The 131,784-nt window shown below is 41.2% G+C and overlaps 4 protein-coding genes across 4 annotated transcripts in view; 3 read left to right on the top strand and 1 right to left on the bottom strand.

Annotated features, from left to right (window-relative positions):
• Window positions 1–12,177: 12,177 nt before the first annotated feature.
• Window positions 12,178–14,174, top strand: ssr3 (signal sequence receptor, gamma). The gene is made up of 5 exons (XM_062386038.1): window positions 12,178–12,402; window positions 12,799–12,925; window positions 13,223–13,321; window positions 13,505–13,636; window positions 13,880–14,174. The coding sequence occupies exons 1-5, from the start codon at window positions 12,270–12,272 to the stop codon at window positions 13,944–13,946; spliced, it is 558 nt and encodes a 185-aa protein (XP_062242022.1). The 5' UTR covers window positions 12,178–12,269; the 3' UTR covers window positions 13,947–14,174.
• Window positions 14,175–14,412: 238 nt separating this feature from the next.
• Window positions 14,413–80,977, bottom strand: kcnab1a (potassium voltage-gated channel subfamily A regulatory beta subunit 1a). Its single transcript, XM_062386039.1, has 14 exons — window positions 80,068–80,977; window positions 49,972–50,015; window positions 39,387–39,424; window positions 29,841–29,920; window positions 29,432–29,476; window positions 28,646–28,690; window positions 27,063–27,106; window positions 26,837–26,923; window positions 22,893–22,978; window positions 19,716–19,836; window positions 19,519–19,613; window positions 19,055–19,175; window positions 18,188–18,276; window positions 14,413–18,073 (listed from the first exon to the last, which is right to left on the bottom strand). Exons 1-14 carry the CDS (start codon window positions 80,274–80,276, stop codon window positions 17,984–17,986), a joined length of 1,194 nt encoding a protein of 397 aa, XP_062242023.1. The 5' UTR covers window positions 80,277–80,977; the 3' UTR covers window positions 14,413–17,983.
• A 41,395-nt stretch (window positions 80,978–122,372) lies between these two features.
• Window positions 122,373–124,572, top strand: rnf7 (ring finger protein 7). The gene is made up of 3 exons (XM_062386665.1): window positions 122,373–122,626; window positions 122,774–122,821; window positions 124,105–124,572. Exons 1-3 carry the CDS (start codon window positions 122,458–122,460, stop codon window positions 124,221–124,223), a joined length of 336 nt encoding a protein of 111 aa, XP_062242649.1. The 5' UTR covers window positions 122,373–122,457; the 3' UTR covers window positions 124,224–124,572.
• Window positions 124,573–126,405: 1,833 nt separating this feature from the next.
• Window positions 126,406–131,784, top strand: part of grk7b (G protein-coupled receptor kinase 7b) — a 6,096-nt gene continuing 717 nt past the window's right edge. Inside the window, exons 1-4 of the mRNA XM_062385251.1 lie at window positions 126,406–127,023; window positions 127,451–127,888; window positions 129,552–129,823; window positions 130,576–131,784. The exon at window positions 130,576–131,784 is cut by the window's right edge and continues 717 nt beyond it. Coding sequence (XP_062241235.1) covers window positions 126,406–127,023; window positions 127,451–127,888; window positions 129,552–129,823; window positions 130,576–130,903 — 1,656 coding nt within the window. The 3' untranslated portion in view covers window positions 130,904–131,784. The remainder of the gene's footprint in view (window positions 127,024–127,450; window positions 127,889–129,551; window positions 129,824–130,575) is intronic.

Here is a 131,784-nt window from a genome sequence, read left to right as displayed (position 1 = left end):
TGGGTTAGGGTTAGGGTCTACTTTGACTGTATATATAGATTTCTGAATGTTGTTTCCTTACTGTGGTATTTCACTGTAACCTATTTTTATACATTTTATGACTGTGACACATATTTGTACAACACTTTTCTTACATACTAGAGCACTTAAGCAAGATGTTAGATTTTTCCTGTATTGTTTGTATTCTCAAACAATAACTAACGCCGGTGTTTGATTAGAGATATCTCCGGTCATGACTTTGGGTGGAGAACCACTAGCGTTGTTATTCACTGTCGCAGTAGCAGCATCCAGGATCCTCTGTTATCCGGACAGTGTAGAAATATTAAACAGTGAACATGCCACGTGCGAACATGGCGTTCTTTAACACTGCCTGTAACACGACAATATAATGTTGAAGAAACCGTTTCATTGGCCTTCAATGAAACTATCGTGTTCATCTAGTTTCTCAGACATGCTCACGTTTGTGGCCGACACAAGGACGAATAACCATACAGCTTCAGCCTCTTCTTACACTGTTGCTCTTGTATTGTGGTTTGGGTCAGGGTTTAAAAAAAGGAAAATCAGAATATGCCAAGAATGCAGCCCCATGCATTCTGCTTCAGCATGTGGAATTATCTAAAACTAGACAGCGCTGTCGTGTCTAGTTACGGTTGCCAAGCCATGATTGTACGATTGCTGTCCGGGGAGGGGTTTAGTGATGCTCAACTGTCAAAAATGTAAAAAATCACATTTTCTTCAGAAAACAACAACATTGTGCTTTGGGTGTTTTTAATACACTTTCACACAAGCTTATTCTGGAGCATGCTGTTATCATACAATATTGCCTGAACCCATCCTCACACATACACACACACGCAGTCATGATGAAACACGCCATTGTTATCCTGCTAATGCTCCCCAGTGCATGTCAGCAGGGCTGTCTGCTTTCCTGGTGTCAGACCCGTCTATCCTTCACGCCAGCGGCTTTATGACCAATTGCCTAGCGTGCCTCTGTCTGCATGCATGCATGTATACTGTGTGTGTGTGTGTGTGTGTGTGTGTATGTCTGGAGGCTCCCGGACTGCCAGCTGTATCAGCAGGCAGGGAGAGCCTTGCCTTGCAGGACAGAAAAGACATAGAAGAGCCGTGACCCACCTCTTTCCACGCTAACGCTTCCATGTGAACACGAGCTGTGCATGCATGTCAGTGTGTGTGTGTGTGTGTGTGGAAGGGGGAATAAGAAAGACCTGTGTGTGTGTGTGTGTGTGTGTGTGTGTGTGTGTGTGTGTGTGTGTGGTAATGGAGGGACAGAGGGGCAGGCAGGAGTCACTACTGTGGGGGGAGGGCAGAGGTGACTTGGAGGGCTTTCACATTTCATTAGGATGGTGATTCACACACGTAAACACACACACACACACACTAGGACTCACACACGTCCTGCACGCCTGGTCCACTCCTCATTTAGCATCCGATTGACTAACACGTTTATTCCCCTCCTTCGACACACTCACATGCAAACACGCTCAGCACTCCTATCAGAAGACCTTGGCCACACAGACACGCACACACAAATTTAACACTCTCCCGTGCAAATATGTCATCCTCTCACAGGGAATTGGACATTCACTGTAATTTGCACACGCACCTTGAACATATGATCAAAGTGGCACGTACACCCAGCAACACCAGCAAACAGAGTAGGCTACTTCCAAATTCACAGTCTTAGATGCATACACGCAGAATATCATGCAAATAGGCTTTTCATTACCATACCATCCATTCCCTCGGCACACAATGCCACAGTGACACACACTAAAGGTGGTGTTTGACACGCAAAAGTCACAAACACACTAACCCAGTGCCTTCTGGGACCAGGATAGAGTAAAGTTGAGCAGTATAACAATATCCGTTATTATTTTATTGCATAGTATTCCTAAATAGCAATAAAACAAAGGTTCATTATAATGTGTATTGCTCATGCATTGTGTAAGCACAGTGAGGAGGTTCAACACATTAGTGATCTACCTCAGATTTTTAAAAAGAGTTTGACATTTACCGAGGAGCAAAATCCAGTGTTACAGCTAAAATAAATAATAATGACAGATTTATCATGATCGTTTTTAACATCTGGACATTTCGCTCAGTGTATTGAGAGAGGTACAGACAGACTGACGGACAAACAGTCAGATGCACAACTGAGCAGCATTGAGGATCTTCTCAACAAAGGGGAAAAAGAAAATGTTTGTTTTGGGCTTTCATCCATTATGTTCTGAATGGTTTATTTTCATTAATCAAACAAAACGCTTGAAACCATTTAGTGATTATTTCAAAATGGAAATGATTCAACCGGTGACATAATCTTTTTACAATAGCACAGCTGCACCGCCGACTGTGACTCATAACCAGTTTAAGATGATACTATATAATACAGGCTTAAAAAATGTGTTGTCTTATTTTATTCTATAAAACCAAATCTAAAATATCTCTTTCAAAATCCTTCTTTAGCTGACCCCTAAAAGTATTTTAAGCAAATTTCTATTTGTGTATATTCAAGTTTCAACTGAAAGAGGTTCTCAAATAACCTTGTACAGTATCATTTCAGCTTTAATTTAACTGTTTATTTTAATTTATTATAAGATGTCGGCCAGTGATTTGAACCGTGCTCTAAACCCGGGGTCAGGGTTTATTCAAAAAAAATGTTTCATTCAGAGACAATTAGAAGGAAGCTTATTTTATATATAGGAAGCTTATTTTAAAAACTCAAGTTGTTTAATCGGTCAAGGAACAAAGCGTTAGTGAGAGAGACTCTGTTGTGAAGAAACTGTACATGGTTGACCACACCATGAAATTGTGTGTACGCTGCTTTGAGTGTGACATGAAGATGATTTGTCATCTTTCTACCTTCATCAGCATGACTCAGCGCTGCTCATCTATTGTTGCTGAAATTATCTGTTTTTGCACTTTCGTTGCCAAAATAAGACACAGGCCTCCACACCCTTCCCTATCTTGTACTATATAAATGTCACAGTATACTTCCTGCATCACTGCCAAACACAAACTGTGTGCTGTGTAGTGTGGCCAGAGGTTTAAAAGAGAGGAACAGGATGTATAATGCCAGGGATGTAGTAAATGTTGCATTTAAAGGAGTTTGGACTCAAATAAAAAAGGTCACTTGTAGAGATAAGCCATCAAAGAACTAGACGAGTGCTCGGAGCTCCTCCAAGGCTAAGGCCTACCTCACTATGTTAAATAAAGGGGAAACAAATCCTGGCTCCATCCCCTGATTCTGCTCGGCACCTTAATGTTATGTGTTCTTACCTGACACATACCACATCCCTCCACCAGGTTTTGTGGTAAGTTGACGAGTATTTTTGCGAAAAACCTGCTAAATAACAGACAGACCGAGAGTCCAGAGAGTGCAGACCTCCGTCAAGGCCTATGTTATGGTATTATTACCCAAAATGTAATGGGTTCTTCTTTGGGTCATGCTCTACACCTCCACTAAATCTCATAGAATTCAGCCGAGTAGCTCTTTATAAACCCTGCTAACAAACAAACACATAGACGCCAGTGATTACACCGGAATGACACTCGGAGAACACATACCTCCGCCTATACGCCCAACAGTCCCCTTATGAAACCTCATTTAAATTCACAAGATGCGCTCATAAATATCATTGCCCGGATTGCTTTCATCAAGATCCATGAACTATACTCTGAGAAATCAAAGAAAATGTCAAAAGATGGGGACCAAAATCGAATGTGCCCTACCCGGACCCATACTGCATCCTTCCTCTGTTTCCTGGTAATCCGTCCAATCATTTTTGAGTAATCCTGCCAACTATCATAAAAACAAATCAACTTCCAAATTGACTAAATGTTTCTGTGCACCTTTGGCAAAATGTACTTTCTGTGATATCCAGTAGAACCAGACAGACGGGCTGCAGCAGCTCTTCAGCGGTGTTCCTGGGATTTACAGTAATGGAGAAGGTCCGACACGCAGCGTATCCATAAAGTGTTTCCAAGAGAAAACTCCTGTTATCTCACACATGTCCCCCAAATGCACCATTTGATCACTGCTGCTCCCCATATGGTTTGTTATACACATCCAAACACATCACACAAACACACTGGGGATGTTCTGAGGAGCATGTGTTGGTGTATACACATGTGCAGGATGTATGCGACCGCACAGCTGTGCAGCACACACACACACGGCCAAACAATCCCACAGCATCCACTCCTCTGTTAACACATAGTTCACCAAAATGTTTATTCTTTGGATGTGTGCCACAGTCGCATTCAGCGCCATCGCCCTTTTGGTAGACCTCCCCTCTCTCCACCTAAATGGGCCCATCTAACAGCTCCCTAGACCAAAGGAACATTATCATCTGTGGACATCAAAGATGCAACTGTAATGTCACTAAACTGGACACGCTCCAGACCTTTCTGGCATCTGGACGTCTCGGCCAGGAACATCATGCACAGCACATCTGACACCCGGCTTGAAAGAGCTTGACTTGATGCCAAGAACACAAACTGGGCTCTCATATCGAGTGCATGAAGGCCGGCTAAACTCTTGGCTCTTCACACCCGACTCTCTCAGGGTATCTTAGTCTCTTACCAATATATGAAACATGCTGACACAATTAACCAAGCTCTCACTGCTCATGTGGTATCACTGACACTGCATAAATGACCAGGAAGGAATCTGCATCGTTTATTGTGAATATGAGGCTCAGTACTTGATCTGTTTACGAGGGCGCTGTAACCACCGGGCCGAGGAGCGCTCGTTTGACCAGAGCGAGGTCGCCTACATGTCAGCCCCTCCGACATATTTTGGCCACGGCTCCTAACAGCTGCTTCCACAGCAGCAGATCGACAGCCAGATCCTCTCATCAACCTCCTCTGGCACAAATGAAAGAATTTCTTAGGGGTGACAGATGAAATACACTTCTTTCCAAACGGAGCATTCCCCGCACATCCTAACAGCGTGTTTGCACTTATGAGGTCTGTGACCCTTCCCGTCATCGGATATATCTCACCACCAGTTGCCCTCACAACTGGGTTTGTTAGTCAAGGCCAGCACACGTCTCCAATTCAAGTTTCAATTGCAAAGAGAGTTTCTCTGGCCATTGTCCACAGTGACCTGCCCCTCATCTATTTCAGCCATTAGTCAGATGGAGACAGAGTGGAGCATCTCATCACTAATCAAAGTACTTAGAATAGAACCTTGTGACAAGTTTAAAACTGCACTAATGGAGCGACTGTTTTATAGTGGAGGAGTTACAAGTCAGAGGCTGCATTTCAAGACCGATTGTGTCATATTTCAAAGGCTCCTTCAGAAGCGGCTGACAAATGCAGACTTTTATCCCCGAGAAATGAAGGCTTCAACTGGCGGATCTTTCCCAGCTCAACCTATCCCTTGTGCCGCACTGACGTAGGGATTTTCTAAGAGATAATGGAGCAAGGGGTTCCGCGTCCGGGTTCACACCGGACGCGGAAGCGACGCCAAAGCGAGGCGTAAGCGCAGCGCCAATCCTCTGGCTCCCATCCACTCCCATGTTGAACCGCAGCGCTGAACACACCGGCGGTTGAAGCGTAGCGTTGTGCCGTGGCGGCCTAGCGCCGTGAAGCAATTGTTTCGGCGTCGAGTCTATTTTTTCCGCTTGACGCGAGCGTATTGCGACAGGAAACACACTGAAAAATGATTTAAACCGATATTGACGACATATTTTTTATGAGATAAATGATCAAATATGCATCCCATAATGATAAAAAGAGAGGGGGGGGGGGGGGGGGGGGGGGGGCGACTACGTATTATCCACATAGGCGAAGAATACGTAATTTACCCTCGACACCGGACATTTAACGGAGCAAACAGCGGAGAAGTTCTTCAACATGGATGACATTAAATTAATAACTGAAGTGGAGAAGTACAGTGAGTTGTATGATCCTCGGAACATGTTGTATAAAGACAACACTAAAAAGGACACATGTTGGGACGCGGATGCAGTTAATTTTAGAGCAACAAGTAAGTATATGCTTGAAAAAAATTATTAAATGCCTGAAGTATCGGCGGGGCAAGCTGTTCACGAAAATCCTGTTCAAGCCAGACCAGCTCACTTCAGTTTAGCTTTTATCGGGTTGTTATTACTATGTTATTATTATTATTATTATTATTATTATTATTATTATTATTATTATTATTATTATCATCATCAATCTGCAGGTGACCAAAGATCTTTATTGCATTTTAGCATCTTTTTTTTTAGTTTTTACAACCTTTTGCTGCTTCTATAAATGAAAAAAGTTCAACAAAAAACTTAAATTACCCACATTGTGGTAAGCTAGGCTAAACCATGGGCTAAACATGTCAGCAACGTCTGTACAACACACACACATAGAACCGATATCTTTCTGGTAAATATAAATCAGTCAATAAGAGAGAATTTTCCAAACTGTTTTCTTTTTGGGCTGTCTAATCAAACATGTCTAATGTTTACTGAGCCTACAGAGTTCCTCTAAACATCCTCAAAGTAAGAATGTGTGTGTACAAATGTACAAATGAGTGTTTGTGAGGGTGAGAGGTGGTGGTGGGGATTCCTTCTATTCTGTTTGCGCTGTGCCCAACACTCCCAGCATCTTTGTTTATAGCTCTCCTCTGCTCTTTTCACACAGCATTGATGAGAAAGACCCACACATTGCACACACTGCTTTTGGCAGGCACGGAGACACGCAGACACACACAGGAACGCGCACACGCTGCGCTCCTGATCCCACTGCCGTGACCTTTGAGATGCAGAAGGAACAGCAGCTTCCCCCCACTGCCAAAATGTCAACATCTTCTGCTGTCTCTCCGCTTCTGAGACGAGCCAAGTTGGCAGCAGGTTCGCCTTCATGTCTCTGCACATTGACTAAACACCCCGAAAGACACACACACACACACACACACACACACACGCACACGCACACGCACACGCACAAGCACACGCACACACACACACAATCTCCCGTGCAGGGAGTAATTATTAGATGTGTTGAAGGATTTAAATTCACGCGTAATTCACTCTGCAGCAGGTGACCCGGCCGTGGGGCACATTTTGTCTGTAACCACACATTAAGACAGGGTAATACAATCTTATCTGTTTGCTGCTGTGAGAGCACACGGTGAAACCTGCTGTTTATTGGAGTGAAGGAGCGGAACCACGTGAGCATTTGTTTTGGGACTGCGCTCTGCCTGAGGGGTCACCATAACTCTGCCAGGGGAAGCTGAGCGTGTCATCGCAATCAGGAGAGTTATGAATCTGCGAGCCAGGGTCTGGCCGACCCGATAAATAATGTCTATCTGACCGCAGCTGCACCTCCGCACCCTCAGTATGGCCTGCACATCAGCCAATCATCACTGCAGAAGATACAAACAGAAGAAGATGAATCCCGGTTTCTCTTTTTGATAAGTCTAAATCAATCTACTTCTAATTTCCAGTAGGGTTTCATTGTCTAGGAATTAGGCTAGACCTTGATAGGTAGCACTAGGTGGTGGCTTGCACAAGTTTTACTGCTTTAGCACCTATAGCACCTAGCCACATGATGAGAGAAGGGAATGAGGAAAATAGATCAAAGTTAGTTTTGGTCTCTTGGGTCTACCGATCTTACACACACACACACACACACACACACAGTCATATGCTCGCATGAAGGTTCACTTGCAAGCACACACCCCCGAGGGTGAGGAAACTATTTATGGTGAAAGTGGGCAGAAAGTGTAAACACATGTCTGGCATCCTTTGAAAAGACAAACATTTCACTGGTTCTCTTCCCTTCATCTCTCTGAGCGATCCCCACCGCTCACCTCCACCCTCCACCTCTACCATATCACGTTCTCCTCCGTGCCTTTGAGCCGAAGGGGGAACATAAATCAAAGGACACGAAGGAGATAGGAGCGGAGAAGCGCACGCAACCATTCCAGCAAATGTCTGTTGGAGGCAGTTAGACATCAAGGGCCGAGGCAGAGGGGCCGGGTGCGTGAGTGTGAGGTCGAACACAATCCCCTCTGTAATGGAAGCTAGATATGACAGAGGGGGATGTCACCAGACCCTGAAACAGTTGCGCGGCGCCCGCAGTGCTGTCACACAGGTGCTTCTGTCAGTCTCCCCTCTCCTCCTCTAATCCGTTCATTTTACAGCCTCTCCTGTCGCCATTCATGCCTCAGCCTGACACAAGGACATTGTTGTCCTGTTTGATTCGTCATATTACTGTCCGAGGCCTGAGACGTGTCCGTGAGAGAAACCAATGATAGGAAGCAATGTACTTTTATGCCATTTCTTCACCCATCTGTGAAGTTGTAGTCTACTATTTGCTTTACATATGCATATATGTAATATAATCACTGAAATACATCCATGATGTAGCTGCTGGGTTTTCAGGTGACACATTAGCAAACAATAGAACTTCAACTTTCTACCACTAAACAGAAATAAAGCCAAAACATCCTGGTTACGAAATGCTGTCATCTTGCATATTTGGAGCCAGAGTTTGTACATTAGCCATCGGAAGGTTAAGGTATGGATGTCCCGCTTGACACATGGGCTCGACCAATTGTGAGTCAGTATTAGCTGTCAATCATGAAGTTTCAGCCCAACTTTTTCGTGTCAAATAACAAGATAGAATCTAATTTACAGGCAAACATAAGCACTTAGACATTGTGATAAGAACAACCTAAAATGGCCGAAAGCAACTTTGAAAAAAATGTATTTAACATGTGGGCCTTCTTTGACTTATTAGTTTGGCACATGTACAATCCACTAACATGGAAGTGACAGGGTTTATGACTTCTATAAATATATACATTGACTTACATTTCAATACAAATATGAATACAGCAAATTGAATTACTGGTAGGACCAATTGAAGTTTAACTGTGGACTTCGAGAGATTGCAATAGTGCTTGGATTGTGCATGAACTTTTGTTATTTCTGTTTAACACTTATCTGCAAAGGGCAGTGAATCAAATCTGCTGAGTTTTAACTGCAATAAAAATGTCTTGGCAAGACTCAAAGGTCACATATTTTATTGGATAAACAGTATTTAAGAAGACACTGAGAAATTCACATGTAATGACGTCTCCAACATCAGCTCCTTTTCAGTTGAAGTTAGCAGAGAAGAAAACAAACTGTGCAGTAGATCAGATTGAGAAACCAAAGATTTTGCGGCAAAGGAAAAAACCCATAAACTCCCTCCCTGTTCCCTCCAACCTAAGTCCATATACCACATGTCAGTGATAAAACTTTAATAAATGTTCTTCCTCTTTTAATCATCAGAGGACAGAGGATGTTGTGTGACCACATGGCTACTCAGTCACACTACCATTTGTAAATTACTTTTTCAGAGGCGGGGGATTTCCATATTATCCAACACTGTGGAAAATTACTTGGAGCTGTGACCTATTTAAAAGCCAAAGGATGTGAACACATACTGGTTTTAATGAAGGTCACACGTTCCTCGTCAGATTTTTGTTCATCTTCCATTATTTTCCTCTGCATGAGGAAGATAAGTGACCACACATACACGTGTTAGTACATCTATCTTAGTAAAGCAACTAATTGGCATTATGCATTACCTAAGCCCTAACCTTAGCCTATACCTCATTCTAACCCTAAAAAAAAGTTTAGGGTTAGGGTTAAAAGCGAGGGGCCTGCCTAAATGTCCTCACTATTTAGAGTCTATGCTTACAAGTACACACATATTAGGACCTTCCATTGACTTCCATTTATTGTTGACGGCCAAACTAAAACCTTTTCCCTGACCTTAACCATGACCAATTCATACCTAACCCCGACCTTAACCCAACCACAAATCTTATCACTTCACCAGGAGCTCAGAAATGACAGGTCTACTGGTCCTGACAAGGTCAGTGTTTAAACTGGAAGTCCTAAAGAGGAAACAAAAAAGAGTACACACACACACACACACACACACACACACACACATACACAAAAAGACACTTGGGCAAGTAAGTAACAACACCTCACAAAGAATTTGTCACGATGATAGGCGGTCTGTCACAAATATTCCTAAGGTCCTAAGTCATACAGAGTTAAAACATACCAGCACTGCCAGGCAAACTCGCTATCAGCAGTCCAGTGTGTGTGTGTGTGTGTGTGTGTGTGTGTGTGTGTGTGTGTGTGTGTGTGTGTGTGTGTGTGTGTGTGTGTGTGTGTGTGTGTGTGTATGCCCGGTTGCCTGAGGCTGGTCAGTGTGCAGCTCTTCCCCTGTGGTTATGTCTGTGGTGTCACCAAAGCAATCTGGCAAAAACATACGGATTACACATGAGGGCCGGAGAGAGAGAGTGGGAGTGAGCCATATCACCAGCCTTGTGTGGCATTGTGTTGGCACTGACAGGCCTTTTGGCATCACCTCCTCCACCCTCCTCCTCCTCTTCCTCGCCTCCTTCCTGCACCCCTGAAGTGCACAGTTAATCCCTAAGCTCTATCCCCATTTAAAAACAGGGACATCACGCAAACCTGCCGCTCTGCATTGCTTTCGAACACACACACCCACTCATGCGCACTCAAAGCCGTGCTGTCACTCAGTAACACGCACATGCTGCTCGCTCCTGCAAACACACACAGAGAGAGAGAGAGAGAAACTTAAATGTATTAGTGTGGCTGGTGCCCAAGAAAGAGAAGAGCTCAGCGGGAAGTTAAGTACTGTGGCAGCAGCAGCAGGTCAAGTGTCTGTCTGGGTTTTAAGGACTCCAGTGGCTGACCTGAGTCGAGTGAGGAGATGAGGAGGAGAGGGCAGTTTAGCAGGGGTCCATCCTCGACCACCAGGCTGTGCATCTGTAGCTGCATGGCCATACTCTCATGCACTGTGGCATGTTTGTCAGATGAAAAGTGCTTGTGAATTTTATGCAGGATCTTAAAACCGGCCTGTAGGTTAGAAAGAAATCATATTTACTTACCTGTTCGTGAGAAGTGAGGTTTTATTTATTGGTCTCTGCATATTTTTATCATCTCCAAGACGTCACTCAAAACCTACACAGCAGATCTGGAAGCTCATTTTCAAAGGATCGAACTCAAATACTGACTGATCCACCTACATCTCTACAAACTGAAATTATTCTTTTGAAAAATCACTGAAACACCTTATCAATGTTTTCCTGTCCCTTGCAATATGAGGATTATGAATTGTATGAGGCCATGACCTCACCCTCCTTGATAGTGTGTAATCCTGGTGAGATCAGATCTGCAGATCCACTGCCAGTCCCAGAGGAAGCGTGCACCAGCTGAATACATGCACCGACATGTAGACGTTGACCTCTAGTGGTCATTCATTAGATGATCAGATTTCTGCACATGACCGTACCTGGTTCTCAGACTTTTGTTTCATCAAACATCATCTCCTAAAAAGGAAGGTGAAGATGAAGTGAAGAGGCAGTGGATGACACTCTGACATGTGTACAACCAGTAGAGTATTTATTTAGTCAGAGTAGTTCAGACTGTAGGACGACATGTTGATATAAATACAGTGATGTGACTTCAGGGCAGGATGTGTTGAGGCTGTGAGCATGATTCATAAAGACGATTGGATTCTGCAGTAAAGAGAAACCACTTATTTGGTGTTTCGTATCTCTATTTGAAAATGATGTATGCAAATTGTAATAAGCTTCTTAATAGTGTGCAGTAAACCTTATTTTCTTTTCCTTTCACTTTTCCAGGGTGGTTGGAGGTTTATAGGGTATTGCTTATTGCGTCGTCTTTGTGGTCATTTAGTGTCTAATTGTTCATATTTTGTGTCTCTGTGCAGTCATCTGTCTATAAAACAGTGGCTTCACTTAACCATTTGGCCTCTGGGCCTGTGCCTGCAAAAATCTGAAAAATGTATAGAGTTTCATAAATATTAACTAAACATACATGGTTTTTGTATGTTCCTTTATACATGCTTGAAAAAAGTTTGCTTATAGATTTTGATATGTAAATTGCAGAAATCAAGGATTAACATTGTGACGTAACAACATCACAGACTCACAAACTGAGCAAATGAAACACACAGTTGTAAAAAAAAAGTGCAGACAACAGTTTAGCTTTAGCAGGTGCAGTGTCTCCATAATCCTGCAGAGGGCAGCAGTGGCGCTAATCGTCAATTTCATCGTCGGAACGAAGAAGAAAGGCCTGCGTCGTATTTCCGGGTTTATGCTGACGCGTCCCTCTTCTCCTCGTACACCGACGTGTCAGTCTCCTTGTTTCCCGATCTGAGCAGCAGTCAGGCCGGTCACTCAGTCCGCAGACATGGCACCCAAAGGAAGCAACAAGCAGCAGTCGGAGGAGGACCTGCTCCTCCAGGACTTCAGCAGGAACCTCTCCGCCAAGTCCACAGCTCTGTTCTACGGCAACGCGCTCATCGTCTCTGCCATCCCCATCTGTGAGTACCCAGTTAGCCACTTAGCTTAGCTAGCACTGATTCATTGGATCAGAGCAAACAGGCGAAAACTGACCCACTTCTAATATAATTCCACTCACTACAGTGTATTATGACATCGTGCAGTAGTTCCCAATTATAACAGAGCATAATGTAACTAAACTGTGCACTGAAAAGCGTTGTATGCTAACAGCTGCTAAAGGCACGTTGAGGATATGTTAAAACCGTAATGTTTGTTATTAATTATATTTTGAAAAGCGAAACAAAAAGCAGATATTAGGTTATTATCTTTTGATCACTTCGAGAAAGTTGAATCTAACATGTTGCTCACACAGTCACTGGCTGGACTTCATGGTAAAGTATGTTCTCATAAAACTGTGATTGACTGCATCTCTCCAGGGCTCTTCTGGAGGATCTGGCACATGGATCTGGTCCAGTCTGCAGTTCTGTACGGCGTCATGACTCTGGTCAGCACCTACCTGGTGGCCTTTGCCTACAAGAACGTCAAGTTTGTCCTCAAGCACAAGTGAGTTGAGTCAGACCCTCTGCGTGATGATTGCATTTACGTTGTTTTGTTACGGAAGCAGGTCCACATTTGTATTCCTGCATTTGTCATATCTTTCTGAAAAGGATTTTGGATGATGTTAAGTCCACTGGACAGTATTCGTTTCATGGGACAAACCATGAAATACTGATGTCTGTGACCAAAGTACCTTGTTATTACGGAGATAACTTGGCATCTCTAAACGTATCCGTCAATGTGTGTAGAAACTATGAGTGAAGGCCTCTGACTGGCTCTGACTGTTTTCTGTTTGTCCGGCAGAGTTGCCCAGAAACGCGAGGATGCTGTTTCCAAGGAGGTGACCAGGAAGCTGTCTGAGGCCGACAACCGCAAGATGTCCCGCAAGGAAAAAGATGAGAGGTGACGCCTCTTAGTTTTGTAAACATATCTAAAAGTTAGTTGTTACAAACCAACTGGATCAGATGTATTGAGTGTTACAGCTCATACAACCCATGAAGGCTTTAAATGGTCTCAACAGTGATGAGGTTTTTCTCTGCCCGTGTTCTAAAGCGAGTGCCATGTTGTTTTTTCTCTTCTCCTCAGGATCCTGTGGAAGAAGAACGAGGTCGCCGACTACGAGGCCACCACCTTCTCCATCTTCTACAACAACACTCTGTTCCTGGTGCTCGTCATCGTCGCCTCCTTCTTCTTGCTCAGGAACTTCAACCCCACCGTGTATCCTTTCAGTCATCAAGTCCCTCAGCTGATCCAACATTAGAGAACCACATGGTTACCAGAATTAAATCGTGTCACACAACTACTTGAAATTTGTGTGACACGTTTTAGCAAAATATTAACATTGAATTAAAGAATTGTATTATTTCAAATTTATATTTTTGAACTTTGATTGGACTTCAGCCTCGAATGTGATAAAATACATCTTGATTCCTGTTTTCCCTTAACTCACTTTTCTCTTAGTAACTACATTCTGTCCATCAGTGCCTCCTCAGGACTCATCGCTCTGCTCTCGACCGGCTCCAAGTAAAGGAAGAAGAAGGGAGGAAGCTGAGGGGATAATGGGGGGGTGGGGGGCGATTGGGTAGGAGAGGAGGAAGTGGATTTACAGAATTACCAATCTTGAGAATGGGGTTTAAAGGGGGGCTGGAATATCACATTTCAACTTCATGAAATTCATGATCAAATATCTGGAGGGTTTTTCTCCAGGTCTGTCTTCTGTTTTTTGTAACAAATAAAGCAACCAGGTTTACTTGTGTATGTGGGTCATTCAGTCTGTTACAAAACCTGTTTATTATTAATATTAATAGTAAAGCCTCTACATACATAAGTCCAAACCCTTTCTCAGGACAGTATGGTTTTCACTGACTGCTCCAATCTCTGGATTAATCTGTTTTCATTATCATAAATTCCCACTGGTTTTATACATTTTCAGTAAAAAAACTTCACCGAATTATGACGTTAAACTCCATCAGGTTTAAACTCAGGGACACAGTTATTTCCGCTGGCAATGCATTTATTTAGAATCACACTTTCATATATGATATTTACAGAGAAACCACTGAAATAGTACACTGATGGTTTGCATGTCACTTTTCCATCCTAAACCTCAGCCGACGCGTTGTAACAAGATTGGTCTGTGGAACTGAAACATAAAAACTTCACACTTAAATCTGAATTGATTTTAGGGAAACTTAAGACAAAGCTCATGTGACCTATTGCAGGAGATCACATTTTTATGTTATCTGGATTCATTCATCCATTTTGGCCTTTGGTCTGTTTCCCCGGTTGTGGAACTGATGCTGATAACAAATAGAGAAGACGGTTAAAATGTCAAAGATCACAGCCCCTGACAGAACAATGTCCAGTTTGTCCATATATCACTATGTATTATAAAAGATATCAGGTATATTTAGGGAACTGATATCTATGAGTGTGAAATTTGGTGTAACCTAATTAAAGGGGACTGTTGGGCCTTGGTGGAGGTGAATGTCTTTTTGACCAAATAACACCCCATCTTTGTTGGTATCCATGGGACATTTGTATTGCTAGTTTCTCTCAGGAGTTTGTTATAGTTTGAGACTATTTTCTGAAGAAAAGCTGATGTTTCATTAAGTCAATAGTTGTTCCAGTCAGATCAGTTTGGGGAAGCAGCCGAAATAAAGACCAAGACAGAACAAAGACAGTGTAGTACACTGTCAGACGCTGTAATCAAGGTCCCCATAGATGAGGAGAAAGTATCTAAGAAGTATTTACTTGCCGAATCGGAAAATGTAAAAATGTCATCAAAGGGTCTACACACACACAGTGTAATGAGGCTTTGTCCAAACAATAGATACATACTCTATACTGGGCACAACAGAAGAATCTGTAGGAACATTGCTCCACTCATGTTTCTTTTGTAGGACAACATCCAGTCACCATGTAACAACTCGTTATAAAGACTTCCCTGAATGTTTTTACTGTACTGAACTCACGTCAAGGCACTCTGTCCGGTTAACACGTCTCCACACACACCGACAGGCTACGATCCAACATGGTCATTTGCACAAAAGAACACAACGGTTCCAGTACCACATGTGGTGTCACACATTGGATCAATCACGTAAACTGACTTTGACTTAAAAAGAAGCATTCACAGACTGTTTAGATCAAATGTTGTCCGTATTTTGATAAGATGAAATGAAGTGGAATTGACGCAAGTAATTTAAGGCAAAAAAAATATTTTGTTTGTTTTTGTACATGGCTCCTCTTTCGTATTGTATGAATGCTGACTGAGTGCTGGTCCGACCACCCTCGTTTGTATTCAACACCGAGCCAAAGCAAATAGCCGGGAGGAAGCCTGTTCATCGGTCAAGGCCACAATTTGCTTTAAATAAACCACGAGCCGATTGCTGCTTATGGATGTTTGTTCCAATATGTGTAACAGCTTTTTTGGCAGTAAACACAAACGCTGGAGTCTACTGAAGTTTCCCTTGATTAAAGTCTGCGGGGTGTTTGTGCTACAAATCAACAATTGTTCACCAAGAACAAAACAGCGATGCAGCTGGAGGCCGGCCAAAGTCCCTGCTGATCACTGCGATGGCTTGTTCTCCAGATGAGAAAGAGTCAAGGTTAAGTCATTACAGAATAGCTCATTCCTTATTTGTCACAACAGAAGCCCATTCTTTCACATAACGCTGCTATTGTTGCAGATTCTATAATCTGACTTCACTATGGAAATAAAGCCTTATTCGTTACAGACAGCTATATAAAATATGAGGCTGGAGGATAAGGATGGTGTGAAGATTCAAACACTGCAGCGACACTGCAAGAGGAGCAACAAAATAACTCTATTTACATCTTATTTATATATCCGCCATACATTACAGTGAAGGCCTAATATGTAACAGAGGCTTCTTCGTGGTTTCGCTTATGTTACAAGTTCTGCCTTAAAACATTTTATATACATGTAACATCTTCAAAGAGATGACAATGTCTCAAAATGTCAAAATAAATTCCAGATTTGTTAACTACTCTAGAATAAATACTGTAATCTTTGCCACATCCCAAACACCTTGCCTATATTTCACATTGTGCCATTAACAAGCAGTTATTCTAACGACCACCAGGAGGAGGGGGGGGTCATCCTTTTATTATATAGATCTATCATATGCTAGAGTCCGTATGGGCTAAGTTCATTGAAGTGATCAGCGATGCAGGTTCGGTTCAGAGGAAAGAAAGAGGACGAGTCCATAATGAACACAAACCCAGAGAGAGGTAGTCCGCCTTTTGATCGTAAAGCATTATTTCTCTCTTCTTAAGATCTAATAAAACAGAGGAAGAGTTCCTCAAAAAGACCACAAGGGGGCGACATGCTTCGCTCTCTCCCCTTAACGCTGTCCACATTCCTACTGACACTCAATATCCCACAATCCTCTGCTTCCCCCCATGGAGAGTAGACGATCAAATTCCTTTTCTGTTGGTTACTAATGTGCTTTGTAGAAAAGGAAAAAGTACAGAGACGCAGATTACAGAAGGGGGAACATGCACCTGTTGGCTAATACACTCAGGATATGCAGCCAATGATATCTACTGGATACTACTCTGTACTACACTGATTACATTTGGTAGGTAGTTGAAGGCAGCTAATTCAAGCCAACAGGGAGCTAGTTTGTTGAGGCCTCATTCATAAAACTCTTCATCTTCGCCAAACTTCACATTTCATAGGAAATCATCACAAAAAATTTTATCCCACTGTGGTAATTGTATGTGCTGCATAGCAGTTTAATAAAAGCACTGGCACAACTGAAGCCTCTTCTTTCCTGAGGTTTCTCTAATTTATACGTCTAAGGCGCTTGCATTAATGTTAGCTATGTTACAGTAATATACTCAGAAGTAGATGATGTGCTCAGTATGAATTTTGTGCTCAAATGAAATTGACTGGTGGGTGGAAGTCTGGACGTAAGAGAGACTCTGAGGATGGAGACCTGATGGTCCTGTCCGAGCAGGGAGACTGTGAGTGAGAGGAAGCCACAGAGCCGACCCACTCACTGACTACAATCGATATGTCCTTGACACAAGGCAGTTGAATCTGAAATACACCTGCAGTTCTTCTCTGTGGAGCTGGGTTTGTCTAATACAACAAGGAGCTGGAGCTGCCTCGCCATCGGATCTCAGTTAAAATATCACCTCAGTTAATTCAATTAAATTTAAAAAGGAGCCCTCTGGATGGAGTGGCTCTAAATGGGATCGGAACTTGAGTTGTGCATAGTAATATTTGAACGGGCCTGTGCAGAACAGGGCAGCATGTTGGTTTTAATTTACACAAATGGATGAAGCTTTGTTTGAGGCTGCAGAAAGCTGAGTTTGTTGAGCGAGTCTCGGCCGGTGGAGCTGGGCTGGACCTGAGATGAACCTTGTGGAGTGGATCTGACGAATCTCAAACAGAGATGCAACGCTGGGCTGAGCAAAGCTGTCAGCTGAGAGGGGCCCAGGGAGAGAGCCATGGACTTTTTGAACATTGAAGGGTGGGTCCATGGTCGTGGTGTGGTGGAGTAGGCCGGTTCAGCTGACCTCTTGCCTGGTCTAAGAGCGGTAGTCCTTCTTGCTGTACGGCCGGTTGCCCAGGATGTGGTCGATGTCAGACACCACATGAGAGGTCATCTTAGGAAGAACCTGGGTGGAAAGAGAGAGAGCAGAGGTGAGTATGACTGGAAGGACTGGGGGATAGTGGAGGACGGAGTGAGGGAACTAAAAATATCAGCGTGTGATATCTCTGCGTTTTCCCACCTGTATGGCCCCCAGGTTCTCTGTGAGCTGTTCAGGGTTGGATGTTCCCAGTAGGACTGAGCTCACTCCTTCATTTCTGAGACACCACGCTGGAAGAGACACAGAGGTTGATGTTCACACAGTGTCCACTTGATGGCGCACTGCTCATTAATCTTGCCCTCTTATCTCTCTTTGTGACTGCACATCATTTATCAAACCCTTAGAGCAGGGGTCTTCAACGTTTTCAGGCCAAGGACCCCCAAACTGGGCATGAGATGGAGCAGGGACCCCCTACGATGTTATACTGTATATGTATATGTATATATATATATATATATATGTATATATATATATATACATATACAGTATAAAATCGTGTTTTATATTAAACTGGGCCTAGTGCCTTGTATAAACATAGTTATCCTGTTATTGTGCAATCAATACTAAGCTTATTAAATATTACAAGGGTTCATTTATTCATGTTTTAATTTAAACATGTGCAAGGTACAGGGTGGCCATGCCACTGCCATTTATAAAAATACATCTTGCATACAACACTGAGCTATTAAAGTAATTCACAGTTTCATGTTTTATTTTAAACATGCATGTAGAAGAGAAAGTGAATCCAAAAATTACAAAAATGGTCTAATCAACCAAAGATTTTGCGACCCCCCCTGCAGTACCTCCGCGGACCCCCCAGGGGTCGCGGACCCCCTGTTGAAGACCTCTGCCTTAGAGGACAAACTAAAATAATAATAAGAACATAAAAATAATTCAATAAAAAACAGGTTATATATATATATATGTTGTAATATACCATAAAAAGGGCCCTTCTTTGGCAGCCTGGTCCACAGCATTAGTCAGAAGAAAAGAGCAGACAGGACTTACCCACAGCAAGCTGAGGCAGCGTGCAGCCCAGCTTCTCTGCGATGTGGTTCAGCTCCTTCAGCTTGGTCTGTTGCTTCCTCCCATCCTCACTCACTATCTTCTCCTTTAGCCACTGATACGACTGGAGCCCGAGGCAATGAAAGAGAAAAAGACGACAAAGTGCTGAGTGCTCCTTCTTCTGTATCCATCAGGGGTACAGGTGTACTGGGTGTAAAGGATTCGGTGTGGACAGTGTGACCTTGAAAATCTTTTTTGTGTCACATCTGCGATCACAGAGGTTGCCATAGGAATGAATACACTTCCGTCTGACTCCTAAAGCTCCAATTTCAGCACCAGATCTCATTATTTCCGAACTAACTGAAATGGATATAACTAAGATTTAAGCCAAATCTGTGAATAATCTCCACCTTCATTCTGTTTCAGGCCTTATTTTGGCAGCAGTGCAGGTACGGGAGTTTCCCTACCTTCATGGAGGCCCTGGAGGTCTCAGGAATGCCATTTTCATATTTTCCAGAGATGATGCCGCAAGCCAGCGGTGACCACGTCATCGCCCCAACTCCTTTGAGCGGATGACAGAGGTTATTATCTGTTTAATTCTCTACTCATTCATAACAAATTGTGAAAGTGAGAACATACAGAAAAGGGACATTTGATGACTTGCCTATCTTGTGGTAAAGCTCGGGCAGTTGCACTTCCACTTTCTCCCTCTGGAACAGATGATACTCTGCCTGCTCGCAGACCGGAGGGATCAGATTAAACTGTCTAGCTACTGAATACGCCTCCTACAGGGCAAAAGAGGGAGGAGAAGAGAAAGAGGTGGTAATGTTAAAGCTCATGCTGACATAAACTTTTAAAACTTCTTAGGAGGAAAAACACAAGAAAGAGGCGGAAAAGGCAGAAAGGAGCACAACAAAGAAAGAATAAAAGATGGCGGTAAGAGAACTGTTTAGGAGAGATAGCTAGAGATAAAGTCAGGGAGGAGATAGGAGTAGACGTGTGTTAGTTGGAGCGTGACACAAATTCAAATACTCAGCTCATAGAAGATCATCACAATGCTCCAGGCATCGCATTCAAATTTCCTCACACACAATCTTGTCTGAATTTCCATGTGTCCTCGGAGACTGCACATCTGAATGTTCTCTGCTGTGGAACACATGTCAGGAGGAGGGGGGGGGGGGGGTCCATCTATACTGGTATAATCGTTCCACTTACAAATTACAAGTTGCCCTTCTGTACTGCGACTCGTGACTTTCCCCTCCAGCATGTGTGTTCATGTACAACGTGTGTGTGTGTGTGCCAGTGCACGTGTGCGAGTTCTGCACTGCTGCCTCGCCACGTACGCTGAAAAGCTGTGTTTACCCCCCTTCATTATTGATGCCATCTAAATTACACAGCTTTCATCTGTGATTGTGCTCTACAACGAGATCTGCTGCCTATTTGCCTGTGATCACAGACCGCGTGTATCATGACATCATGCTCTGAGCAAAGGCTGCAGAGATAAAGAGACAAGAGAGAGATAATGGCTGTTAAGACCTTGATTGTCACTTTAGGCCCACGTTCCTTTCATAACTCTCTGCTGTGGCTTCACACACCATGTATTTATATTAGTGCTGTCAGTTTAACGCGTTATCAACGGCGTTAACGCAAACCCATTTTAACGCAGTCAATTTTTTTAGCAGGAGATTAACGCAGAGCTGCCAACTCTCACGCTTTCGGTGTGTGACACACGCTTTTGCATGTTTTTGGTTGACTAAGTCACAATAATTTTTTAAAAAACATCATCGTATCAGGCCGCCATGAAGTACAAGGAGCGGGTGAGTGTGTGTGTGTGTGTGTGTGGTTCCAGATAGCGCACCGTAGCCCTGCCCCCGCGCACTCGCTCAGGGAGACACGGTGAGATCCGAGCTCGTTCACGTGCAGCAGCCTCTCAGTGACTGACTGCTTCTTAACTATGAAAACAGTTAAAACACAGAGTTTCTCTGGTCTCAGCTGATCAGAGATCAGCGCCTCAGCTTCTTGATCAGAGCAGAAGCTGCAGTTGGTTTCTATCGAGCTTCAGTATCTGTGTTCGCCTCCAGTCTGACCTGCTCTCGCTTTTTGTTTTAATATTTCGCCAACTAAAATATATATTTTTAAGCTACTAGGCTGCAGCTATATATTTTTATTATTTCAAAATAGGGTACTTCTTATTTCATACATTTTCCACAAATATGGGGAGGACTCAAATAGCACTACACAGCTCTGTGTTTAATTTGTTTCAAAGTAGGCCGACGCTTGCCTGTGTGTTTTGTTTGTTTGTTATTTTGTTGCTTGTCTGTTTGAGAGGCCTGACTGCTATGTTCACAGGAAAAAATAAAATATTAAGCCATGGTTTAACTGCACTGTAGGCTGAGTCCTTGTTTACCTGAAATGTGCACTTTATAATTTTATTTTGTACCGCCCTGTTTGGAAATGTTGTTTTTCAATAAAATAAAGCATTTACATAAACCAAGCCAATCCACTTTCCATGTTGATAGAGCATTAAAACCCCCAAAAAATGATGGAGAAAAAATTAATGAAGGGACATTAAGAATAGATACAAATTTGCGATTAATCGTGATTAATTCTGAGTTAACTATGACTAAAATGTTATTAATCGCGATTAAATATTTTAATCGTTTGACAGCACTAATTTATATTCATTAATGTAGCAGGAGCTGGAATGTGAGGTAGATTGTTTCCGACAGGAAGAGGAAACCACTTTGCATCTTCCTCAAACTTTCAACTCGTCACAACCTCCACTGTGCAGGAGAAACGTGTCTGAGATCGAAGTGGTTGATTTGCAGAAACCCGGCCTGCTTTTCCTTATCAGTACATCAATGGTTTCTTGACAGTTTTATTCTGGATCAAAAGTGTTTTCGGACAAAGAGAAGGTTTTCCTGCTGCGGCTGTCCTCTCTCATTCTAGTCAGTGATCTGAAGTCCAATCCGTTTTAATGGCATGAAAGTTTCCCCAGAAACTGTATTATAATAAAGAAATATGTCGTCAGTGGAGCGCATACCTCTGCCATGGTCCAGCAGTCCCCTTAAATTCAATCATCCCACTCTAATAGAAATGTCTAACCCCTTTTCATTAAGACTCAGGAATTATTCCCCAGGTAATTAAGGAAAATGTCAAACACGCTCTCTCAATGTTGAGCTACTTTTACGCTGGTCAAAAAACCCACTGACATCTGGCTTTTGTCTGCAATGTTAATGGATTCAGTCGTCATTCGCTCTCAGGTCAATCGACTCTGCAGTAGACAAGTTTTTTTTGATTTTATTGGCAGTGATGTCAACATGACACCTGGGTGAACAGGCAAAATTGCATAAGACAGCGAGGTGAGAGGGCGCCTCAGTCTCGGACATGTTCCTGACCTCGAACATGACGCACCGGGGGGAAAAGACCAGTTCCTCCACTGGAAATGAGAAAGAAGTCAATAACCTGTTTGGGGGATGTATCCGTGTTTAATTAACCTGAGTATACCTGCTTATGTTTGTTAAAAAGAGGTATCGTGGACAGTTCTGTGGAACTCTAAGTCGATGTTGGGTAAACTAACCAACAAACCAACCCATGAACACTGTTCTACAGCCACCTGTTTAACCTGGTGTTGTAAACTAGCATTTATGCTAATACACTGTAAACAATGCATCTGGTTCGTCCAATGACATTGTCATGTCCATGTCCAAATAAAATCAAATCAAATCAAATCAATCAACTCGTAAGGAAAATGATGAATTATTAAGTCTGAGGGACTTACTTGATCCACTTGAATATTTTCATTCTTTCTTATTACATGGATATCTGATGTGCTGCTTACCATGATCTCCATGGCCGTCCACCGAGACGTCCCCCAGTACATTGCCATGCCTTGGTTGATCACATACGTCATGGCCCTTACAATCTCTGGGGATACACAAACACACAGTCAGGTCAAATTATTATTATTCAGATTAACACTCAACAACTGAATGACAGATTGTTTATTTCACTGGATACTGTGCTAGAACCTGTATCAACATAATGTTAATGCAACTCTCACCAGCTCTATATTCAGCTCTGCTCTCGAAACAAAACAGAACACATTCCTCTCGGCTGGATCAATTTTACACTCACTCAAAATTCATTGAAGCGTTCAGCTTGAATCAGAGTCTGCTGCTGAGACTCCAGAGAGGCCGAGCTACAAAGCTGTTGTATGTGAACCCTGAAGATGAGTTCCCAAACTGAGGAGGCTCAAGGTCCCGGAGACATTCTGCAAAGCCTTCGAGGCCCACACCCAGGTTGGTACATTAGCAGAAATATAGCACCACCATAAAGTGTATTGCTTCATTTAAATGTTACAGTAAGAACATCAGGCACAAGCTTGACATAATATGTCCAGACACAGGCAACACCTTCTGAATGCACAGTGGTCGAGTCAAATAAAAAGACAACAGCAAAAAGAGAGAGAGAGACAAAGAGATCAAACCCAGAAACCAAACTGTCAGACAAACAATTAAATAGACATAAAAGGGGACAGCAGATGTTTATGAAAAGGGTTGTTGAGCTAAAAAGAGTCAATAAATAACAAGTTACCAGTAGAACACTGAGTTCACATGATTACCCCCTTTGAGAGAACAACTCCAGTCTCATGAGGAAATGAAAACAACAACTTCTCAGCAGAGGCCAAATGCCTCCTGGAGTCTCTTCCACCTGCCGACGGCTCATCATCCGTCCCAAAACGACTGTGGAGACGATTCAACAAGCTCACACCCTGAAGCCCCCCCGATCACATTCAAGCTGCTGCATTTTTAATGATACAATTAGCAAAGAGTGTGTGCGCCATCGGCAGCCAAGGCCAACACAAGCTCCGATTAGGGCTGTCGCTAAGGTTATTCATCATTGCCCCACGCTCGCTCAAATGATACTGCAATCTACTGTGTTGGGAAACTTGTATTTCATGACAGAATATTAGGGATAAGAGGGTCTAAGAAAACAGGCGAAGAAGAAATAGTTCTGAAATGACAAAGGAGTAGTTAAGCACAAGAAATATAATTAAGAAGACCAGAAACAAGTGAACAACAGAGGTCTGAATTAATACCATCCTGCCATGAGGAAAATAAAGAATAAAGACAAGTGAGCCTCCCATCTCTTCATATCCTGTTCTCCATCTCCCATCCTGCCACCAAGCCCTCTGCGTCTTTGGCTACTTGAAATGCTACTTGTCTGGATTTGTGTCCAATAAAACAAAAGAGAGAGAAAGGAGAAGAAGAAGGAGAGCAGATAAAGTCTGAGGAAGGACGGAGCAATAGATCGGACAGAGGAAGGAAATGAAGAGTCAGGAAAACATAAACTGAGATTGCAGGGTGGCAGAAATCTACAAAGATGTGAGGGAGAGGAGAAACATAAAATCATGAACTTTGAGAGTGTGTTTTTGATTTCCTGCGAGGCTGCCACTTTTTTATTGGAAATTCAAACACTCCTGGGGGAACGTGTGTGTATTGACCTGCCTCATTATCAAGCAGAGGGCGCTTTACTGTTGCTTCATTGTATGTCCTCAAGACGAATTAGTAGAGTGATTCGTCTTGAGAAGTCGGTGGAGGACGCTTGCAAGCAACGTGGTCGTGAGCGGACAAACACGTGTGGAAGTGATTCCACGCGCGTTTCGTGTTCTACTGTGGACAACAAAGTAAAGAACAGTTGTTGTTTGTTCTTAGATTTTGTGTATTATCATTTGTTTATTTGTATTTTAAATTAAATGGTATTAATTTGCTAGTTATGTTTTGTTAAACTGTTTTTATAATGTATTATTAATGGGAATGCTACTCAGAGTCAGCGCTTTATCGTTGCAGAACCAGGATCGGTGACACATCCTTTTCGTGATCCTGATGGTGGATCTGACTGGATCAGGATTACAAACAGATGCTTAGATAAACACTAAGCCTACTGAAATATACAACTATTATTGGCAATATCGATATCACCTCAAATGTCAATCTTTTCCTTTGTATAAATATTTCTATCATTGGTACAACCGCTTTACTTATGTTAAACACCGTCTTTAGTCATGAATGCTGTAAATATTGTTTATTCGTTGATGTGCTCTGATACACACATTATCTATTACACTTCTCACATGCCACTCTCTCTGAGGTCTCCATGATTTCTTCCCCTGTTAAAGGGTTAAATTGGTACATTTCCGGACCCTTGGTTAAGCACAGAGTCTGTTACACCTTTTAAACCCTCGGAGACAAATTGTGATTTGTGAAAATGTGCTTTAGATATAAAATTAAATTCTAAAACGGCAACAAATCTTAGGACTCTGTGCATGCGCATGTGGGGAATATTTGAATAAATTGTATGGCTTGTCATGACAAATTTGTTTAAACTTGATTTTATGGAAATGAAAGCCCTATTTCCCATACAACTACACAGTAATTAAAGCAGAGCTCCTTCTTACACTATGTTGGATCTGCATATTACCCAAAATATAAATTTAATTAAATAAGCTCAGCACCAAACTGTCACAGCATCTTAATCTTATCTTGATGACTTTAAATATACTGTACAATAAAGCAAAATTATAATTAAAACTAACAACACAGAGTAAAGCAATAAAAAGAAGCCAGCATCTAATTCACATATTGATTAGATGTTAACACAAAGTAATTAAGTACAGAGATTAAGCACAGGTAATAACCTTGAAAATGCACTGGAACTCAATTCATTTATAATGACTAATGAGGACTCAGTCTACTTGAAGTATTTACATTAATAAGAAACCTCTTGATCATGAATTATATGAATGTTTGGTTCCCTTTAACTGTACCGAGGAGTTTGCAGCGGTAACACTGGGCTCTAAGGGGATTTAATAAACAGCTCTAACATCATCAGCTGCAGCTCGGGAATATCCTCTGCTTAAAAGACACATTGCACTGACTGAACTCACAAATTGTGTTTCAGGCCAAAACATCCAGTGGATTTATTGTTTTGTTCTTTACTGTGTCTCATTTATGTTGCAAGCACACAGTTGCCTCTGGGCAGTGGCTTTGTTTATCAACAACTCTTCTCTCAGTCCGCCAACAGAAAACAAATCAATCCCAAAAGGCTTTTGAAAATTCTGTTTCATGCCAGTGGGCCCTGTGATGGACTGGGGACTTGTCCAGGTCGTACACTGTCCTCTAGCCCAGTGTCAGCTGGGATCAGCTCAGGATAAGCAGAGGGGTTAATGGATGGATGTTTAATGCATGTTCTTGTTGTATATTATTGGCGGTAAGTGCACCATTTGGATGTTAGAAACCAAAGCAAGCGAGTCTAAAGGCCTTTTCAAATCAGACACGTTTTCTTGTGGGATTAATCCACTGTATAAATATTTTTCAAACCAGTATTCAGGCAATGCATTCTCTCATGTCAGCGACGGATTTCGCTGAGCGATATTGGCCATTTTATTTTCTCTGACCAAGGCAGATTCTTCCAAGATTTTGTTCCAGACACGTACACATCTAACCAATCAGAGAACGGGTTGTTAACGTTACCTTTTGAAGCATTAATAGTAGATTAAGAGCAACTGAAGTCAAAGTTCACTCAACAACTGAATGAAAATGTAAACTGTTACAAACAAGTTTTTCCTGGAGTAAACACTCAGCACCTGAAAGCCAGATATTGTGCCTAAGGATGAAAAACAAAGTAGCACAAAGAAACATCACTGCCCTTTTCTTGACACTAACGACAAATTTTTTTTTGGGGCTCCTGGGAATAAAGACACATGTTGATTGGCTTACTCACCCTCCATGGGAGTGTTGCTGTCTGGGCGGTTGGCAAAAACTACATCCACATACTCCAACTGCATCCTCTGTAGGGAGCCTTTCAGCCCTGAGACACAGAGACACGCCGGGGTTGACATAGTAGAGAGGGATTGAACCGACACAATGAAAAACTGTGGCAGTGAAAAACAAAATGTCTACAGTTGCCTTTTCTTCATTTTATGTGAGCGTGTGTGTTTGTGTGTCACCTTCAATGATGTGTTTCCTTGACAATCCTCTCTCCGTTTCTGCTCTGATGGGACAAAGAACACACAACCCAGTGCTAAGTTACACTGGTAATATGTGTTTGTTTTCACAGCTTTACTTTTTCACTCTTTCTTTTGAGTCTTTTCATTCACATTTACATGACTCACTCATTTCATCTAAACTTCTCTACAATCAATTCAATTGGTGGAACAAAAAAGTAATTTTCAATCACTGTCAGAATAGACATGCATATCAGGCTGTTTCCTGCAAATGGGTCAGTGCAGCATTTCGTATTCAAACTCCAGAGGAGAGACATGAAGAAGTGACTCTCCCTCACAAGAATGAATGAATGCTCAGAAAATGAGAAAGAGAATTACTTCGCCCTTATCACCAGACCCAGTTGGATGGTCTTGGCTGAGGAGCCTGACAGCCTCAGCTTCATTTTGTGGGTGTATGTGTGTGAATATGTGCATGTGTGTGTGGGTGAGCATGTATTTGTGCGTATGCTTTAAAGCAAATTTCTTTATCACCCCTCTCTCTAAACTAGGCAAGGGAATTGGTTGATGGTAGATACTTTAAGTGACACAATGGTCCTCAGGATGTTAACAGAGAAAATGGACACAAAAAACGTAAGTGTTTAAAAGCTAAACTTATATAATGCTAGACTTATAATGTAAATATGCCTGGATGACATAAGTAGTAGACAAAGACATTTGCTTTAACCACATTATAAAACAAATAGTGATAGCTCAATGTGATGAACAAAGAATAACGACACCATTTGCATTCAGACCGGGTCTTTATTAGCCTCATTTCCACTGTGCAATTCTGTTTCCTAGAAGAAACGAAATATACCGGGGAAATGAAAGCTGCAGTTTCAGAGTGTATGCTATTGCACAAAACGGAAAAAGGATAGGGCTTTCGTTTTTTCCCTTTCAGCAACTTTGATAATGGCGGTCATTGAACTAGAGTAACTGTGGAAGGGTGTTCAAACAACTGAGAAATCTTTGGAAGTGGAAAGGGGCTTAAGATCATTTTGTCATTTAAACTCAGACAAGAAAAAATCCTGTATTCTGCCCTGATCATAAAATTTAACACAGAGAGCAATCTTGTATTCGCAACAGTGTCTGTATAAAAAAGTGGACGACACGACTGCTCCCAAAAGAAAAGCCAAACGCATCTTGATCATCGCCTGGTGACTGGCTGCAGTAAAGGACAAAACTTTGGGTAGTTCTTAACTGACTGATCATTGTGGTTTAGGGGGAAAGAAATGGAGTAAAACATTGATTGACAGCTGAGACTGACTCGTGATTGTTTAAGCATGGGTGTACAGTGGGAGGAAGTGGAGGCTCGTCATCCAGCTTCATGTTCAGTCTATGGTGGTAACATTAAAACCACTTGGAAATGCAAGGGTGGCGAAGTTATGCGTTTGATTCCACTTCAAAGTAAGCAACACTCCTAATGTGATGCTGTACATGTGTAATTTGATCTGAAAGTGCTCTGATAAAAGACGTCTTGATCTCAGTGAGACTTCCTGAATAAATAAGACATCCGACAATCTGAGTTCAAAGAGTTTCTCACTTACTTTCCTCCCCAGTAGAGTTTGGTTGTAATGACCAAACTGGATCGTCTGTGAAGATGCAGAGAAAGACAGTGTCATTTCACATCTGGTGCTCTGCTCATTCATCTCAATCTCTCCAAACATTCTCGAGCATCACCAAAGTTAAGTCAAGCCAAAATGCCCTGTTGTCATCACATTAACGGATACACTTATTTTCATCAAGTGTCGGTTACAGATGTGCTAATTATTTATAGACAATGTGTCCAACAGTGACGAATGTGTGAGAACGTGTGATATTCAATACTTCCCTTCCTGTATTTTATTCCAAGGTGAGAGTTGTATGTTTTGTCTCTCATGTACATTTTTTTTTATAAGAATCTGAACCAGTATTAAAAAAGGACCAGCAGCTTTCTCCACCTCTAATAAATCCACTCTGTGTAAACTCATGACGACACTCAGGGACTGAGATGTCTTTACCCCACCACCATCAAACCGCTTACTGGTGGACTCTAGTCATCTCAGTACATGACACTTAGCTGCATATTGATGGAACAAGTATAGAGCGGCATCTGACTGTCCCCAAATGAATTCATACAGCTTCATACTGACAGATGGGTAGTGATGATACACCAATATATAGGAGACAGGCATAATATTACAACAGTTCATTTGAGATGACATTAAAGGACTCTCTCTCGCTCTTTCTCGCTCTCTCACACACACACACACACACACACACACACACACACACACACACACACACACACACACATACAAAGTGATGATGCGACACATTAATGTCACCATTACCTCCAGCACTTCTTCTTGATAATGTTTCCTAGAATGACTTCAGCCCTGCAAGGCAACATAAATTATGTAATGTTATTAAACTGCAGTTTGAATTCATACAATTTCCCAGCACAATATCAACCCTGCAATTTATTGTCATTCACCTTATTGGGCCCTTTATAAGTGCGATGGAAATTTGACATACCAGGTTGGTTATGAATATACATCTGTATAGGGTATTTAAAGGGTCTATTAAAACGTTAGCCATTACAAGTGCTGTGTTTTAGTGATTCTAGACAGAAACAGACACTCCAGACCAGCTAGTTGTTAGTTACACCTCGTACGTGGAGTGGGGCTACATGTCTGCACCTGGTTGATATGAGATCAGCTGAAATATACACACACACTGAGCCGGTTGCATGACACCAACCTGCCGCCTGCATAGACCTCAGCTGTGTCGAACAGGTTGACTCCGCTCTCATATGCAATGGTCATCAGCTGTTCTGCTACCTGGCAACAGGTCACAGAAATGTCAGATTTGCAGAGCCTGTATTAATTACATTTTCAGGAATAAGCAGCAACAACATGGCTGAGTGAGGCACAGTCCCACATACACAAGTGCAGGCGAATATTGCAGGTCGAAGCAGACACATTACATTACATATCAGTTAGCTGATGCGTTTATCAAAAGTGGTTTCCAAAGTGAATTCAACCATGAGGGTACAAACTCAGAAGTACAATGAGCTTCTATGGACTTTCTGCTGTCCTGATGTCACTTGGGAGCTCTTTCCACCATTAATGAGCCAGGACAGCAAACAGTCGTGATTTTGTTGAGTGGTTGGCTCGCAGTGATGGAGCATCAAACCGATTGGCCGATGTAGAGCAGAGTGGATGGGCTGGGGTGTAAGGTTGGACCATGTCCTGGATATAGACTGGTCCGGATCCGTTCGCAGCGCGGTATGCAAGTACTGTTTTGTAACGGATGCCAGCAGCCACTAATAACCAGCTAAGGGAGTTGAGGAGATGTGGAGTGTGACAGAACTGTTGCATTCTGGATGAGCTGCAGAGGTCGGATGGCACTAGCAGGCAAACCAGCCAGGAGGAAATTGCAGTAGTTCAGGCGTGAGATGACCAGAGCCTGGACCAGAACCTGCGCTGCCTTCTGAAGTGAGAAGGGGAAGTATTCAGGTAATGTTGTGCAGCATGTGTCTATGCTAGCAGGTTGTTGCAGTCATCTCGGCAGTAAGAGAGAGTTAACTGTCACACCCAGGTTCTTGGGGTCTGGCAGAGGGCTACCACAGAGTTGTAGAAGGCGATAGGAAGGTCATGGTGGGAGAGCCCTTCCCTGGAAGGAAAAGTAGCGAGGTCTTCAGTTCATCACTTCATTTGGACAAGGCTTTTTTTCTTCTTCATCCTTTTCCAGATTTCTGACTAAATGTTTATGGCTGTTGGGACATGAAGATGATTTGAACAAGTAAAATGAAAGGTGTTTAAGAAACAAATGACCGATCCTACCTTTAGAAAACTGATAACATAGTATTATCAATATAAAAGGGTTTCAACAGGATGTATTAGATACTGTTAACACAGTATGTCCTGTTTGAATATGAGGCAACAGCAGAGCACTCAAGATATCGTATAGATATGACATTTTCAAAAATAGCTGGTGCACTTTTATTGTAATTCTGTTTATGTATTAACTCACTGAGCAAGTGGGATCACTGTTTAATTATCTGTGAAAAAATAATTCCACCCCATTATGTACACTAGCATCAGCTCATTCCTCTTTGGTTAATAAGTGCTCCTGCTTTATAATGGCGTGTGTGTGCATTTGTGTATTCTGTGTTTGTGAGGCATTTGTGCAACGTGCAGAGATTCTTCCATATTTCTGCAGACATGCAAACCATAAATCATCTGACTAAGATCCAATTTCCTCCCATGTTGAGTTTTATCACTTGAGAGCTTTAAGTGAATTTGCCATAATTTCTCTGCAGAGTATTATGGGTTTGTTCGCATGGTGCGTGTATTTGTATTTACATTTGTGAATTGGATCAGTGTAAACGACGCGTCGAATATGAATGTCAGGGCTTGTGGACACTTTGATGACATCACACGAGAATTTTTCGATGAACTATCCCTCTAAGGCAGGGGTAGGCAACCTTTACTATCTAAAGAGCCATTTCGCCCCCTCTTCCCCCAAATTAAATCTGTCTGGAGCCGCACAACATATTTGATAACACAGGTTATAAAGTTATATATATATATATATACATAGTTATACAATATATATAAAAACTATAGTTTGTTGCATTTATTAAATAATAGAACGACAATAAAAAAACTGTTGACATTTAACTGCTATTTTTACCTGTTACAAAATAGAAAATACACGTGTGGGCCTAGTTTGGAACAAATTAAACACAGAACTCAGCTTTTTTTGCTCATCTCCAGCTTGGTACTTTTCAGCAGATGCTGTGTGCTTGCTCTGGAAATATCTTTCAACATTACATTTCTTATTGTTTGCTAATTCCTCGCCACATATCAAGCATACATGTAAGACAGCATCGGTGGCAGTGAAAGCAAATTAATCTGTCCACGCAGAATTAAACTCTATTTTCCTCCCACACTTTTCTTTTCTGGGATTTATCCATGATTAGTTTACCGAGGCCGGGGGTCGGAACTATAGATTAGCGACCTGCAGGGAAGAGCTCTGGGACATAATAGGATGTGACGCATATTTTAGTTGCTGAAATATTAAAACAAAACGTGAGAGCAGGTCAGACTGGAGGCGGACACAGAAACTGAAGCTCGGTACAAACCACCTGCAGCTTCTGCTCTGATCAAGAAGCTTAGGAGCTGATTTCTGATCAGCTGAGACAAGAGAAACTCGTTGTTTTCACTGTTTCCACTGTTGAGAAGCAGCCGGTCAGTCCCTGAGAGGCTGCTCCACGTGAACGAGGTCCGATCTCACTGTGTCTCTCTGAGCGAGTGAGCGGCGCTCAGGGCGGGGGGCGGAGCCCCAGCTCTGTGTGTTTGTCGGCTATCTGGGAGCGCGGGCACACACACACACACATTCATCCGCTCCTGGTATTTCATGATGGCCTGATACGATGATTATTTAAAAAATGAGCGTGAACGCTACGTTCACTCACGTTCATCATATGAAAGAACTGATTCGTTAAGTTCACCTTTCGCGAAAAATATGCGCAGCATGCACTGTACAGGGAGCCACTGCAGAGGGGCTGAAGAGCCGCATGCGGCTCCGGAGCTGCAGGTTGCCGACCGCTGCTCTAAGGTAACAAGTTCAGAAGGCAAAAACAGGGTTCCAGACATTTTGCGTTCACATGACTAAAACCTATTTGGTTAGGTCACAGTGACCTTTGCCCTGTCACCACTGAAATCAAATCATTCAATTTTTGTGTCCGAGTCAACATTTGAACCTAATTTCAAGAAATTGCAACAAGGTGTTCTTCTGGTATCGTGCTAATGAAATTGGGACGGCATAAAACCCTAAAACATAATGCCTTAGAGAACATGAAGTCCAATTAAAATTCTTAAATAATCCCAAAAAACTCTTTGTCACCCAAAAGTACTGAGTTATGACCTTGTCATACATACGGGTGCACCAGATCAGCAAAACACTGACAGGACTATATTTTGTAACGCAGTGACTAATGTCTTACTGCTCTGTTGGGAACATAGCTGCTGCATTCAGAACCAGCTGGAGGCCATGACAGCAACCGTTGAACTTATAACAGCGAAGACACAATCAAAGCTTGTTTTATTCATCAAAAGATAAAAAAAAATTGGCAAAATATTGAAAGAGGTAGAATGCAGGACTGAAATCCACAGCTGAGGACAAGTGGGTCAGAAGTGATGTTTTTCAAAGTCAAGGAAAGAGAGAGCAACTTTTTAAAAGGGCTCATTCATTCTGAGAGCCGGGGCTACCATTAAGGCATACAGAGCAGAATGAAATGGTGGAGCATGGATAATGGAGAGCTTACAAAAAGGATGGGTCAGTTGAGGAGAGAAGGATTTGGGAAAGAGTGATGACAGTGATGTTCTTGCTCTATCAAGTCTCTGTATGTGGGAAAGAATCTCTTTCAAAATGGCTGGGGGAGCTGGAAGGGTTTTAAAAACAAATAAAGAGGGCGCAAAGAGGCAAGAGAACAGATGGAGGATAAAGCTGTAGCATGTATGAGGTAAGTAAAATGTTCTGAGTACTAAAAGAGGAAACGATGGGTAATACACCGTCTTGTAGGAAGGCTGAGAAAGATGCAGGAGATGTTGTTGTGGCAACACAGATGAGATGAGAGTCACAGACAGGGAGCAGAGAGGGCAATAATGTCAGATTTTATAGGCTGACTGATTGGACTTTGGTGATTGCTCCGTCACGATGAGTCTCATTAGATACCAAAGGTCAGTCACTGTCCGAGTGAGCTCACCGTGACATTCCCAAGGTCAGGAAGCTTTTGAAGCTGATGAAGCATCGCTAGCTGACTCAGATTCCTGACCACCTCTGACAACCGGCCATTTTTGGACGAACTGAATTTGAACGATGGCCTTCAAATGAAAGGGGAAAAACTGCAGAGACAATCTGTCACTAAAACACATTTACTCACCTCTCCACCTATACACTTTTACCCACTGAAAAACATTGAGCCACTGTAAAGTTGCAGAATTGCCTGGTTGGCCTGATTCTGTCTTTGCTACCTACACCATGGAGTTCATGCTCATTGCTGTTTGTCTGGTGTTAGCAGGATTATAAGGCACTTTACATAGAAGGTCACCTATAAAATATGGTTTCATGACTGAGCTGCCAGCTCCCCACCACACTCACTACTATCAAGTTAACAAAGACACTCTCTTCATTTGGATAAAGATGTATGGACCCACTTTTGGCCTTTTGGAAAGACAGAGATGTTGGTGATAAATGTTAACATGCATCCCACCATCACTCTGTGAACTTTCTGTCTGAAAAATCTGTTACTACTCAGTTCAACAAACTTGACATAACTTTGTCAAACATAAGCATTAGAGCATGGCATTTTTTTTACTATGAGCATAATATGTCTCCTTCAATAACAGCATTGTAAAATGTATGTTTGTTATTTATTATTGTTGTATATCATTTTGGCCATGTGTTGTCAGAAATAGTACAAAGAGAACATTTAAGTGTGTCACGTGTGTCTTATTTCAGCAGTAGCATGTGCAGCCCTGACACTGGTGTAATGTAATATCTGTGTTTTGGGTGTCAGAGTTGTCGTGCATCTCTTAAAAAGGACACTGAACTCTACTGAGGACTTGTAGTATATTTAGAGTTCATTTGAAAACAGTGACATTGAACCAGAGCCAATCAGGACAACAGAGGACTTTTGAACCCAACAGCGATGCCAGTACTGTTGCTGCTGTGTAGGAATTTTAGGCTGAGTTTAATAAATTTAATAAATTTTACTGATGCTATCATGCTAAACTTTATTTCATTAAAATCGAATTCATAATTTTTTTAATGGCTCCTCTTACCTTTGAAATGACTGATAAAAGTTGTTGGGTCGGGAGAAACTTTATTCTGCTTCTGAAGGAGGGGATATACCAACATAGTTTAAGAAACACTGAACTAGAGAGAGCATGGACATTTAAGGAATCAAAAGAATATTGGAGACAGACTCTCTGTCTGCCCTCGACAGCAGAGCAGCCTGGTGGAGTGAAGTGCAGGAGTGGTAACAGTGACATTGAACTGGGGACACTCAGAATAACGGAGAGAAGGAGGGTGCCAGGCTCTGAGTCTGTGATACGAGTTGATGGCACTGAGCCCTAAGGTAAGAAAAATAAAGCTCTTACATAAGCCTACTTTATCACAGGGGGGGACTCTGTTCTCTTGTCCCTCAGTGTGTGTGTGTGTATGTGTGTGTACGTTTGTGTGATGACCAAGACCAGGACCCCAGCAGCCACATCAGAGCATGTTATAGTTCATTGACATGAGTGTAAAGGAGACATAAGCACACACACGAACACATGCCCTTTTGGATTCCATTTTGTTTTTCTTGTTTTTTTCTTTAGGTGTATATATATTTTTTAGATAGTTATATTTTATTTCTATTTTGAATTATTATATTCTATTTGATCTTATTTTACTCAAAATTTTTTTGTGTCTGCTTGAATTATTCTGAGCATTAAGGCCCTGTGGTTTTATACTGTCGCCAACCATGGCAGTTTCGCAAACCAGTGCAGTTTCAGTCCAAATGTTCCAAACATATAATAATAATAATAATACATTTTATTTATTAGGCGCCTTTCAGGATACTCAAGGTTGCCGTACAACAGTCAACAATACAGTTAATAAAACAATTTTAAAATGCACAAAGCAGAGCAGCAGCAGAACAACAATTTCAGCAAACAGGAACATTAAAAGTTATATGCCTGCCTAAACAGGTGGATTTTGATGGTAGATTTAAAAAGAGTGATTGAATTTGGGTCAATGTTCCTGATGTGAGGGGGGAGGGAGTTCCAGAGGTGAGGGGCAGAGTGGCTGAAGGCTCTAGATCCCATGGTGGACAGGTGGACTCGGGGGACGGTCAGGCTGATGGAGGAAGCAGACCTGAGCGACCGGGTACGGGCATTGATATGGAGTAGGGCAGAAAGGTATGGAGGAGCGAGGTTATGGAAAGCCTTAAATGTATGGAGGAGGATTTTATAGTCAATGCGATTTTTAATAGGAAGCCAGTGGAGTTGATGTAGAACGGGGGTGATGTGACTGATGGATGGTGTTCTAGTGACGATACGGGCAGCAGCATTCTGTACCAGTTGAAGTTTATGGAGGAGTTTGTGTGGGAGACCAAAGAGAACGGAGTTTCAGTAATCCAGGCGGGAAGTGACAAGGCAGTGAACCAGGATCGAGGCGGTGTTGGGAGTGAGTGAGGGGCGGAGGTGGTTGATATTGCGGATGTGGAAGTAGGCAGACCGGATAGTGTTGTTGATGTGGGTATGGAATGATAGAGTGCTGTCGAGGAGGACACCCAGGCTCTTAACCTGAGGAGAGGGGGAAACCAAGGAGTTGTCTATGGTGAGGGTGAAACTGGGCTGTTTGGTGAGGGTGTGTTTGGAACCAATGAGGACTGCCTCCGTTTTTTCACTGTTTAGTTTGAGGAAATTGGAGGAAAACCAGGATTTGATTTCCTGTAAACAGGCACAGAGGGAGGAGGGTGGGAAGCATGAAAGTGGTAGAGAGAGGGGGGAGTGGAGAACTAGAAGGGGTGGACAACTAGACATGTGAGGGGTCAGTTGCTGGTGGATAGTAGCTATTTTTGTATTAAAAAATGACATCAGGGCATTACAGTGGTCAGTGGAGTAGAAGTGTGGGGGAAGGGAATCTGGGGGGCGCAGTGTGTTGTTGACCACTGAGAACAGGGCCCTTGTGTTCCCAGCGCCAGCAGTGATTTTTTCTGTAAAGTGTTGGGATTTGGCTGAGGAGAGGGCGTCTTTGTATTTGATGATGTGGGCATGATACATCTGTTTGTGGATAGTGAGTCCAGATCTTCTGGAAAGCCGCTCCAGCTGACGTCCTTTTGCTTTCAGCTGACGTAGGTGAGAGGAGAACCAAGGGGCAGGGTGGGTGAATGAGTCCGAGTTTTGAGGGGAGCAAGTGAGTTCAGCAGAGTTTGGAGACCATTATTGTAGAGAGAAACCAGATGATCCGGGGTGCATGGGTAGTAACTGATGATGGGGAAATTGTCAATATGGTTCGGTCATAATGACATCACAAATACAGTTGCAATCAGAAATATTCAACCCCCCAAAGATTTTAAGGTGTTTATCAATTAAAGTAGACAGAATCTTGTTCTTTGATCAAGATTCTGCTTCAGATGCCTTCTTTATAAGTTGAGTGATAAAGAAAATCAACACGGAAAATGTGTGATGTAGTATTTGTGTGTAGCAGTATATTTTGTTAAGATAGCCATGTCACAATTATTCAACCCCTATATAATATTGTTGTTTTTAAAGCTGTCTGACAGTTTTTTTTGTCCTAAAGTTGAGTTGAGACATTATTAAGCCTTTGGGAACTCTAAACTGATCCTTCATTTGCTTCAGCTGTGATGCATATATAAACCCCTCCCATGAAGGTATTCAAGCAATCATGAGAAAGACAAAGGAGCTTACACAAAAGCTGAGAGAGGAGATTATTTCATCACACCTGAAACGCCTTGGGTAGAAGAAGAATTCCCCAAAAAATGATATTCCAAGAGACACAATTGGGAACATTATAAGGAAGTTTACAACTGATGGAGCAGCTTCAAACATGCCTGGCCATGGAAGAAAGCCCAGCATTTCATCAAGGACCCTCAGCAACTTAGTCAGAACAACTCCCTGTGTGACTGCAAGATAACCCTAACCCTAACCCAAAGATTCCAATCGAGGGGTGTAAGAAGCTTGTCCGCACTTACCGAAAACATTTTTTAGAAGTTATAAAAGCTAGAGGATGCGCCACAAAGTACTGAAGCAGGGGGGGTTGAATAATACTGCACATACACTTGTGTTGAAAGAGTTACATTTTTCATTTGAACTTCAAAGTTAAGTCAACTTCTGTTGTCAAAATAACTAAAATACGCATCAATAAATATCTTTTGTTGTTTGATGAGGTTTTTTTGTCATTTATTGTCACTATCTGTCATCCACATCACTATAATGTCTATTGAGGTGAGGGGGTTGAATATTTCTGATTGCAACTGTATGTGACAACTGATCATTTGATGAGATGAGAAGCCAAAAACATTTTTTGTGAGGCGACCTTGACCTTTGACCACCACAATCGAATCAGTTAATTGGCGAGTCAAAGTGAACTTTTGTTCCAAAATTGAAAGGATTCCTTTGAGGTTTTCTTCCAATAACGTTTTCACAAGCCCCAACAAATGTAATGTTAGGTCACATTGACTGTGTGTCTTTACCTTTGTCCACCAGATTATTATCAGTTCCTCCTTTAGTCTAACTGAACATTTTTACCAATTTGGATAAATTCTCTCAAGGAGTTCTTGAGATATCATGTTCACAGGGTAGGGACGGATGGACGTATGGACAGTAAAACCTGACAACACAATGCGTCAGGCAAATGGCTGTTGCCAGTGTAAAGTCATTTTGGAATGAATAAACATCAGTACTAGGTCATCCAGCTGTTAATGATGTGATCAAGGTTAACTATGAAACCACTCAGTTAGAAATAAATGGTGTGACAGATGTTCCATAGTCTCCCTAGATGTGATGTGGTTCACGTGCCACTCTAATCTGACAGATTGTTGAAGGTGCAAGAGGGTTAATGTTCATTTAATGATCATACAGTTTCTTTGGTCCCTATATTAATGTGTTTAGATAAAGTTAATCTGTTCCTTCAATTCCATGAATTCAGGCAGGAAAGTGTTATATAAACAGTTGCACAGACATGACAGAAAGAGTATGATTAAAAAGGTTTTTAAAACCACATTCCACACAAAGTATGAAAGTATGATGAGTATGGTTGTTTAGTAGAATATTGTATATATATACAGTATATATATATATATATATTATACACAGCTATGCATGTATGGCATTTGTTCATTATGAAATAATGGGCATCCTGTAGATAGCAGTGTGAACATCTCGCAGCACATCATTGCAATCGCACTTAATTTACACATTTGTATTTCAAGCTTGGTGATGTCTCCTAACAATCCACAACCAGAATTCAGTGTTTTTAAGACTTGCCCTTTTCCTGACAACACAATCCTTGATGTGGGTTTTTATATGGTTCACCCTGAGTGTAATAAACAGAGAGTTTAAAGGGCTGTCCCCACATCCAGCAGTATAGGACATTAGGTCCACGTGTGTTTATGTTTAACACATATACGATACTCATCACTACCATACATAGACTACAAAAAAATCAATAAGCAAAGAGACCATTAAGGTTAAATGTACAATTAATACACAAGAAAATGTTTCTTACCTCGTCTGTTATCTGTCCTCCGAATGTCACCCATGTACCTGCAGGGAGGAGAGACATTGCAGCGTTAGGAAACTTTTCTATCCCATCAGTCCTTTCTGTCAGTGTGTGTGTATTTGACATCCTGCAGGAGGACAAGCTTAATCCCGGGCTGTGACACTAGTTGAAAGAGGCTGTCAAGTTCCCAGGAGAAGAATATGTCGTGTTCAGAGCTGCGGCTCTGAGGGATCACCTTGTGAGAATGTCTGTTAACACTTTCTCCTTTCACTGGGGACTGTTTGTCACCATCATGGAGGACCCTGTGTCCTCTATCTGTACGTTCTCATGTCTGTCTGTCGATCACGTCATAATCCTCATTGCCAAACAAGCACAGTCGACATGACAAACAAAAGACTGAACCACCTGGATCAGAGCAGACACTAAATCCTCTGCACATTCCCTCACTGAATTATGTATGTGGCTTTGTTGAGGCAGGATACGTTTCCCATTCAGATTATGTCAAAACAGTTTTAGCTATCTAATACCCTGCCAGACAGTGAGACAGACAGGGAGAGAGGGGGGGGGGGGGGGGCACACCCTCATTCTCAGAAATATGTTTGGTGCAAACCTTTAAATGCTGCAAGGCTTATGTGTGCAAAGAAAGCAGCAAGAAAGTCAGGGCTGTCTGACAAGCCACAAGGTAGTTTGGGTTGCCATGTGTTAGAAATTTGGCAGCAGAGTTTTTTTATCCTCACCATCAAAAATCGTTTAGCGCCTTCACTTTCAGGCATCGCAAGTTCTGTGGCTATGAAACAGTGAATGCATTTCCACATCATAAAAGTTCCCATCAATGACTGTATTCTAGAGTTGCACTGATTCAGAAACAGAGAGCGAGAATATGATAATAATGATAACCCATATATATCATGAAATTCTTATTCTATTTGACATTAGGACAAGATTATATTTTAAATGTATATTAAACCCATTTGTCTTCCAAATACCTTTTTTCACCTAATTATTTTTGTTTAGTACATTATCGAGTGATACATGCTGTAAATCATTAGTCAGTTTATTTAGCCTAAGATTGATAATGACCCTGAGATTGCAGACCCTGAACACATATTACCAAAAAAGAAGATGAAATTAACCATGGCTCAAAAATCTTGCTCTGTAAATGAACTGTGGATTTGGCAAATTATTACTGCCATTTTATATTCTTTCATATTAATTATTTCAGTCTTCATGTGAGTGAGAAACAAACAGAAAGTGAGAAGCATATATGACTACGTGTATTTATATATTTGTTAAGTGTTATTTAAATATTTTTTCGTATGCAGTGATGTATGCAGTAAAACTTTTAAATTCTGAGGGAAATGTAATAATCAAGTTAATCATAATACCATCCATGCTTTATATAAACAATAATCACATATACTGATCATTTAATAATGTATTTAATTGGATCCCTTAAATTTGGTCATGACAAAATTGGGATTGCTACCACTTTTCTTCATCTAAAACTATTACATGTCCAATCTCAGTGATCTCTCTTTTGTTGCTTTTCCTGAGGTTTCATCCTTTTTAGTTTAGAGGGTTCATATGCTGTACAGACCTTAAAGAGACAAATGTGTCATTTGGAAATGCATAATTTAAAACCGACCTTTCTAGTAGAAGATTTGGTCAATCAAGTAAAAAAACCCATAGTATTTAAGCCTCCTGTCTTTGAGAAGAGTAACGCAACCCCTCTAGCAGATTAAGAGTTCTCATTAATTCCGTTCAGGCAATGAGTCTCTCTCTGCTCATTTGAAATTTCTGTCTTTCTCCATTCCGATACCTTTTAGTGGCCAACATTTCATAGTAAATGGCAACTCTACCTGTGACTCTCTTCACCTCCACTCCTCAATTGTCCTAAAGCAAACTGACGTTCACCTGAGACGGGGGACAATTAAACAGCACTCAAGCCCTGCTCATTTTAACTGGCAGGACATTACGATACAGCAGACCTCATTATTCCATACATTGCAATAGCATCAACTCCACTGAGGGGAATTTACACATGGCAAGGCTGTGGATAAATTGGATCTGTTAGTGCGTAATAATATTATTATCTTAAGTTAATAAGGAGCAGAAAGCGGCAGTTCTCACCATGCAGCATCAGCAGAATCATAATCTAACTTTTCAGCCGAGGGGGGATTGACATTTATTTTGGACATTATTACCACAAAAATGGCATTTTAGCTTTACTGCACCTATAGTACAGTTGTTATTGTTCAGTGTGTGCATGAGGTTGTGTGTTATTTACTGGGTTGTTTCCCGTACATCCTGGTGTGTAAATCCTTGTGTGTGTGTGTGTTTAATCTGCCCCTTGAAGCAGTCTCCAGGGGGATGGAAATGTAATCACAGCTGACGATGTCCGGTTGCAGCTCTGAGCTTTGTGTGTGGGCGGGAGACTCAGCATGGGAAGAAACCCCTGCAGAGTTTCTGCTCTTATTCTCTACATTCAACTGACTTTTATGTTTGATGGAAATTAATGTCCTGTCAACAACAAACTGCCTATTTTCTTTTCCTGGCAGTTGCTGGTGGGAAGTGCCAGAAGTGGTACTCAATGTTGCTATGCAACAATAGCTAATCTGATAACCTTAAAGGGAAAGGTGCTTGACTCAACGGGTAGATCCAGACTAACTCCTCATAATGCCTTATGCACAATAAAGGATCATTGGCCAGTTTTGGGTCTGATTCTGTCCTCCAGACGATCCCTGATTGCTGTTTAAGGGCTGATCTAAACAGATTACAGTGTGACTGAATTTGAGTCCTGTATTATGTTTGATATCAAACAAGTTAGACATTTATGATTTGAAATAGGGGAGAATTATGACGTATGAGAGGAACAGTGATTTGGCGACACACAAATAGCCAATTAGAGCGGTCTACATACAAGGCAGGCTGATGGAATAAAACTGAAGGAAAATGGGGATTTTAATGAGTGAGAGAGATCAGATACAGTTTCTGGTTTGGCAAGAGGTGCATTTTTTTTTCTTTCAGCTTTGTGCAAGTCCTTTTAACTTGGATGTTGAGTTTTGAATCCAGTCCTGTACCTGGCAGCGAGATAGATGGCACACATTTAGATGAAACATGTATCTCTGGTGTCTCACTTTAACTGACCTCCTAACTCTGTTTTTCAGCAGTTTTCAGCTCGTCTGCCCACAGAGAGAAAGGCTGACTCATATTTAGTTTTTATTTCCAGCTTCAATAAAATGAAGCAGTACATCTCTGAGGTGGTTAAGCTTGTAACTATTGATTTATCTAGACAAGACACACAAACACCAAATATAGATCAACCTTGCTTATATACGGAAACCTCATTTTTGAATAGACACATTTTTTAACCCATTGAAGGACCTGAGACTAAACTATTAAGGAACCAGATGTGAGTATTATAAGTTTAAAAGATTCAAAAACTAACCAAGATTATCGCCAGAATGTAAAGACATAGCAGTTTTGACATTATGTCTGATGCTGCATTCATATCGAACGCATTGCAAGCCCTAAACGTGGTGGGAAGAAGTTACGTGAATAAACACAACCAGTGAATATTCCCCTGTTTTCCTCCATCACCTGTACCAAATCATCGGATCACATCACTCCTGTACTCATCCAACTTCACTGGCTCCCTGTACAATACCGTATCGACTACAAAAACCTTCTCCTCACCTATAAAGCTCTCCACAATCTAGCCCCCACTTACCTCCACGACCCCCTTCAGGAATACATTCCCCCTGCACCCTCCGCTCATCCTCTTCTGGACTGCTAACCATCCCCACGACACACCTCAGTACCATGGGTGCCCGAGCCTTCAGCTGCTCAGCACCCAGGCTCTGGAACTCCCTCCCCCCCACACATAAGACAATCAGACTGCATCACATCATTCAAGTGTCAACTCAAAACTCACCTGTTCAAACTGGCATACTCCTTATAACTGGACCCTGTGCACTTCACTTGTTTTTTATGTTGATGTTCTGTTTTAATGTTGTTTTTATCTTTAATGTTTTTATCTTTTATCCTGTACTATTGTATTGTAAGGTGACCTTGGGTGACTTGAAAGGCGCCTCCAAATAAAATGTATTATTATTATTATTAGAAGGAGTGAACTATCAGCTGATAGCCAGCGGAAGACAGGAGAGGAGAACTACTGACTGAGGTAGCTACAAGTGTGAAACACCGGAGAAGTCAGCGCTGTTGTGTGTGTGTCCAGAAGCCCGACCCGGAGCACACAGCTCGGAGACTTTTTCTGGCTCCTCCAGGAGCTGTGTCTGGATGAAGGTAATTTTCAACACTACTTGACGCCGACCATTGACTGGTTTGATGATTCTCTAGCTCAGGTCGGTGCCAGGACTTAGTTTACTGGGTATAAGGCAAAGGACTGAATGACTTACGCAATACAAATTTTTGTTTTGCAAATTTTGGCCTGAGTTCAAATATTTCAACTTGAATGTGATGATCGATGGACGTGATAGACGGGATCACATAAATATCGACTGAAGTAAAGCATCCAGCTCGCCCCAGCCTGTACTTTCCTTTTCTTCCTCAAGACTCACTAGTGAGTAAGCATAGTGTCTGCTCTCATTCCAACATGAGAGGATGAGGAAGCAATGACTACATTCGTCCACCCCTCATGCTCAGCCACAGATCCTCTCCCTTGCATTTCTCCACTTCTCAATCACTTCTACTGTTTTCACTACACCTTTCCTGTCTCTGACTGGGCAGACTGGATGTGAAATAGTTATTGTGAGTCAAACAATATGAGAAGAAAACAACCCACCACCTCATATATACTCACATTCCAAAGCTGTGTGGGAAATATCATTCTGCAATTCATGCAGGTTTGGCAACATAGGGGTGTCCAAACTACGGCCCGAGGGCCAATTGCAACCCGCCATCCATTTTTAATTGGCTTGCATCATAAATTTTTTTTCATTTAAACTAACAATTTAGTAGTACTTGAATGGCACTTACTTATAGAACTTTGTAGTTTTGCTTTATTTTTGAAGAAATTGTACTTTCTGGATTCTTGTTCTTCTGGGTTTTTACTCTCGGGGTTGAATACACTTATTGTAAAGGTCGGCGAATGCTTCTGCAACTGCGGCTGCGGCTTTTCACGCAGCTGTGTTGACGGACTCATTTTAATTTATGGTTGTCCAAGGGTTGCGCATGTTGCAAAGCAATTAGACACGCGTTCTTTGTGTGTGGCAGTCGTCTCTCCCCCCCCAATATGTCCCATAATGCCTAATGGTGAGTCAGAATATGCAACAGGGGAATGGAAAGGCAAAGCAGTGACATATTTGGAGTTTGAATTTGACAGCTGGATAATTCTAACATAGTGGCTCGTTCAACAAAAATGAATTTATTACGTGTTACATAGCTGATGTTTCTGGGGGGTTGGGGTTCATGCCTGAAAATGTAACCAGGGATGTTGTTCAATGTTCTATACGTGTCCATTTTTAGATACAAGTATTAAGTGGCTGTTTTGTTGTACTGAAACCAATTTAAGCAACAAATTATTAATAATTAATCATTATCTCAAAATCTGTGTGATTGTTTTCCGTGTGTGTGTGTTTGTTTGAAGAGAATGCATGTCTTCTTTTATTTTTAAAGAGTGTATATGCAACACAAACTCTCTCTCTCACACACACGCACACGTACACGCACACACAGAGCCTATTTTCAGTTGTGTTGCAATCCCTTGTCTATTGTACTCCCGCTTCACGTTCTATTGATTTCTTCATAACAATTCTGCTTGAATCACCTCAGCCCTTTTTCCGGCTACAGCTCTGCTTACATAGCAGAGATAAAACAGCATAAACTCCTCAGAATTCAACCATGCACAGAAAGAACATAATCTCTGTCTGTTTTTTTTTCCACCCCGTCGCCACAATATGAGAAACATTGCACCTGAAAATTTTGAACAACGTTTTTGAAAATAAACAGACTTGAATCAAAACCTTTTCTGACAAAGTTCCAAAATGAACTGAAGAGTATTGGCATAAATATTGTGGTGGCATCAGCCGAGTTGGCTGCTGGATAAGCAGTATTTCGAGTGCTGGCAGAAAGAGACAGACTCATAAGGAAGGCCAATTCGGTCCTGGGATAATCCGCTGACCCTGTGGAGGTGGTAGGAGGAGAACAATAGCGAAGCGGTCATCTCTGTTGGAGAACCAGCAGGACACCATCACAGCACCGGACAGCTCTTTCAGTGACAGACTTACGCTGTTTATACTGATTCTTCAAGTGTCTGAAACAGAGGTATCACGGGTCATTCCTTCCTGCTGCTGTTGGACTACAGTCAGTAGTATTACAACACAAGTAATAATATTTTCTCAATCCACGAAATTTAATTTCACGTATGTGCAACACTGTTAAAGTGTAAATATTCTGTTTTAATTGTACATACTACTTTCATTATTACTTTCATGAACGCGCCAACTGCATGTTCATGAGAACAGCAGCAGTTTGTAGTTCTGTGTTATGAGTGAACCTTCACTGAACTTTGAATTAACAGGTGAACAGCTCTTAGGGGAAGCAGCGGTGGTGCAGCATCAGGGTTCTTTACTTGCTGTGGCCTAATTACCTCTTTTACAGTTTCAGAAAGAAAACTGCAAGCAGCATTAACACAGGATAATCAAACAGCCAGGTTTAGAACAGTTACTGCACTAGCTTGGTTCAAAATTATAAAGACGTTGGATTTTGCTTTATTTAGGTTATGACTATGAAACAAAGAGAAAATGCAGAAGGCTTAGGTTGTCTGATCCCCTCAGTACTGTGAGTATATGCGTTGGCTTATAAGATAAGATATGATTTTAAAGGATGAGGTTAAAGTACAAGAAAAAGTGGAACACAGATAAGAGTCAAGTAAAAGTGGTAGAAATAGAGGGAAGGAGGATATACTACATCACATTCTGCTCTTTTTATCGCTTGGAGAAGCAGGATTGCATTTCAGGAATTCACTCTCTTTGCCGCATCAGTACATTCAGGACAACATACAGATGAAAGTGCATAGGGCATGAGAATGTGAGAGGACAAGAACAAGGTTTAAGTTTCACACAGACGGTGTTGATGATAATTTACTTCTGCATCAACCTTATTTCCTCTTTTGTCAGCCACACACACAGACAGTCCACCAGTGAGCTTTGCTTTAGGCAGAAGAGTGACGCCACTGCAGATCTCCCTAGAGTCGCTCCGTCGCCTGTTTGCGGTGAATGAGGAGATATTGAATTATCAGCAGGAACAGACTGCCCGGTCTGAGCGGCTATGATGAATTCACTCATCGACGAATCCTTCTTCATAGCCTCTCTGTCATGATGTTTTTGTTTAATCAGTTTCAATTAACCAACAAAGGGTTTTTCAGATGCATGGAATTTAATTGTGTTCTGCTTGATGTGGGGTTAACGTTTTTAATCGTCCGTGGAATGATATCAAATTGCCTTTCAGAATTTGGCATTGTGCAATGAAAATTTTTAACTAGTCAGTTTCACAGTGAAATGAATTTCCCAGTCTGAAGTGATGCCAGGGTAAAGAGGGAGTAATACAAGGAAAATGTTTTGTTAAGTAACAATTTGTATTTTTTTTTTACATGATACAAATATATAATCTGCCAAATGAGTCCCTATAGGATTTGTTTTTTATTCTAAATTTCCCATTACAGTTATTTTTTTCCATCCTCTGGGAAGCATCGTGAAAAGTGTTAATTAGGAGTTTAAATGACGACATCGGTAGCGAAAAAAATTACTTAATTCGTGTACGGTACCAAGATCTTTTCAATGTTGAATATGTCGTGGTAATGTTGTCGTCATCCCACCGTGACATCACCAATTGGTTTGTGAAGCCTCAAGTTGAGCATTTTGTCGGGCACCATCATGGTTTTTTGAAACAAGAAGTAACCATCTTTGGAGGAGCTGGGGGGTGGAGCCTGTTTGAGAGCTGGGGGACACTGCATTCCTATACACCTACGAAGTGCACCCATTGGACAGAACTAGCTTTCAATCACATGGGATCTTTATTCAAATAGATACTGTGCTTAAGTGTCTATTTGACTATTTGACTCTAAACCGAACATATAGAAGCAGCTTCAGTAAAAGCATTCTCCAGAATCTTGAAGTTACTTCCTCAGCTACACACATTTGAGTATGGGAGTTAAATGTGGGGGAATAAATTAAGCTGACAATGATCAAATAGCAGAACCTTAATAGACTGAAAAGAAAAAGATATTCTGCTCAATCTCCCTTTATATTCTAAATCAGGAGCAAGAACTTACACCATTAAAAAAAAAAAGTTAGCTGATCTGAAAGCATACTGAATATAATAGAATCCATCTTGGTGCGGCTCTCCACTTAGAGCAGAAGAAAACTGAAATTATTTCAAGTTGAATCTTGAATGTTTAAAAATGATTTATTTTCTTTTGTGGCTTTCCTTCCTTCCCTTTTACTTTGCTCAAGTTCACTTCAGCTGTGCTGCTCTGAATCTTCAGTGCCAAAGCAAATGATTTATCAATTTCCCTGTAGTGAAGTGTTTTGTTTGCCAGCCAATCCATATCAAGGTCGACTTGATACTTTAATGTTGCGTAACTTTCATCAAGAACTCAACTTGGATTTCAGCCAACCAAGTTTGCCAAGTTGCCTCAACTCCTGCAGAGCCCTTCCAGCAGGTCTCACTTCACACACCCTGAAACTCTCCACAGTGTTTAGGCACGTTTCGTTTTCAATCAGCCTGACAGGGCACCTGTCACTCCGCTGCTCATCGACCTCCGCTAGCTGCTGATGGCTGCCCAAATCACTTTTGTCTACAGAACGACTTTTGGGTCTGCATCTACTTGAACTCAATCATTTGGGGTTATACTCCTTCTCCCTCCGTGTCCTTATACGTCTCTGACATTTCCATCCCTGCACAAAAAAGGTAATCACAGTCCAGCCATCAGAGCATGGGTGTCACTCTCTGGCTTGTCTGTCAACAATCTTCAGAAAAGTCTCCTCTTCTCAGAGCAACTCTATCATCTCCCATCTCTAAGGACACATCCATATAATTTATTAGTTTACATTGAATTTTTTATCTTTGTCCACAGAAGCTTTTTGGCTATGCATTATTTTTAATCCCCGTTCATACTAACACACCTAAAAACGTCATGTGGCCACTCACTAACAATAGGCATGCAAGTGCCTTTTCAATATAAAGTGTACAAATACAATCATTCAGCACTTTCTAATTGCACGTACTTATTTCAAGGTCTTACACTGTACGGAAGCTTTAGTGTTGTCTCTCTAAAAGCAGCCTGGGTTCCTAATTCACATTGCAGCTGTAATACAGCGAGCAGAGATGCAGTAGTGTCACTAGAAAGGTTCTTTAAGAAACAGCGACTACAAAAGTTTAACACTTTGATGTGAAACTAACACAGTTAGCACTTGACAAGTGGCCTAAATCTCTGGATTAGTTTCTGCATGTCGCTTTGTCTAAAACAGACTGTGTGAATTCTGAAAAGCATAAAAAAAAAGAAAAAAAAAGTGCAATTCCTTGAAAAAGAGGTTGATTACACCATTATGTAAATTAAGCCATTTTCTGGTTGAACCAGTGATTCTCTGAGGGCATCATCATGCAGTTGCAGACTGGCTCTCTAAAGAGTGCAACAGTTACATCTCCTCCAGGCTGTGGTTCACACAACGGACGACAAACAGAAACAAATGTCACATTCACAGTTTAACTCGACTTAATTAGCATTTCATGCATTTTCAGTCTGCTGCACTGTAAGTCAGTAATATGAGTCTGTGACAGTGTCGGTTTTTAACAATAGACTTTTCTAATGTAGAATACATGCTTCACATGCACACGTGCATGCACATACACAATTATCCTCCTGTGTGGGGCAATGGTCCTTGAACTTAATCAGTGAAACACCATTGAGCTTTGCCCTCTCTCTTCCTCTCCTCCCCTGCCATCTCCATGTCCGCCCTGGGCTCAACATGTGGCAGGCAGCTGGCATTATGTTGACCTTTTCTGCTCTGTGCTGCTCAGCCAGTCTGACTCCAAACTCTCAGTGTACCATGAACCACCTGGGGTTGCAGCGCTCAAAGGTGGCCTCAGAGTCAGATATTACACCCTATAACACAAAAGTTCTGCATGGCACCACAAGCCTTCCCCTGACACCATTTTAGTTCAAAATCATGCTCCGCTTTATTCACCATTTCAGTCACAAGAGAGTTTTTTGTGATAAGGGGCCGCCGTCCGTGAGGTTGTGCACTTAACAAAAACATGTGATCACCCTAGCAGGTCTCTGCCTACAACACTGACCGTCTTCTGAAAGGCCCCTCATAATTTTCTATCAATCATTAACAATGATAAAGTATCTAAGCTAATTTTTTTGTGAAAACAAGGTATTGTCCCTGCTCATCAACGCCTCCAAGGAAGTGACCATCCTAAATTGAATGTTGTTTGTTTTATTTAAATTCTTTAATTGAGTGTATTATTGACTTAATACAACAATCAACAAAGAGTAATATTTGTGTTATCTGTGTAATGGACAATTGCAACGTGGGTCTTGAAGGAGAGTTCAGAGTCTACTCACCCAGTCCTAAGCATGATACTCTGAGTCCTGACTTTCCCAGATTCCTGTAAAATGGGAAAATAGGAAATCAGATCACAGACATTAACCTTACACATATACAAAACCAGATAAGGTAAAGGATCCAATGAAAAAATTATCGATGTGTAAAAAAAATGGTAATGGGAATTTCCCGTCAGCTGGGTGGAGAAAAAACACCAGGTTGTCACTAAGAGTGTGATGCAGGGAGAAACAGGATGTAAAGGAAAAAAAGTAATCAACTCACTGATTGAAAGCAATGGAAAACACCAACGTGATAAACCCAGTACAAGTACGTCAAATAAAAAAGTGAAGATTGTATACCAAGGAAATAGAATTAGAACTTGTTTTTTGCAGGATTGAGATGAAGCGTATGTGGATGGTAGTTGGTGTACACTATGGATATTAAACACATCTTATTCGTCTGCTAATGGTCTCATTAGCTGTGTCATTATCACTCCAGTCTCTCTGTATGCATACAGTAATTAGCCTTCTCTTCCACGATATACTCCCACATGCTGTCTTTGCATCCTTATTAATCCACTAAATCAAGGACATGCTGACTATAGAGTGTATAGCGGCTCAAATCATCGATCCTTTATGCAGGTTAGCTTAAGACCCACTTATAAATGATTAATATCACCCCATAAAGTTAATGTAGCCACAGTGTTGTAAATGTTTTCCTGTTTACACATCCAGCAGACACACAGGGGGAATATCTATCGTATGGAGCAGTTTTTGTGTCCACTTGACAAATTTGAATCCAATAGTCATTGTCCTGTTCTCAGGAAAATATCTGTCATTGCTGCTAAATGCTCCACTGCGTTAGACAGCTAATCGCTAACTTTGTTTAGCACTATTAGCATACAATTGGTTATTGTGAGTTTTCTACTGAAACAGTCTGAAAACGATGCTCACAAGAGTGGTCAGAATAACTAAAACAGTGTAACTGCGAGCTTTAAAATACACACCATAGACTGTATACAAATATAGACAACATGACTCTGTCATAAATTGAATGCTCACCGTCTGATCGTCCCCTGGTGGCTATCACTACTGCAAAGTCTCTGGCTACAAATGTCCCAAAAGGTGCAACATGGTGACTCTGGCATCCAAGATATTTTTTCTTAGTTATTGTACAACTGGAGGATTTGGAGATCAATCTTCATATAAAGACTATAATTAAAGACCAAAAGACTGAGCTGAAAAAAGCTGAAGAGCGTAATAGAGCTGGGGTGATATCAGTGAGTTAGAAGGATCCCCATATGATCTAAAATTTGACAGTGCTACATTAATGGCTGGGAATTTGTATTCAAAATTGATTAGTAATGTCATAATGACCCGTTCACATTCAACAATATCCAGTCTAGAGGTTCATCGGACTGTCTGAAGTAGTTGATCCAGCAGAGGGCGCTCACTATCAACTTGAACAGTTGCATTTCCTCATTACCTATTAGTTAAGTAAGGCAGTAATACTAAGTTGTTTTGCTTCGAAAATTGAGGACGCTAGTGAGCAAAGCCGTCCCGAGCTGACAATCACGACACCAAAGGATCTGAGAAGCAGTAGGGATGGGGGGGAAATCGATTCAGTTACGAACCGCGATTCTTGTGAATGACGATACTTCTTTTTTTAAACACATATATTTATTTGTTTTATAAGGGAGGGCGATATATGGGGGGGAGGACCAACCTCACCCCAGAGCATGTTGACCAGCTCTTGTTTTTGCACAACAATCTTAACATATCCAAGCACTAGCTTTGCATAGCCTACATGCAAACAAAAGTGAAGCATAGCCTACTTTTTGTTTATTTCAAGTTTATATTTTAAGTAAACTTTTATTCATTATATCTCATTGACCTTTTATTTATTGTTTAACAGTAGCCTAAGAGGCATATATTTCTTAATCTGTCAGTTGTGTGCAGTTGACAGGTACTATACAATAATAGGGCACATTTTTATTTATGTTCTTTATTGGCTGCCCTGCAGTCATATAGTTAATATTTGAAAAAAAATGTTGTATTTGAAGGTATGGTTCATCTGTTTTCCGTGGTCCAGTATTTAAAAAAAAAAAACGTGATTGTATCGTATCGGGAGGTCCCTGCCGATTCCCGTCCCTAAGAAGCAGAGTGTAGAAGTATTGACGTTATAGTAACAAACAGCCATAAGCTAGTGATGCTTCATCGACAAAAAATCTGCATGCTAGCCTGTTAGCTTCTCACCAAGTGAGGCCACAGAGGAGACTACACAGATGAGGGAGAGGGGTATTTCTAATACATTTGAACAAATTGCTTGTCATGTCAAATTCGTTCAACCCCAGCAGCTTTATTGTTTGTTTACACATTGATTCGAGAACCTCTCTCTCGCTGCACCGTTTCTCTGAATAACACTTTGTTCAACATGAATTGTTTGTTCAAGTCTTCTGAGAAAATACATTTACTCGACTTGACACTCAGATTACAGGTTGTCCGTCCAGTTTCAGCACAGCAGATAGATTGGCAGGTCCCTGTCATGTCCAATCAAACCTGAGGAGCTGTTATTGTCCTGTCATGTCAGCTTCGTGAGACAGGGTCTGTGTGAGGGATGACTAAACACACACAGACACACACACACACACACACACACACACACACACACACGCACACACAATTTTCACGCAGGTGCAAAGCTAAAACCTCTGCTGCAATTCATCAGCTTGTAGGAGGTAGGTGGTGGCACAGTTTTCCTGGGGGAGAAGTTTCTCATTTGTTAACTCAGCACTTATGTACTTACTTCGGGAACCTTATTTAGAGAGTGTTGTCAAATCTACGTCATAATTTTATTTCTAAACTTTCTATCTTTACCACAACTCAAGAAGAGAGCGGTGCGTACAACACAGAGCTTCACACTGAGTACACGTTGTATTAAAGCAGGGAAATATAGATTTACTTGTGCCATAATTGAGGTCAGTCCAAATTGAAAACTACACCTCATCAGCACATATAAAGTGCAACTTGAAACTAATGATGGTTTGTTCTTTAGTCTCATAGGGCACAGTGCATGTTCTGGTGCACTAATTTAGCCTTAAAGCTTTGCCAACTCAATAATAATATGAAGAATTTGAAGATGCAACTACTGTTCTGTACGTTTTTGTCATTACAAGCATGAGATTCACAGACTCAGCCTTGTTTAGTGATATTAGAGTACATCATCACAGCTGTCATCAATCTTTCATTTGAACTCTCCTGTCAAAACCACTTTAGTCAGATATCGCTGACATGTGACCTCTGCATCATTCAATATCAGAATGATTAATTAGGCATAAAAATCATGCCACACTCAGAAATCCATTTTAGGTGATGCATTAGATCCTCTGTAACCTATAAATATACACAGAGAGCCCCAAATATTTAGGGTTAGGGACTTTCGGACCAATTGCAGGAAGTTGAGACAGCATTAAACCAAATTGAAGAAGGAAAACAAGCAGGATTGATTGGAGTCTTCACCTCCAACGAGGATGTTTGAACTACAAGGTAATTCATTTTTCATAATGAAATTACAACGGCAAAGACTTCAACAAAGTCAGCCAATTCTGCCTTTTAGTCCATTCAAATGTAAAGGCTTTCAGGACTTTCAGGTGTGAAAATTTACTTCAAGTGTCGTACACAAAGGAGTAGTTTGAAGAACCCTGTTTAATGTATATTTCGATATTTCTCCACTCCTCCAAACGTCCCTGAACAGGAATGAGATGCTATCAATAAAAGCTATGTTAAGTTTATTATCTTGCTCAGGAAAAGATGAAGACATGTTTAAATGTCCAAAAGTTACGGCCCGCGTGACAACAGGGCGTTCTTATGAGTTCGGATGCTGGATGCTCGGGTTGCTGAGTCAGGCAGTGGATGACCCCGCTGCAGATTAATGATGAAGTGGCTGTTTCCCAGCCATGCTCAAGAATGATGATGTTACAGATGAACTCCATTTCAAGACTAAAGTGAATAGCTCGCTGTAGTGAGAGTAAAACACACTCAGGGCACCATACTGAGCAAAGAACTCCATATTTTGATTAGTGATATGGCAACTGACAACCCATTTGAACAGAGCACTACTACAGCAAGGGACGACCTGATGAAGAGATGTTTATGAGATGTTTATGATGATTTCATTGCAATGGTTTTGGTACATTACCAAATACTGTAGCGTAATTATCTACATCATATCACATCCTCCTAGGGCTGCTTGATTAATCGAAATTTAATCATGATTACGATTATGGGGTCAAACGATCTCCAAACTGCTATAATCGAGTTGAAACAATTATTTGAACTTTTTTCCGAAAGAGACGCGCATGCGCAATTCAGTCCTTCCCCCAAAGCATTCAGCGGTGCAGCTGACTGGCTCTCACTCTCAAGCAGCAGTAAGGTGAAGGAGGCGAGTTGAGGTGTAGTGATCTGCGGTGAAAAAAACAGCGCGAGTGGAAAAAGCAGGGAGGGCAGCAGCACACCATGAAGCGGCCGCGTTGCGCACCGCCATTCTCAAGCGCACTCCCGCCTGGCTGTTCAGACCGGACCCGCATTGCTCCGCGCCGGTCAGTCGGTCAGAGAGTGTTAGAGTTGCCATCATTAAGTGTTTGAATAACAGGGCACCAATATTCTGGTTTCACAGAGGAATAAGACAAGCAGCCGTCATCGGTGTTTACCGGAACCGGAAGTGATTACAAAATAAAACATAGACTTCAGAATAAGGGCACATATTAATAATCGTTTGAATAATCGTGATTTTGATATTGTCCAAAATAATCATGATTATGATTTTTTCCATAATCGAGCAGCCCTACATCCTCCACAGATAACATGTGGAATGATGGCACTTGGACGGTCCGCTCCTGTTCTAGAGCTAAATTTGGGCCACAAGTAAGCCATAGCAATACGGCATGTCAACCAATTGTGCCAAAGGTGACCTGAATATTTGTTGTGCTATTTGGGCCATTCTCACAATGGGCTACTTTAGTTACCCATTCAGAATGCATCTTGCCATGAGCACTGCATGTTTGCCAGAAAGAGGCCCACATTTGTTTTGGGATATTTGGGCCACATATGCTATTTTACAAGTGGGCAACTTGAAGAGGCCCACATCTGTATGCAATTCTGTGACAAAAGCTTAAGTATGGGGTAAGAACTGATGGGCAATTATAGCTCAGTATAATATATTTTGCTCACCCCCTCCTATGTTGACTGAAGTAATAAAGGAACAAATAGTTTTTCTCAGATAAGCTAGGCATGCATGGCAACTGCAGAGCCCACTCAATGCATTCTCTTTAAGCCCTTACTGTGATAGATTGCATGATGGATGGCAGTGAAGAGGATAATAGAAGAGATGGAGAGAATGATGAAGAGAAGAAGAAAATAAGACTTCCCCACTTGGGAGATGGAACGAGAAAAGTGATCTTCTCCCTCATTCAAAGGGGTCCTCATAGATATGCAGACGCTTAGAGCCACACATAATCAATCGAGCCCCCACCGCTGAACACACACACACACACACACACACACACACACACACAAAAATACTAAGTCCTCGCCCATCAAATATTTATTGAAATATGAACCTCACCCCGGGATCCTCTTTTCTGAACAGATCTACCATAACAAGCCATCAGCATCAATGAGGCTCTTCATTTCCACTTAAACACGTCTTCAATTGGCTGATGAGGGACAGTAATGACTTTCTCTTATTCCACCGCCTCGATAGCAGCATCATCCTCTCTCGTCATCTGCCAGGACATACACACACACTCGCCCAGTCTTGCGCTCTCCTGGGTATAAACAGTTATCACTGCAGATCTGTCACGGATTCACCCAATACCTCTTCCACAACAGCAGAGGAGGCAGCTGCTAAGTACTTAAAAAAAAAATATGGTTTATGCTTCGAGAGTGCATTTTTAATGACATTAGTTTTTACTCGAGGGTTGGGTGTAATTGGGCAAGGAGCACGGAGTCGCTGCTCAAAATATGGTAAAAGACTTAAATATTAATTGTTGAGAAATAGTTTGAAAATCTGTGTTATTTTCTAGAATGCAGCTACTCAGCTTTAGATTACTACAGCTGTACTTCAGCATACGTTTAATGATCTGCACATATTTGACAAGTGAGACAGTGGCCTTTGTCAAATGTGTTTGTCCTTTTAATTCCTACAACAATTAGGCCCGAGACACTTATTCAGACAGGAGCTAATAAAACAAGTAATGTGTGACAACTTCCCCTGTGAGTAGATGATGGTGATAGTCTATATCTCTGGGTGTGCTGTTGCCTTAATGATGTTGTGGATGTCTTCCTATGGGACTGGTTTCAGTCTCCTGGAGGATTTGAAAATGAAAATGTAATTGCTGTTTACGATGAAAAAATACTCCTGAGCCACAAGAGACTTTCTCACACACACACACACGAAGAGACACCTAGTTTTATAATTTTATACTGTGTGTGTGTGTGTGTGTGTGTGTGTGTGTGTGTGTCAGAGACAGGGCATGGGGGAGGCAGGGCTGCAGGCCTGATGCCACCTGAGCCCCAGATAAAGTAGGTTACAGTCGCCACCCAAATTCTGGCAACACACTGTTTATCTGTGGCAACATCAATTCAGGAACATTGAAGGTCATCTCACTGTTTGTCTCTTTTTCCAGCGATTTCATCTCTCCTGTGTGTCACTGTCTTTCAGTCATCTCTGACTCTGTTAAGTGTTTCTTTGTTTCTGTTAATTTCTCTTCTACTCACGGTTTAACAAGTATCCGCACTAAACTGTGGCTCTCAGTTCTACCTGCATATATAAATCGACCCTGTGACACAGAAATCATTGTGTGTTTGAAATTGATCAACCTTTGCTCTGTGCGTCTTGTTTTACGTCTTTGTCCTCATATCAGTCTCCATTTGTAACATGTCTGTGAACAAATAAAGCAAGGCAGAGTCATTAGAGCACATTTCACTCATGTAAACTTAATGTGTGTCTAATGAAAGTGAAATATAATACTGTTGTGTCTATTGTTTTCAGTTTAAAAATCGAATATGTATTACTGCTATTTGAAAGCGTTTTTCTAGTGTAATATTCCCCTAACACCTAGTTAGTGTATTGACTTTGAGCTATAAGAATTGAAAACATGCAGCTTTGTGAACCATTCACCACTTTGTGAACACAAACTTTGAACGATGGGTGCATCTCTCTCATTCACATCCCCTCCTTCTCTTATTTCGTTCCCACGCCATCGTCTTTCAACTAATTCCAGCTCTCCTTGACATTGACCCCTCTAGTCACACTGTAATGGTCCATGTTGGCTAGAATTAAGTCATGTCCAGGAAATCCATTAATTACAAAACAAGCTTTGATCTCTGGTCTCCAGAGCTAACTAATTGGCTACAATATCTGACCCCAGCACTTACAGCATAAACAGTCCCTCCTTTCGTCTGCATGTTTTGTCTTATAATGTGAGAAGAGACCTGTAAACAACGTGATCATTTCAACTCTGAGTTGAGAATCTTGACGTGTCATGAAATGTGTCCGTGCCGGTCAGCTACAGAGACAGACAAAACACTGAGTGAAACCACTTATAAAGTGATAAACTGTGAAGGGACTAATGTTCCCCTAAATAACACAAAGATTTCATCAAACTTCCACTCTTCCTGTCACTTTAAGAGCAGAAAAAAGGGAGCAATGGTTGATGTTATTGTCTTGAATGATCTTTGATTATTGTTATTCATGTAACGAATGCAGTGTTTGTTCTAATCCTGCTTGTTTAGAACTGACTAGTGGTTTTGCATGGGGTAATGCTGGATGCAGTTTTCTGGTAAAGTGACCTGCAGTAATTTAGCCAGAGAATTGAAAAACCTTGAGCATGAACACAAAAAGGAAACAATTAAGATTTTTATTTCAAAGATTATAAGAAAAAGACAGGGAGCTTGGAATTTTTCAATCATCTTCAAACAACCTACACAGCCAACATCGAAAATGTATCTTCTGTGCTGTAATATCCTGAAGGCTGCAGAGCACCATCCCTCATTTCATCTTTCACCAATTACACCAAAGAAATTATACATTTACAACAAATGAATGATAATATACCAATCAGCAAGTTGTTTTTGAAAAGGAAGCAAACGTGTGTGTGTGTGTGTGTGTTTATGTGGGAGTGAATGTGTCTATGCAAGCATGCATACATAAACACATGAATACATTTGTGTATTTAATAGGAGCACAGGCTGAGCTGTACATGCATTTGCACCTTCTTGCACACTGTGCCTGTGTGCAGTTGTGTACCTGTGCATCCTTATGAACAAAGCTGTTTCTATGAACTAAGAAGCAATCTCAGCAGTGGGGCTATTTCATGCATCAAAATCTGAGCGCTGAGTCGGAGGGTGGGGGTGTGTGTGAAGGAGTGAGGGGGCAGCTCTCACAGCATACATCCAGGCAGAGTAATGCAGCCGCCTGCATGGGAGTAATATAAAAGCTGTCACATAGCAAGCGAGGCGAGATAACACCACCAATCGTACCAGTAAGAAGCAAACTTCCAGCCAATCCGTCTTTTGAGACCTTCCCAGTTACAGCTGCAATACTGTGACCAGAGCAGTAATAATGGGGATTAAGATTTGTGGTGCTGCCTCTGAGCATGTGTATGATTTGTATTTGAGTGTTTTTGTATCCATAATGTACTATAATGAATGTCTATAGTTTGCAGTATGTGTTGAGTCACACCTGTGTTTTAAAACAATCATAAAAAGATTTGTGTAGGAAAATAGAAGAGCTGTACACCTCCTGCTATCAGCCTGAAACAATAAACCTTGTGACAGAAATAGAAAGACAGAGAATACAGTGTGACACTCATGCTCAAATGCCTTTATCTTAACCTCCCACTAATGCTTCACCCACCCACACAGGTATAGACTGTAGTATTGTATTTAAATATACTGTCCCCGTGTAAATATGTGCATTTCACCTCTCTTAAACCTGAAGCCTTTAAATAGCCAGCTGTAATGTCTCCGGTTGGAAATCCATAGATTAATTTGTGTGTATTTGACTTTACTGATTCTACCTCCACCAAGGCCCCACAGCACCTATTAATTCAATCAAGCTGCACCAACATTTCACAGACTAATAGATATTAGTCCCTACAACATGCCAGATTTTTTCCAACAAGTTCCATGAATTATCCCCTTAGAGACTAAAATAAACACACACAAAAAGACCTGATCTCACTATGTCAAAGAAAGTGAAATTGCCCCCCTGATCCAGATTAACACAAACATTCTTTCCTGACTCATAGAGCATCCTTCCAACAAATATTTGGTAGTTCATTAATTAATTTATATCAAGCGATTTACAGTACGAGTCACATTCACCAGTTCACACACTCATTCAAACTGCTCCTCTATATGTTTTTCTTTCACACACTGTCAGCACAGCTGTCAGGTCCAATTTAGGGTTCAGCATGCAGACTGGATGAGCAGAGGGACGACCGCTTTACCTCCTGAGCCACAGCTAAAGTAGATTAAAGTAGCACAAGAGTGATCACTTTTCTGTGCCGGTCTTGCGTTTTGTTCACCCATCCATCCCAGACAACCTTTCTCCTTTAGTGTGGAGTTTGTCACGCTATAAACTACGATGACCAACACATAACTTTGTCATAATTTCTAAGGCTGCCTGAGCTTCTCCAACGATAAACTAGATCTATGGCTGCTGCAAGGGGTTGTTTTTAGAAGAGGAGAGCCTGTGTGATTCAGCTTTTCTCTTGGCCAAAATAGATTGACAGCCATGAGCTATAATGGAACAAAACCTAACCTGACATGAGGAATGAATTCATCCCTCCATATAGGGAAATAACAAAGCACCTGCAGTGTGCTGTAACTCTACCCCCACAGTATAAACGTACCAGCGGGAGCCATAATGGATCATTATGAAGCCATCCTTTCAGCTCAGTTAGAACAGCAATGCAGCCCTGATGGTCCCCACTTGTTATTAAAAACATACATATAAAGTACATTTAGATTTTTCTCCTGAAGCAAATGTCATTTGATTTAGAGAAAATCTAAATGAACCGTAACTAGTTTTCACGCTCACAGACACAAGCTGTACATGTGTTGACTAACGTACATTTTGTTTCCTGTTGTACATTCAGTCATGAAGGAGAATGCACTGATGAGAGGCTGAGTGGATTTCAACGTGTTTGTGAGAGTTCACACACACACTACTGTGTGTGTGTATACATCAGCAGGCACCAGTAATTGTGTGAACAGTATAGAAGGACACGACCAGGCAGAGCCCTGTGTGCGCCTGCAGTGACTTAAGAGTGGCTGTGTGTGGCTCAAGATCCTCACATCTTTAGAAATTACTCATTCTGCAGAAACCCTCTGATCTTTAAGTTGTCAAGTGGTTTTGCTGTTCAACTACAGAGTCAAACAAGGTTTCCAAAACTGTGTAACTATGGACCTGGCCTAAACATCCATCCTGAGAGTTCCAATTACAAATAGACAGTGTTCATCTGTTCACACCTGTCTCCTGTGATCACTGTGATCGGACTTCATATGGATAAAATCACCTAAGTCATCACTGTTTGCAAGGAATGATGTTGTTGTTACCCAGTCTGAGTTTGCAGATTTGACCAATGTCACTCTATGTGTGTGTGTCACCTCAAGCAAGCGAGTGAGAGACAGAGAAGAGGCAGAGACTGACTGAATGAATCCCATGCAGCTGTGTTGTGAAGAAGGATTTCACCAATTTAAGAAAAGTATTAATCTTTATTTGATGATCAATGATGAGGAGGGGTCATGGACAAATTAACGTATAGGTACTGAGAAGTGTGGGAAAATGATTGGTTCACTGTGAAACTTTAGGGGGTCAGAGGAAATCAGCTGAGTAGGTGGTCCAGATCTGTACTTAGGGCTGACGTCTTGACCACTCAGGGTGGATGTTGAAACCACGTCTGACGGGAGTCTATGATCTGAGAAAGGTCAAGCGATTCCACAGACTAAGTTCCATAATACCACTGAATCCCTTTTAACAGTCAGTCAGGTTGTTCTGTCACAGGCACTCCTGCTACTTTAAGTTTTTTTCTTTTGCTGCAGCTATTGTAGAAACGAGATTTCAATCATGGTGGTGCTGATCAGAATCCAAGGCTTCTCAAACAACTGCCAAACACAGGAGGTTTGCAAAGAGATGCTGTTGTTGTGGGAATCTTCAGCAACTTCAAGCGCAAACTAAGGATAAACTATAAATGCTGACTTGGCGGTAGTGAGAAGTGGTGGAAGAAATTGTTTCCCTGCTGGTTTTGTTAGGAGGTTCAGAAAAGACACTTGAGGATAGTGGAAGGAAAGATTCATAATTTTTCCTCTAAACTTGTAACCAGACACCAGCTGGAGGCTCATGGGTACATTTTGTAAACAAATCTGTTTCAGACAGACAACATTGTCTGGTGGTCTCTATTCAAGAGAAAACAAACAGAGAAAAAACTGAGTTCTTTATGGTGAAGTAGAGCATTTCCATCGTCGACTGTGCATCTTGATGACTCAGAGTCTGGAGGCCAAAGAAAACAAACAAGATTCCTAGAAGATCCGAGATGTGTTTCAGCAAAGACTACACACCGCCGAGACTCACGCACGCAAGCACACATGCACACATGCACGCAGATGAAGAATACTGCTGTTGAATTGGCCCCACTCCATTAAAGGGGTATGGGAAGGAAGGATGGTAGAAAGAAAGGAGGTTCAGTTTCCCCAGACTCACATGAGCTCACACTCACAGTGACCTTTAAACTTTAACGCCTGAAATCAAATCAGTTCATCTACAAATGACAACTGGTGAAATGTGAAGAAATTCTCAAGAATTGAGATTTCATGTTAAAGAGGCCAGCGACATGTTTGCGAGATGACTGTGACTTGACCTTTGACCCTTTCAGAACAAATCAGTTTATCTTTAAGTCCAAGTTAACATTTCTGCAAAATTCCAAAGGATAATCTCAAGGAGTTCTTAAGATACTGTGTTCATGAGCAATACAAGTTTTTGTGAGGTCACAAAGATCTTGGACTTTTCCACCAAAATCGAACCTGTTCATCCTTCAGTCCAAAGTGAACATTTGTACCAAATCTTAAGAAATTCTCTCAAGGTGTTCTTGAGATATCGTGCTCACAAGAACGGGACAGGCAGACAAATCAAAACCATAATGGTTGTCGACAGCGCAGATGGTTGAAAATAAAATGTCCACAGTTCAATGGTCAGGGTAAATTGAAGCTTGGAGGCATCTTGAGTTTTCAGCTTGTATCGTTCGTAAGAAGCGTATTATGCTTGCGATGACAGTGAGTCTGGCTTATACCCATCAGTCCCTGGAACAAGGGGCATAAATATAAAACGACCTGGAATGGGATTTTATATAAAGAGACGCTATCTCGGAAGGAACAAATACACAGACACCCAATGTGTTTGTGTGTAGAGGGATGCCCTGAGTTTTGACTTGTATAAAATGCACTATAAATGGATGTGTGCACACTGCACATTACGCACATATCTGTGTGGACTCAAGCACTATTGATTTCCTGAGCTTGCAATTTGTAGTTAGGATTTATATCCCCATTCCGCCTCGACTCATTTTACAGGGGAAGGTTCTGTAATGTAATTTTTTCATGTGTATAACTCCAGAGAATCTCTTGGAAGGGATAAAGCTCTCAGCCTGGATGGAAAAATGTGCTGATCTGCACTTGCACTTCCACGAGCAGCTGGTCAGAAAACCTGCTGGATGATAACAAACGTAATGTGGTATTACTTCACATGTCGGGCCAAATTAGTGTTAAGCTCTTATTTGTTGGCTGAGCTAAAGTAGGTTGTTATAGGCTTTTAAAAATTACAGGCACAGCAGATTCACTATGAATTAAAATTAAGGATGCCACTAGCAACATTTTCTATTAGAGGCCTCAGCAACAATCTCTAGTTAACAGGGATTAGTGCGACTTCTCTGCAACCAAATGAGGAATTAACATACTAACAAACTCTCATACTGTGATAAAATATGTAAACGAGGAAACACAAGGGTCTTTTCAAAGATTAGTTTTCAGGTATGATTCTGTAGATTCTCACAATCAAACAAATGCACTCCCACAATAAGACACATTCAAATTGAATTAATGGAGACATATTCCTCCATCCCTAAAAAAAAAAAAAAGGTCTGCAGAGTTAAAAGCCCTCGGGAGATCCTCTCCTCCACAGAAAACAAAGAAACGCCTCGTCAGTTGGCCGGCCCATACTCATGGGAATCCTGATGCCACATACAGTAACATCACAATGCCACACATTTGCATAATGCACAACGATCAGCTAGTGAGATCCCTTAAATCTAGTGTTTCAGAACGAGAAAAGGAGCTGCAGCGATGGACAGTGATGTGTTTTTTTTTAAATTAGAGCATGTAAACCTTTTCAAGTAATAACCCAATTTAAAATAATGAACTTCAATATGACTGTATTACCTCTCCTTTAAGTTCTCATTTTCAAAAACTCCTAGCGGGGGATATTAGATAAATAAAAAGCAGAGCTCAGTCCCTGTGCCTTGTGCATTATTGATATTTACAAATTAGGAGAAGAGAGAAGGGAAAGCGTGCCAGACAAATGGCTGTGAAATAAATCTCAGCTGAATTTTCTGTCTGATATCTGTCTTATACTGCTGCCACCTGAGCAGCTTCTCTGCTGTTGTAGATGAACACTCAAGGTCTGTTTCCTGGTGCTGAGACTTACTGCTGCACATTAACATCTGCCCGTGGCCTCCTTCTGGCCACGGGCAGAAGGAGGTGGACAAATGGAGACATCAGCCAACCGAGAGTCACTGTGTCTAAGTTGTTCTTGTCACAGAAAGACCAGAGATGGAAGGAGTCCCACTTCAATCTCACTTCCCTCAATGACCAAGACTCTTTCGAGCAAGGCAGAGTGTCAAAAGCTATAATACACAGGCTACGGAGAGAGAAAGACTCTTGTGATGCTGTTCATGTTTCTGTCTATCAGCAGCACCATCAACTATTCCTGATGGATCATTAACGGAGACTTCAATCAATAAAGGAGATCAATAGATATGAAACACAAGTGTGAAATTATTAATGAGTCTGTGTCCGTGCTCACTGATTACAGAATAAGGATGGAGCACTTCTGCCAAGAGAATGGCTTTGTGGGATGGTACAAGACATCTGCTGAGGTGAAGAAATGACTAACACACACAGCCATGTTCACCCATAAATAAGCAATTGGCTTTTATTTAGTCTCAAAGTTCACCAGCGCAAAACCATACTGATGGAATTTGAATTTTGAGACTAAATAAACTCCATGCAGGCACACCAATGTTAACTATTGTTATAGTCTTTCAATGTTCACGTTCCCACACTTTCATTTTCGAGAACTGGGTTTACACTAAATCAAAGTGGAGGATTTAAATTGCAACTTTTTTTAGGATAATTTAACACCACAAAACTGTATGTGTAAGTTACTGTAAATGCTTTCAAAGTTAAATCTTTTAAATGTGTGCTTGCTTTGATTTGCTGTAGTTATTAGTTCAAGTATCTTACTGTACAGTGAGTACGTTTTATTAGCATGGGAGCATGAATAGAAATGAAAAATTAAACATAACAGTTACAGTTTCATTCAATTAAAGTAAATACGTTCACAAATGTCATCAGACTGAGAGCTGTGGTCACATTTGAATGCAAATTATACATTAAATATCACAAAGCTGTTAGAAATGCATTATAGGGATGTAGCCTGTTTACCACTTTCTATGTGGATCCATATCAATTATATTCTGGGACTGAGAACAATTGTAGCCTGACATAACCCCCATAGACCAAGTGGCCTGATACACGCAGCCAATAGCAGGGATACAATGCTGATCCAGTGACTATCTGACAATAATACAAGGCTTATGTTTAATTATTTACGCGAAAGCATTACTTTCATCTACCGGGTCACTGTCATTATATTATTATTCAGACTTAGATGTCAATACAAGAATAGAAGAGAGTCCGCGAGGAATATTGCATTGAGCGATTAACATTCAATAGTTGAAAAGATGCCGTTGAAATGTTGAGTTTAAAGACTATTTAACGTTCAGTAATGATGATAATGAGGACCTTTATTTCCATGGGGTATTTTAAAACTCAAATCTGAGTTTGTAAACACTTTGTAAACTAAGGCACTTATTGCACTCCTGATGTTTAGGACCTAAACCCATAAAAGCATGACCTCCCAACCCTAAAATGACTTTTTTCCAGTCTTTTCTGTTGTATGGTTGTTTTTTGGTCCTAAAAGCCCTGATTCAGCTGCACTGTGCTGGAAGTTACATTCTCTCATTGCACTGTACTCATTCTAACTGAGCATGAGGCTGAGCATGGTCAACTTGACTGCACTTATTGCCATAACTTACATTCTCGGGTGTTCATTCACCTTCATTTCATCTACTGATGTTCTGCTGGATAAACACTGTCGACATCCATCTCCTTCTAGCTGCAGGAAGAAATGGCAGCGAACAACGTGCTCAATAAACCATACAGTTCATGGTCTTTTGCTGCTGTTGGCACAATCATGTTAAATCAAATAGTAGTTGTTTGCATGGGAAAATGACTGAGGTGCTCATTTTACAGCAAGTGCAGGTTGTCACGCAAGTCTGCTCTCATTCAAACCTGCAATAAACTAAGAGGAGAGAATAGCTATTGTGCCCTTACAGCATAAGTGGTTATTTTTATACCTGGGCCAACAAATTGCTGCATCTTGGGGCAAGCATGGCTTTCTTATATCAAATTTTTGCTGTGTGACTCACAATCCCCCACACAAAAAGGAATATAAATAAAGTGTGCCTTTTCATTAAATAATAATCTCATTAAAGAGTACCAGAGAAGCACTGACAAGCAGTCTTAAAGGAAAATATATTCAGTCTTGTAAACTTTGATATTAGGGGCCTTACATTGACTAAACTGGAACAAGTTGGACAAACAACGGAACACATCAAATACACACACGTCAGGGTAAAGACTTATATTCATAGGCTCAAACACACAAACTCTGGCGCACACCAAAGGATAAACTGATATTAGACACCCTTGCGATTATCGTGGTTGGGGTTCCCGTTTTTTCTTATCAAGTCATGTGAGATTCCAAGTCTGTTACATTCTGGCCAAATCGTCTAGTGTGTGTTCTGACGATTAATAATAACAATAGGTTGAATTTATAAAGCACCTTTTATGGGTTAGGGTTAGGGTTAAGGATGCTATACATACAACAGTGGAAAAAGAAAAAGAAAAGAAAAGAAAGCAATTAGCACAAAACAGGACGGAGTGAACAGCACAAAGGCCAATTTAAATCCTTCACTAAATATGTGGCCTCCCAGTCAAGAGTTGAAAATCCTCCGGTGTGCATCAGGAACTTAGTACAATCGGAAATACAAGCACTATTATTTGAATGGACGTATATAAACACAAACACCTCTTTCTCAAAGCATACACACCCTCCTCCAGCACTACAAACAAGTGACAAAAACACATTCACAAGTGATTGAAAAGACAGAATAAAATGTACTCATTTAAAGAACATTTTCAGGTAGTTTTATGGTTGTTACTACTGCATTGTTTTATATGATACTAGATAAACGAAAGATAGAACAAGCTACCTTTTTTTTTTAAGATAGTTTTTAAATAATCATATTAAGGGATTGTGGAAATGTTTCTGTCAGGGGCAAGCTAAGGCTCCACAAATCAGAGGTGATTACTGAGATGTTAAAGACATAAAGCTTGTTTCAATTTGTTTTTTTTAATTAAGGTAAAATCAGATGCAGCCTTTTTTGCATCGTGCATTGTTGCTTTATATAAAATGGAAATATTATTTAAGTTTTTCTTTGGAAAACCCCAGATATTTATTCTCTCATATTTATTGTGAAGGTTAGCTCACAGAAAGAAGGTTCTCATTTGAAATTCTGGTTTGGTCCAGGTCTTTATCTGTGGAGTTTTCATGTCCCCCCTGCTCTCCAGGTACCCTGGCTTCCGCACACAGTCCAAAGACATGTAGAATGGTGGTTAGGTTAATTGGATTCTTTAAATTGTCCTAAGGTGTGAATTTGAAACTGAATGGCTTTTGGTCTCTGATGTTGCTTTCACACCAAATCTGAATGTGCTCCTTAAGTGATCTCAAGGAGCTATGTGAAGAAAATGTTAATGTCTGAGTCAGTTTCTCCAGGCATTTTCCAGAGCCTATATATGAAAATATACAGTATGTCATCCCTGCAATAGGCCAGAGACCAGTTAATTGCAGCCCAGAATGTACCTAGCCTCTTGCCCCATGTCAGCTGGGATTGGCTCCAGCTCCCCCTGTGTCCCTAAGAGGACGAGCAGTATAGATAATGGATGGCTGGATGTTTCCTTGTGGTGTTTACCCTAAACTCAGAGAAAACATAGGATATGTTTTGACGATGTTTTGATTGTATTATGCAGGTCAGATTGTTTTATTACTAATACGGAGTGCATAGAAGATAGTGACTGTCTGACATTTAGACTGTAGCTGCATAAAAGCAGGCTAAATTCAGCCCTCGATGTGTGACAACTAAATCCCTTCAGGGATCAACAACTGACTTTGCCACTTTGATTCAATTCCAACCTAAATAAAGGTTAATAGAACCAAGCAAATCTTAAATGAGTTGTGAAAGCATGACCTTTTGTTGTACAACAAGTGGATTTGGAATACATTTACTGGTTAAGCAATCCAAACAAAACTTTTCCATTGCATGCACGAGGAACATGCATAGCCCCTGCACTGACAGATAAGCCTGGGCTCATTGGAAAACGGCGTGCAATCAGGACAGTACGTCCGCATGCTTTCTGCATGTGTAATAGTGGTATAGTTGGTCATTACAAATTCAGAGGCAGCATACAGTAGCACAGAATCAAAACAGTAGCTTGAGGCAGTAAACATCCACCTTTCTGAGCAACTGTTGAACACTTATCTCAAATCTGCATTAATGCATCTGAACATCACTTGGAGAAACAGTCGGTATCTCCATGTGCTGTATCTTTTGACAGCCTACCATATGGTCTGTAAACTAGTTCATGCAGACTCTGACCACACAGAAAAACCTTGTTTGATCACTTCATGTTGCATAATTCACAACAAGACATCACCACTCAGTTAGCCATGCACCACACTGCACCAGCCCGGTACTATATGAAACTCTGCATTTAAATTTTTTTATTTTTTGCATCACATAATAATGCTACATGGTTCTTGTAATCTTTTTTTTTACTCTTTAGCTCTTTATTTTGAAAATATGTCCCAAAATCTCTGGACCATAGTCTGTACATAAAAATGGATATAGACTCAATGTCCGGGAGTGAAACCAATGCAGAATCCTTGAAAACTGTATTCTCTGATAAGACCAGCAGAGGGATACTTCACTGATGTCAAAATGGAAACTTCTATATAAGTCTATGGGGAAATTATATAAACAATTTTATATGGAGTTTATGGCCTCAACAGCTATTGTTTTAAGTCTTCTTCGAAACATCATGTTGTTAATTTATGAATTATGGTTCCAACACAATAAAGCAAAGTAGGTGCTTTTGGGCATGGATGCCATGTGATTGTCAGAGTACTTTTTGTTGTGTAGGTGGGCGTGCAGTGTCTACGTCACCCATGTGATTTCTGCAGAACAATCTATATGTCATCTCCTGCCTCCTGTATGTTCTACCCAGGCGCCACCCCTCGACTAAATGTTTTGGACATTTTCCTGTTGGGAACATGTCTGAACCCAATTCTATTGCTTTATTCTTCATATGTGAAAGTAAACCTTATGTCTGAAAATGTCCATGATGGCACTGGCCAAAATAAACTTGAGGCTTCAAAACAACAGCTCACAAACCAATGGGTGACATCAGGGTGGCTTGCCTCTTGGCTTGGACCAACCAGCTTCTCGAGAAAAAATCGAATGCTTTACTTTCACACATGTGCTGACCGTTTAAGAAGAGTTATTTATTACCTTTGTCTTAGTTTCACTCGCTGTAATAAGCTGCTGTCATCATTTAACTTTTTAATAAAAGGGATTAATTTCATTATGTGGCACATCATCATCATAATGTGGGGAAATCAAAATGCATCAGCTCCATTAAACACAAATGTATTCATTTTTATTGGTTACTTTACCAAAATTATTCACTATCTAATGGCTGAAGTTCATTATTTCAACTTTTTCCATTGTGACCACACCTGCTGCTTCCCAGAGGCTGTGATAGGGTATAATAACATGAACACTGTCCTATCAGAGATGTGGGCATCAATATATAAGGATAACGTGTACAGATCTATGCGTGTTTGTGTCTGCCAGGTGTTAATGTGATATCATTATTAGAGTCTCTGGGAGTAAATGTGATGAATTATGCTTCAGTTAAAAAGTACAGAATAAGCTTAATAAGCTGATGGGTACTGCGCTGGCTGAAAAACAACTAATGAGCCCAAAAGTATTTTTTGCACAGGCAAAAAAACATCATTAAAAATGTTTAACTCTGCTGACATCTTGCTTTGTTTCCTAAATACCCTCCTCTATATCGTCCAGGGAGGGGGAAATCTTTAAAATATACAGGGCTCTAACAAAAATAATGCAATTGTGCATGATGCTCATAAACCTCCTCCACACGTTAGAACACACACACAGATTAACCCGTGCTGACAGCCATGGACATCAGGAAAGGAAAGAAGAATGGAAACGATGCAATGGTGCTAATTACACAGGAAGAACAGGAGCAGGAGAGAGGAAGGGGGTTATTCACTACAGTGTGATCATGCAGATGTAAGCAGATGTAGATTGCATGTTTTCTCAAAGGGCAACGTTAAACACATAGATGCACGCTATAACATGCAGAGTGGGAGATGTTGATGGTGATGATGGAGGAATGGACAGATGCAGGAAGAGAAGTGCGTCATGAAAAAAAAAATGCACATACGTATGCACGAGTATGTTCGTGACTGACAGTTCTACATTTCAGACTGCTGTAGAGTGTAAAACGCAGAAATGTCTTATATTTAGTTTCTGACGTGTGTCTATGAGCGTACCTGTATTTGTGTAGGAGTTTAAAACATTAAACTGTAAAGTATCCCCGTACTTGGACATTATTTTATTTCCACACTGTAGAATCATATTTTGCACCAAAAAAAAAAAAGAAATCCACGGGCACCAACTCAGAGTCAAACACACACACACACACACAGACACATTAGACAAGCCCCCACACAACAGAGCCTCTTGATTGCAGCATTTGCTCTCATTCACATCTCCATGGAGACAGTCAATTACATGTCCTTCATATGGATACAGTCATCCAAAGCCCCTCGTCCCCACAACATTATAAAACATACTATATAAAGGAGAGAGTACTGTTGATTAACGGAATTATAGAAAAAATGTCCCCATTCAAATCCAAGCTCCTTTTGCTTGTGATCATCACTCAGATGTTTACTCAACTAAATATATGAATTCACTCCGAGATACAGACAGTGCTAGAGCCATACCTGTTCTGTCATTATACAGCTGAATATGTAATTATGTAATTAAGTGCGTGTGTGTGTGTGTGTGTGTGTGTGTGTGTGTTAGCCTCAGAGCACACTGATCATTTTCAAAAACAGGTCCATCATATTACAAATTGGCACTTTCACAAGCTGAAGACAGGACGATTGGACTGATTACGCCCTTTTTCATATGCACAAATTGCATATTGCACATAAACAGACATATTCACAGGCAGACATATGCAGAAACAGCAATATGTATCCTGTTGATGAAGCTGAGGATTTACTCAATTTCAGTGGAAATACAAACCAATTAATAATCCCTGACATCTTATCTCATCCTCTTCATGTCACGCTACCTTCCTGTCTCCAACACATTCTGACTATAATTCAATGTAATTCCAATATTATCATGTCAGCAAAGCGTCGACCCGGTTAAATAATGATGTGGAGCAGAAGAGAAGAGAAACACATCAGTAGTAGAAGGTAACATCACACTCCGTTTGAATATGTCTGTTACTATGCCAAAGATGAAAGCTCGGGTGTGTCGTGTAAAATTACAACGCAGTCACGTCTTCAGAGGTTGTTACCATCTTTGATGTCTCACACTCCTTACCATTCATGATTCATGGAGTTCAAAGAGAAAAGAAAAGAAAGAGGGAGCAGTGAAGAAAGACAGCTACAGACGCTACGCTCAGTTCTCTTTGGTAGAAATGAACGTGTCAATTCTTCCATTAAAACACACATAAAGACTGCAACATAAAAAAATACCCGGCTGTATTAGATTTACGAGCAGCAGTGGTAGAAACATCAGTTATCCCTTCTTGTTCCTTCTGTTGATATCTTATCTTTGATTGTAAGATATTAATGTTATAACTTATGAATGTTTACCGTCACTCCAGTTCTTCTTACATCTTTAATATGGATGTGGATGTATAATGTGTAAATACATATATACTGATATCCACATCTCAAACATTTCCAGTTCTATGTTAATATGAAACTGAATTTAATATCTTACAATATTCTTATAGATCTAATGATAAAACAGTATCTAGATCTTTTAATGATGACGTGTCTCTAGTTATTAAGAAAATGATGCATCATCTACACCACTTTTCCTTTGAGGGTCACTGGGAGCCAATTCCAGCTGACATTGGACGAGAGGCGGAGTCCACCCTTGACAGGTCGCCAGCATATGACCAACATACAGAGACAAACAGACATACCATCTCACATTCACACCAACGGACAATTTAAAGTCTCCAGTTAACCTAGCTCAAATCTGGATGTCTTTTTTGAATACATTAAAAGCAAAGAGTCAGAAACATGTGAGTAGAAAAACATAAAAGGAGCACAACGCAGCTAAACACCAGAACTAATAATGTGGCTAAGGTAATAACAGCAAAAAAAAACTGAGCCACAACTAAGACTGACGCCCGGTGGTTGTGTGCCTCGACCAACCAGTGCAGTTTGAGTCTATATACTTTTTTTTCAATACCCATAAACCAATGAAAGCACTAAACCACCAAACCATGACCAATGAAATCCAATCAGTTCATCTTTGAGTCCAAGTGACAACTAATTTAAATTAAATGAAATTACTTTACGGTAGACTTGATAAGAGACCAAAAACATAACTTGCGAGGTCACCTTGACCTTTGACCATCTAAATCGAATAACCTCGTCTGGGAGTCCGAGTGAACATGTGTACCAAATTTGAAAGGATTCCCTGTGGGGATTCCTGAAATAACGTGTTCCCAAGGCAACAAATATGTTGTGTGTGGCCACAGGGACCCTGACCTTTGACCATCTGAAATCTGAAATCCGATTAGTTTATTCTTATTTCCAAATTAAACTTGTGTATTAAATTTGAAGAAATTCCCCTGAAGGTTTTATTGAGGTATGTTTAGAAGATTGGGATGAACAGACATCCTGAAAACATAATGCCTCCATCCACTGGCTGTCGCTGGCAAAAAATATCTGACAAGTCATCTTTCAACCTCCTATAATTAAAATAAAAGAGGAGATGCACATTATCTTAAACTCTGTCTTCCGAGAAAACTCAACAGTGTTATTTGGCTCAAATGAGAGGAGCCACTACAACAATTGGAGGAAACAAGAGACAGTGGTACTGAGACATCTGCAGTCTGACTGTCTTAATTACAGCAAACAAGCCGACTGTAATTTCCGAGTCCGCTGCCACAAACTGAGTCAGATATATTATTCAGTTATGCACATGCTGTCACACTCAAGACAGGGGTCTGAACTCAGAGCTATGGACCTGCCACCATAATTAATAATGCTATCAGTGTCTTTCAGTATACCCAAGGGCACAGCTACATTTCACTGACAAACTGACAGATGATCAGCGACAATCGCTGTTTGTTATTTGCCACACAGTTTAATATAATCCCTGTAGGGATTTACCAGTATAACCATTCTGAGATTTGACAAACGCTCTTCTTTCTCTCCCTTGTTCTTTCTTATGCTCCTTTAATCTTCCCTCCATCGCTAGGAGTGATGAGGAGACCACAGTTGGTTTCCAATGTGAAACAATCAGACAATGATGTTTGTTTCATCCACAATGAACCAAGTTTAACACTGTAACCATGACGATTCCAGTCCTCTAATCTCGAGGAACTAACTTACATCACACAACGATCTTTTCCTTAACCCGGCCAAACAATTTTGTATGTGCACCGACCAAACTAACTATTGTTACCAAAAGTAGCTAAATACACAGTAAGTAACTTTTTGTGTGTCTGTGTGTGTATTTTATTTTAAAAGTGAAACCACCAAGGACATGATTACCATAGCAACAAGCAGAGATGATGCATTGGTAATAGGGCCTTTTAGAAAATGTAGTGTGGTGGTATTTTGGAGTAATACCATCCTGCTATGAAATAAGGACTCGTGGTTTCAGTATTTGCAAATTATTCCAACAATACTTGATGATAAAAGTCAATCTAACATTTAGATCTTTCTCATTCTCAAACACTGGATACATTGGCACCTCCTCTCTAAAATAGCACCACACACCAACACATTTTACAGTGGTTCCTAATCTGGCCTTTCACACCACTGTGCAGTGTAAACTCTCAGCAGGTTGCAGCTGAGCTTACACCAACCCTCTCCTAACAAATGATACATGTGTGAGTTGACTCATGCGACAGCTTCTTCACTAACCCTTTGTTGTTTCTTTTACAGCAACGGATACTCAAATGTCACCAGGAAGTACGCCACAGGTTTTAAATTGGAAGATTGTTCTGAGTATTAAAAAGAGATAATGGGACATAAAAAATAAGGTATTTGTATTTGGTAACCACAGTGAGTCAGAAGGTCTATATTTGGCTTTAACTGTATTTTCATCGGTTGATGTGTCTCAGAGTCACTAGTTCCCAACCTTGACTGCAGCTGTAAGACATTAAACACCTCCCACATCTGCTGCCTGTCTCTCTCACTCTCTTTCTCTCTCTTCAGTTAGCTGTCAGTTGGCTTTCATACATGTTTATACCTCCAAACAACCAGTCAGGTCTCAGTTTAAATTTGTGTGTGTCCAGACTTATAATACATGTAGATGAAACATTAACAGAATTAATGTTTTTAAGTATTTTTACTGATATGTTAACCACAATTCATGAAGTTTATTAAATATGACAGCTTTTGACTCTCCTGCCTATGAGAGTAGGTTGTGAGATAGTGAGAACTATAATTAAAGTAGGAGAAATACAAGTATATCTTTGAGTACATGTGTGAAAATGCACATTTGCTGCATATGTACTTATACATCAGTAATGTGAAGATAAGCCTGAATTAAATCATGTGTGCACTTTCTCACAGCATGTTCTGTCAACATTGGTTCAGATGAGATGTGGTGTTTGCATGGAATAACTCCAGCTCTCTCTTCTAACAGCCTCTGCTTTTACAGGTTTAACCCTTGCAAACCTCTGTCACACACTAAGTCACATCAGTGCAATCATAATCCAATCAGGTGGCAGAGCTTTCATAAGCTCCATAAACAGCCGACATCTCATTTAAGATCAGCCAGCTTCGTAATATGAATTTTTTATTCTAATAAAACAGTTTCAACAACTTGTGATTTCCTATGCATGTATATTTTATAACCATTAGTCTCCACTTAAAATCAAAGAAATCATGACGACAGAGAGAGATCCAACTCCTCCCTTTCGTTAACTTGGGCTAGATCCCTGACGGCTGTTTTAAAAAAGTGTTGCGTATAGAGGTGCTGTATGAATGTGTGTGTGAAAAGATGAATGAAACTTGAATTGTAAAGTGTTTTGAGGGGTTGATAAGACTAGAAATGTGCTACATAAATACATTATACATACATATACCTACCATATACATTCCTTTCAAAGGTGATGGCCATCACCAAGAAACACTGCAATGCACCAACAAAGAAAGGAAGAGAGAGACTGCAAGCTTATAAACAAAGGATTTAAAATATAGAGCTATACAGACTCTGTATCTTCTTAGAATATGGAAAGTAAACCATCAGAACACCCATACTGTTTTACAGAAAGTCAGATGAAAGAAAGACATGGTGAATAAAGATTCCACTGAGATACAGAAGCTGGAGGAACAGAGGCTCCCAAGGACGAAACATCAATTCTGCTGCTTGTTGTGTCCCAGAGATAGAAGTCAGAGTCTCAGTGAGGGTGACTGATAGTGAAGCCCATCATACTATACAGCAATTTAATGCTTCACACACACTTCTGTGGGGGGTTATTCCCATACACACTCACTGACTTATTAATAGATCGGATATTAAGTCAAGCTCATACCTCCTGATGCCTCCCTCTATCAATTATACCGACCTCCTGCTCCTCCTCTCCTCTTTTTGGCGCTCTCTCTCTCTCTCTCTCTCACTTTCTCACTCTCTCACTCTCTCACTCAATACAGAAGGCATGCTTAAAAAACATCTATGCCCACTGAAAAAATGGTTCCTTTATTTCAAGTGCTGCCAAGCTACGGACTCGGGCCGATTCAAAGCTCCTTATCACCACATTCACTGAGGCAGGGAAGGGGATGCAGGGAGCAAGCAGAAACCCTGGTGGCTCAATCTATACAACTGCACACAGCAGAGTCGCACCACAGCGAGGGGTTAGAATCCTTTCAGAATAGCAATCTAAATCAACCCCTCCCCATGTGACTGATTGACTGATGCAAATGTTATTTACGGGGTCTGTAAGGAAATCGTTATCATTTGAATGAGTTCTCACTGCAGAGCATCAATGTGACAGTTGGATTCTTAATGCAATGCCCAGTAAACATCTTGTTTCTGCTACACCGATGTGTCCGTAAATCCACCATAATCCAATATTTTATAACTGGATCCAATGAGCTGCGATGCTTATACAAATGCATAAACTCCAGCTCTCCACCCTAGTGCTCTACTGCCATCAGAATGTATTAAAGTTTGAATAATGTATACACAAGTCGACACAGGGCACCAGTAAACAACATATAACACCAGTTCATCAATTAATAAGCCAAGTATAAAACTGAAGACTCAGTTATATAATTTTGCTTTAACTTGAAGAGCAGGGCATCAAAGTTTCATATGAATAACCAGAGTGTCTTAAGTACCATAATCAACTTTCAGCCATTAAGCACCAGCATGAGGATTGTTTCTGGAAATACAGGGAAAAACAAGCTGGACTTTTAAATCCAAATATCACGTTGCATCTCAAAGATAAGGAGAACCATCTTAGATATGGGAGGGGGGAGAGAGGGAGAGAGAGGGGGGGGGGGGGGGCAGAGAAAGTGTATCCTGTCCCTCATAGTCCTTCCCAAATAATTACTGTCAGCAGAAGACAATGCAGCACTGATGGATTAACACACACACACACACACACGTATCATTTCCCTTCATTTGTCTGTCTTTATGTTTCCATCTCTCCTCTCTCCGTCCTTCTTCCCGTTGTTCCTGAGGAACAGTGAGCAGAAACTCTAGCTCGTCCTCGTCTATTGTCAGAAGTTATTTTCATCAGTCACTGGCTGCATACTGAACTTTTAATGACAAACGGACAGAAAGACTGCACTGGCATATGGTCGTTCTGCCATTCCATAGGAGAACATGTATAGCTTGGAGTTAGTGTGTATGCCTGCGTGTGGGTACAAGTTTTCATTATTACGGATACAATACTCCTCAGCCTCTTTGATGCATTTTCCCAAAAAGGGATCTAATTAGTTAATCAATCATAAAATAGATCCACGGAATAAAACCATGGAAAACAGATCAACAATTTCATGAAATGTATTACAATCTATAATCCACGAACACAACTGACACTAATCACCACAATTTAAGTGTGCAGCTTCTTGTAGGATTAACCCCAGTATATGCCCCAGTATACAATGGCATTAATGGTGCAGTAAACCCTGTTCACTCAGACCACAACTCGTCACACCATCTGTTAATATCATAATTGACCTAACAGTGAAATATGTTTCATTCTCTCTTACTGGTTTAGTCTAAATGATTTGTATTCCCCGAGCTAGATTTCCACTCTTGATTTGTTGCTGTGAAGCTGAGGAGTCTTTGTCCAGACAAAGCTCGGAGCGGCAAACATTCCCACAAGCCTGAGCTACCACACATCTCAGCAATTTTATTATGCTCAGCTTTGACGTGACATGATTTTATTTATCGGTCTTCTGCCATGTTACTTCTCATCTCAAGAGCGTTTAGGAATTCACAAACTAAAACATGTAAGCCTTAGAACCAGGGGAAATACTCTCCACCTTCGTCTTTACAATTTCCATGTTGCTTTCCACAACTTCCACTTAATTGTCTGAGGTTTGCTTAAAGAGACAGGTCACTAGCATCATAGTATGGTCAGAACCACTGTCAGTCAATCAGAACTCTGAACCATTGCACCCCGTCAGGAGGTGTCAGGAGGTTTCTCAGTTACAGACACACGTCTGTCATCTGTCACAATCGTGACGTGCTGATCTACACAAACTGTCATGATGCCAATGTCCTGATCATTTCCTCCCATCAATGCTGACACATCAATACATTTTAGCACTATTGGCAGAAGCTCATCAATATATCCACATACTAACTTCAAAAAGGTCTGTCTGTGGGTATGTGGAATGCACACCTCAAGAACCAATTGGCTTCAATTAAATGACATTTTATTTGTATAGCACCAAATCATAATATACTTTATCTCAAGGCACTTTACTTAGAAGGTTGAGACCTTGACATGTGCATTGAGAGCGAAGTGCATCAACTTAGGTGCACAACATTAATTTTGCTGCCGCAATTCTAAATAGAACTGAATTCCCGAGCCTTTAATTTGAAAGTTGTGATCTAGGGTCTTAGCTTATACTGTAGAACTGTTGAAGAGGACTCACTTATGACAAGGAATTATTCTGAAGTAGCTCAGGCACATATACACAGACAGGCATTGCACTAGTAGAGACACAAATCCATCAATTTTCAGTTAATTTAGTCCTTTCAGATGTGTGTTCCTTTATCACAAACACAACACATAAGTTTCGGAACCTATACCTTTGGGGATGCTCTAGCTCTACTGAGCTCATTACAAACGTAAGTAGCTTCACATTATTCTTTCCAGGATCCATGTTGTTTAAATAGCAACGGCACTTACGCTCATCAGTATTTCCAATGTGGCACCATGCCACAAGCTGCTTACAGCTCTCATTACTGGTCAATACACATCACAGCCCACTTACGTTACATATTGTCTAGACCGCCTCAGAGTTCAAACAATATGTAACTTAAGGAGCAGTTCACTGTTTTTTACTAATATTGAGCAATGAGATATTAGTCCATGCCAAAGATGGCAGATCCTTTGTAGGAGACATCTACACTGTGTTGATATTTAGCTTCTCTTATTGCTTAACAGTTAGTCATCAAGAACATATTTTCATTTATTGCACAGTACACACAGCACATGCAGAAGCAGAGTTAACTCTTTCAGTTTCAAAAAAATCCATTTGCCTAAATTGCTGCTTTAGAGACTAGGCCTTTCATCCAATTAAAAAGTCCCAAATCTTTGAAAATCACCCAAGAACAATTTTGCGTCATTAATCTATTTTATCGATCCATAGACTATGAAAAGTACCCTCATTTAATCAAAGAGGTGTGCAGAATGTTCATGTGCAGTATAGCGGCTGATGCCAAAAGAAAGAGTTCAGGAACAAGCCAAAATTTAGCTGCAGCAGCAAAACTGCTGCCAGATTGAGGTCGGATTTCGTATCTCTGCTTTTATACTGAGCAGAGTTTTTGAAGTGGTTTTATTTAATAGAATATTAAGATCCTGCTGAATGGTTAGCGCTACCTCTCTCTGTTCTATGCACACGGAAATTTTGTCTTCATACACACACACTGAACACAGACCCCAGCCGGATTTAACATGGATTTGCACAGCCTGGAAAAAAAACATAATGCCACCGTATTTTATATAAGATTCACAGCTCGAGGCTATACAGAGTCGAACACAAAAGTCAGCTGAGCAGCAGCCCTGCTGAGGTCAAATCCGACTCAGACATTCTGCCCACACTGCAGAGCTGTCTCACCAAACCTCAGAGAGGCAGAGAGAAGAGAGAGGGGGAGAAAAAAGTGTTTAGGTGTGTGGGAGATAAGCAGAAGTAAAGACGAGTCCATTTCCATTCATTGCATTTGAATAGAAGAGAATATGAAAACTGAGGAGAAAGAGAGAAGAAGACAGGGAGAGGAGACGGAAGAGATGAGCACGAAAGCATCAGTAAACTCTCAGCAGGTAACCGCAGCATTTATCCTTAAATCCTGACAGGTTTGCTTTGTCACATCCCGTTTGAACGAGCAGCTTCTGTATAATTCTGAGGATCAAAAGTAAAATGTGTAGTGATAGCGGGTTGAAAACACATTGCCGGCTTGGCAGAAGGTGCTTCAGCTGGTGCTGGCAAGAACGGCTTTATGAAATTACACAATATGCAACCATCAACAGGCATTACAGGGGATTTTAAAGAAAGAAAGAAGAAGCGTTCTGGCCCTCAGTGAGGGGATCAGTTGTCAACTACATTTAAAGCTGTTATCATATTCAAGATTTTTTTAAACACTGGGTAACAAATTCTCTTAGTAAAGGTTGCTCATTGTTGAGATAATGAGATCAATCCTGTGTGTAAAATAATTTAATAAAGTAATTAACCTACATTGGACATAACTACTTACATAAAGTAAATTTGTATTGATTGATCATCGATCACTGAATTCTGCATTTTTTTATTAATCCTAAAGTGGTTAAAGAACAAGTGGAGCAAAAGAGTGAAAGAAAGAAAGAGCTGAAAAAAATAAATAAAGAGCAAAAGAGTGACAGAGCAAAGAGCAAAGAGCAAAGAGCAAAAGAGCAAAAGAGCAAATGAAAGAACGAAAGAGCAAAAGAGCAAAAGGGAGATTCAAAGAGTGAAAAAAAGAAAGATAAGAAATACAAGACAGATGAAACATCCAAACATCAGCTTGTTTTTCAAGAATCTTCTCCCTTAGTCCCTAAACCCAGCATGCGCACACACACGCACACACACACACACACCTGTATTTCATGCCTGTGTGTTTCCCTGTAGACTCCTTGAGCGAGATGTGGCGCGGTGTAAAGGAGCCGAAGCTGCGGGCGATGATGGCCACGGTGCGGAACTTGGCCCGGGCTTGGTTGACCACGTTGGGGCTGGTGGCGCTCTGCTTGCTGTGGTCCCCATTGCCCCGTTTCAGGTTGTGGTCTGTGCAAGCGATAGACACCTGCATGGCTGAGCTTCAAGGCGGCGGAGCAGGAGCTTTGGAAAAGTAAAGTCGGGGAACTGAAGGAGAGCGGAAACAGCCTGGAAAAGTCTCAGTGTGGGTGGTTTTTGAAATCTGTCGATTAAACGTTGCGTCCTTTAGAAGTTCTTGCTGGGAGATGAATTAAGTCTTCGGTTCCTCACTTCAGTGCATCACTTTGATATGTGAAGAAAAATTTAATGGTTAAGGCTTTTGCTCTGTGTTGTTGTTCTCACATCACCTCTTCCATTTCAAGACCTTCCGTGTAGAAGAAAAGCAGCAAAGCCGGTCAACCATCAAAAGCCAGAGAAGAACAAAGACTCCTCAGTTCTTTTGAGGGATCGCAAAGAATGTATTCCCCCCACCGGTCTACCCCCCTGCTCCTGTGTCCTGCCTCTGGTAACGAGCTCGGAGAGTTTTTCTTTCACAATCAGAGGTGGTGGATGGAGAGAGTGCAGAGGAATGAAAAAGAGAGACGACGGGGAGATGCGACCAAGGCGCTTCGCTCTCCCTGGTCTGACTGTGAGAGGAGAGAGAGAGAGAAGTAGTGTGTGTGTGTGTGTGAGAGAGAGACAGAGAGAGCGAGAGAGAGAGGGGAGAGAAGGGTGAAGGAGGAGGAGACAGGGTCAGAGAACAGATAGGGAGACAGAAGGCAGTAGGTAACGAAGGAAGTAAGGGGGGAGTCTCAGGTCTCTGCAGGGTGCACCATCAGTCGTCCACAATCAGCATTTTCTCATCTTAACACTACTTCTTTTCCGCACCTTGCGCCTCGTTCCTCACGCTTCCTCTCGTTTCATGGCTGCTAATGTTAACTCGAGTCACTAATGTGCTTGTGCCCCAGTTTCCTCCCCTTTTCTTCGTTCTCCCCTCTCTCCCTCCGTCTTCCTCGCTCTATATCCAGTATTTCAATTCTCTACTCTTTTTACCTCTCTTCTTGTTTTTTCTCAGCAGGGCAGTTCCCTCACCGACAGCGCAGCTTCAGGGAACTGAGAGAGCGCGGTGCAGCACAGCCCTCTTTCTCTCTTTCTCATTCGCTCTCTCGCTCTCTCGCTCTCTCACTCCCACTCTGTTTCTGTCTCTTTAGCTCCCACTGTTTTCTCACCTGTCACCCATCTTTGAAATTCCCTTCATTTCATCCTGTACCAACATTTCCATCCAGCAGCAAGGCTTTTGCCTTTAATTCTTCTGCTCTATGTACAATATTCTATTGATCATATTCCCTTTTACTACTATTTTATGCTTCCACACAGGCAGCCGCCAGTGGGCTGCAGGCATTTTGTTTGCTGGTTATCTGTTCGTCCGTCTGAATCCATCTCATTCTTGTGAACGCATTATCTCAAGAACTTCTGGAGGGAATATTTTTACATCTGGCTCAAACAATCATAAGGACAAAATGAATAACTGAATAGAATAGAGTGATCAAAGGTCAAAGGTCAAGGTCACTGTGACCTCGTGAATATACTTTTTTTCCCTTATGAAAGTGGTATCTTAAGAACACCTTGATGGAATTCTTCAACATTTTGCACAAACATTGACTTGGAATCAAAAATGAATTGATTCGATTTTGGGTCGAGGTCACTGGGGCTTCCCAATTTTTACAAATAATTTTTTTAAAGATTTCAGTGGTCAAAGGTCAAGGTCAAGGTGACCTCATATGATTCTGGAAAAAACAGTATCCCGGATTGCAACCGCACTGGTTGGCAAAGGCATACAACCACAGTGTAATATTTTCTGGACCAGTAGTTTATCTACACAAGTCACAAATATTAGGTAAGCTCTGTGTCCCTCAGTCTTAGCAGAATACATGTCCTTGCTTCAACTAAGCCACCTTGCATCTTTCCTTCAAGCTCTTTGCTTTCTCCACAGGAAGAAAACATTTTGTTACCGGGATAATGAATTATTTTCAGAAGCCAACTTATTTTGTGCATTTCTGAATGTGCCCATACACAAGTCATGGAAAAGCTACAGTCAGGAGCCTATTTGCAATCATAGTCATCCTTTTCCCCATAAAATCCCTTCACACACACTGTACAATCAGCCCCTAGTACGTGGGTACAAATAAAAGAGAAAAGGATGAATGAACAGGGTGAGGGAGGTGTGCTCTGGTCAGAATCATGAGAAAAGTAAATTACTAAAAACAGCAGACTGAAGCATAACAGCTGAAGAGAGGGAATTATTGCTCCTGTGGGTGTGTTTGAATACAGCCCATCCAAGTGTCTGCCTGAATGAGAATTACTGTGCATGTGCGTTTGTGTGTGTGTTTGCAAAGCAGGGTGTTTATGTTGTTTGTTCTCCAGTAATTCTATTAGGGGTATCAAGCTAAGGAAAACAGAGCATTTTGCTACAGGGTCCCTGAACCGTCTGTGTGTGTGTGTGTGTGTGTGTGTGTGTGTAATCAACAAAATACACAATTTTGTTTTGATTGTCTGTTGTCAGGAGATGCTTTTACAGTAAGGCTTTATTAAAAAAACAAAAGATACTGCATTAATATGCAAAGACTCAGCTTTAACCTGAGTATGTGTACATTCATAAAGGAAGTACTGTATGGTAAACTTAGCTCTAAAAACATACACTGCCTGAATTTAATACTTTATTTTATAATGTTTACCATTATAATTAGATAAGTTATGAGCATAGCGAGAAAAGAGTCTTGTTAAAAGTGATATGTTGGCATGGCCATTACAACATGACAACCATCTTGTTGTAATTATAAGATTTTCACTTTATACCATGATGCTGATCAGAGTCTTTAGCTTCTGTGGCAGCCTTGGGCTTGAATATTCAATTTGTGGTTTACATGAACTGCCATTAAATTTGGTATGCAAATCCATGTCCCCCTCAGGATGAACTTAAATAACTTATAAATGAAAGATTCACCACACATCATCACTAAAGAGCAGAAAAGGAAGCAAAAATAAATGTTACTGTAAATATGTTAAAGTGCAGTATATAACCAGCAATATAAAAATTTAGATTAGGTAGTAGAGTGTAGAGAACAAGATCGACCACCAGATACTCAAAGCTTTCAGTTAACTGATATACTGGGTACAGTATAAAAAATAATTAAGATTTTATAACAAATGTCCCAATCCAGAGTAACAGAGTATATGAATATTTCAGATCTCCATACCACCAGGTCTATAGCTTTAAAAGGGTACCATCAATACAATATCAATTTGTGTTGCAGGTTAAAAGAAAAGGATATACTTTTATGTGAATAAACAAACTCCACTGACCTTGTCCGTTTGGACAGTGGAATCTCCCAGGGAGATAGTTTTTTTTTTTTTTTTAAGTAACTTATGGAAACCAGGGTCACCGCAGCTTGTTGAGGTAACCGCTTATCTCTGACTGCGATTTGGATAAAGTCCCTGTTTTAAATTGCTGTATTTCATCGATTTTCAACAACACAAGCGAATCCTGCAATCAGCCTTCTGATCAACTCAACTCTGACCTGAATCTTAAAACCACTGCACCTTTTTATCAGAATACATAAAAAATGTCAAATGAAAAGATTACTGTTATATATATGATTTTATGTAGTGTACCTATCGTGTGTTGTTGTGTACACTACTCCTGCACAGAGGAGAGGGTCAGATGGCAAGTGATTATTTTTCCAATCCCATTTCAGTACTTTAAAATTGAGCTCTTCATATTACCTCCACCCCTCCTGTCCCATCTGCTTCACCTTCCTGAGAAGACGTACCCAGCCTCGGATCAATCTCACACCTAATGGAAAAGCCCTTTCTCGGCAACTCATTCCAGATCGATCCCGTCCTGCTCCTTGGGGCATTCCCAATGCGATTCCCCATATGGAACTGGAGCCGGCTTAAATACTCTTTCCTCTAGTGAAGAGGGAAAGTGCGCGAGGGCAATGCACTGTGGTCGCAAAGTGTGTTACTATCCTGTCCACAGTGTACACACAAACAGGTAAAATAATTATCCGTGTGTGTGTTTGTGGTGGTGGTGTGGGGGGTAATGTACAAAAATAGAAACTTAAATTTCAAACAAAGTAAACATCACTGCCCACATACTTCCATGAGTTCTTTACGTTGACAAGCAATTCATCTACAAGAGGGCAGCGCAGAGTCGATGCCTGTAGCTTCTTACCAACTCACAAGTCTCACATCAAAAAGTTGAATTTTCTTTTTTGTGTCCTGTGGTTGTTTCGCTTGTAGTGTAGGCTAAACTGCCCCCTTGCAAATTCTGCCGGCAATGCTCTGTTTCATCCATTTAGTCCTTAACCATAAGCAGAAGGCTCTGTCCATTTCCATATATGGATTTAACATTGAGGATAAATGAGCCTCAAGTGAGTTTGTAAGGGAGGTATGGTACTGTTGTATCCCACTTGAGCAAAATCCCCAAAAGAAAAGCCAAAGCATCTAAAGCGCCCCCTGGTGGCTGACTTGCATATGGTTGGGTGGGTGTATCGGCTGTAAGTCAATACCATTGCTCCACATAAATATCATTTGGTTTCACTTCTGGTTAAGGGGTGGTGGAATGGAGACCTGTCTTCCATCTTTATATAAAGTCTATCGTATGGAAACATGCCATTGCTCTGTTGCCCATTATTGATATCTGATATCTGTACGACGAAATTGGCACCAAGACATAACGACATCAACAGTATGATTAAAAGTTGAATAATTATTCTGTGCGTGCATGTGCGTGTGTGTGTGCATGTGTCCCGTCTCTGGCCTGTGATCTCTGACTCTTCTCTTCCATCTGAATTAAACTCAACTAATGCAGCACTCAGTAAGCCTCTGAGGGGTTTTGCAGCTGTGTCCCTTAATGAAAATGTTGTTGGTTTCACACGTCCCATTTCTACCATCTATTCATCAGGTCGCACATATTGGCCTTTTCACTATTTTCCTGAGTATTATCTCTCTGCTTTGTTTTTGTTTTCCTAGCAGCTGCCCCGTAAGCAATAAGTGATGACATACTCGTAACTCTGAGGGTAAGGCACTGACTGTCCTACTTTTGCACCTGTGTGTGTTTGTGTGTGTGTGTGTGTGTGTGTGTGTGTGTGTGTGTGTGTGTGTGTGTGCGTGTGTGTGCGTGTGCGTGCACATGCATTACTTCATGAACTACGTCAGCAAAAGCCTACATATAGAATTCCCCATGACATGCCCCACACTATATATATACACTGTGTGTGCATGTTAAAATTGCCAAAAGATAACATCAAATTATTCGTTCTAGAAGAAAATGAGTTCAAACCATTTGATATCTCTGTTCCATCATGTCCACCTGAGGACGAACCAATACAACGAGAGATTATACACATATTAACTATTTTTAAGCTCATACACATATTAGCTTAAAAACAGATTTAGCCAAATATAGGGAATGAGGAACTAACATCTGATTTGACTCTTTGGATGTCTATACTCATTCTAAAAAACTGTTCTTAAAAGCATCCGGCCATTGAGTTGCCTCATTATAATATATTTCTGATTTGTGTAGAAAATAGTAAAGTGACATAGTGCATAACAACTTACATTGCTTTCCCTGCTAGGTTGTGCACCACCAGATTGATAAAGTGTCTTTAAACCATATTCCAGAACACATTTAATATGACTTAACTACCTCCTACAGCATGAATATGAATTGAATCATTCAGAGATAAGTTTAGTTTTACAATATCATAAAACAGGAAATTAAAAAGTTCATATTAACTGTTACTGAACCAGTGTCCTCTAAAAAACTCAGCTCTGTACATGTGTATTGTGTCCTTGTCTGCAGCTATGCTCGAGGTGACACAAGTTGACAGGACAACATCAGGGTTATCAGGCCCATAGGACTGAGCTGTCCCACTTCCCCGGACTCATCTGTGGCAGCTGTATGGGGACAGGGGTTGTCATCCGTGAGATATGACACTGTTGTAAAGTAAATCTGACTTTTGATGAGCTGATACTTGTACCAGAACTGCATAGTAAGGGAAAGAAGAGTGGACAACACTATACGTGAAAGTATGGAAAAAACGTAAACATCCATCTCAAAGAGACGATATGATTAAAAGTACAAACGTCTGCATGGCTTATGGGACTTAAGAAACAATAAAAGCCAAAACAGAGGGAGCAAAAATAGTGGTTGAGGCAACAAGTCTTTCCAATTAAAATTGTATTAATTAATTTTACCCGCAATAAAAACTAAGAGAAGAGTTTCACATGACTGTTTGTGATAGTCTGTCATTTAACAATACATACCCACAGTAATCTATTTTCTATGCTTCCAGCCAAGACTGAGGCCACAGGTCAGGTGGACAAATAAATAGGGAGCATGAATACTTCATTAGTTAAATGTCCACAAAATCCATAACAGCAGCAATTCAATTTCACCCTTGTCATCTCCCTGATCTCACTCTCAGCACAAACAGTGAACAATGAATCTGTTATACACCCAATCACTAACAGCATTGTGCTCAAGGCTGAATCAAGCCAACGACAACATGCAGCTTAGCCTCCTTTACTTTTTATGTTTTATATATTTCATACAATAATAATGCAATCTATTTTCAAGAGCAGGCATTCAGTAGTTCAGGAGAACCACTATCAGACAAGCAGGTTCAATATGTTATTTAATATGCCTCCATCTCTTGTGCAGATATTATTATACGTTCATATAATTGTAGAAATGACAAAAAATGTATATAAATGTATACCTCAACATACTGCTATATTACAGTTACAATGTGGTGTCACATAATCCTGGTGAGAGCTCATATGTGTTGCCAGAAAAGGAGAAGGATTTTATTTCCTCTGCATATATCTACTGTTAGCAAAGCATAGTGGTTAATAAGCAGGAAATGATCGGCAATACTACACCGACAGTCAAACTTTACTCCCGGGGATGCATTCCTGGATTATTTTAGGAATGAGTGTTGGGTGTAAGGTGATATCAATCATGGACCCTTCCATAAATACAGATTGGTGCTCACTCACCTCCAATTAGCTTTGTAATTGCATGTCATAAGTGTTATCGTGGTATGGGTCAATATGGGCTGTACAAGACTTCCCTTTCCACTCTAAGAAAAATAAAAGCCAATTTTCAGGGCTTTTGCATCCTGCATCACGTAAAGCTGTGTAATCCATTTGCCAAATGTGAAGGTGGGTCAGATGGGTAAGTTTACTCTTCACACTGAGCAGGAGAATTTGTTTTCCCCCACAATTTTACAATGAAATCAGAGTTTCCATCCGGCGGCTGAGCACTGAGGGGTGGCACAGCGGAAAGACGCCAGACCCTCTGCAGCTGCCACCTCCACTCACAGCAACATCAACAACATTTCCCCTGAAAATAAAACAACGTCTCCCAACTGAGAGCTGATTAATAAGTAAAGTTCATGACTACAAATTAAGATTTTATCTTTAGTCATGCTAACTATTAGAATTATTTAATTCTTGTAAAAATATATATATTTCGATCTATGGTTTAAAAAGAGATTCTCAATATTTGTGTCAAATGCATATTGATGTTGAAACAACAAAAGGTACATTACATATTATTGGGTATTGACAGTATTTTTTTAAGCATCGCTAAACCTGCCAAAAAAGTTGAATAACTCCTTTCCCTTTGCCAGTAGAGGGGTTTCTGTTTTCTGTATTTAAACAAACGTTCATGGCCATTTATGCGTCATCGCCTGACAGTTCCATAAACGGCATTATATCTTGCAGAAAATTATCAGCGTCAGCAGCTAGACTGACAAAAAAAAGAAAGAAATGAACATGTGTTCATTAACATTTCCGTCACTGCAGATCGGAGCCAGAGTCAATAAAAAAAGTCTACTGCAGAGTCATTTGACCTGGGATTGATGCTGATTGCATCCCTTTCCTTCGTTGGTGTTAGTGGGGTTTTAGACCAGTGGAAAATACTAATAGAGCAGGATTTGCAGTACATGTGATATTTGTTGAGTGTATTTAGTTCTATTTGGGGTACAACATTTAAGTTCACTTTGACGAACAGCGGTAAACACATACGAGCATTTCAACACACAGCTCAATGGCTTAAGCATCACTCTTTCCTCTCTGTTATCACCCACTCACACACTCACAGCCACACAGGGACACACACACACACAGGGGCAGGTCACCACTAGGTCATAATCCTGAGAGTATCCATTAAGTGGCTGTCATTGTTCTCAGAGGAGCATTAGATTACAAGCTGGTTATTTAGACTTGAGACAGCTGGTGGAGATAAGAAGTGTCAAAGAGTTATGGGCTTCTATATGTCACTAACTGAACCAGTCACCTCCTGTCTCTGTGCTGAGGGTATGAGTTCTCAAGTCAAATGGTAACAAGCCAAACAGCGGTACGATACTGATCCAAGTAATAGGTGATATGTGTTGTAACTTGAGTAGTCAGATACCTTACGACTGATTTGTCTCCAGACATCAATAACATTCAGGCTATAATTAATTTATTTTAATTAAACACCTCAGCAGGCGCAGATCCAGAATACAATTACTTAGCAGGAGTGCAGTGGAGGTAGGCAAAGTTTAGAACCACAGAATGCCCTGCAGTGAAACTGCATGCTCATGCAATGGAAACATTCCAATTAAAAATAACATGTTGCTCCAGTGATGTCATGAAACTACACACCGATTGCACCATGAGAAACATACACACATGTAATACGCAGGTTTTTTCAAAACTACAAAGAATGTTTACCAAGCACACATTAAAAGGTTGAAGTGGGCAGTGCCGAATTTAGGGCAAGTAAAGTACAAAATGCTGAAAACCTTCTAAGCAAATAATCCATTTTAAAGCCAAGAGCCATGATAAAATGTATCATAGATTCTATCAAAACATATCCTAGCAACCCTCCAGTTGATGTTCATTCCTAGGGGACTTTATCGGTGGATAAGAACAGAGCTACAACAAATCACATAACCATAACATGTATGACAGAAAAATCTAAATAAACTACTATGAACAGCAGCTGTTTGTTATTTGTTTTCTAGAAAATATAGAACTTTATTAAGCACTGTCTCCATAGCAGGTTTGTCCAAATTACATTGAAATCAAGTTGCAGTTTAATAGCACATATCGAATAATATAATTGAGTATAGCCCCAAGCTTTTCAAACAGTGATCATATCAGAAGTGCGGTAATCTGTGGCATATGAGCTTTAAGTCAAGTAGGTTGGTCACCACCACGTTGATGTGTGTCCATATATAGCAACTCTTGCGCTGTTAACACCATATGTGACATATACTGGAATGTTTTGCATGCACAAAAGGACAACGACCTTGTTATCAAGTGCCTGCGAGCAAGGCACTGTGTCCTCAGACTTCTCCTGTAGAGCTTCAGCATGCCGAGTCTGTCTTCCTGTGTGTGCGTGTTCATGTGTGTAGGTTAAACTTGCACTCTTCCCACTGCAGCTCAGGTCATTGTATTCATCCTGGGTCACTGTTGTAAATACAAATGTGTTCAAAGAGTGAAAAGAGAGGAAATAAAAAAAAAAAATTCTCACAGTTTGCTTAATGAAGTAAATCTCAGCATAGAAGCATGTTTAATCTACCAGTATTAGTTGGGTAGTACCTTATCCCTTTGAAATAATATCAATGAATACATCCTAAACTCACTGTGCCTGATACTCCTAATGTTGCATTTACAGGAAAACCTCTGAGAGCAAAACTTCTCCCCAAACTTTTGTCTATTGTAACCAAATGCATGACATAATGAGGGTGTTCTTCAACTTGCACAGTGTAATAAGCACATCCTCCTACACTACCTGCACCACAATTAGCTTTATGTTGCCGAGAGCAGCGTTCCTGACTGCCAGAGACTCTCCAGAAATGGACACTTGATAGTCAAGCGGTAACATCGAGAGAAAACCGTCATCTCAGTAATAGCATTGCTATGGAAACAGTATGGAGGCGTTATGTGTGGGGGCAACGCAGCAACAAAATAACACCAGGCAAGAATAAAGATGCCAGATGGCAACCAGGCAGCATCTGGAGAAACTTAGGGGTACATGTATACTTGTTACCTTGGAGAAGATGGTGTTTAAGTAGTAATAAAAAAAGGATGTTAAAGATACTTAAATGGGCTGAGCTTTGACTACAATTCATCTCCACTTTCTTATAATTTTACCTTAAGACTGTGTTTATGAAGTTCATGCTACTTACAGTATGTTTTTTCTTCAGTCTCACACTACTTTGTTCAAAGACACTTTGTGTGGTGTGCAGTACTGCATGGGTGAAAAGGTGTCAGTGTGTGTATTTTAGAAAATGCATCACCAAGAAAACACAAAGACATTTGAACCCTCAGATGGAAAATCAATTCAATGAAACCCCTAAACTCTGCAGCACTTAACAAGTTCTCATATTATCTTTTTCATTTGAGCTGAGCTGCATTATGATGTAACATTTCAGCACACACTAACACAATCAATATAAAGGTCAGAGCACCGTTTTTTGTATTATACTGTAGCTGTGGATTTAAGAGCAAAGGTGGAGGCCTTCAATGGACTCCAAAACCCAAAATAACCTTTTCCCTTTGGACATAAAATTACAGTACATTATGTGAGGCTCTGAACACCCATGTAAGCTGCTCGATTAGACAAACAATATCTGTACATTGCAACCGAGCTAATTTAACTGAACACGTACACTGCTGGGTAGATTTTTTATTATTATCATTTATATTCAATGCTCGGATTTGAAAGTTAACTAGTATATAAAATTGCCAAATAAATGTAAAAGATTAAAAGAAAAAATTATGCTTCCTGCATTAGCACTACAGGTTGCCACGTAGTCTTAATTATTGGACTTAATCTAAAGCTGATCACCAACTAAAACAACACAACATGCAAAAATATTTTTCGGAAAAAGACCCAAGGTCAATTATACCCAAAGTTGTCACAAACACACCCACACAGAGATAAAAAAACACTGGCTTGGTACCAATTTACACTTCTGTTGATTGGATTATGATATGTACAGGACTTTTATCACAGGCAACTGGACTTGCTTGTGTTTCTTGAAGACGTTGCACCTATCACAAAAGAGGTATCTTCAGTTCAAATCTCCAGAAATGGATTCTTCGTGAGAACCTGCATAATCTAGACAGGGGGACAGTGATGGGTTTCTACTTCGATCAATCATGTTTGGGTTTAGGCAAACAGTCCGCATGGAGATCCAACCAGGTGGAACCCACTGTTTGAAATTTATTAGCTTTCAGCTTTTTTGATTTATCTGCATTTATATTTAGGGATGCACCGATCCGCTTTTTTCACCTCCGATACCGATATCTGCGGTTTAGTATCGGCCGATACCGATCCGATACCGATATAGAAAAACAGCGCGAAATTATGGTAACAAACTGTAAGTTTCATTGGGGGGAAAAGACTGGGATCATGAGACTTGACTTAACCATTTCTATCCTATTTTTTATAAAACAAATAAACAGATATAAATGTACTGAATTACTTATTTATTATATAATTGTGCACCAGTAAAACAATCTTAATCACAAAAATATAGTGTGACTGGTTCAGTGCAATTAGGGATTCAAATACAATGTAAAACAAAATAAATAATAAAATAATCAAGGAGCTGAAATTGAGAAAACAATAGCTTCACTAGCTTGGTTGGAAGACTTTCAAAATAAATAGCAATCAGCTCTTAAAATAGTTTAGTGCAGCCAGTGTGCTGTTAAGCTCAAAAGTGACGCGGGGGAAACGTCAGAGCTCCAGATATCTGTGGTATCTGTGGCTTTGACGTCTTTTAGCCTCTCCAATATGTGTTTGGAAACTTTAGCATGCAGTTCAGGTAGAGCCGTCTCGGACAAATGTTTTCGGCTTACAATGTCATAACGTGGCTCCAGGTGGCTAATTAGCAGCCAAAATCCCTTGTCTCCAACAACCGACCATCCATCCATTACAATAAAGTTTAAAATCTTGTCGGTGATTTTGGTTGCCTGCACACTATTCATTGGAAATTTGTCTACTCTTTCCTTCATTTTTAAGGTTAGCTGCTTCGTGCCGGCTCCTTTTTTTTTTATTCTGTTCAACGAACTCCGCAAGCTCTCTCACGTGAAATTTGTGTAGATGCTTAATGAGGTTTGTCGTGTTATAACTCAACGCTTTAGAACCGCCCCTCGGAACATTCACCTTGCAGATGTTGCACGTAGCCGTGGAGCTTGTTGGCTGAGGTAACGTGTAAAAGCTCCAGATCGCCGATCCTTTCGCTCGCTCCATTTTGTAAACACTGTAGGTTCCGCACGGCGTGTTGCTTGCGTATGACGTCACTCACAGCGCACAGCATAGAATTACACTGAATAGATCAGCCGATATGGATCGGCCCATTGTCCCCGATACCCGATCTAGAAATTTCTTCAATATCGGTACCGATACCGATACAAGTATTGGATCGGTGCATCCCTATTTATATTGTTAATAGATTAGCTGAATCATCAACTGGAACTCCAAAGAATATTGAAGTTTGTGTTTTTTGTCTACTAACCAAACTGGCCATTTCCACCGGAGGGTATTTGGTTGTTGGATAAAAGCTGATGGGCTCAATGTTTCACTTACTTTACCTCTGTGGGTCTTGAGTGGCATTATGTTAACACACAGATCATTGAACTCCACCACAAACTATAGAGTCCCCTTAGTTAACATAACGACTCAATATAGGAAAAGACTAGTCAGTCAGAACTGAAGAAGTCTTTTGGATCAGAGGTGAAATATGTACAACCCCTGAAGAGACGTGACCTGGATGAATGAGAATCTTCAAAGATACGTTTCATGGATTATCATCTGTATTTCACAAAGATTCCCCTTAAGACAAACTGAGCCACAGCTCAGAGAACTGCAGCACCATCCAGACTCTATTAGGTTGAAAATAATTAAGAAAGCTCTGACCTCGGTCACCGGATTAAGTCTTTGTTACCAACAACAACAAAAAACCTTGAACCCCAGTAATTGACATTCACCGTGGTATTATCTTTTATATACTATTATCTTACATGACATAGCTCCTATGGAGACAGGGCTGCTCAGAGTCACCTTGCTCTTTCAGTCAGTAAATTAAAGTTGGTGCACTCGATAACCCCCTGGAAAAAGACTGGTCTTGGTTGGCTGGGCAGATACAGTCACAGTAAATTGCAGCATGGAGTTCAACAAAAAAAGTGCTTGGAGCTATAAAACCAAAGCTTGAGTGAAGGAGAAAAGGGGAAAATTCTTTTTGAATGAAAATCCTTTCTCATGCTACTTACTCAATGTTCAGTATTACTCTGAGGACTGGATTCAATGCATGTCTGCAAGCCTTTGTGCCGGCATGAAGCATTTTGCATTTGCAATGAACAAGGTGCTCAAGAGACAAACAGAGTGAGAGAGGGAGACTTCATGTGCTTCATCTACCATCTTCCTTTTGTTAGGATCAACACAAACACCAGTGTCTCGTCTCTCGTGCGTCTCCACCCGCTTCAATGCCGTGCTCTGATTAACTGATGATTGAAGGCTGCATCTGTAAAATTACTTTCATACCGTTGCTTTGCTTTTACGTCATCCTCTCCAACATGAACACATCTCACGTGTATGTCCTTGGTTTGTCTCTGTTTGTGTTGCCTCAGATCATGCAACACCGAACAGCAGTTTTTAAAACCTGGATTCTCGACACAGCTGCCCAGACTATGGCATTTGTACAAGATGAAATTATGGAAAAACTAGTCTGTCATATGTTGTCTTTTTTCAAAGGCCTGCAGTGGACATTCAATGGATACAAGTGAATGACACACCAAAATCTATCCTGTGCTGTAGATGGGTACATATAGTGTTTATGTGAGAGAGCACAATGATCTTCACACAAGGGATTCCCCATCACTAATGTGTGCTGACCAACAGGAAGGTTCTGTACTCTGTGTATTTGAAAGAGAGATAGAGAGGGAGAAAGTGATGATGCACGCAGATGAGATTCCCCATATGGAGGACCATACATGACATAAGTAAAAATAAATAAATAAATAAATGTATAAATAAATACAGAAATACATAAATAAATGAATGAATAAAAATGGAAATAAATACAGAAATAAATAAATACATATGTTAATACCAAAAGAAATGTCAAAAGAAATGTCTTAAATATATTTTAACATTTATTTTTTCCCTGATACATTTCCTTTGCATTTGCAGTGTCCTTATGCTAATGAGAAAGGCGGGCCTAACCGCAGTCTCATGCAGGATTGGTCACAGGAGTGTAATGATCCAGCCCTACTACTTCTGCCTTTCAATGCTGGTGTCCAGTAGCTGTTTGCAGCGTTGAGCCAGTTCACACTTAAAATGAACTAGTTCAAGTTCAGAGGGTTAGTTAAGGTTATTTTTTATTGGGATGATTTAGCTGTCAGTAGTCCTGACTGTGAGCGTCACGTCTCGTGTTGTACTGAGCACAATGAGCGAGCCGAGAGGAGGAGGAGGAAACAGAAACTCCAGCTCGGTACAAACCACCTGCCGCCTCTGCTCTGATCATGAAGCCGCTGATCTCTGAGCAGATGTGACCAGAGAAACTCTGTGTTTTCACTGTTTCCACTGTTCCACAGAGTCACTAACTGGCTGTTTCACGGTGAAGAGATCAAGTCTCAGTCACTGCCCGTGTCTCTGAGCGAGTGTGTGACGGAGCGCAGGGGCTGTGTGTGTGTGTGTGTGTAGCTCAGTTGACCAATCCTGCTCGAGACTGAGGTTAGGCCCGCCTTTCTCATTAGCATAAGGACACTGAAATCGAAAAATAAAAGTTGGAATAAATGTGGAAATAAATAAATAAATATGGAAATAAATGCAGAATTAAATAAATCAATGTCTTAAACTTATTTCCATATTTATTTATTTATTTCCACTTTTATTGCAACTTTTATTTATTTCCACATTTATTTATTTTTCGATTTCAGTGTGTTTATGCTAATGAGAAAGGCGGGCCTAACCTCAGTCTCGAGCAGGATTGGTCAACTGAGCTACACACACACAGCCCCTGCGCTCCGTCACACACTCGCTCAGAGACACGGGCAGTGACTGAGACTTGATCTCTTCACCGTGAAACAGCCAGTTAGTGACTCTGTGGAACAGTGAAAACACAGAGTTTCTCTGGTCACATCTGCTCAGAGATCAGCGGCTTCATGTTCAGAGCAGAGGCGGCAGGTGGTTTGTACCGGGCTGGAGTTTCTGTTTCCTCCTCCTCCTCTCGGCTCGATCATTGTGCTCAGTACAACACGAGACGTGACGCTCACAGTCAGGACTACTGACAGCTAAATCATCCCAATAAAAAATAACCTTAACTAACCCTCTGAACTTGAACTAGTTCATTTTAAGTGTGAACTGGCTCAACGCTGCAAACAGCTACTGGACACCAGCATTGAGAGGCAGAAGTAGTAGGGCTGGATCATTACACTCCTGTGACCAATCCTGCATGAGACTGCGGTTAGGCCCGCCTTTCTCATTAGCATAAGGACACTGCAAATGCAAAGGAAATGTATCAGGGAAAAAATAAATGTTAAAATATATTTAAGACATTTCTTTTGACATTTCTATTGGTATTAACATATTTATTTATTTATTTCTGTATTTATTTATTTATTTCCATTTTTATTTATTCATTTATTTATTTATTTCTGTATTTATTTATACATTTATTTATTTATTTATTTTTACTTATGTCATGTATGGTCCTCCATATCCCCATGACTTGTGTACGCTGATTAGAGATGTCACGAGAACCGATACTTACAATACCTTTCGATACTAAAATAACAAAACGCTGACGATGCCATGGATTGTGCAATAAAATCAAATGCCTAACTATGTTAAGTAAAAAAGAATCGCTGTATCAGCCAATGACATGGATTTAAATGTTTCTGTGACCTGTCCCTTTAAAGAGATGAGGGGAGTGTCAGAACCAGACAGGGACACAGAGGCGCCCGCAGGTGACAGAACTGTTGACTCGGATTTTTTAAATTATCCCACACAGAGCATTCGTCAGTATCATGCAGTAGAGAGTGGCGAGAGACTACTAACAGTGCCCGACCTGAACCTTTCAAGTGTTTTTTTTCCCTGACAAGCAGGATAATTGTTTGTTTTTCAATTATTAGAGACATGTGCAGTGTGAAAAATCTAGTATAGATCGTGAGCATGCAGGCAACCAGCACCAGTGGAGAAGATACCAAAAACGCAACTGTTTCACCCATACCTGAGAGGTCTGGATAAACATACAGGTTATCATTGTGTGAAAACCTAGAAGTCATGTCTAGTGTGCCTTCTCTGAATCCTTGATTAAACTCAGGTTGCAGAGTTTTCAATGAGCTGCCCACAGTCTCCTGGATTCTGTTTTACAGGTTAAAAAAGCATGAGTTTCAAGGTCTACTTTTCATTAGAAAACTTTTCTTATGAAGAGTAGAGTAGGAGTTCTTGGGGATGTGTTAAAACTCATTAAATGATACGTTCCAATAGCAGACTGCAACCACCGCACCTGCATCTGTGCTGCATTGCTGCACTGAAGCCACTAAAATGCTAAACTGTTAATTTATGTTTAGGCATGTGCAATTCAATGACTTTATATAGTGTTTATAATTCTTAAGATTATGTGCATCTGTTGGCACTGTGTCTGCCTGCGCTCATTGCAGTGTTTTAACATTGACCAATACTGCAGTAGAGTCAACAGTGTGAGTATGTGTGTGTGTGTGTGTGTGTGCGTGCATGCATGCGTGTGTGCATGTGCTGTACAGAGTGCTTAGTTACAAATACAATCTTTCAAATTCCACTCTGTACCCTCCTCTCTCAAAATGCAGCCTTGAGGGAGACCACGGTGTATTACCTTCTCTTACAAAAGTAAAGACTACACATAGGAACACACACACACACACACACACACACACACACACACTCACAAACACAAAAGACAAGAAAGACAAGAAAAAGTGCTGATCCAAGAAAGTCGAAACTTTGCCTGAGTCAGTGTATCGGCTCGCTGCTGTATAGAGAAGATATATGGCAACACTAAAACCGAGTGTCCGCTCGAGGCATGACTGCACAAAAACCTAGATGGAGGGAAACGACTAATGACTGAGTGGAGGGAGTGCAGACAAGGACGGGGAGAGGGAGGGGAAGAAAGAAATAAAATAAAAGAATACACATGGGCAAAGTGACAGAAGAAGTTTAAAAACAGCCCCCAAATAAAAGGTAGCACAGAGAATACTGATTTGTGGAAGAGGGCAAAACAGATTGGGAGGAAAAGGAAAGGTGGAGTAACTGTTTATGTGCTGAGGGTGCTTGGTTGGGTATCATGTTGCCCCTTCATGCGCCATGGTTTGAAAGGTCTCTCTGCACTCCAAGGTAAGTGACGCTGCATGAGCACTGCTGCAGCTCTTAAAGATATATCTTACTATGATCAAACATTTCCTCTTCTTATTGGCAAACACACAAAGTCTCTGGGGAACCTCATGGACCAGTGACTTTTAGCTGCATCAGAGGGTGCAAGGGGTGTTGTTATCAGTAATTGTGCAGAGGAAATAGTGCCGTACCGCTTAAACAAATAATAAACTGTGGACGGATAATAAAACATCTGCATCAATGATACTACAGGTTGAATTCAGGCAGGTGTTAAACGTAACTGTTTCAGATGATGCATGCAGTATTTAAATTTTTTGATCATGATGACATTCAAAGCGCTTCACAGTCCCGTTTTTTTTTACCATTCACACACACATGCAGTGCATCTATAGGATTCTATGAGAACGGCAGAGCCAGCAGGGGCAATTTGGGGTTGAGTACCTTCAACAACACTTCAACTGGGATCAAACCGCCAACCCTCTGTTTAGAGGACAACCCGCTCTCCCCCATGAGCCACAATAATTTTGCACAGAAAGTGGAAATGGCTATAGATCTACTGTTAAGGAGAACTCCTCCCGTCTCACACAAAGCCCCATGCTTTCCTCTCTATCTAAGAGACGGCAAGTTCACGGCTCCCCCTAGTGGTGACACCGGCAACTAGCGCTGTAAAACAGACCACAGGACACTTCTTGCCCTCTTCTTTTAATCTCCCTCTGTGCCTCCTGGCATCATCTCATCACTGTACTAACCCAACCCACCCACATGAAGCACACAACTCTTATGTATCTCCACTTGCCCTGTAGGGGGACCATCACAGGCCCATGCTGTTACCCCTCATGTGCAAAGCATCAATACAACTGAGGTATTTCGCTGCAGGGCTGATCATGAAAGGCCAACAGTGAGGGAGCAAAAAAATGGTTCAGTCTCATGCTCGCTGCAATCACACCTATTAGTGAATCTCTTTTAGGATTTCTAATTGAGCTGCATGAATATGTTCGGTTCGTATAGACAATATCAGTGTTGGTCTGTGCTGCGATTTGCCAAAGGCACCTTGAACATCACTATTAAGTGTGTGTGTGTGTGTGTGTGTGTGTGTGTGTGTGTGTTTGTGTGTGTTGTGTGGCTGAGTAAAATTAAGCTCCACTTGGGCGCAATCCTCAAGTGGCTTCGGTAGAGCGCCCTTCCACTTAAACAACCACTTAGGACGTTGCCTGTCTGAAGGAAACTATTATGTCTTCCTCCAGATTGAAGGGTACTAAATTGTCATTTCCATCAATACACATAGACATTGGAGCGAAGTTGCATTTCTCAGAGGTGCAAATAAACATATACTAGCACCCTAAAAGACAGGAGGCTAGCAGATTTAATAGAGCGGGAAGCGAGCCCGCTGATCCACATTGACCGTTTGGCCCGTCCCAACGGCAGCAAACTCCTGTCTGGCACCCTCCTAAATGAGCACTTCAATATTGATTCACAGAGCCAGTTCCTGCTGAAGCAAGTGAAACACCAGAGGGCTACGCACGCACACAAAGCAGAAGACAGGAAGACGGACTTGCAACGTGTGTAGAACCGAGCTGATTGTTCAGACATTAGACAGCAGCTGACTGGAGTGGTGATGTGTGTCAGGGTGCTGCCCTATGTCACATGTGGCGGCCAGTTTGGGACTTTTTTTTAGACCAGTGAAGAAACAGCATTGACTAATAAGGGACAAAACTGGTGTCCCTCGTTAGTTTTGACAGCAAAGATGTTCAGCATGTACAATTAAATCGTTTCTAGTGGTTCGTTTAAACTTTAAAGCAATAGACATATCGGATAGGAGGTTAAAATAGCGCTCAAGGGAATTAATAAGTCAATGAAACACCCCATGTGAAGTAAGCATAAGTGTGTAATTAAGAGAGAGTAGGCCGCGCACAGACCAATCAGAAAGATTGATAAAGCAGTAATTAACTTTAAGCAGGCCAGTCAGAGTCTTACCTAGTAGATGATGTAAATCTCTATAACCTGTAAATGATCTAACTGACTTCAAATCATTCTGTAACCGGTGTTAAAGTCGGATTAATACAAAATTTGCCATGAAATGTATTAAACAGGAAGTTACATGGTGCTTTTAAACGGATTGAATATGAGTGTCGACTTAAGCTGTTTGAGACATGAACTCTGATTTGGGTCCAATTGGTGCAGCAGGCAGAACATCACATAATTCTGCTGAAGAGATCACTTGTGTGTTTACAGCACATCAACACGGGGCCATTACATTTGAACGTCTGTCATATGTTCGAAAAGTCAGCAACAGACTCACTTACTCAGTGAATCTCCTGCCGTGTTCTCACAAGCCGAAATTTCTGTGGACTTGATGCCAGGGGACAGGTCGGAGAAAGTCCGCAGAAAGTCCGGAGGCTCTCATTCAGCTCCTCCGGAGACTGTCCAGAGTTCAGTGCATGTCTCACAGCAACTAGTATGTCTACCACAAGATTCAAGGCTGCTAAATTGTCATTAAACACGAATGTATCGCAAAGCTTATAATTATAAACTAAAATGTTAGAAGAGAATGGAAAACAGGTGTTAATAATAATCTTAATATATAAATTCACAGATTTACTATGTGCATCTCATTACACAGCCATAGATGGAAGAAACAAATGACCCCTCAACAAAATCTTAATGAAAACAGCTTCAGCGTCCAAGTAAACCACAGAAAGACATTTAACCAGCAGTAGGTAAAGAGACACACTCACATTATATACAGTCAAAGGGACAAAGATGGAGGCTGTGGTACTCACGCAGTTTGCAGAGTCCATTATCTTCTCCTGTGTGGTCCGTCAACATCACATCTTTATCCACTGACTGACAAACTGCGTCACAGTCACTGCTGGTAGCAGCTAACAAGCTAACAGGCTAACTGTGTCCCACTGCCCGTTGTTTAGTTTGAATTACGCTGTTAACTGTGTGTCTTTGGTTTGGTGAGAAGGTTATTCATCCATGTTGTTGTTGTTGTTGTTTTTGTTGTTGTTGCAGGAAACAATGAAGACAACGGACACCTGCGCACGTGCACCTCACCTGAAGGTTTCACATGTTGACACATCCGTCCAGAGGGGGCGCTGCTTCATCAAGATGTTAACACTGTCTTTTTAGTTAACAATAAGTTGCTTTTTGTTGGGGGGGTGAAAACTTACAACCTCGATTTAAATACACCCACTGTCAGAAATAAAAATGATAAAAGAAAAAAGAGACTAAATAAATAAATAGATCCTTTATTTAACAACAGTAAAATACTGTTGTTAAAATGTTACTCTGGTAGAAGTATATCAGTATAATGATGAAAAGGTATTCAAAAAAGCATTGGAAGTAAAAGCGCTGAGTACAAAAAGTGCCCCTTGTGACTGTTATCATTATCATTTGATTATGGTTGCTCATGCATTTGTGTGTACACAGCATTTAATTGTAGTTTATTGATGTGGAGCATTTTCTAATGTTTATAAGAACAAGAAATGATTCTTTTCGGGATGGATTTGTGTCCTGATTAGTTTCGTGATTAAACGTTATTAATCGTTTGCGTTGTTAATAAAAACACAGAAAATTGACAAAGTGACACCTTTACAAGGACTCTTTTATCCAGTAATAAATGTGTTAATATAAAGTAAGTTGTTCCATTGGAAAAGTTAGAGCCAACACTTTAAGAATAATTGAAGTGCAATCTTTGTGTTTTCTATTCAATCTCTTTATGTAACATAAATAGCAACTAAAGCTGTTGAATAATTGTAAAAATAAAAACAGTATTTCACTTTGAAATGTAGTAAAGTAAAAAGTGGTCTGACAGGAAAATGCTCAAATACCTAATATATATATATATATATATACTCAAATACTAAATAGGTACGTAGTTACATTCGTTCAATGGCTTGAATACGGCATAGCTTAACCAAACACATTGTACCATTAAACCCATTGTTTTTCCCTTGTAGGTACAAAGTCCTCTCTTCCTCTTCGTAGTAATTTATCACATGATTGGTTCTCAGCCAAAGGTGTCACAGGATCTTGGTGGGTACCTTGTGTGTAAAGCCCATCACTGTTTAACATGCCCTCCAGGCTTTGAAGCATTCATTATGGAAAGGTCTTTAAACCTGCAGGAACGTATTCTGCTTTATGTGAGCACAGCTTTACTTTCTAGTTTTGAGTGTTTAGTCACAGTGACACCAGCCCTTTCAGTATGAATTAAAGAGAAGTAGATTTTCTTAAGTACAAAATAAAACACACTGTTGACTTGCCAACAGAAACCAGGGTGTAATGAATCACCAACTGACATCATGAAAAAACAGCAAATTGCACAAGCCTAACGCACACACACACACATATACGTTTCTGTGACCGCTGCACTAATTAAGTATTTAGCGAGGATACCAGTTCCTATATTAAATATTCACTTGCTTTCCAAGATGAATAAAGGATGAGCGATTGACGCATTTATCTGGATGCCAGTGCGAGTGTGTGTTTGACTCTGTGTCCGACTGTGTGTGTGCGAGTTGAGTGCATGTTCTCTGAATCTCTGGTTGAGTGCACATTGTTTCTCGAGTATTGATTGGTTACAAGCACAGCTTCACTAGGCTCTGATTAACAACACAGACTGACACACACTCACACAGATACACACACAGAAAACTGGCTTACACACAACTGTCCTGTAACTGAGCTTGAACAACGTTTTGCCTTATTTACATTTATCATTATTAGAATTTGTTCTTTCCATTTGAAATCCCTGTTTTATTCTTACTTTAACTTTTCTTCACCTCTCTATATCCCCTCTCTCTCTCCACCGACTCCTCACCCGTGCTGTTTCTGTCTGTCATCCACCATGATAAATAACCCTGCATGCCTGGACAGCTTCTCCTTACATAGGCAGATACCAGAGGCTAAACACTGTGAGTGAACACGAGGCTCAGGTCCAGGTAGGACAGACGCTTGACTGGCTGCTCTCTCTCATCAGGGGTTCAGACACAGCAATGTTGTGTTTGTGTGGCTAAGAGACAGTCTCCAAGAAACATGCAAATGGAGTGATTTCAGGATCACAATCCGTCGGCCAAAATGTGTTCACAAGCTCAATAAATGTTTATCACACCCTCCGGAATAGCTTCCATGCTGGATTGTACAAATCCATTTCCAAGCACTGCATTCAAGCAATCCGTCTTCTCTGTACGTATTGGCTACAAATCAGTGGAACACCCAACCTGACGATGCAGGGAGCTGCAGCACTTTCTAACAAAAAGCTTAAACAGTATTTTATATTTACTTAAAGAGTATTTTTCGTAATTGTGCTATTTGCTGTCATTATCCTGCTCTGACCTGGACACGGACCTAGATTTATATGAGTTTGAAGCTATAATCTGGCACAGCGCATTAAATGATATGATAACATTGATGTTTAAACTGTACACTGTCTCTTTGAAAAGTTTAATTAAATTATTAATAAGCAGAATAATGACACCACTCAGATGGCGACCCTATACCATGCAAATATCAATTTTAGCTAGGAATCAAGGGAATCCAAAGTACATACAGCACTGGCACTACTGGGTTTATTAAAAGTAGCACTTTAATCCTAAATTATATAATGCAAGCTAAAATTTACCACAAGAGCAAACAACAATTGAATGTTCGTTTTCAAAAGTCAGAGCACATTTGGTGATACACTCTATTGCATTATTTCAGAGGATATTTTTCCAACTTTTACAATGAAAAATAGATTTTCAAAAGAGCTGATCAGATCGATCAGATTAAAATGACCATAGTTAGCACTGTCACCTCACAGCAAGAGGTTATTGGTTTGAATCCCAGTTTGGCTGGGACCTTTCTGTGGGGAGATTGCATGTTCTCCCTGAGTCTGCGTGGGGTTTCTCCGCATACATAGATAATGGACTAAATGGATGGTTTATGTTAGGTTACCTTCTACAAAAACATATTTCATCTTTGGGCAAAAATGCAGCTGAAATATCATCATAAGTATGCCAAAGTAGTTGCTGATTTAAAGCTGCAGATCAGCCTCTCTCATAAGTTACCCGAATACTGATTAAAAAACTGTGAAACTAGATAAAGTAAAGGGGTGGATTACTGATATATTTAAATTATTGAGTTTTTACATCAAATGTTCAAATGTTTTAAACCCTGCGCTATTTTACAAAAGAATATAAGGATGAAATCAATGAAAGATGTAAAGACTAGGAGAATGAAAATGAGAGAGGAGAAGATAAAAAGTGATCGACAGAGGAGAAGAGGAGCAACTGTGGGGAAACTGTAACTCTGTCACCTTCACACCACGTGATGTCTATCAGCAGCCAGAGCTCATTTAATCAAATGGACTGACAAACATCCAGACTGTCCGCACACACACACACTCACACAAACAGACACAGACACACACACACACACACACACACACACACACACACACACACACACACACACACACACACACACACACACACACACACACACACACACACACAGACACCCACAAAAGAACATGGCATTTGTGACTTTGGATCTGGAGGTCTAAATGCCCCTTCGCTCTCGCTCCCTTACCCAGCATTCCCTGCTCTGTATCCAATAATATCATGGGCTTTTGATTAATCTATTTGCCCACTTGGCTGATGGAACTGGCATCTGCTTTAATTAAAAGTGAACAGGCATCAGCCGAGTGCATCTGTGTCTGTAACTACTCAGGTATTTAGGTCAAAAGGGGATGTACCAGGTTAACATTTTTTACAGGGAAATCTTTTTTGAACACATTAGTTGGATTTTTATTTACCTTCCAAAAATGAAGAACAGGGAATTGTCCTTCCTATCCTGAAGCACCAAGTATTACTTCACCAGAATACTGGCATCTAAGAAAGTATGTCAATCATGAACTCATTACTCAACTGGCATAATGCAGCACTTTCAAAATACAAAAACAACTTGATATAGGTAAGTGAGACATTTGAAATAAATTGATGCAACCTATATCATGATGTCATGACAGTGGTTTCCAACCTGGTGGTCAGGACCTTGTCATTGTAAGGGGATTATTAAGGTTTAAAAAGAAGAAAGAATATATTTCGTGTTTTTGTTTCTTTTGTGAAATTCTTGATAGTTTCACCCTTTCAGACCCTTATTAAATATTCAAAAGGGAAATAAATCACCCACTGGTGGAGCTGTTATTACAAACCTATATCTGCAGCATCATATAAGACCCTGTCTTTGTATTTTTAGGGGACACAGGTCAAAAAGGTTGAGCTAGCAAATACTTCCATGGAATTTGTCTCAATTCACCTCTCACAACAAAGCCATGCAGGTTTAGAGGAGCTCTCAAGGGTTCTTCACTGATTTGCATCTTTTCCTATGGTGTTCACATGTTAATAAAATATGTCATTTGGTCTGGTTTTGGTTATTACAGAAAGGGTCTCTGAAGTAGATAAGGTATATTTTCTGTGTGTGTGTGTGTGTGTGTGTGTGTGTGTTTGTGTGTTTGTTTGTGTGTGTGTGTGTGCAGTTTGTGGGTTTGTCAGTGTGTGTGTGTGTGTGTATTTGTGTGTTTGTTTGTCGGTCTTTTTAAATGCTTGTTTTTACCACAACTGACACACAATGACCTGGAAAGGACATGGGCTATCAGCTGTTTTATAAGGTTACCATTGCAATCACCAAAGACTTTCACTTTAAGGCACATGCACACAGCACTCACACATAGTCACACTTAGACCTATACATACATATACGCCAAGTACCCAAAGCGAAATGCTTAAAGCACATGGCCATATGAGCTCCCAAAGCCAGGTTGACCCTACAGGGACTCAGACTGCAATTAAACTCCTCTCCTCCGTACAACCTTTTCTCTCGCTCTCTCTCTTTCTGTGTCTGTCTCTTTGGTGGACACAGGGAGGGGATGGAGAAGTGACTCACTTACGCTGTCGATGTTTCCGTGTCAACTTGACGAGAAAGGTCTGGGTGGGGGTGTGGATGGACTTGATGTTCGAACGACCAAAATACAATTCATGGAAACGCTAAGCCAGCAGCCTCGACAAATATAAGTCACACATGGAGCCACATTTCTGCACAGCGGTGCCCAGCTTCATTTGGATACATCCTGTTGCATATGGTAAACTGGAAAAGGAACTTACTTATGTTTATCTCATGTGTTTTGATTGGTGTGTTTCTCTTCCCCTTTGTAGCTTATATGAGCGTAATTATGAGATATTAACTTGTAGTGCTTCCTCTAATTTCTAACAGTGTTTTTAGATAACAGCAGTGAGTGTGTTACTGTGTGAATGTAAAGCAATTTGTTGTTCACATAAAAGGAATCTTTCCTGGCATAAAACTAGCTACAACCAACAGCAGAGAATGAAATGCTCTATTCGAGTTTGCTCTCCTCCTTTCTTCTCCAATGGAGCAACAACACAATGATGGGGAAGCACTATATGTTTCTCTGTAGCCGGAGGGCAGAGCAGTGATCCACAATGTTCTGATCCCACTGGCTCAATAATGCTAAGTCACAGATTACAAACCCAAAGACAAACAACAAACACATGATGGTAATGGATCTCTATACCAGCGCCCAAGGATCTCATAAAGCAAAAAATCCTCAAACACACATTTAAAATATTAAATTTAACGTGAGGCATTGGAGGATGATTAAAATCATGTGTTCTGTACAGCATTGGAGTGGATTTTGATAAAGTGGTGCATTAATGTCTACTACTGAAAGACGGCCCACTTGTTACGTGTTTTGAAATTGGTTGTGTAACTTTAAAAGCTCTTTGAGGTAAATTTGAACATCTAACTGAGGAGAATATTTACCATACAAGTTGGAGTAATAATCAAGGAACAAGGTCTCCAAGATTGACTTTAAACAAAAAGAAAAACTAGACTATACAGGGCTTTTCTCTTCAACAAGGTTTTTGCGAGTAAAGAAAGAGAATGAGAAAATAATATATATATATAAAAAAAATTATATATATATATATATATATATATATATATATATGATTGTCCCTTTTGTGGGGTGCGATTTTCATTTATATACATATATGTATATATCATTAATCAATAAGCACTATCACATCTTATGTTCTTTTTCCACAACCATTATGTCAGGTTGGTTTGCCAGCAGCTGTTTGTCCGTCTGGAATCTGAAGTCCCACAGGTTGTTACCTCAATTGTTCTCAACCACTTTCAGTGGTGTGTCAGGCACCTCTAATCCACATTGGGCACAGATGCTCCTGTACACTATCCCAGCCACTTGGTTATGCCTCTCAGTGTACACTGTCCAAGCCTGCATCTCACACACTCCTACCATGTGCTGCATCTTTGCACAGCCTGCACCGTGGGTCTTGTCTGCCCTGGTAGACCGAAGCCTCATGAATATTGTGCTTGGAGCCTGTTCCTGTGCCGTACAGGGGCTTGACCCTCCATGATGGTTCCTCCTCCTCCACCTCCTCCTCCTGCTCATCATCATCATCATCATCATTGGGTTTCTGCTGCCTGAGGTATTCACTTAGCAGCTCACCACTTGGGGCCATCTTCCTGATGTGGTTCTGGGTTTTCTCTGCCTCATCCTGGAAAGCGGCTTTGACGCTAACTAGTCCTTGGCCTCTCTCCTATTCGCTCAGGGTGCAGCCTCAGGGTGCTGGGAGGACCTTCCCTGTCTTGATTTTAGTGGCCTCTGTCTTCTCCTCTGGCCAGGTTATTACACTAGCTGGGTATCTGATGACTGGCGGGGCACATGTATTGATGGCACTGACCTTGTTCTCTCCATTCAGCTGACTGCGTTTCTCTGTGTATATTTGGCTGTGGCTGATTTCCTTGCGGTCTCCTCATGGTTTCCATTTGCCAGTGAGATTTGAAAGTGTGTGTGTGTGTGTGTGCGTGTGTGTGTGTGTGTGTGTGTGTGTGTGTGTGAGTGTGTGTTTGTGCAGAAAATCTGATATTCCTCTGTTTGTTTGACTTTTTCAATAAAAAGTTAATGAATCTGATCAGATCACTACTGTAAGCACTCATATGACAAAGTGACATAAATATGTGCCCCTGGAGGGTGATCAATCAGTGAGTGGGTTTTCACATGGACATCAATAGTCGCTCTTATGCATCTGACATTGCATAATATAACAGAGTGACCTTAAAATAGTAGTAGGATTTCAAATTTAAAGACACAGTGTTTGAGGCAGTGCATGGATGTGATGGCTCTTGAGTTGGAAACTTTAGTCCTCACATCAGATCTCCAGGAAATCCTGAATATAATCAGTGAAGTCAAAAGACATTAAACTATATACAAAAAAACTACACATCACACAAACGACCAACGACAAATCTCTCAAACTATAAAATGTAGAAAAACCCTCTCTGGCTCAGAAGTCAGTAAATAATAGAGCATAATGAGTGTATCAACCAGAATCATCAATCAACTGGAATCCAAACCGAAACATCTGAACAGCTCAGTCAGTCACAAGTCAGGAGTTAAAGTGACAAAGTGACAAGAACCTGCCCACTCATCATCAGTCATGCTGCCAGGGTTGCCATGACCACCTTGGACCATTAAGAAGCCCTTATAAAATTCAGCACACAAAAACAAACACAAACACAGACACAAACACAAACACAAACACACACATACACACACACCTGTAGACCATGCCCGACTGGCTGTCGTGCAGAGACAGGGAGTGGAAGCTGAGAAACTCCTCCAGCTGTTTGAGCTCCGCCTTGCTGTTGGGTTTGTTTGCGGTCCACAACATCAGAGGAGCGTAGGGTCGAGGTCCCGTCCCCGCAGGCGTGTGGTTGACGAATCTCCCCTGGCCCAGGCCCTGAGCCTGGACGCTGACCTGACCCCGGGACCCCTTCTGCTTAGGGTTAGGAATATCCGGGCACGTTGCTTTGTACAGATACATCCTCCTGATCCCCTCTTCACTTTATTCTCTCTTTCAGCCTCTCCCTTCTTCTGTGAGTCTGTACCACAAACATGTACACTCACACTAATCCAGGTAGGCCCCTCGCCCACACAGTGCTACATGGAGCAGAGGACTGTGTATGTGTGTATGTTGAAGCTCAAAGGAAACAGAAAAGGGAAGTATTCCTCTGGATGAAGCTCCAAATAAAGTATAACCCTCTTATTTTGAAAAGGAAAAAACAGAGAGGGAAGAAAATCCAACTTGGGAAAGCATGATTTGAAAAAAGAAATGCAGCATCAGAGAGTAGTGGTAAGGTCCAGGCTGCACGTCCGCACAGGAAAAACTGCCTTTTTCTCTTTCCTTACATGTATACTCACTATGGGCTGTGCCACATATGTTCACTATTCACACACACACATACAGATAGAGAGAGAGAGACATACACACACAGATAACTCACTTGTCCCTCTTTCTCTCCTCTGCTCTCTGTCTCCCACAACACACACACTCATGCTGTCACTTTGCCCCCTGCTCAGGCAGTCTACATTATAAGCTCAGTTTGGTTTTGGTCCCTATTAAATGGCATGGGAATCTGGGACATTTTTTCCCGCCCTCTCTCTCTCTCTCTCTCTCTCTCTCTCTCTCTCTCTCTCCTTCCATTTCTCCAGCCCTCTCTTATCCATCCTCTGACTTTCCCCATCATCCCTTCTTTGTCTCTCAGTATTCCCTCTGTCAAAAGCCCTTTCACTTATTCCTGATTTCCTTTCTTGTCGCTCTACCATAGTTTACATCTCCCACTTTTTCTTTTTTTTAATTTTCTTTCATACGACACAGACACACACACATAATTCAGTGCGCACGTTCATGTGAAATTTTCTCACTTTTTCATCCCAAACCCCCTGAACAATGTTTCCTTTTATTCTACTGCATCTCTTGTGTCTTTCTTGACTTACCACTCTCTTTCTCCTCTGCCTCTCTCTACACAAATTGTAAGCTGGAGTTTTGGCCATAACACACATCTAAAGTAAACACATACTGTCTCACAAATACACACACACACACACACACACACACACACATTCACACAGCCAACAAGCCTTGCACTTAAAACAGGGAAGCCTCTTTCTTTGGTCTGTTTTCTCTCTTTCCTTCAATCTCAACCCATGCATGCACACACAAACACATGCACACACGCACACATACACATACACACTAAACATAATTCAATTACATCACTTCGGTAGGCAATTGGATTGCGGGAATTATGAGGAATAACTTTCTGCCATATCAGGAAGTTTTAGTTTATGAACACCCATACACCAAATTAATATGAAATACAAATGACCCACAAACGTAGGAATGTATTTGACACACATTACGGGGATCATTAACGCACTTGTGGTTGTAACTAGTGTGTGTTTCTCAGGTAACATCTGCTTGGATTAGATATTTTAAAATGCAATAGCCATTAGACAAATGAAATTACACAAATGATTTTCTTCCAACAGTCAAGTCATTTTCCAGAGCTGACACCTTAAACATCATGAAAGGTTGACTGCTTTCCTGCACCAGAATGAAAATACATATATGCTACACTCAGTTTTTCTCTATCAGTGTGCATTGTGTAGATAAAACAAACACACTCAGAACATGTAGAATCAGGCAGGGAGGTTGGCAGAGGGGCAGCTGTGTCTATTGTTCGACAGGATGGGTGGAAAAACTGATCCTGTCTGGCAGCAGGAAAGTCAACTGAGCTTATGTAACACCAGTGTGTGTTTACAGTGTATAAATAGACACCAGACACATACACAACCTTACACGCAAAGCCTATGCATGCTTGATCAATGGCGCAGTCCATTTGTTGTTGGTGGTATGCATGGTAATCAATCAAATTTAATCAAGTTTTATTTGACTAGCCCATATTTACAAATCACAATTTGTCACATAAGGCTTCACAAGGTATGGATCCTCTTCCCTTTACATGCATTTGAATATCCTTTGCTCCCAGTCCCCTTTAACGTTGTATTAAAGTCTGTTTATCACTTGTCTCACTTTCTCTTCCTGTAAACGTCAGAATATCTTTCCTATTTTGTCGCTTTTCCCCCGTCAGCTTCACGTTCCCTGAGACTAATTAGTCTTCTTTTTCAGTCTCTTTCATTTTGCCCCCGCCACCCACACATGCACGCCCTCCAGTGAGTGAATCCCCATACAATAATTGCACTGATAATTATCATGTGTGCACAGCTCGATAGAAACAGATCGGGTAGAGCAGCCTGACATATATGGCACAATACAGCACACCTTGTTTGTGTTTTTTAAAATGACTCATGAATGTACCCATGAATCTCATGGGTACATTTGAAAAACTTTCCATTTTCACTTTTTTGTGCAGCGTAAAAACATTATTTCTCTGTTGTTTGTTGCAATGTTGAAGCTCTGTCTATGCCCGCCGACTCTATGGCAGCAATAATTATCCCAATGATCAGTCTCCAGCCCTCAGGGACTGGCCTGCTCCTGTTTAACACCAGAGTGTTGCCCTACATTCTCCACTAAATCCCATTGTTATTATCATTTAAAATCTAGCTTAATGCTGAGAGCAAAGTGAGGCTGATGATATTATATTACACAGACTCTATAAATACATGGACACTTTAGCGTGTGCTGGGTAAAATCGTGCTTAATATTTGATCTATCTGGAGATGGATCCTTTTAGCACGCTCCTGTGCAAGAGCAAAGTGGTGGTTGCAAACTGCCAATCTGGGCACGGTCCCAACGTTTCATCCGTCAAGGTCTAATAGTACATGTGTTTTTGTTCTCCATGCAGCTGTATCATGTTGCCACACCTTTGTCTGAGGTGTTATAAGGAAATAGAACACCTCAGACAGAGAAGGGCCAGCAATAAGGTTCAACCAGTCAACCTTTACTTTACCGCCAAGCTGAGCCGGGAGCTGTTGGCCAACTGGTGTACGAAAAAGACTAAGAATAACAGGGTGTTATATACAGTTTTTAAGATAAGATCTTTAAGATTGGTTATCAGGGAGACTAAAATTACAGTTTAAGAGGGAGCCTTCGCATGGTTGTAGTTTTGAAGATCACTCAATTCATGAAGGTGTTAGTTAATAGCCGTTGATATTAACAGCTTCGGAACGGCCGTCACCTTATGAAACCATATCCAAACTCACTAGATCCAGGTTTTCATTAGGATAGAAATTGCAGCAATTGTTCAGATTCAAATGAGAGGGAGGACATCCAGCTTCTTTCTTCCAGAGAAGAGAGCTGGCAGACTGTGTGTGTGTGTGTTTGTGTGTGTATTTGTGTTCATGTTGGGTGTGTGTGGGGGTGTGTGTGAGATGCAAGAGTTGGCAAGGGGATTCTTGCAAGGGTTCATCTCATGCTCACCTCTTTTCTGGGGATGGGGTCAATCGTTATTGTTCTTTCAACAACAAATTTGAATACACCAATACTGATGAGGTCACATTGATCAAACGATTGATATTGATTCTCAAGAGGGTATTAATTGAACAATTGCTCAGTGTTTGTATGTGTGTTTGTGTGTGTGTGTGTGTGTGTGTTTGTGTGTGTGTGTGCATGTGTGTGTGAAGGTCGTGCTAAGTGATTCATACGGTGAAGTCTTTTTTATTGGTGCTCCACTTGCCCTTGTAAGTCAATCAGTCTGTCTGTCAGCTTGTGAGCAGCCTTCATCGTATCTTTATGAGCCCATAAATAAAGAGCATGTGAAGTGTGCAGCCGCCAACATGTCACCAAGCCATGTTTTAATAACAACTCCAAACCACATCTGAAATAACTAAACACAGTGTTTGCACTAAACCTAAACCTTTCCGAGTGTTTTAACAGGTGAGTGAACGCTGAGATTGAAGAATGGTGTGGTCTGACCTATGTACAGTTGTGCCATTCATTGATTCCGACACACATTCATACAATGCATATATGTGACACTTTTCTCCCTGCAGCACACAGGCCAAGGTTAAGTGTCTTGCCCAAGGACTTGTTTGACGCACCAAACGGAGGAGCTAGTGATTGAACCATTCATTTTCAAGTTGCTGGACAGCCCGCTCTAACGCCAAGGCTTACAAAACCTGTATTAAGGGAACATCACAACAGCAGAACATCCATCCGTCCATCCATTATCCATATTGCCTATCCTTTAGGGTCATGGGGTAGCTGTGGGGAGTGCTCACATTCACACCTACGGTCAATTTAGTGTCTCCACATAACCTAACCTCAACCTGCATGTATTTGGACTGTGGGAGGAAGCCAGAGCACCTGGAGAAAAAAAACACATAGACACCAGGGGAACATAACAACTCCACAAGGAAGGCCCCCGACCGAACCTTGATGTCCTTCTGCAGGACAGTTGCATGTTAATGTGAGTCACTGGAGACAGATATGGGCCTTATAGACATGGTCCTCACAAACAAGTGAAACGGAAAATGACCCCTTAAAACTGCCATGTGGTAACTATGAACTGACTGTAAACTGGTGATGTGAATCCTCAGTCTTCTGATGAGTTACTATTCATATTAATGAAAGATAACATCGTTGAATTTTCAGCATCTAATCACTTGTAATGGGAACACACGGATCTTGATCCTGCTGATTAATCCCACACTACACAAACAACAGTTGCTTCAGGTGACACAAACATAGATGTTCAAATCTGTGCGTGTATTGTGTTACTTGTGACTTGTTCCAATAAACTCAGCTGCCAGAAAATCTTTGTTGAAGTGAAGGGAGGGTAAACTCTCATGAAGCCCGTTTACAGGAGACAGTTTGAAGTTGTGAGCAAATGATCTCGTCGCTTATCTCGCTGTCAGTTCACACGGTGATGATCCCCGTTACCTTCTGCCAATTCATTTTCTCTGATTAGTGAACAAACACATTTGGATTATGGAAATCCTTTTGAATTATGCATCGCCACGCGGTGTTGCTCCACGACATAAATGGATGCATGAATACTTGGAACGGCTCAGCATTTCTTTCCCTTATCACCGCTCTGCTTTGTTTTGACTAAATTGGAGAGTGAACCGAGTCAAAACCAACAGGGAGACTGGAGAATAAAAAGAGAGAGGGAAGAAGAGGAGATGATAGGAGGGAAAGAGAAAGGCCAAACGGCTGCAGACCAATGAATGCCGGCTTGGATGATTGGAATGAGACACAGAAGGATTAGGCGTTTAGTGAAAAGAAAGGAGAGTAGAGTGAGGAGGGGGAATACATGGCGAGGAAAGGGGAGGCGGGGGGGGGGTAACTCAATGCCAAAAATACCCATGTGTGAGAAACAAGGAGAAGAGAGGGATAGATGGGAGAGCGAAAGGATGACCGACACTTGCTGCACTTATATTTCCAACTTCCAAAAGTGGAAACGGCGATGCCTGTTACATTCCTCAGAAGCAATGCAATTGGTGCTTCCTACCTGTCAATCATTAAGACACGGATTCAAACCCCTGCACTCCATCTCTCCATATGTTTTGTCACCATGGCGTTAGAGGATGTCAACACAAGTTAATGCGGCAAGACAGATGCTGGCTATTAACATTATGTCCAGATCAGGTTACACAACTCCGGGCCGGAGGTCATCGGGACCAGTGTGAGACCTGTGACCCACAATTGAAAAAAATGATAGGGCAGGAGTGTGTGTGTGTGCGTGTGTGAGGGGGGGCACACCTGTCATCTGATAGCACTTATGGTCCAGCCCAAAAATACTTGAGCTATCTGTCAGCAAACATGCAGAGACCATGTGTATTTACTGTACGCTGCGCACACAAACACACACACTCACACACACACACACACATTCACTCAACACATTTACAAATCATAGTGTTAATGATGTGTCGAGAAGCAAAAAGCCCTTGATACCTTGATACCTCTGTGTTTGTGTGTGAATGTGTATGTGTATGTGTGTGTGTGTGTGTGTGTGTGTGTGTGTGTGTGTGTGTGTGTGTGTGTGTGTGTGTGTCAAGTACACCGCCATGTGCTTGTTTAGGTTCTCACTCGCTCACACACGCACACACACACACACACACACACACACACACACACACACAGGACTTGACTGACCTGTAGGGCATCCCAGTCTTATGTGCCACTGTCTCCTCTTTGCCCAGTCCAAACATTTTCAGGTACCAGGTGGTCTCCAACTCCCTGATCAGTGTGGCCTTGTGCCGCTGCTGCGCCCCTTGCTTCCCGGAAGAGGAAGTGCGCTTGGCATCCTGGATGCTGTTGCGGTGGGCTCTTGTGCCGCTCAGCGAGGCCACCGACAGCCTGCGGTGCATGTGCGGCGGCTGGTGTCCCCCGGCGACGCCCCCTCCGCTGCTCCGGGCAGCGAGCATGGCCCCAGAAGATGCCCCCTCCCCTCAAGGGCAGAGTTCAGGGGACAGGATGAAGAGCAAGAGTTTCAAAGTTTCCGAGTGTTTCCAATTCCTTGTCCCCCTCTTTCCAGGAGACCGGTCAGTCAAGCTTCAGAGAGTGACGCATGTCTAAAAAAAGCTTGTTTTGACTGTCAGAGTTCAGTCAGCTCTCCATCTCAACTTTCTGACCATCTTCTGAAGCTCTCAGCTCTCTGAACTCTGCTTTATCTTCCCCCAAGTGTTTGCTGTCTGTTTGTTCTGACTTCTTTCTGCCTTATTCCTGTCTGTCTCTCTGTCTTTCTTTCTGTCTGTGAAGTGTGCTCTCCGGTCTCTTATAGCCTCATCCAGCCTGAAACAGGATCCTGGGTTCCTTGTCTCGTCACAGGCTGCACTGGCCTAAAGGGAGGGAGAAAAACATGCCAGGGTGTCGGCAATGTGCACACGCACTCGAAACACACACACACACAATGCATATGTGATTAAACACAGAAGCGTCCTGTGCATTGAAACTGCTCATGAGACACGATACACACAAAGTGCATACACGTTGACATGCCGGCAGCCAAACCCGAAAAGAATCTGAAAAAAAAAAGAACATCAGCCCAAATTCAAGCAATAAACACATTTTAATTTGAAGCTACTAACAATCATCAACACACCCCACATGCACAATGGCACACACACATTTCACTTCATCAACAGACTTGATACCGGCACACAACTCTATATTTACACACCTTCTGGACCACTTCTGGGTCTGGAAGACTTAACACCATTCCTTGTGTCATAAGATTCCATGTCAGTGTGGGAGAAACACAAATTTATGCCTTGCAAAGACATAACAAGGTTCAAACACAGACATTTGTCCGTGCACACAATATCTGAGCACAAATATAGAGAAGCCTAGGTTCATATATGTGAAGTGTTTTCGGGCGTCCTATTTCGCAAGAACAACAAAACTGTTATTAAGTCATACAATTTCAATCTATGACATGTAAGTGTATAAGTATAATATGAAATTTTTAAAGTATATAAAATATACACTTATAAATATATAGTACACAGCATAACATTCGACATGTGAACATAGTAATTTTAATGTATAAGATTTATACATGCATATATGTACAATATAACACTTTAAAGTATAACAGATATACATCTATCTATGTATGACAGAACATGTTATATATAAAAACAAAATGAGATAGAGTGGGATGTCTTTGGTTAAATTAAGTCTTTACATGTAGGTTCAGATACAGAGGCTTTGTGTGAGGTTTTGTGTTTGTCTTGCTTGAAGTTCAAAGTTGACAAACACACACACGCACACAGGCACACACACATGCACATACATACACCCATGCACACACACACACACAAGCACACACACACACACACACACACACACACACTAAAGAGCCTTTATTGATTGCCTCCTGACAACTTTGGAGCTGACTGTTTAATATCCTCCAGCCATGCATACACTTTGTTTCCTGTGTGAATGCAGCAGAGAGAGGGGCACAGAACAGCAGTGCAGAGCAGTGTTCAAAGAGCAGGAGAGTGTTGTAACTGAAGGTGAGAGGAAGGACCTGCAAGACGCACTCGTTCAATCATCGTTTAGGTGGTGAAGACGGACGGACTGAATGCTAATGAGATGCTAATGCATGTCAGGTACTGCAGGTGGGGTAGGGGGGCTGATGTGGCCTTTTACTGAGACACACACACACATACAATATTTTATAAGCAGAAGAGGAGAGTGGCTAAAGAAGGAAGGAGAGAGAAGAAGAGAAGAGACGGAGAGAGAATTTGGACCCAGTGTGCAGTTCATTAACTATTCTCGATGACTAAGTAAAGTGTTAAGACTGTTGTCCGAGCCACAGGAAGAGAGGAAGCTGATGTCATGAAACAAGAAGAACTGGATGTCACTTTTCACCTTCATCAAAATGTTTAACATAATGTAAGCAGGTGAAATCAGGTCAGTCCAGTCATTGAGGTCTGAGGACCGAGGACTACATGTAACTGAGATACGCATTTTGAATAGAAAATATCAGTAAGTCAGGGTTACAAAAAAGAGGGACATTATTGAATAATTACTTTCGACTATATGATACACTATAATGTATATCAAGTATATATAAAGAGTCTCCACTTCCCCTCACTATCGATACGAATGCTGCCATCTTGTACATTTGGAGCCCATTAGTGATTCACACACTTGTCACACAATCATGAGTCAGTCTCAGCTGTCATCATTTTTATTACAGGAAATAACAAATTAAAACCAAACTGACTGGAAAAAATGAACACTTGAACAAACATCAGTGTGATAATAACTATCTAAAGTGTCAGAAATTGTCTTGGAGAAAAACGTATTTCATGTGAAACTTTTTTAGTTTGGTACATGCTACATTCGCTCACATTGATGTAGGCAGGTTTATGATCTATCAGCTTACTGCGGTCAGCCACCAGGTGGCGATCAAGGCCCTATGGCTTCACTTTTGGGGAGCATTCACAACGTCTTTTTTTATTTACTTATATTTGAAGTGTATGTCTCAAAATGTGTTTGGGCTCAAGAGCCCGACCGAGCTGCAAACGATCACTGCTAACAATCACTAAAAATCTGGCTGCACACAGCAGTGAAATACACTTGGGACTTTATTATGTAACATGTAACCCCAGCCAATTTGAGTTGGGTCCATGATTGGTTTAATCAGCACACATTGGATCAAGACGTGAGTGTCCATTAAATGACTCCGTGTGGTCAAGCTGTGTAGCTTGAGGATCCTCCTGATATCTGAACACACACCTCCAGTGTCCTTTGAGGTCAAGTGAATAAGTCAGTGATGGAGTGTCAGCTGTAAATTATTCAGCTGGGTAATGAGAGCCTGGTATCTCCCTGCACTTTGTCTGAGGGGTCTGAGGGGAAAAGGTAGGGGTCAGTGCTGACTGTGCAGGCTGAGGAGATGAAGGACAGACCTCTGTCTGTGGCTCAGCTCAGCAGGGGGATTGGATTGGAAAGTTAAAATTCTGTAGACTGCTGCAAAGTCTTTAAACCATCTTGACCACTGGAGCATATAACTTACTGATATTATTTTATAAACTACAATGAGATTTACAGTAATATATATGGTTACATTGAGCATATGAGGCAATGCTGCACAACATTTTTGCTATAAACTAGGAATTTTAAAGTAGTTAAATAAGTAGTTCTACTCGACAGGATGAGCCAAAGTGAACATCAGTACGTAATGTTAAGATTATCAAATCTCTTTTTTTGTCAGTCAGTGTGAAGCCAGAAGTAGCTGCAGAGAGAGAGCTCCTCACTTTTCCCTATGATCCACTTGTCGTCAATTCGTCCTGTCTGCTGACGAGAAGCAAGGGAGTCTTAGAAAGAATCACGCAAGCGCCTAAGTGTCCTTGGGCAAGATACTGAACCCCAAAATGCCTCTGAAGGCTGTGCCGTTTGGATAGAAAAAGTGTTTTCACAAAAACACTTGCACATTTCTGATGCATCATTTGCGTAATTAGCACCCAGTGGCACTTGCACACATTTTCAATCATTGTAATTGTCACCCTGAACAATCCTCCAAATACAAATTACAAACTAGCAGTTGAGATAAGGCTTGATGATCCATGAAAAAAGGAAAGATTCATCAACTACTTTTATTGAACAGTCTGATTAAAATCATTCCAGGTTGAGTACAGCCCTAATGTGTAAGGAGTGCAGATGTCTCAAGGTGAAGCAGCTTTTGCCATACAGTATTAAACATGGCAGGGTGCACAGCACTTCAGCTGGATGACCTGTTGTCCCTCAAGGTTGCTCCCTGAGGAGATTCGTCACACAAAGTGAATCCAATCTGACTCGTCTGGGGTGTCGTCACCGAGAGGGAAATTCTAGCATGAACAAAATCCGTCATTCAAGTCCTTAATCCTGATTCCCCACTGAGACGCAAACTGATACAACTGTATCAGTTCAGCAAACACACACACACACACACACACACACACACACACACACACACACTGACACGCTAAACACGCACACACACACAAAACACACACATTCACACACACACACAGGCCGTTTTTGCCTGGTATGGACCTGTTTTTATCTTTTATCACTGATGGGGCTGTTTCTACGGTGGCCATGAGAGCTCAACGAACAGCAACTTTAGAAAACACATGCAAATTGACAAAACACATGCAAGTTGACAAAACACAAGCAAAGTAAGAAAACATCTTCATCTACAACACAACACAACACATTACAGAAACGCGCTGCAAATAGACAAACGCGCAGCAAATAGAGGCGACAACACAACGGAAGTGTTTCCAGAGGACAGCTAAAAGGGATGGACAACACTGCCACAGGAGACACTAAAACGTCCAATACACTATACAATTTCGGTTCCGCACAGGGGTTGTCATCCCGCGGCTCTGGAGCCGAACGGGGCTCCTCAGCCCCTCTGCAGTGGCTGTACTGTACAGTGTTGTGCATATGTTTCGCGAATCTCAACTTAACGAATCAGTTTTCATATTATTAACGTGAACGTAACGATAACTTGATTGAACGTCACGTTCATTTTTTAAATCATCATCGTTTCAGGCCCTCATGAAATACCACAGATAGGAAACAGCGGTTTGTTTTTATACATTTGGCTAAGCCCTCCCACTCGGGAGGGATTGGTTAAACAGTTAATGACATACAAGAAAGTCAGCACTTCAAACATCTTCACGCTCCTCCTAGAGAGGAACAAACTTATCGATCAGCCTCTCTGATATAAAGAAAATAGGTGACGGATATCCTTGCCCCTGCTCTATCTCAGACCCCTGGAGTGTAACATCTGTTTCCTAGATCCCTTCTTAATGTTTACACCCACAATAAATCCCCCGTGCTGTAAAGTCTTTGTTAGGTGAATTTGTAGGTGAGAAAGTAATAGAAGATCAGTTCGTTGAGCAACATCAGTCATTTGCCTGAATAGTTAATTACTATCACACTGTGTCCAGACTAATAAGATTACTGTGACTGGAGTAAGCAGATACCTAACTCATTCAGTTCAACAGGAAACAGCATGATCAAAGTTACATTTGTTAGAGATTCAATCATGATCAATCAAAGTATTTCACATATTACATTTCCCTTACAGGTCCCTTAGAAATTCTGACCAATAAAATCAATGGTTTTTTAGGTGAAGGAGACAAGATCACAGATTGATTCACATGCATGAGTCAATTTTAAACACAAAACGCAAAAAGAATATTACTAAGACTGTTTTTTTTTACTATTTTAGTCTGTCTTATAAGATTTCAATTCTTCTTTTCTGGACAAACTATGTTCATGATATATATATATGTATATGTTTATATGTATATACAAACACAATCCTTCAAAACCCTAACCCTAACTATATAGACTTGGTAGAGCTCATCTCCACTGAGACTCAACAGGCCCATGTATCATCTTCCCGACAAGGTAAATGGTAGTTTTTGCATAAACCTACTGTCAAACTAACTTTCTAACAAAGAGAACATCACCTCCTCCAATGGAGGAACTAAAAAAGGGAATGTGAAAGAGTGTTGGTGCTAATGAGGGAAATGTGATATTTTCCATAAAGGTTGATTTATTAATAAATGATTACACATGGTTACATGTTAAACTTGGACCTGAACTATGAAGCAGTTAAAAAATATATAGAAATATCACCTTAGAGTTTTTCACAGATTGGGATTGTTCCCTTCCGAAGGTCGTTGAAGCCCGGGGACAAGACCAGTTGATCGGGAGTGCCCACATTAGTTGGGATAGAGCCTACTCACAAGTTTCTACGACCTTATCCATAACCCTAACCCTAACCCTAAACCTAACCCTAATTGCAACACTAACCCTAACCCTAATCGCAGCCCTAACCTACACTTATCAAGGTCGTACAAACTGGTAGATGGTACCAATCGAACAGGCGTGGTGACATATTATATTGACAGCTATTGGGAAATTACTGCTTGAGCTTAGGGTCAGCTTCAGGACAGATGCAGGTCGTCATGCAGTAGAGGCTCGGCTGAGGAGACCTCTTACGTCACAAAGTATGTTTCTGTTTTTGATGAATGTGATATCATAAGATCAGCTGGAGGGAATTCTTCAAAGTTTGACAAAAATTCAGACTCAAGGATGACCTGATTCAAATTTTTGTGGTCAGTGGTCAATATCACTGTGACCTCATAAAATCACATGTTTTGCCTCGGAAATGTGATACATCAAGGGAATTATATATTACAAGTTTGCTTAGACTCAGCTATTAGCTGATTAGATTTGGGTGATCTAAGTTCAAAGGGCAAGGTCCTGATGACCTCTCAAAACATGGTTTTGGCCTCTTGATATCTCAAGACTGCCTTGAGGGAATTACTTTTAAATTTTGACCAGTAAAAAATTCCTGTTGACTGGACCTGTACTGGTTGGTGGAGGCATACAACCAGAGGGTGATGATTCTAGTTGGTAATGTTTATGTGTTGGCTCTGTAGAACAGCCACCAAAAATAACAGCCACAAATAGTTTTAACTTGTCTTTTGATAAAAGGTAAAATGTTTCAAATTTGTAGGCACTCCACAGGGTTCCATTTATGGTCCTTTACTATTTTACTTATTCATGTAACCACTGGGAAAAATTATTATGACTAATTATTAGTACCATGGTGGGAATTATGATAGTTATGCTGATGATACTCAATTATGTTTATCTGTAGCACCAGAGGACTCTGATGTTCAAAATAGAGTTAGAAATTCTATCTGGAGCAATTGGATGAGCAACAATTTTCTCAAATTAAACGAAGATCAAATTCTTGTTAATCGTAATGATGATCAGTGACAGAAGATAATTTGCCAACTTGGAAGTCTGGCATACCAAAACAATCAAAAGTGAAGAACCTGCGTGTTACACTTTACTCAGAACTAGATTTGAATTCACATAAAACAATGTCACAATGATTTGCCTTTTAGCATTTAAGAAACATTGCATGAGTAAGACCGTACCTCACCCTGGAAGATGCCAAAAACTGCTTTTGTACTTTCTCGCCTGGTCTTCTGTAATGCACTCTACTTCTGTTGTACATACTGTATGATCATAAATACTGTATTATTACACATCTTGTGCAGCTTCTTATATATATATTGTATTTTTACATGAATATTTTTACAACCTTTTTTATGTTATACACTTGTCTTTGTTTTGTACTGCATTGTAATTGTGTTGGTGTGTATATACTTTTAGCCAAGGCTGGCACAATTATAACAAGAACCCAATTTCGCCCCAGGGATCAATATAATATGCATAAATCATGTATCGTAGACAGTGAGGGGAAAAGGGAAAGTGTTAGTGTGGTGTTCCTAATAAAGTGCTCAATGGTAAAAAATGTATGAACCAATCAAACAGCGCCCTCTCCTGTTGCTATGGAGACAAGACCAGCTAGCATTAGCCCCACATTATTAGCACTAGCATCGCCGAGCAGCTGCTTCCATCTTAAGTAGCTTAGCTTAGCTTAGCTGAACGGGCTAACGTTGCCTTGCGCACTGAAGTGAGCAGCAGAGATGGATGACGGTGAGGAGCCGGGTCTGGTTCTCTCCTCACACAACACCTCCTCAGGCTCCAAGTCGGGCGGGGACAAGATGTTCTCCCTGAAGAAGTGGAACGCGGTGGCCATGTGGAGCTGGGATGTGGAATGCGACACCTGTGCCATCTGTCGGGTCCAGGTGATGGGTGAGTGTCAGCGGGTCCGCGGCTAGCCTAGCGTGGCTCAGCTTGGATACGGGCTAATGCTAAGCTAGTGCAAAGCTAGTGCAAACATACGAATGGGTGAAACTGCAGCTCCCTGACGCCTGTGTTGTTTTTGTATCTCATTCGCAGACGCTTGTCTCCGGTGTCAGGCGGAGAACAAACAGGAGGACTGTGTCGGTAAGACCGTGTTAGCACTGTAGCATCGCCCGGCTAACGTTAGCTGCTCTGACGGCGCTGTCAGTGATTCACCAAGCTAATGGCTGCTTCTCCAGCTGCTGTATTTGAAACACGAGGATGACAGCACCGTGAAGATGCTTTGATTACAACTGTCATTATGTTTTGATCCTTATCTCACAACACCAGTTATAAGAGGAACTAAGTAGATGTACTCAGCTACTGTAATTGACGAAACCATAGGTGCTTGTAGTTGTACTCGAGTACATTGAGTAACAGCTTCTTAACGCTTAAGTTCCACAACAGTTCAGGTGGATAATCGTACCATTCCATCCACATTTACCTTGTTAGCAGAATCCTTGCAGAGTTAGATTATTAATAGAAGTGATGGTCAACAAAGAAGTCATGATTTGTTTTTATCATATGTTAAAAGAGGACTTTGATGTATTGTATACGATACCATGTTATTCCACCTGAAAGTATGTTGTGGTACTTCTATTTTAACTTAAAGTATATTTTTTGGAAGCAGGCTTTTGCTTGTAGCCAAACAGAAAGTGGTATTCCTATTTCACTGCGATATAAATACTTTTTTCTCCAATGTTTCTCTACATACTTCTTTCTCTAGCCTGTTCATATATTAGTTTATGTATTCTTACTTGCAGTTTACAATCACCATGATATTTGATAAAAGGATCTAGAAAAGATTCTGTAATAACCCATTTAACCTCCAATGCATGCATGTTTTGCCCAATGGGGCAACTTTAAGTAATATTGCTTGTAAACTCTCCAGAACACATTATTAATAGTAAGTTCTTGGCTCGTGTCTCATCCTGCAAGGTTCTGAGAAAATCTGTAAAGTAGTTTTTGTGTAATCCTGCTGTAAAAAAAACACAAACCAACAAGTAAACCAACCAACAGACAGGGGTAGAAACATAACCTTCTTATAAATCAGTTAAATGTGTTCAATAGTTAACTTTCAATATTCACTTTTACAATTGTTCATATCGTAATATTCTCACTGTAACTGTTTAATAACTATTTAACAGAAATTCAGTCAGAACACTAATGACTTCACTGAGTATAGGTTAGAAGTAGTTTAATACAATACTAATATGGACTAAAACACATTGTAGATGCCAAATGATGTGCTTTTTTGAAAAGGTTAAAACAAAAGTGAATCTGTTTATGTACCGTTAAAGTCAATATGGTTGTACTACTATGGTCTGTGTAACCCTTGTACTCTTAAATTGCCTAACTCTCTATGTTTCCACTCCTCTGTCTTTCAGTTGTGTGGGGAGAGTGCAACCACTCCTTCCATAACTGCTGCATGTCCCTGTGGGTGAAGCAGAACAATCGCTGTCCCCTCTGCCAGCAGGACTGGGTGGTTCAGAGAATCGGCAAATAAGCGTCACAACCAGGTGGTCTGACTCTCACCGCCACACACCCGAGCGTGGTGACAGACTTGACATGGATCACTGCAGCATCCCGTGTAGAGCCACAGACATCGTCATCTGTCCCTCCTACTTGCATGTTCCTGTCGTCCTGGTGTTGAAGAAGGGCGATGGATATAGCAGCACAGACTTGTTATTAATGTGACTAATGTGACTGGAGGAACAAGAGTCATGAAGATATGGATGAAAGTTGTCGCAGTGTTTGGTCCCGTTATATTATCGTCGGTGATGGTGATCAGCACTTATCTTATCATCTTATATGACCTGTCCTTTTAGAAATAAAGAATTGTGAATAGCTGTAAACAGATGTAGTTTTCATTTAGTATTTTCCGACGGGGAAATTATGGAAGAAGGTACTTTTCTTCAACACATGTTTTAGATTATATTCAGGAATGGGCAACACATTCACCTGCCAAGATATGACTGGTTAAGTTAATGGAAATTTATTTTTGGCCTCAGACAGAAATCTGTCTGCAACCCCAAAAGTCAATAACATTGAAAGTACAGAGATCTGACATTTAATTCTCACAAAGACTCATTTTAACTGATTCTTTTTAACAAACAATTCAGATTTGAAGTATAATGTCAACACTTCTCTACGACAAACATTTTTTTTTGTACTTATATTTTAATCGTATACAATACTAGGATTTCAGTCAGTTGATTGAAAGGGACTACAACAAATATGATTCTCTTGTGCAATGAAGAAAGGGTTTTGTGGGAAACCAATTTTTACACACCTACCAGCCACAATATTAAAACTGGAAAGTGAATGTACTCATAATGTATCCAAAATATGAATTGGTTCAGTTCACCAGTACTATTAGAGTCACAATAACCAAGAGGTACAGGCAAAGCAATATTTATCCAATCGTTAAACAAGAACTTAAACAAGTAAATGAAATGTGAAATTGTCATCAAGAAAGTATTTTATCTGCAGATTGGTAACTTTCAGTGGACAGGAAGCAGACATCTACATCATCCGTTAATCAAAAAGGTTTTAGCTTACAGCATTGCAGGGCTGGTCAGAGCACAGAGTAAGCTCAGTAACATCATCTGTAGAGCTAATATTTAAGAATCACCATACCACCCTAACTGGTCTACTTTAGCACCAGTTAGTGCACCACTTGAACTGCAGAACCACTGTGAGATTGCAGAGGAATTGAGGAAAAGCTTATTTCGTTAGGCTGCTAGTTAAATCTGTGAAGTCTGTTCCCTGACTCCTGTGGATCTGTGTGTCCTTGCCTGGTCATCAAAGATTCCTTCGTACTCGTAGCATGTCTATGTTTTATACATTTATTTTCCCCCTAAAGCACAAGTTTTTACTTTAGTCTTACGAACAACATTATTAGAAATAAGACAACATCTCAGCTGGAGCTTCCACTTAAAACCTGGTGTGGAGCTGTCAGGTTATACCATGTGATCTTCATAATTTAAACATTTCTGTGCCCTGACACCTGGGTAAAGTCCCAGTCCTCAGCTCCTGATTTTCACATGCAGATGAAAGCTCCAGAACAGTGTCTAAATGGACCTCGGGTGAAATACTTTGTCAGCTCCTGTTTCAAAGGACAAGTATGGACTTTGACACAAGTTGTTCTGAGCAGCTAACAGACTAGAGTATTAGGGCACTGGCCTCTCTCTTCAGGCTACTTGGTCAAATAATTTGAAGGCTTCTTAAACCAATTAGGGCTTAACTTGTTAAGTTTGAATTCTTTGTCCCGCTAAAGTCATGAGGTGTAGGTGTACATTGTATACTGTACATGCTATCTTGTCTGCTTTTTTATATTCATAACAATCAATCTTAATTGTAAGTTAGGGTCAGGATTTGCCATGCTATCAAGTCATGCTCGCACCACAGTTGATGCACCCAGCCAATTTGCATCTCCTAAAAATAGACCAGCTCAAAGCCTCTTAAGTTCAAACCGCACAAGTCGCTTTCTCTAAGTGCCGTCTACAAATGAGCACGCAAAGACACTAAGCTACCAACAAATCCCCGAGAACATTGGGACTTTTAATGCTCTGAGAGGCGTGTTTCAAGAGGTAGAGGATGACGCAGGTGCCCCAGGCTCTCAGATGAACATGGACCCTGTGGATAAGTCGACTGTAGTGCTGGAGTTACAAGCTGCCTCTGCAAATATGCTTCATGATACATCCAGCATGGAGGACCTGGTGGGCCTTCACAACCTGGTGGCCAACACGGCCTACCTGAAGGCTCAGCACCTCGACCGCAGTGAGCTGAGGAAGCACATGCTCAGCCTCACACTGCCAAGACCGAAGTCCCTTGCTCTCCATGCAGCTGCAGATAGTAGGTACGAGTCCCTGTGTGAGCAACAGCCTATTGGGAGGATACTGTTCCAACAGTTTCTCCAGACGTGCAACCCACAGTACGAGGTCGCCGCTAAGTTCCTGGAGGAGCTGAGCATCTGGAGCTTTGCGGATGATGAAACCAAAGAGAAGGCCAAACAGAGCATCCTGGCCAAGTACTGTCAACCTGAGTCCAGGCACTTTCTATCCTTTCTCACAGGAGAGAATGCAAAGAGATGCAAGGAATTATCATGCAAGAATTTCGATGAGACGATGACGGACCAGTTGAAAGAAGCCGCAAGGGACTTCCTGAAGGGACAACCTTTCTGTGAATACCTGAACAGCCCTTTCTTTTATAAGTTCTTGCAGTGGAAGGAGTACGAAAAGCAGAAGATCAGTGACAAAAACTTCTATGAATTTAGGACTTTGGGGAGAGGTGGCTTTGGTGAGGTAGGTAGCAGGTGTTTGGGCACCTGGATAAAAATGTAAATCTGCAGACAAGGTGACAAATTAAAGTGAAAATTTGGATCCCAGTACCTCCATCCGTAGGTTGCAAGGGGTAACAAGAAAAGGCAAAATTTAATCGTTGCATCCCTGAGCAAGCGTTGTGATCAATTTAATTCAATCAATTCCGTACATTTGAAGCAGTAGCTTATGAAGGCTCACATTAGCACACCATAGCTTTATATTTATATATGTTAACATCACTGCATTGACTTCTACTACTGCTATATTAAGTTTGACTAAATGTGACGTGTTTGCTGTGGCCATGATTGGTCATGTTACACTACTTCACTTCATTGTCTGCCTTTTAAACTCACTGAAAGAGGATCCCTGTCATAACATCTGAAGTCATGTATCTGTTTCTGTGTGACAGGTGCGTGCAGTGCAGGTGAAGCTCACAGGACAAATGTACGCCTGCAAGAAGCTGGACAAGAGGCATCTGAAGAAGAAAGGCGGAAATGGGCTTGCTCTCTTGGAGAAGCAGATCCTGGAGAGGGTCAATAGCCTCTTCATCGTCAACCTGGCGTACGCTTATGCCAACCGGACCCACCTGTGCCTGGTCATGGACCTCATGAACGGAGGGGACCTCAGATTTCACATCTACGAGCTTGGGGAGCGGGGCATCCGCATGGAGCGCGTTGTTTACTACGTGGCCCAGATAACCCTAGGGATCCTTCACCTGCACTCCATGGACATAGTGTACCGGGACATGAAGCCCGAGAATGTGCTGCTTGATGGCAAAGGACAGTGTCGGCTGTCGGACCTCGGATTGGCTGTGGAGTTGCCCAAAGGCAAAACGATCTGCCAGAAGGTCAGTGTAGCGACCTGGCCCTAGATTAACCTACTAAACCTACTGTTCACATTTAGAAAATAGCTTGGTTATAACTTATAAGCTGCTGTCAGACATGCTCTGAATTGCAGAGATATGTATGTGGGTATGTGTATGTGTTACATGTGAACATGTGCCAATGTTCGAGTGAGAGCCTCCGGAGTTTCTGCAGACTTTCTCAGCCTGGCCACCTGGTATAAAGTCCGCAGAAAGTCTGAGGCGTCAAGAGAGTTTTTGGTGATAAGAGCAGTCGCCGGTGTTGATGTGCTGTAAACAAAAACACGTGATCTCTGCAGGAGAATAAACACGTGACATCCTGCCTCTACCTGTTGCACATCCAAACAGCAGTGAGAGTCCGGACCCAATTCTCAGAAGTTCCGACGCAGGTCATGTTTGAAAATTGTCTCTCTAATATATTGCATTACTCACATGAACAATATTCGCTGACTGTTTATTTCCAATATACAGTATACTTTTCAGCCCACCCCTATAAGTAGCTTAGCAGGAATAGATATGATAGCCCTCAGTCCTGCTCTGACAGACAAGAGGGAATAACCCTGTCTGACCCAATTAATCTCATTAAAAGGTGCCTGACCTCGACCCCATGAGGCTGCACTGGCGGAGAAATGCATGGAAAACTGACCAGAACCTCTTAGCGTTAGCTAGTCTGAACTTTGCTTTACTAGTACCAGATATAGGTTACACAAGACCATAGAGATGAGTCAGGGGATTCACAATAGGGCTTCACTCACTATAAGGACTAATTGGTCAGATGCCCTGTGTCTCCATTATTCATTAGTCAATTTTGATCTTCATTGAGTTGAGGCTGGTCAGGATAGTCTGATAACTGATATGCTGAGATGAAATTCTTAAAGTAAATTATTCTGTCAGGTCTCAGACATGTCTGTCCACCTCTGAGATTATATCAAAGTGATTTCTACGACTCCATATGTAAACAGTGGTTCTCAAATTCTCTGGTTTGTGACCCAAAATAAAGCAATGTCCACTTGGGGCCCCCAATAACCAGTTGCATACTTCTAGTCGCTGTAACCTCTTCATACAAAGGGTTATTTTCCTCCTTATTTCCTTAATTTTGTTAATTATGTTCCTATAGATCTCAAAAGAGATAACGATTAAGTAATTCAAAAAGAAAGAGTAGAAGAAAGTATCTGTATAAATGGTTTTTACTGCTTTTCTATGCTGCTTGTTTGAAATCTCTTGTGAGGGTCCGGATCATAGACTGTAAATAAAGATGGACGACATGTCTCCATGTCCTGCCTCTAGCCAATCTGAAGATTAAACACATACAAATGCTGCCATCTTGTGCATTTGGAGCCAGAGTCTGTGCAGTAGCCATCAGGAGATGGCGCAACTTCAGTGCAATTAAATATAACTGATGGTATTATATATTTTTATTTGAAAGAATACACCCTCCCTTCTCAACTCACTTCAGCAGAAATATATAACTCTCACTCTTTTGCAACTCCCCATCCATTCCTAATAATTTTTTTAAACAGCATGATAAATGTGAAAGGATGTATACCTCTGACCTTGCAACCTGAGATGTGAATATGATTGTGTTATAACCCAGAGGTATGATCAAGGCTTCATTGCTTTTCTCTTTCTCTTGTCTGTGTGTTGTCAGGCTGGTACGACTGGCTACATGGCTCCTGAGGTTCTGAAGCAGGAGTATTACAGGACATCTGTGGACTGGTGGGCTCTGGGCTGCAGCATCTATGAGATGGTGGCTGCCCGTTTGCCTTTCAGAGACTTCAGAGAGAAGGTGCAGAACACCGAGGTGACTCGTCGCGCTATGGAGGATGACTGCAAGTTTGAACACAAACATTTTGATGCCGCAACCAAAGATATCATCAGCCACTTCCTCAAGAGGAAGGTAGAGCATCGTCTCGGGTGTCGGTGAGTAAATGCTTCTCTGAGAGATAAAGTCTGTCACCTGTGGTTCTTCTTCGGCTCTTACATCAAGAAAATGTATCACTTCCCTTGCACCTGTGAAAACATATGTTAAAGTCCAGACAGGTGAAACCTGGAGGTCAGGACACCCTGACGGGGTCACAAAGGTTTAAAGGAGCAGAAATATCTTCCATTGGCCTTTTCTCATTTTATTTATTTAACACCTCTGACCTCTCTATTTTATGTTGTGAATTACCCTCAAATTTCATTTAAGTCCTCTGATTATTATTTAAATGTAAGAATATGAGTTGAGGTTGCTATATTGGTTGGTTTTAAGCCAAAAAGGTTGATCTGCTGATGAAGAACTGTATTCCTTCCAGCTTAAAGGGTCACTGAATTGAATCCATCAAATCTGTCACATTGTGCACCAACACAGGCTGTGCAATTGTCACACTGTGCACCCCTATCTAAATAGTCGATTTGTTGTCCTTGTGTTGTCTGTGAAGCTGTCCTGATCAATCACAAACTTGTGTGACAGGAACATGGGTGGTAACAACATACGTCTTTTATAAGCTGTGTTTTTCTATTCTACTCTATTCACTGCTGTAAAACAAAATGTTTTATCATTACTCTTTAAAGACATCCAATCAGTGAGTGAATTTCATTTTCATATTATTGCCCAGTTAAATTTTTTCACCTTTATATCACAACTTTCCATCTCAGTCATTAAACACATATTCTGTATTCTGTCTTTCTAGTGATAGCGACCCACGAAGCCATGTGTTTTTCCAGAACATCAATTTCCGCCGCTTGGAGGCGGGGCTGTTGGACCCCCCATGGGTGCCAAAGTCCAACGTGGTCTACACCAGGGACACAGACAAGTTCGTGGACACCTCCGAGGTCCAGGACGTCGAATTTGACGCCAAGGACGAAACATTTTTCATGGCGTTCAGCACAGGTGCAGTCTCGATCCAGTGGCAGAAGGAGATGATTGAAAGCGGAGTGTTCGACCAGCTGAACGACCTCGGGCCCAATGGACACAACTGTGGGCGCATGTGGACGTCCAGGATGTGCGTCATATGTTAGACGTCTCATCACCTGACTGACATGTGGTGATGGACCAAACAACAGTGGTTTGGAATACTTGAAGTGAAGTGCCTGGATATTGGACTGCATTATGCATTAGGGAAGATGAGGCCTTTTAAACATATATATAAACAGGTTTTGCCCTGAAGATGAATCATCCTTAAGTTTACTCAAACAAATTAAGTCACACGTATTATCCTGTCACAGCCAAACATGATTGGACGATCGCTATCTCAGTCTTAAAGAAATTGTTGTCAGTCTTATGCCTGGATGGAAACTCATGCTGACATTGTGCTGGATGGGCCGGTTTATACTTTGCCCTCTATTCCTGGTGAGACAGCAGACCCCGGTGCATTCATAGTTTCCATTACATAACTCAGCCATGTTGGCAGGACCAAGTCTTTACATGTGTTTGTAAACAGACCCAATCATGGCCTTGTGTGGCTGATCAGCAGCAAGATTATGATCAGTATGTGCGGTAATGTGCCACGTTTGTTAGAAAGACTGAAAGTGTCACAGAAATTCTGGGAATGCCTCTGGCTCAGACGACTGGACAGTGTCATGTGACCTCAGTGCTGGAGCCTGTGAAGTCTTTTCAGTAGCACACATTCACCACTAAGTGCCGCCACACTCCCATGGAGTGCATTCAGTGTCCCGCAGTGCTCCTCATCATACACCATCGTCGGGACCATGTGCTGTGCTCAGTTATTTACAAGCACCGGATGACTCGTTTAGGTTTAACAAGGGGGTGCTGTGAGACAAATTGTCGTATACACATTGTTTCTCCACTAGAAAAAAAAAAAAAATGCTAAAATAGAATTTTTGGCATTAAAAAGACAATGCCAACATCCCCCCCCCACCCCCACCCAGTGTTTACAAGC

Source organism: Platichthys flesus, chromosome 4 (genome assembly GCF_949316205.1).
Source record: "Platichthys flesus chromosome 4, fPlaFle2.1, whole genome shotgun sequence".
Lineage (NCBI taxonomy): Eukaryota > Metazoa > Chordata > Actinopteri > Pleuronectiformes > Pleuronectidae > Platichthys > Platichthys flesus.
Note: the sequence above shows the minus strand (reverse complement) of the source record. Positions and strands in the feature narration are given on the sequence as shown.

Excerpts from the sequence above, each read along its gene's own strand:
- kcnab1a (XM_062386039.1), bottom strand. The coding sequence starts at position 80,276 with ATGCAGGTGTCTATCGCTTGCACAGACCACAACCTGAAACGGGGCAAT. Across the intron at positions 29,921-39,386 it reads GAGGACAGATAACAGACGAG|GTAGCAGAACAGCTGATGAC; the intron begins GTAAGAAACATT and ends ACCTGTTGCCAG. Across the intron at positions 18,074-18,187 it reads AGAACCTGGGGGCCATACAG|GTTCTTCCTAAGATGACCTC; the intron begins GTGGGAAAACGC and ends CTTTCCACCCAG.
- rnf7 (XM_062386665.1), top strand. The coding sequence starts at position 122,458 with ATGGATGACGGTGAGGAGCCGGGTCTGGTTCTCTCCTCACACAACACC. Across the intron at positions 122,627-122,773 it reads CTGTCGGGTCCAGGTGATGG|ACGCTTGTCTCCGGTGTCAG; the intron begins GTGAGTGTCAGC and ends TCTCATTCGCAG. Across the intron at positions 122,822-124,104 it reads CAAACAGGAGGACTGTGTCG|TTGTGTGGGGAGAGTGCAAC; the intron begins GTAAGACCGTGT and ends TCTGTCTTTCAG.
- ssr3 (XM_062386038.1), top strand. The coding sequence starts at position 12,270 with ATGGCACCCAAAGGAAGCAACAAGCAGCAGTCGGAGGAGGACCTGCTC. Across the intron at positions 13,322-13,504 it reads CGCAAGGAAAAAGATGAGAG|GATCCTGTGGAAGAAGAACG; the intron begins GTGACGCCTCTT and ends TCTTCTCCTCAG. Across the intron at positions 13,637-13,879 it reads AGGAACTTCAACCCCACCGT|TAACTACATTCTGTCCATCA; the intron begins GTATCCTTTCAG and ends CTTTTCTCTTAG.